General features: G+C 31.8%; 10 protein-coding genes, 1 long non-coding RNA gene and 1 other non-coding gene across 32 annotated transcripts; 5 read left to right on the top strand and 7 right to left on the bottom strand.

The window, feature by feature from the left end:
* Positions 1-3,302: 3,302 nt before the first annotated feature.
* Positions 3,303-4,387, bottom strand: LOC114196068. The gene has a single exon (XM_028086573.1). The coding sequence runs from the start codon at positions 4,146-4,148 to the stop codon at positions 3,450-3,452; it is 699 nt and encodes a 232-aa protein (XP_027942374.1). The 5' UTR covers positions 4,149-4,387; the 3' UTR covers positions 3,303-3,449.
* A 4,787-nt stretch (positions 4,388-9,174) lies between these two features.
* LOC114164459 (disease resistance protein RLM3-like) lies at positions 9,175-15,025 on the bottom strand. Of its 14 annotated transcripts, none has more exons than XR_003599551.1 (6): positions 14,890-15,025; positions 13,208-14,504; positions 12,952-13,035; positions 12,760-12,861; positions 10,700-10,785; positions 9,175-9,395 (listed from the first exon to the last, which is right to left on the bottom strand). XR_003599551.1 is itself a non-coding variant. In XM_028049140.1 (5 exons), exons 2-4 carry the CDS (start codon positions 13,693-13,695, stop codon positions 12,780-12,782), a joined length of 654 nt encoding a protein of 217 aa, XP_027904941.1. In that variant the 5' UTR covers positions 13,696-14,504; positions 14,890-15,025; the 3' UTR covers positions 9,175-10,785; positions 12,760-12,779. The 14 variants fall into 14 exon arrangements, 8 of the variants coding, with proteins under 8 accessions (XP_027904941.1, XP_027904942.1, XP_027904937.1 ...); XR_003599549.1 differs by lacking the exons at positions 9,175-9,395; positions 10,700-10,785 and adding exons at positions 11,276-11,574; positions 11,697-11,784; XR_003599550.1 differs by lacking the exons at positions 9,175-9,395; positions 10,700-10,785 and adding exons at positions 11,276-11,570; positions 11,697-11,784.
* A 20,948-nt stretch (positions 15,026-35,973) lies between these two features.
* LOC114162209 (probable chalcone--flavonone isomerase 3) lies at positions 35,974-37,702 on the top strand. The gene is made up of 5 exons (XM_028046024.1): positions 35,974-36,231; positions 36,344-36,427; positions 36,716-36,871; positions 37,039-37,265; positions 37,343-37,702. Coding segments are annotated over exons 1-5 (630 nt in total). The 5' UTR covers positions 35,974-36,230; the 3' UTR covers positions 37,505-37,702.
* A 5,452-nt stretch (positions 37,703-43,154) lies between these two features.
* On the bottom strand, positions 43,155-44,916 carry LOC114196228 (RING-H2 finger protein ATL74-like). 3 transcript variants are annotated; one of them, XM_028086807.1, is made up of 3 exons: positions 44,737-44,916; positions 44,467-44,579; positions 43,155-44,385 (listed from the first exon to the last, which is right to left on the bottom strand). In XM_028086807.1, exon 3 carries the CDS (start codon positions 44,155-44,157, stop codon positions 43,552-43,554), a length of 606 nt encoding a protein of 201 aa, XP_027942608.1. In that variant the 5' UTR covers positions 44,158-44,385; positions 44,467-44,579; positions 44,737-44,916; the 3' UTR covers positions 43,155-43,551. The 3 variants fall into 3 exon arrangements, with proteins under 3 accessions (XP_027942608.1, XP_027942607.1, XP_027942610.1); XM_028086809.1 differs by having other exon boundaries at positions 43,613-43,678; positions 43,768-44,385; positions 44,467-44,912; XM_028086806.1 differs by having other exon boundaries at positions 44,467-44,903.
* A 705-nt stretch (positions 44,917-45,621) lies between these two features.
* LOC114195995 lies at positions 45,622-47,209 on the bottom strand. The gene is made up of 3 exons (XR_003606608.1): positions 47,057-47,209; positions 46,880-46,956; positions 45,622-45,861 (listed from the first exon to the last, which is right to left on the bottom strand). It is a non-coding gene; the product is annotated as an uncharacterized LOC114195995 (long non-coding RNA).
* Positions 47,210-58,204: 10,995 nt separating this feature from the next.
* On the top strand, positions 58,205-61,848 carry LOC114163032 (bZIP transcription factor 18). Its single transcript, XM_028047076.1, has 4 exons — positions 58,205-58,747; positions 58,853-58,985; positions 60,666-60,750; positions 60,951-61,848. The coding sequence occupies exons 1-4, from the start codon at positions 58,455-58,457 to the stop codon at positions 61,304-61,306; spliced, it is 867 nt and encodes a 288-aa protein (XP_027902877.1). The 5' UTR covers positions 58,205-58,454; the 3' UTR covers positions 61,307-61,848.
* A 5,590-nt stretch (positions 61,849-67,438) lies between these two features.
* On the top strand, positions 67,439-68,992 carry LOC114163033 (expansin-A8-like). Its single transcript, XM_028047078.1, has 3 exons — positions 67,439-67,651; positions 67,933-68,245; positions 68,338-68,992. The coding sequence occupies exons 1-3, from the start codon at positions 67,507-67,509 to the stop codon at positions 68,639-68,641; spliced, it is 762 nt and encodes a 253-aa protein (XP_027902879.1). The 5' UTR covers positions 67,439-67,506; the 3' UTR covers positions 68,642-68,992.
* Positions 68,993-73,563: 4,571 nt separating this feature from the next.
* LOC114196280 (mini-chromosome maintenance complex-binding protein) lies at positions 73,564-78,122 on the bottom strand. The gene is made up of 14 exons (XM_028086876.1): positions 77,863-78,122; positions 77,639-77,752; positions 77,404-77,511; positions 77,137-77,256; positions 76,806-76,850; positions 76,283-76,402; positions 75,995-76,147; positions 75,726-75,800; positions 75,488-75,601; positions 75,116-75,318; positions 74,898-75,033; positions 74,510-74,737; positions 74,057-74,124; positions 73,564-73,981 (listed from the first exon to the last, which is right to left on the bottom strand). The coding sequence occupies exons 1-14, from the start codon at positions 78,028-78,030 to the stop codon at positions 73,867-73,869; spliced, it is 1,767 nt and encodes a 588-aa protein (XP_027942677.1). The 5' UTR covers positions 78,031-78,122; the 3' UTR covers positions 73,564-73,866.
* A 12,064-nt stretch (positions 78,123-90,186) lies between these two features.
* On the top strand, positions 90,187-104,476 carry LOC114163280 (exosome complex exonuclease RRP44 homolog A). Of its 3 annotated transcripts, XR_003599396.1 has the most exons (26): positions 90,187-90,501; positions 90,619-90,759; positions 90,862-91,019; positions 91,735-91,790; positions 91,938-92,060; positions 92,199-92,329; positions 92,421-92,661; positions 93,430-93,586; positions 93,906-94,146; positions 95,019-95,175; positions 97,236-97,304; positions 98,014-98,139; positions 98,213-98,265; positions 99,034-99,140; positions 99,502-99,556; positions 99,676-99,775; positions 100,738-100,849; positions 101,572-101,692; positions 101,930-101,989; positions 102,062-102,167; positions 102,248-102,343; positions 102,504-102,585; positions 102,678-102,743; positions 102,959-103,156; positions 103,850-104,003; positions 104,313-104,476. XR_003599396.1 is itself a non-coding variant. In XM_028047496.1 (25 exons), the coding sequence occupies exons 1-24, from the start codon at positions 90,448-90,450 to the stop codon at positions 103,152-103,154; spliced, it is 2,808 nt and encodes a 935-aa protein (XP_027903297.1). In that variant the 5' UTR covers positions 90,187-90,447; the 3' UTR covers positions 103,155-103,156; positions 104,313-104,460. The 3 variants fall into 3 exon arrangements, 2 of the variants coding, with proteins under 2 accessions (XP_027903297.1, XP_027903296.1); XM_028047496.1 differs by lacking the exon at positions 103,850-104,003 and having other exon boundaries at positions 104,313-104,460; XM_028047495.1 differs by lacking the exon at positions 104,313-104,476 and having other exon boundaries at positions 103,850-104,233.
* Positions 104,477-105,515: 1,039 nt separating this feature from the next.
* On the bottom strand, positions 105,516-106,562 carry LOC114162928. Its single transcript, XM_028046943.1, has 3 exons — positions 106,164-106,562; positions 106,027-106,090; positions 105,516-105,820 (listed from the first exon to the last, which is right to left on the bottom strand). Exons 1-3 carry the CDS (start codon positions 106,443-106,445, stop codon positions 105,651-105,653), a joined length of 516 nt encoding a protein of 171 aa, XP_027902744.1. The 5' UTR covers positions 106,446-106,562; the 3' UTR covers positions 105,516-105,650.
* Positions 106,563-107,139: 577 nt separating this feature from the next.
* Positions 107,140-112,879, bottom strand: LOC114163184 (potassium transporter 2). 4 transcript variants are annotated; one of them, XM_028047325.1, is made up of 10 exons: positions 111,506-111,893; positions 111,248-111,404; positions 110,858-111,092; positions 110,537-110,779; positions 110,403-110,456; positions 109,927-110,187; positions 109,180-109,232; positions 108,971-109,088; positions 108,514-108,768; positions 107,140-108,410 (listed from the first exon to the last, which is right to left on the bottom strand). In XM_028047325.1, the coding sequence occupies exons 2-10, from the start codon at positions 111,284-111,286 to the stop codon at positions 107,293-107,295; spliced, it is 2,376 nt and encodes a 791-aa protein (XP_027903126.1). In that variant the 5' UTR covers positions 111,287-111,404; positions 111,506-111,893; the 3' UTR covers positions 107,140-107,292. The 4 variants fall into 4 exon arrangements, with proteins under 4 accessions (XP_027903126.1, XP_027903124.1, XP_027903123.1 ...); XM_028047323.1 differs by lacking the exon at positions 111,506-111,893 and adding an exon at positions 112,861-112,879 and having other exon boundaries at positions 107,293-108,410; XM_028047322.1 differs by lacking the exon at positions 111,506-111,893 and adding an exon at positions 112,028-112,120 and having other exon boundaries at positions 107,293-108,410.
* A 16,494-nt stretch (positions 112,880-129,373) lies between these two features.
* Positions 129,374-129,447, top strand: TRNAW-CCA. The gene has a single exon. It is a non-coding gene; the product is annotated as a tRNA-Trp (tRNA).
* The last annotated feature ends 4,422 nt before the right edge of the window (positions 129,448-133,869 follow it).

Raw genomic sequence — 133,869 nt, 5'->3', positions numbered from 1 at the left:
TTCACTTTAACAAGTATAGTTTTCAACGGTTCAAAATTATCAATACAATCCAAAATTTCATCAAATATTCTTCTTCACTTCATTTGATTTTATATATATATATATATATATATATATATATATATATATATATATATATATATATATATATATATATATATATATATATATATATATATATATATTCATATCAAACTCAAACTAAGGTTGAGTATTTTGCTTTAAGTAATTACAACTTGAACTATACAAATCTCTTTGGAAACTCATGGTTTTTGTTCTATATGGCAAATGGACGTTTCGATGGTTTTGGTCTCTAATTCTCAACAATGTTAAAATTTATTCTACATGGCAAATGATGTTCCAATTAAACATCTAAAGATAACACAAATAAGCCATGTGTTGATTTATTTATTTTAATTAAAATGAAAATTTTGTGAAAAATAGAAACAATTAGAATTGTCAATTTGGTCCAGTTTACAAATTTGGTCCCAACCCACGTGGACTGAAACCAAAAAAAGTTCACCGAACCAAAAAATCCCTATTCAAAAAGTCCACAAGACCAAAAAGTTCTCAAAAGTCTTGTGGGTTAGGACTAGCCCATGAACTTTTTTCTAAACATTCAAAAAAAAATATATATATTTTTAAATCGGACAAATCAAAATAGTTACATTCGTATTTAAAATACTTTCCTATTTCTCACATATAATATCATAGTAGAGCATAATTTCTCCTCATATTTATCCACTTCTATCTAAAATATTTATCATTGTTATGACAAAATTATTTTACTCTAAAGAGGTTAAATTATCTCAAAATATTTACATTATTATCTAAAAAGAAAGATAACATATATTTATTTTAACGACAAAATAAATATATACCAAACTTGTTCTTTTATGTAAATTGACATGTTAATAAAAATGTTCCTGAAAAATAAAGTGAAATAATATATAATATATACAAACAATAATTTATATATATATATATATATATATATATATATATATATATATATATATAATTTATATATATATATATATATATATATATATATATATATATATATATATATATATATATATAAAAGGTATGTTTAAATAAAAGCTACTTAATCACAAATATATTTCTGATTTTAATCAATTTTAAGGAGTGACGTTACCGACAGGTCTTTTTCAAAAATTAAATATTCACATTTATCAATAGCATTATCGACGGATAATCTGTCGGTAATTGACCTTATACTATCCGTCAAAAATACCGTCGGTAAGACATAATTTTCAATGACATTTTCTTCGTCAGGAATAATCCATCGGTAAATAACACATTTTTTGTAGTATTGGGTTTCTATGTTGAAATGATGAAGATAAAACTCTTGTATTTCACCGTTGAATCCTTATGGCAGTAAACGTTTCAAATAGTTTTTATTTTATTTATTTTTTAATTAATCTCAAGAGTGTGGACTATGTCGACGCAACATTTTTAAATATAATAATTTTAAATTTTTTAAATAAACTCAAAAATTAATCCTAAAATTTTATTTTAATTTAAAAAATAAATAAATAACACGTGTCACCACGTATATAAAGCTGAATTGGAATGTTATTTGATACAAGATTAACTTTAACGTCGTTGAAAAATAGATACAAAAATTAATACTTTTGAAAGTACATGAACCAAAAGGTATCAAAATTTTAACCAGAAACCATTTTTAACTATGCGTAATATTTCTAGAAACAAAAAATATATTTATTAAAAAAAAAAACATTAAATACACATTTCATTGCCGACCCTCATTTCCTTTTGTCCTCAACTCTCGGCTAATTTTTTTTTTTATCATAAAAAATTTTATATATTTATAGTAGAGTAGTAAGAATATCGTAACCCTTTTACCAATATTTATATACAACCAACTCAAACTATAGTGGTAGACAATTAAAATAAGCACTATATACCTTACTAAGAACAACTAACCAAGAATACACATAAAAGAGAACATATAAAACATTTATAAGTGAAGATGCGAGAGGTAATGTATAGGAGTAATTAATAAATAATATAGCATAATTAAATTAATGCATTTTAAACATCAAGATTATGAATCTCTATCTTTGTTTCTTACACACAACATTTCTCAATGAAGCTTTATGAATAATCATTTTCTTCTCATCTTTTTACAACTTCTTACGTATTGAAATCCATATAATGGACTGGCTTTCGAAATTAATAATAAGGTGATTTTATAAATCGTCATTTATTCAAATAATGTTTATTTTATTAAAATTTGTTACATCATGGAATTCTTCTAAAGATTATCCTTTAAAGCTAACAAGTTGAAATGTGTAATAAGATTGATTCATTTTTCAATACGAATTATTATAAGTTTTTCATATTTAAATTTTTTCCTTGTAGAACCAAGCATATCATGTTTTCCTCGTGGCCAAATTATTGTTTATCAAATTGAGGTTTATTTCCCCTTTATATAACAACTCAAGATTCCCCCTTTATCAAAATTGATCATCAAAATGAGGACGATCCATAGGTTAGCTCTGCTGTGATGCTTTGGGCATTCACCCAATTATAAATGGATGATATAATTTTCAAATTATATATTAGTATTGAAATATATTTGTGACTCCTTTTAACAAATCCATATAAACAAAATTTATAACAAATGGATATTTTTGTTACATCAATTAAATATAATCAAAATTATGACAAATTAATATACGAGATTAAGGTAAGACCAATAAGCATCTCACAGTAAATGGTTTTAAGAGAACCACATATATTAATTTTGTGAAACGTCTAAAAAAGTTCACTAAATTAGATGAGTGTTTAACATAATTCGACCCTTATATTTTAATACTTAAAACATCCTCTTCATTAAAATTTCTATTATTCAAAGCATACATTTTTAAGCAACTATACTTGTATAATTGGTCACAGTTGAAAATTCAATTAAGCATCATCATTTTATACAAAACATCATTGGAGATGTTTAACTCAATTAGATTTTTAATTTTATGTAAACTAATGTTCTAAGACTACACTTTATATTAATCTGACGAGATAAAAAAAATATAAAATATAAAAATATTTGAATATACAGCTGTGTATTTTTTAAAAAGAAGAGGAATAACAAATGTGATAAATGATATACATATGCAGAGTGAGGAGGCGTGTGAACCCGATTAACATTTTTTTTTGGAGTTGACAAAATTATTAATTTAACAATCACTACACGTTTGGCATCATAGTTCATAAAGAATTGATGATGGATTAACGAGATAATAATGGTGATGAAATGAAGAAGAGATAATAATAAAAAAGGAGTAAAAGCTGATGAAAAATCCTAAAAGGTAGTATTCAGTCTGTACAGAATCACAGTGGAACTGTGGCAACAAAAAATTATTCAATAAGAAACAAATGTACACTTTCACTCAATTTCATCACTTCCACTCACTCTGCAAAAGCCAACAATTCTTCAGCTGCGACTGCACCGTTTCCCTCAACTCATTCACTTTCACCAAGCAAAAATGGGTCGAACAAATCCCCATCCCATTACCGGGGCCCGACCCGACCCGACACGTCTTTAGTAAATAGCAAACCGGCCCGCATCCGACGCCCTTCCCCTGAACCACCACCCCCCACGCCCTCGTCGTCCTCTCTCCCCGGCCCTCCTCCGCCTCATCGCCCTCCAACTCCTCCACGAATATCACTCCCTCCGGCATCGGCGACTCACCCTTCTCCCATCTTTCCTTCACCGCCGGCCAGTCCTCCACCAACACCCTCTTCTCCGTCGTCGTGGCCGCCTCCGCTCCTAATTTGGGGTAAACCTGCACCAGCAATGGCGCTTCTCTCAAATTCTTCACAATCTCCACCACCGACTCCTTCATCCACCTGTCCAGCCTCTCCTGTCCCTCAACGGCGTCGTTCGCTCCTGCCTTCCGCTTCCCGGGAAGCTCCACCTTCGTCACACTCGCCCGTTCAGTCGCCAACGCCGCCGAGATCCTCCCCGCCCTCGCCGTCGACCGCCCGATCGCAACGGAGCACGGTGGTTGCATGGCCAGACCGCTCCGGCTCTGGATTCCGAAGTTAGCTGCGACGTGGAAGTTTCCGCCGCAAGCAATGCCCTTAGACGACGCCATCAGCGAAGATGGCCGGAGAAGGAAGCAAGCGTGGAAGAAAACGGGAAAAAGCGAAAACGGTTCTGGTTTAGGGTTACGTCTTTGTGAAGATTGATGATCCAATTCGAAGGATTGGGAAAAGAAGATGATTTAATAAGAAGCAAAAGCAAAACGCACGATAAGATAATGGAAGTTAAGTGACGCGTTCAAAATCAATGGCGGATAAATAGTTGCCACTGATTCAAACATGATTTCAACTCTGACTCGGATTTCTCTTTTTTATAACCCTTTCACCAACCACGGTTGTTTCCCAGCATTGCCTCTGTTCCTCTGCGGCCCAATCCATTCTACTATACCGTTCCACCAACCAATCTTTGCTATTTGTCATGATTTTCTTAACCCACATTCAACGTACGCTGATCAAGCCAGGGTGCATCCAGTACCGTGGTCCGCGCTGTACTTCAGCAGGTCTTTGACTGGCACGAGGTTGCGTTGCATGGGAACGTGTCTTAATGGTTTCCTCCACGAGCCTCACACGCGACGCCTGTGGAGTGGAAACTCCCTACTCTTTTGAATTCTGGCTACCACACGTTGTGATTACTTAGAGTGATTTGGGCTGAAATCAACGGTGGAGATGAAAGTGTGAAAAAGGAGTAACAAAGAGCGAATGTGGGTGATTGTGCGTGTGACGTGAAGAAACGGTGAGAAGAATCGCACGAGGTGGCACGCGAAAAGTGCATGGATTGCGAAGGCGGGCACACAGGAGGCATTCGGTTTGCGTAAAGCTTGGCCTGTAGAGTGCAACGTGGATGCCACGTCGGATCTTGATCTCCACGTCAGCGTCTCGCGATTTTTAAAACGAGAAAAACACACGCAAGTGCAAGCACGCCATTATTGTTTGCGTGTTTTTTTAATTCCTTGTGAGGTGTGACAACACAATCATTACGCGACAGGATCTAACTTCCGGGATTTTTATTCATCTAACAGTTAATGTAACCGTTTATTCGAACTAACTGCAAAAAACGTATGTATTTCAAACTTCAACCATAGTTAACAGCTAATATGATAGACGCATAAAGAAACAGCTATCTGTTAATATAATATAACATGATAAACAATTTAGTTTAAATTCACTTTATACTGAAAATCTCTTTATTATCTGTCATCTCTTAACTTAATTTCAAATTTAGTCTCATATATTATTTTTAAATATGGAATCGTATTTGATAAAAAAAAAAAGATCATGTTTAGAAGTTTGTTTTTAAATTAATTTTCAGGTATTGTTATGTGAATATTTGTGTATCATCAATAAATTCAAAAGTCATCTCTTAAACGTGAGTTTTAAAATAAGTGATAGAAAAAGTCAAGAATTTTATGAAAGCTGATGATTATGATTTATAATTATATAATAGAGTTAAAATATTTTGAAGGACATTTTAACTGAATCGCTCTGATTTTGAAATTAATTAAATAACTGATTTCATCTTTTTATGATTTGATAAAAAGATTCTTGTGATTGTGGAAATTGTTTATGATTAGTTAATTTAAAATTATAAATATATGACGACTAAATTAAAAAAATGCAATGATTTGTGATTTTTTATGTTCAAATGAAAGTGTGAAATAAATTAAAATAAATAAGTATATTTAATAAAAGGTTAACCTATGTTTTACCTAATTATGTAATTTTGGCATTGTTTAGTGTTTAATAAAGAGAATGAGAATAAATATAAGTAAATATGAAAGTTCTTTTAGTTAAGAGTTGGGCTCTAAATCGAAGAGAAAAAATAATATTAGTTTGATTTAAAGTTAATAGTACTTTAAGTCAACAAATTTAAAAGTTTTTAAGTCTTGAAATTCTAGTTTACAGAATTTTACATCATATATTTCTAAGTCTAATATGTAACTATATAATTATCCAAAAATATAATAACTATAATATAAGATATCCCTAGATCATAAAAATATGTTGATAAAATAAAAAACCTCCTTAAGAGTCTTGGGTTCAGTTTCTGGGTCCAATAACTGTTGTATATTTAAAACACTCTGATCAATCTAGACTCTTCTTCTGCCTCTAAATCTATAACTATATATAAAGATGATTTTTTTTTTGTATTCATACTATAATTTTTACCCGTGCAACGCACAGGTTTATTAAAAAAAAATCATGAGTTTATTAAAATAAATTTATTGGTATGAAACTTGAAAGACATGTTGGAAAATCATGAGTTTATTATTAGTTTGAATATTTTATCATTAATATTTTTGTTTGTTATTATTATAGTAGAGATAACATTTCTTCTCAAATAATTAACTTTAAATCTTGTATCATTACAAAAATTATTTGTTTAATTAATATTTTTTAAAAGCATGATAGAGTTATCAATTTAATATTATGATTGGGAATCCCTTAGCATTTAATATTTTTGAGAAACTCTAAAGTAAAATACTCACCTTGAATTTTTTGATTTTCATCATATTGGTAAGGAGCATTTGAACTTAAATAAGTTTGTTCTTCACCATGTATCAAAGATAGAATGAAGTCATTTACTTGTTCAATAGAGTCAATTGTTATAGCCCCATCACAAACGATTCATGATATTCTTAATAGACCAGGATAAACAAAGTTTACTAAAAAAAGTAAAGGTGTTTCAGATTCTTGAATTAAAAGATCTAGTGTTATACAAATATTGTCTTCACCATTTTCATTCAAATCAATACCTCCATCTCCAATTTGTAGATTTCAATCCGTAAATTCTTTTATAGTTCTTGCACTTTGATTTGAAATTGTAGTCTTAATCTCATTTTTTTGAAGTTTTAGAACTGTGCAATGATGTCACAAATCATAGTAGTATATTGATATCCTCACAATATCAAATCTTAATTCCTTTTTTACGACAAAATTTGTTTGAAATCACCTTCCAACACCAAAACTTTCTCACCAAATGGTCTTTCAACATTATCTTCATTTTTAGTTCTAATTATATCTATCAAGGTTTTACCAAAAGCTTTAAAACATAACTTGTTCATTAAAACATAACTCATCTTAACAAAAAATACTGTGGCCCTTTATATGCGGGTTGGTGAGCCAACTCAGCTCACCACGGGTTCAACCGGGTAAGCCGGGTTCTAGGTGGATTAGGTCAAAAATCAATCCGTATTAAAATTTGTAAAAAAAATTTAACCCAATCCGGCCCGAACCCGTGGTGGACCGGGTTGACTCGCATATTCCAATCTATCTTGACATCTCTATGAAAAATAGACTATATAAAACTACATATGATATGTCATCTATAAAAATGTAAAAATATAAAGGTTAAACAATAAAAAAAATAGTAAAGGATCTATAACTACAAACAATATCAAATATAAAAATTAAATTTGATAAAAATATAAAGATTGGATATCTGGTTAACCTATTTAGTGAAATCATCATATTTTAGTACAAATTTATATTTCAAACTCTTATTTAGGGTGTTTACCTTAAAATAACATAAATAGTTTAATGATTAAATTTATAATATTGTATTATTATCAATTTTTAAGGTTTAATTGGAATTATCATTAAATATTTTAAAAATTGATTTAATGTTATGTAATGTGTTAAGTTTAGAATATATTAAATAAATAAATAATTTTGGTGTAAAAAAATGTTATATATTAATCATAATAAATAATATATATAAAATCATGTATATCGATTATTATAATTAATGGTAATTTGAAGTATTTTATTTGAATTATCATTGTATGGCTTACATTCAAAATAATTATCGATAAAGTTCATGAATGTGCATTTGGTCAAATGAGCGAATTATTAAAGAAATTTAAATTTATCAAAATACAATTTGCTCATTAGTATAATAAATTAATTGATTTGTGTTTAGATAAAGATTGAATTGCAGTATCATTAATAAAGTGTATGTGTATGAATACAATTTGCTCATTAATATAATAAATCAATTGATTTGTGTTTAGATAAAGATTGAATTGCAGTATAGTATCATTAATAAAGTGTATGTGTATGAAGTATATGTATTCAAATATTGTTTGTATAATGATTGTATTTTAGGTATATAAATAAATAATTATAATAATTAAATAATTTTAATTGTTATTTTTATAATTCTTTCTCAATAAAAAATAAATATAAAAAAAAACTTAAAATATAATTGAATAAATCATAAACATAATGAAATAGATAAGAATTTTAAAACAAACAATATTATAATTCATTTATAATAAAATATTACCAAATAAAAAGTGTGTATTTAAAAGTGGGTTTTATTAAATCGTTGAATTGGTTATCGATATTTATTCCTATCAAAGTTTACTTAAATACGATGGATTAAAAGTATAATATTATAAAAACATAATTTAGTTTTATATATATATATATATATATATATATATATATATATATATATATATATTGCTAAAAGGTCAAATTAAAAATATAACAATTCATATTTTAAATGAAGTACACTAAACAGTAAAAAAATTATCACTACAAAAATAATTATTTTTAGTGGGGGTTATATTTGACATTTCTGGGGGTTTTAACCCCCACTAATGGGTTTATTCAGGGTTTGGAATTCCCTTAGAAGAACTAGCGTCGCTATTAGATTACCGGAAGTTTTTAGCAACCCTTGGAAAAACACAACTTGCTTGGAGTTTTCGAAACCCTTGCTACTGTTTGGGGTTTCCGAAACCCCTGCTACTGTTAGAGGTTTACAAAACCCCCACTATTGCTAGAGGTTTACAAAACCCCCATTATTGCCAAGGGTTTTCAAAACCCCCCGCTACTGCCAGAGGTTTCTAAAACCCCCGCTATTGTTAGGGGTTTCTAAACCCCCGCTACTGTTAGGGGTTTCTAAACCCCACTACTGTCAGGGGTTTTCAAAACATCCGCTAATGCCTACAATTTAAAAACTCCAATATTGTTTGTTTGTTTGTTTCATATTTTTTAATAATACATAAATCCTGAAATAAAAGAAAAATTATAAAAGGAAAAGATTTTAATTTTTTGGTAATTATAATTTGTGCGTATAACATTTATAAAAGGGACAAAGAACAAAGTCTACAATATGACAGTGTAAAAGTTAAAATTAATAAGTCATTACAATGTTATTTGTTTTAAATAAGAAAAATAAACATAATGAAAAATTAAATAACATCCTTCTAATGCAGTACTTGATATTATGAACACTTCCTTGACCAGATGATACCTTGTGGCTCAACAAAGTTCATAACCTCTTTTGCAAACATCTGCAAAGAAAGATTGTTTAAGAACAATTCTTTATAACAGATACTTCAACAAAGAATAATCATGAATGAAACAAGTCTTATGAATGAAACATGCATATGCAAACCTGCTCGGATAAAATGCTGCTACAGACCAAGAACAACATCAAAATCTAGATATCATGTGGCATCAAACAAGTCAGATGTTGGTAGCATGTATTTAATTGATGGTTGGAGCAATTTAATCAGAAAAATAGAAGTGTAGAATGCCAATTGAATTGATGGAAACTTGCAGGAGAATAGATGTAAGTGTTAACCAGTGTGCACAAAAGTTTATCCTGACCAATTCTAAAATGCAGAACAACTTAGTAAATGGATTAAGGCCCAACTGCAATGGATGTGGGGGAACATGAATGCTATGTAGATGTATAACGTGAAAATAGAATGCTAGGTTTTGAACTGAGAACAAAAATGCTTATATGATGTGGGAACTACAACAAAAATAATGTAGAAATATGATGCAAATGCAACCTAAAGCAATGCAAAATTGAATGATGCAATATCTAAAACTAAATGCCAAATCTGGATGTTTTAACTCAGCTACATGTGCACACAAACTCTAGATAGAATTGATATTCAAATTACAACAGCAAAATAAATCATCCCATATTCACTTCAGGCATTTTAACTCAGCAACATACCTAATTTAATTCAAATTCATATGCAATGCAGTTGTGTTAAGATAGATGAATGGAAAATGAATTGATGGAAAAACACTTATAATTATAGCCAATCATTGTAATGCATAATGGCTAAGATGGATGCATGAATGGAAATAAGAAAATGATGCTACACTGGATGAGATTATGTGAATTATGTGAGCATTAAACCTGAGTAACACAACAACAAATCAGCCTAAAACATATATGTGACAACATTAAAGTAAGCACCTAGCAGCAGCAAGACAATTCAATTATGCATGAAACCAGGTTGCTACATTAAACCCATCTGTGACAACAATGGTCAAAACGTGAATGCAGAATCAGAATTGTGCAAATAGATGTAGCTAATTCCTAATGTAATGAGTGCAATGCTAATTGAAATTGTACATGAATCCAATTGGAAGCAAAGAAATCAGACTTGTGACAATAGCAAGATCTCAAATTAAATTCATATCAGACCAAAGTTATATACAATTTATGTAGGGTACATATCTGAAAGCAAGTATCTAAGTCAATTTGCTGATCTTAAAATATGAAAGTACTTTTATCAGTAAACATAAGAACTACCAGAGATTATCTAAGTATAGAGCATTCAAGGTAGATTACCTCAGCAACCACAACTTCATTCTCAATAGGATTCATTTAGCAGGTTGAATAAACCATTCTTCCACCAATTTTGAGTAAAGACTTACCTGAGAATAAACCATTCTTACAAGTAGGTTTTCTAACTCCAGTAATTTGTCTCCAAAAGTTTTTAGAATGAGGAAAAAAAGAAATTAGTTTAAAATGATAATATGAGATTATTGCTTGGTGTAAAAATGTGTCAGTTATATGATGATGGCAGAGAAACCCACCAAAAAAATTACTTAGATAGCTAGTTTTAATTACTTGATAAGGTTGTCTATATCAAAATTAGTGGTGACATCACTTTATCCGATGCATGCATTTGTCAATGATAGGGATCCTAAATGGGATTTGATCATATAGGTGTTATGTTAAGCAGAATTTCTAATATTTTCTGAAGAAAATAGCTAGGTTGGGTTGCTGAGACTTAGGAATATATATTCATTCTCAATATAAGATAGGTCATGCATGGAGCTGAGTCGCTAGAAGAAATTGACTAATGAGTAGTGATTTTTCAATATTCCATTCTCCAAATACCTACTTAATACTTATCATCTATCTCCCACTTTCCCACTTCCTGACAAGTTATATCATGTATCATACCTATACTTTTTTTTCCTCAACTTATCTTCACAAATAAGTTTTAGGTGAAAGCACACAAATAAGGTAACTCTTTTCTTTATGTTTATTCTGACATATCTCTATGAAGGGAGAAATTTTACCTATGCTTTCTAACTGACAAGAATGATACATTTTTTCTGAGTACATTACTTTTTTTCCTCTAGAGAACGAATTGCATCTTGCAAACAAGTAAGAATTCCCTCTGCGGCTATTTTTGTCACCTCACTTGGATCTGGCTGAAATGATTAACATAATTTAGATTCATATAATATGATTCTATGCAAGTCAAAAACTATGATTCTATGCAACCTCTAGAAGGAAACAAAAACTGAAAACACAAAAAATGGAAGATCATAACCTTTTCTTCTTGACTCTCCAGCCACTAAATTGTTTTATTCAAGTCATCAATGGCCCACTCCTTCACTTCTGAAGGCTCAAAGCATTTCCTAGAAATATCAAAGCCTTTTCCTTGGAATACGCACCAAAATAAAAGTCTATACTCTATAGCAGTTTTAATTGTTTGCAGATGAAATAAAGGTTATTCAGAGTCTCAAGTATGTGACTTATAAAACATCTTGTTAGATTTACCTTTGATTTAATGGAGGTTGTTGACTTTGAAGGTTGTTCTCTATCGACACGCTTTGGTGACTTTTTGGGTACATATGGTATTTTATTTGTACTCAACAATAGTGGGGTTCACATAAAGATAAAATAGATGTGAAATTGGATGGAGATGGCAGTATTGGGGCAGGGGAAGGAGCTTGACAAGAACTATCTCATAAAGACATGTTGTAATACTGGCCATTATTTTCAAAGCTTCATTATTACATTGAGCATCCATTTAAGTAGTGTGTATATATCAAGATGGATGAAAAAACAGCTTTAGAAAAACAAAAAAAAAAGTGTTTTAACTTTTGAGTATTTTAAGAAATAATTAGACAGAGATAATATCATTTAAATCATCAATAGAAGATCGCATTGTCTCTTGAAATTGCAATTTTGTTCCAAAATATATAATTTTATTTTTCTATACACTTTCTTAGAAAAAGAGTAAAGATATAAGAATTGCAACCAGTTGCTCCTGATTGGACTTGAAATCATCTCGCAGGCGTTGTAGATCAGGAAAATGTGAGAAAATCATATTATCAATGTTAAGGTTGCAAACTGCGGGATTGGACTATCCTTCAACTATTCAGCGCAAGAAACAAAAACATGTAAGATTAGCCAGACCAGTTCTGATACATCCACACTATATACTCAAGAAATAACTAAAGAAAGCATCACTAGGGATAAAATGTACTTGAATAAGGTTTCTCTAGATATAGTTAGGTTATTTTAAATGAAAAAACAAAAATAAATGTTACCAATCCTCTATCTCTGTACGTGAGAGCTTGTAGCTCTTGTAGGAATATAGTTTCTACCTGTGAAGTAAGTGACTTGATCACTTTCTCTGCTGCTTTGCATTTGGCACTTTCTTCATTTGCAATTGCTTGAAGCTGGGCTTTCCGTGTAAGGTTTTCCACCTGAAGGGGGACAAAACATTCATCAGCCTCACTACAAATGAATGAACACGAGATTTCATCAATCTGTTTATGGTGTTCCTCGATTCTTACCATCCTTTACATTGGTTTCTGCATCTAGGAGGCAATTTTTCCAAAACATCTTCAACAATGTCCTTAAGTAATTCAGAGTCAGTCCTAGCATATGAAAAGGAAAACAAAGAATTACATCATGAAAACATAACTACACAACTATCATGAAAGGTGTTGCACCACAACAGTATGCTTAATCTAGAAAGGAATTAGGTAAACTTAATCCAACACAAAATAATGTCTGACTAATTTGCACACTCTCAATTCATTTTGTTACCTATAATTTTGAGAGCTCCATCCAGCTAAGTTGGCTGCTTGAGTGAGAGCAGTTTTCCATTTTATGCAGTTGGGTTCTCCTTCATGTTTTACAAAGCTCTCCATAAACCTCCCAGTTTGGTTCCTGACATGGGATGGATCTGTGTTGTAGAACACTGGTATTACAATCTGTCCCAACTCTTTCTTGCAATCCATAATCTTTATGAGTTCATTCAAGCACCACTTTGAAGAAGCAAAATTCTTTGAAAACACAACAATAGATACACGAGAATCTTCAATGGCTTTCATGAGTGCTGCTGAGATTTCATTACCCTTTTCAATATCTTCATCTACATAGGTTTCCACTTTCTTTTGCATCAAAGCCTCATAAAGATGGGTGCTGAAGTTCTTGCGTGTGTCTTTACCTCGATAGCTTATAAAAACATCATATTTTTTTGTACAAGAGTTAGAGGAAGATGGAACAACACTCATAATTCTCTGCTCAACCATCTTGCACCTGCAATGAGTATAACACTACAATTGAAGAGATAGAAAATGTTTTTATATTTCCCTTTGTTCTTGACACTTCTCCTCAACATGAGCATAGATAGAAGAGAAAACCAGAAGATACCAAATTAACCATATCCATTATTTCTATTCAGAGGTAAAATTGAAAACAGATCACAGTTCTTATGGGAGAGAATGAAACAAAAATTCTTTACCTGAGCACAAGAAATTCTGAGATGCAAGAGAGAATAACTAGACTCTTTTACAACAATTAAAGAACTAGAAAAATGAATGTAAATAAAATGTCCATGTGATGCAAATTTCTGAGAAGTATCGTAAAAGGGTTCCAAGTGGGGTCCATTGGTTCAACATTGCTTTGAGAAAGTGTTTCATGTCTCTTCACTTTTGACCAGCACAAGCTTGAGTATGCAATATTTCTGCTGTGAATAAAATTTAGGACTGTTTATACGAAGAGCTATTTATATCTAAATTATATATAAAAAAATACAAGATGATACATTTATTCTAACAAATAATATAGTAATATTTTATCTAAATTATTTATTTATTTATTCAATCACATTAAATATCTAATGTAATAATTAAATATTAACTTTTTTAACAAAGATTATACAACAGTAAACATTTTTCTTCATTCATTCATTCTACTCTAATAACCCTCGTCGCGCACCAACATCATCAACCGCGTCTTCACCACGTCCAATGGTTTCGTAAGAGATGCTGAAATCATCCTCGTGAGCACCTCACACAGAACGCTCTGAAATCGATCCGAAATGGTTCTTCTCCATTTTCTGCATACGTTTTCGAAAATTTCGGTCAAGCCATAGATCCGAACGAAAGGAAAAGAAATGAAAACACATAGCGAAGACGCAAAATTGATGCACACGATTTCAAAAATCTCACCCAAACCCTAAATTTGAGCGAAAGGCGAAAGCGAAAGAACATGCGTCAACGAAAACATTGAATGAAGTATTCTTATTGAAAATAAAATGAATACAGATGGTGCAGGATAACCAACAGAATTAAACCGTTAATAAAAAATAATTATTTTGTAGTGAAGCCACAACTCCTAGGCACGAAGGATGAAAGTAAAAGACGAAATTGAAATAAAAAATATGAAATCAGAAAGAACGAAAATGAAATCGAAAGCCACTTGAGCGAAGAACACAAGCCTACTTCTTCCTACCAGCGAGCACCTTCTTCCTTCCCCTTGAGCGAAAAAAGTTTCATGAACCACTGAGAAAGAGAAAAGGTTATGGGCAAAGAGAAAAATTTATATCCAAATTCAAATTTTAAAAATTATAAAATAAGGAGAATAATTTTACTGGAATTCTCTCAAAACCCCAAATACTTACCGAGGATTTATAAAACCTCTCCTAAAATATATTTTAATGGAGGTTATTATAACCCCAAATAATAAATCCCAAGTAAAATCATATATTTTTGTAGTGTATATATGTAAGTCTTCTTGTTTAAAATATATTTCTCTCAATTCTTTTTATATTTTGTTGAGAATTATTTACTTAACTTTGTTATATTAATTAAAATATTGATATAATTATATAATATTATTTCTATTTTGCTTCAAAATGTGTGTACTTTGAAATTTGCTATTTTCTGATTTTGAAAAAAATATTATTTAGTAAAAATCATGTATTTAATAATGGTAATAATAATTGAACAAAATATGATTTAATAATGTAAATAATAAAAAATCAAAATAATTAATGGAAACTGTTTTTAACAATTCATATAAACAATAAAAATTATATATGTAAGTCTTCTTGTTTAAAATATATTTCTTTCAATTCTTTTTATATATTTTTTTTAAATTATTTACTTAACTTTGTTATATTAATTAAAATATTGATATAATTATTTAATATTATTTTTATTTTTCTTCAAAATGTGTGTACTTTGAAATTTGCTATTTTCTGATTTTGAAAAAAATATTATTTAGTAAAAAACATGTATTTAATAATGGTAATAATAATTGAACAAAATATGATTAAATAATGTAAATAATAAAAAAATCAAAATAATTAATGGAAACTGTTTTTAACGATTCATATAAGTAATGGTTGCAAATAATTTCAGATTATTTAAATTCAAAAATAGAATAATCTAATTTAGAAATATATGGATTAAAGAAATTTAAAGGTAATTAAAGAAATTTAAAATAATTAATAGAATTAATTGATTAATTTGTGAAAGATCTTTAAGAGTAATTTATTACAAATATATGAACATAAATTTTTTAAACCATTTCAAATAAGAGGTTTTAACAAAACTTTTCTCTCAACAATCAAAATCTAGTAATAATCCAAAATAAAAAGGCAAGGACTAAAGCTTCTTTCCTTATATTTTTATTTAAATTTTTATATTTAAAATAGACTCTCATTCTTTTTTTCTTTTTTTTTTTTTACCTTTTTTCATACTTTTCCTTCCTCTTGAACTTCTCTCATTCGATTTGGTTTCACATTCGTACTTTACATCAAAATTTGTACTAAAAAAAAAATTGAAACTCAATATGTAGAAATCCAAGTTTTATTTAGCAAAGGAAGGAAAGAAAGAGTAAAGGATTATATACATATTGAAAGAATGACGACTTTATACGATTGAATCAAAAACTATTATAGAGTTCGTAGACTTATCACATAAGGTTAAAAACTCTTCTGCATCAACCAAAAGCCTGTAATTAATTTTCAAAACAATAAAATTACAACAAAAAAATTTAAAAATAAATAAGTCAAGCATCATACGCAATCAAAAAATATAAAGTGCAAAAATTTACAATTCATTCGTCTTAGAATCTGAAGTCAATTATGTCATCACTATAGAACAGAAACTTGAGTAAAATTAACAGATACATTTAAATTTACATAAGAAGGCCTAACAAATAAAAAAATTGATAACAAAAATCAACTCCCAGTAAAGAAAATATGTATATTAAATGGATCAAAATTTTGAACATTACTCTAATATGTGTCAAAACATAAAATGAAAAAGAGCACCAATAGTTAAAAGTCTATGATGCTTAAAAATTTGATTGTCTTAACCATATTCATAGTCATGTTCTTGTGCTCCTTTATGTGTGATTGCAAATCCATACCTTCTACCGTTTCACAATCAACTTTACATATCCAACACCACTCCATGCTAAAAGTCTTCCTTCTCCTCAAATTATCAAAATATGTCCCTGAAAAGAAAAACAACATTAACATAAATAAAACAAAATATTAAAAAATAAACAATCTGTTGAGTATTGAAACCAATTCTCCCAAAACTTTCATATTATACCTACTAAACTTCACTTTTTAACACTTGTATGATAATAATTGCAAATACAAAAATGAGTATAAGTAGTTAAAACTTATATGTTAAAAATCAAGTATCATTAGGAAATCCAAGAACAAACTTATGACTTGACTTTTGCCTTCTGCGAAGGATTCAAACCTAAACTACATGTTCAACTGCTCTAATCTTCAACTCTTTTCTCCAACTTGAGCCTCATTGGTTTGTCCAATTTCCATGTTTGGCAAGTTGTTGTTATAAAAGCATAAATTTGAACAAAGTCTAGAGATGTACATATAAATGAGTTAAGAACGGTACCATAGATGTGGATGCAATAATTGAAATTCAAATTTTGAATTCAAAAACATTTTGAATAAGCAATTTTGATTTCTGTCAGGTTTTTGCTAGATTAGTACGAAAAAAACAATAAAAAATTAAAAGTAAAATAATTTTGGGTGCAAGAGAGAATTAGAGGAGTAATTTTGGGTGTGTGATCAAATTTAAAAAACAAATAGCCACCATTTCCACTGGAGCAATTTCAACATGTAAAATTCCAGAGACAAAATCAGTCTGATCTTGTACACAAAGATTTGCCAAATATATTTACAAAGATAGGAGTTAATATGGAGCAATAAAGGAGCTCAAGAAGATATGATACTAATGAGTTGATGGATATGAATGAAAAATCCATTCAGATATAAAAAAAACAATGAAGTTAACATTCATTTAAAACAAAGATAAATAGAACCAACAAACACTCAAAGAGACAATCAGAGAAGACAAATAAACCCAAAAATTAACCATTAAAGTTTCATTTTACTCTTCAACTCCATCTTTTGATAGCAGGACTAACCTCCAAAAAAACAAATCTTTGCCTGCCAACACTAATAGTAAGTATCAAAAGTTACCCATCAATCAACCAAATAAAATTGCATATAACTACCTGCACATAAAAAATGCAAAACTCATCAAAAGGTTGCAAACCAAATAGAAAAGGAAAAGTAGGTGTGTCTGTGTGTGTGTGTGTTTATTATATTTACAAAAAAAAAAGAATTATGAATTTTAACTTAAAAAAAATATATAAATATTTTCATTATCATTATTTTTATACTCAATAATCCTCTAAATTTAACTTCAAATTACAAATATAAGTAATTTTATAAATGAATGAATATTAATAATGTAGATAACAACTTTAAAATGACAATCCATTTATAATAAAATATTCCAAATCAATAAACATGTTTATTTTGAAAGTCAATAATTTCTTTTAAAATATATTAATTATATAAAAAAATTATTATTAACTTTTTCACGTTTTGACTACGGTATATACTCTTTAAGAACTATTTGTCAAACATAAGTATTTTGGAGTTAGATTCAACATATATAACTTACATAAGGAATTAAATTATTTGGAATATTATATTACAGTTATTAAATTAGATAACATGCTCTAATGAACTTCCTCTCAAATTCATAGCCTAAAGTTGGTAAGAAATACAGAGAACAAAGTTATGGATTACCGGGAGAACAAATCGAAGACATAGAAAAAACTCAATATTTGTAATGTATGTGTTGATATCAGTTTTAGAATTATATAATCTCATTCATATGCAATATTATCCTAGATTACGAAATCTTATTTGAAATTAAACAATTACTGTTTTAAATTATTGGATTTAAGATTATATTTTGAAAGAAAAACTCAAAAACTAACCATTTCCTCGTCAACTTCATCTTAGAGCACCAATAATCTAAAAAAATAATAATTCTTGCCTGTCAACACCAACATTAAGCATCAAAACTGCATTGATAAAAAAGAAGAAAGAAGACATACAACATTACATACAGGTGGTAGAAGCATAAATGATTCACCAAAAATTCAAATTTGGGAGAAGAAGAAAAAAAAATCGCGAGAAGAAGAAAAGCTTGTACCTTTATCTTGTTCTTCAAACATTTCATCAATTTGACAGAAATAAATCATCCATCAGAGAAAAAAAAACATAAAAAAGTATTTATATCTAGGAGAAGGAGAAAATATTCGTGGGAAGAATAAAAACTTATACCTTTATTGCGTTCTTGAACAGTTCATCCATATCATAGAATACATGCATTCATTAGAGAAAAAAACAAAAAATTATTAAGATCTGGGAGAAGAAGAAAAGATCCGCGAGAAGAACAAAAGCTTCTACCTTTATTGTGTTCCTCAACCCGTTCATCCATCTGATAGAAAGCATTCATTCATCAGAGAAAAATAACATAAAAAAGTATTCAGATCTGGAGAAGAAAAAAAAATCGCAAGAAGAACGAAAAGCTTCGACCTTTATTGTGTTATTGGAATAGTTCATCCGTCTGCTAGAAAACATTTGTTCATCAGAGACAAAAAAACATAAAAAAATATTCAGATCTGGGAGAACAAAAGATCCGCAAGAAGAACAACACAAGAAGAACAAAAGTTTCAACCTTTATTGTGTTCTTGACACATTTCATCTATCTGCCAAAAATCATTCATTCATTAGAGACAAAAAACATAAAAAAGTATTCAAAGTATTCAGATCTTGGAGAAGAAGAAAATATTTGCGAGAAGAACAAATATGGTAGAAGAACGAAAAATATCTGAAAAGTTTTTACCCTTTTTATGTTCTTGACGGTGCTCATGAATCTGAGAGCAAAACATCACTCTAAACCAGAAATAAAAGATCCGCGAGAAGGAATAGGAGAGTGTGATTCGAAGAAGATATGAGATTGAAATGGTAGGGTTTCATGCGGCACAGAACTGGGGAGGGTTTGAGTCGCAAGAGACGTCGAGAGGGTTTAAGGCGGCAGAGATGTCGAATGTGTTTGAGAAGGAAGAGAGGTGGAGAGCGTTAGAGGTGGAGGTCGAATGCGTTTGAGAAGGAAGAGAGGTGGAGAACGTTAGAGGTGGAGGTCGAATGCGTTTGAGAAGGAAGAGAGGTGGACAATGTTAGAGGTGGAAGAGAGGTGGACAACGTTTGTGGAGGAAGAGCGAGAGAGAGCGTCTGAGGCGACGACAAAGAGGTGGCTAGGGTTTGAGGAGGCAGAGAAGTGGTGAGTGCGAAAAATAGGGTAGGGTTCGAGAGAGGGAAGGTGAAGAGAGCGGAAAAAAGTGAGTGTGGTGGAAAGTGAGAAAGAGGGCTTGAGAATTGATAAGAAGATGACACGTGTCCAAATTAATTTAAGAGGTAAAAAAATTTTGAAATCTGAAATTGAAGAATTGCTGAGAAGATGACACGTGTAACATTTTGCTTTTTGTGATACCTTCAATTGTATTATGGATAATGATATTTCAACAAAAGTTTTTGACAAGTATTTGACAAAGGTGACGTGGCAGCGATTTTTTTTAAATTTTAATTACGAAATGGTTAGTTCACACGTGCAGCGGAAAGAGAAACCAAAATAAAATTAAATGTCAGTTAGAGAGAGAAAGTGAAGAGAGAAAAGGGAGAAAGTGAAGTCGGGGTGTTGCGAAGTGAGAAAGTGAAGAGAGAAAAGGGGAAAAGTGAGCCCGCCGGAGTTGGTGGTTCAGTGAAAGTGAGATTCCGGCAACCATTTCGCCCGGGGAGGGGGGTGGAGGATAGTTATCAGTGAAAGCGAGAAAGATAGAGAGTAAGAAGGATAAAGCGAGAACGAGAATGAGAGAGTGATCGGAGTTAAGCATTGCAGATTGGTGGTGGATAATTGCAGTCATTGACGCCATTTGGGTGGGTTACCAGAGGCAGGTCGTAGAAGAAGTCGTCGACGACAAGGAATTCGTCATCCCGAGCGTACACAACTGTATAAACAGCTGACGCCGATGTGGGTAGTAAGGACGCTGTATGTGGGGAGTTGAAGCAAAGTTTTTTGAACAAAACTGCAGGACAAACCAATAAACCTAATTAAAATGTGGTAATTGTAAGCAATATATGTCTGACTGAATCGAATATTATTGATGTATTTACTAAATTTAAAATCATTGTATTGGTTTTTTTTTGCAGCTTTCTTAGTAAAGTTTGCCCAAACTCCCCAAACATATATGCATAACTCCCCACATCTGCGTGACATGTTTTACACATGATTGTGGAGTTTAAAAAGCACAAAATTCAGTGAAAGCAGTGTTAATTGGAGGTTTGGACTTCGTCAATAATTTGCATAATTGTTTATGCTCAAATAAGGAGATTTAAATAAAGTTGTGTACAATATGCAAGAAGTACTGATTAAGTTGAACTCCACTCCCTAAGTAGTTGCACTTAACTCCCCACTTACCATTACAGGTTTGAATTTGGCCTCTAGTAAGTCTACACTCCCACCAAATTACTTGAATTGGGATTGGATAATGGAAAGGAATATTTGTTGGGCTAAATCAAACACAAATGATGTGTTTACACATTATATTAATTGTGTTCGCTTTTTCTGCAGTTTTGTTAAAAAAGTTTGCCTTTACTCCCCACATATGTATGCATAAGTCCCCATATCTGCGTCAAATATTTTTTACCGGTTTGTGTAGTTGAAAAAGCACAAAATTTAGCGAATGCAATGTTAATTGGTGTATTGGACTTCGTGATTGACTTCGTCATTGAGTTACATCATGGCCATTACTCGAATAAGGCGATTTAAGAAGAGTTTTTATTCAACGTGGAAGCAGTATTGAAAAAGTCCGATTGTACTCCCCACATAGGGGCGAGTAACTCCCATTTTTAGTAACAGGTTTTTACTTGAGGTCCTCTGAGGCTACACTCCCACTAAATTAATTGAATTGGAATTGGGTTATGCAAACGAATATGTTTCTTAACGAATGAAATACGAATAACATATTTACCAAATTTTAAATAAGTTTATTAGTTTGTCTTGCAGCTTTGTTCAAAAAACTTCGGTGCAACTCCCCACAAACAGCGTCCTTACTACCCACATCTGCGTGAGCTGTTTATAAAATTGTGTGCACATATTAAATCCACATACTTCACTTAATTCAAATTTAATTGGTCCATTAGACTTCGTGATTGAGTTACTTTATGGTCAATGCTCGAAAAAGGCGACTTAAGAATAGTGTTAGTTCAATGTTGAAGCAGTATTGCAAAAGTTCATGTGTACTCCCCACATAGTTGCGAGTTACTCCCCGCTTTTCTATAACGTTTATAGTTGGGGTTCTGTGAGGGTACACTCCCACTAAATTAATTGAATTAGAATTGGGTTATGCATACGAATATTTTTCTTAAGTCATGAAATAAGAATAACGTATTTACCACATTTTAATTAGGTTTATTGGTTTGTCCTGCAGTTTTGTTCAAAAAACTTTGCTTCAACTCCCCATATACAGCGTCCTTACTCCCCACATCGGCGTCAGCTATTTATACAGTTGTGTGCACATATTAAATCCACATACTTCCGTTAATTCAATTTTAATTGGTCCATTAGACCTCGTGATTGAGTTACTTGATGGTCAATGGTCGAAAAAGGCGACTTAAGAATAATGTTTATTCAATGTTGAAGCAGTATTGCAAAAGTTCATGTGTACTCCCCACATAGTTGCGAGTTACTCCCCGCTTTAATATCAGGTTTATACTTGGGATCCTGTGAGGCTACTACTCCCACTTAATTATTTGAATTGGAATTGGGTTATGCATACGAATATTTTTCTTAAGTAATGAAATAAGAATAACGTATTTACCACATTTTAATTAGGTTTATTGGTTTGTCCTGTAGTTTTGTTCAAAAAACTTTGTTTCAACTCCCCACATACAGCGTCCTTACTCCCCACATCGGCGTCAGCTGTTTATACAGTTGTGTACGCTCGGGATGACGAATTCCTTGTCGTCGACGACTTCTTCTACGACCTACCTCCGGTAACCCACCCAAACGGCGTCAATGATTGTAATTATCCACCACTAATCTGCAATGCTTAACTCCGATCACTCTCTCATTCTCGTTCTCGCTTTATCCCTCTTGCTCTCTATCTTTCTCGCTTTCACTGATAACTATCCTCCACCCCCCCCCTCCGGCGAAATGGTTGCCGGAATCTCACTTTCACTGAACCACAAACTCCGGCAGGCTCACTTTCCCCCTTTTCTCTCTTCACTTTCTCACTTTGCAACCCCCGGCCTCACTTTTCCCCTTTTCTCTTTTCACTTTCTCTCTCTAACTGACATTTAATTTCATTTTGGTTTCTTTTTCCGCTGCACGTGTGAACTAACCATTTCGTAATTAAAATTTAAAAAAAATCGCTGCCACGTCACCTTTGTCAAATACTTGTCAAAAACTTTTGTTGAAATATCATTATCCTTGTATTATAGATAGATTTCATAATTCCAACTTACTTTACCCTTTACAATGTAATTATTTGTTAATTTTTTTAAAATGAGCAATTATTTTTACAAGTTTTTATAAAACTATTTACTTATCTCCTTCTTTTTTCTCCTATTCATCAATAATTATTTTCTCATAATGGCAAAAAAACTCTTTTGACTTTGATTAGGGTAGAAATCCTACATGATACATTTTTCCTTTTGACCGGCCACACCTCCTTTATGTTAATAATTGAGTTTTTAATAAAAATTGTGCTTTTAAAATTTTCACCTTTTAATATCAAAGACCTAGTTGTTAATTTTTGTTAATTTTCAAAAAAGAGATTAACTCAATCACTAAAATAAATCACAGATAAAAAAGGTTTAAGATTTAAAACACACATCCCTTGAAATCCATAAGGACGAACACCTCCTTTGAGTCTCACAAAGGATGAAGAAACCTCTCTTAAATCACACAAGAGAGGATGAAACATTTTCCTTGAATCACACAAGGAATAAACACCTCCTTTGAATCACCCAAAGGATGCTTCTCCTAGCAACAACAACACCACTCAATCACTCAAGATCTTACTTGATAAAAGTTATCGCTTTACCCACACTAGGTTTTTCAAAACCTTTTAGTAAATCAACCCGCTTTTACTTAGAAATACAAAATGAAGTATGAAGAACAATATATGTGGAAATCTAATATATTTTGTGTGAATTGCAACACTTTTTGGAATAATGGCAGCTTGAGCTCCAAAGTTGTAACTGAGCGTTGAAAGGCAGTTAGAGCATAATTCCAGTTTGGCTTTCACAATTGAGCAGTAAATGTTGGTGCTTAAGCCATGAAGGAAATATTCATAACAAAGAAACCTTGAGCACTATATTTAGGAGGTGAACCATGGAGGAAATCACCATAGGAGGAAACCTCTAGTGCTAACCATCACAAAAGGGGCTTAAGCTAAAAGAAAAGTCGACATGGAAGGAAACCTCAAGTATTGATCACCATGATAAGAGCTTAAAGCCTTAAAATTCTATAAAAGCGTAGTTATGCTCTGTTTATTGTATGCACTTTTTAGCTTTTTCTCTAGAATTTCTTTAGAACATTTCTCTAGTAATTATTAAACACTTTTGTAAGAGATATGAGGGAGGAACAACAACTCCTAGTTCTTGGGTTAGATTCATTATGAGCAACTGAATTTTATTGTGTTGGGATTGAAACTAGGAGCCATCATCTTCAATTTTGATAAACTTGGGTGATCCAATTGATTATGAAAAAAATTTAAGGATGGAAAAATGGGATACAAATGAATTCAATTTTAGATAATAAAGTCCTCGCGACTCATGTCATTCTCCAATCAAATTACTTTTCGCAGAACAACTTAAAAAATAGTCAATTGAATCAAAGAAGAGGATAAAGAAACATTTTAGACTCTTAGATGTCACTCTAGATCCATTGACAATAGTTGATGAGATGCCTCGAGCCAAGGGACCTACAACAAGAGCCATGGCTAGGAGAATACAAGAGGAATGGGCCTTAAATGCGAATGCAAGGCCCAAGATGAACTTCACATGGGCCAAGGAAGATGTGAAGACCTAACCTAGGACATTTTGCTTGTAAATACTAGATTAGGATTTTATTTTGGGCTTTGTATTTTGGGCCCAGTAGAATAGGGTTTTCTTTGGGCCATGTATTGGGCCTTAGAGGAAATTGGGCTTTAGAAGTAATTTTGGACCAAAAAGGGTAATTGGGCCAAATGGGCCAAGAGTAGTGTGTCTACTCTAGAAAAGCCTAAAAGCTTCTCAAACTTGCTCTCCAAGGATGAGAGTTAGCTTCCCATGGCAAGACAAGTGTGACTTGCTTAGGTGGCAAGTCACACCTCCCACATGCTCCTTTTTGGCTCCAAAATTCTACTTTCTAGACTCCTTTTTCCCTCCACTTTTTGGAGACCCCTTGGTCTCATTTTAGCCTATAAATAGAAGGCTTAGGAGATGTATTTTTCAGCTTGAAATTGAGTAATGAATTGCTGCCCAAATTTGTGCACAAATCTCTTTTGAGCTCACGTTAGAGTAAACTCTTCTCTAGTTTACTCTAGTCTTCTTCCTTAGGAGTTGGCCTCACCTCTCTTAAGAATCCTTTCACCTACACCAAACCAAACACCTTAAGCTTCTTTCCTTCATGCTTCCGCATCCAACACCATCCATGGAGCCTCCATTCTTCATGCAAGCTTCAATGGAGACAAGAATAAGCCATCAATAGTAATAACAATATTCGCATAAAAAAGTGAAGGAAAATAAAATAATTTTTGCACATGTTATACTTAGCATTAAAGATGGTTTTCATTAATTAATTTTTCAGACTCATGCCTTGAAAATTCGAACTACGATTCATTAGAAATTTTGAATTATAATTTTTCAGATTTAAAAACATGGGTAAATTTCTTTTTTTCTTTTTGGAAAGACATGTAAAGAATATTGATTTTTCTATGTAAAATTTATTCTCTTTTAGTATGTGACCATTGAGGATGTCCACTCCCACCATCACATCCTCCTCGAATGTTTTGACCCAACAATTTTATGGTGTGTTTGGATGAGACAGTTTAAGATAATAATTCATTTATTTGAAGAATTTGAAATTTTTTTAAGGAAAATGATATGTTTAGATGAATAAATTGAAAGGAAATTGAAATTGAAGAATTTTAAGAAAGTATTTCAAATAACTAAAATAGTGGAATTTGAAATACATTAAAAAAAAGAAAATTGAAATTTTCCAAGGTGTGAAATTGTTCATCGATTAACACAAAAAAAAAACTCTAAGGGTCCAAAAGGTCCAATTGGCCCACGCCAAAGATCGAGTCGTCTCGGGCCAAGCCGAAGGTCGAGTTGGACTGGCTTGGGGGCAAATCGAGTTGGACCAAGCTGGATGTCGATTGGGACGAGTCGAGTCGGGTCGGCCTGGATCGGATCAAAGGTCGAGTCGAGAAGGGCAGAGCCAAAGGTCAAGCCCGTCTAAGACAGGTCGAAGGTTGAGCCGAAACAACCCGATCAGGTCGAAGATCGGGTCGGGCCAAATCAGGTCGAAGGTCAAGTCAGGCTAAAGGTTAACTTGGACCAAAAGTCAAGATAAGTCGTACTGAATTGAATGTTAAGCTAAATTAAGTTAGACTCATAAAATTTAATTCGTTGTAAAATAGAAATTAAATTATTTTACACCAAACAAGAAAATTTAAATTTAAAATATTTCAATTATTTCATCCAAAATACTTATTTAAGAAATGAAGAAAATTTAAGTGCAAGTAATTCAATTATTAGATATTTTAATTTCTTAAAATTGTTGAAATCCATCGTCCAAAGATAAAGATAAGAAAATCAAATTAAATTGAGGTTAAGTTTCAAATTTTTTAAATTAAAAATGTTTATTACAGTATAAAAGTCAAACATACTAATGTGCCACATTTTTATGATTAAATGAAGATATATTTCTTTTATTATGAATGCCTTCTACTTAACATTTATATAGTATTTATAAATTGACAATCTTAAAATCATGATTTTTAGTAAAATAAATAAATTAAATGTTGTGACCTTATAATCTGAAAATCAAAAGTACTTGTAGTATACCTAAAGAAAGAGTTATTCTAAAGTTTCATTGAATACCAAAAAAGTAAAAAAAAAAAAAAAGTTAAAGCTGAACCTACATTAAAAGTGTAGGGTGTGAATGGACGCTAACTTGAGTTGGGTGTAATGAGCAACTCTAACCCAATTTCCCTTGAGTTGGGAGTAATCTACATCACAATCTAGGTAACACTTGAAATAAAGGATGGTTCATTTGATAGTTGGGCCATACTTGCTTAAATTTGTTTATTTTATAAGAAAACATTTGGCCATGTTTATTTGATACTTCATTTTATTTTAAGTAATGATATTGGGATATTACAAGCATACTATATTGTCTGTTACTTTTATTTTTAGTCCATACAATAAAAATTTAATTTATATATACTATTATAATAATTTATGTCATCTATAATTATATATAAAAGCATAAAAAGTCAAACGTTTTCATGTTTTATTTTACTTTCTATGATTACACTCACTTTTAATTGTATTTTAGAAATCATCTAATCTTATTTTTTTACTTTTTCCTTTTAAAAGTATAGACAAGCATGAGTTCTAATCTTTTAAGGAAATTCTGTGGTGTTAAACATAAATTCTTATTACATTTATGCATAGATAAGCTTTATAGTGTATATTTATTAAATTAAATTCATAGTACAGAGTCCAATTGCAAGGCTAAAGAATAAGGCCTAAAGAATAAGCTGATAGGTAAACAACAGAACAAGAAGGAACATTTTTTGCTCCTGCACTCCGATAATTTCACCTTGCACCCCCCATGGGGTGATGAAATGACAAAAATGTGCTTATCTTCTCACTTCATCTTTTTCCCGATGGTAGTTTCTCTTTCTGTAAGTGTAGTTCCTTTCGCTCAAAGCCAACAAATCCTTCCTCCAATTGGAAGATGAATTTATATTCCAAATTATAGTACATTCTATAATATAAATTGTATTTTAAATTATTTCATAATACAAATTTATATTTTGAATCGTATAATTTGAAACATCCAAAAGTATTGATTTTAACGTTTCAGAGTGTATAATTCAATCTGGAGCATCTCATAATTAGGCAATTTGAAACTTAAATCGTAGAATAAATTTGGAATTTTCAAATTTGTAAGGTGCATGTTAAAATTACGGAGATGTAAAAAGAAAGGCTTAAACCTTGGGTGGAATTTCGAGCCTCTTGGCATTGAAAAGATTAATGTCGGAAGGCTCTTTCTTCCTGCACCTCCATATTTTCTTCCTGCACCCCATATTCTTAGAAAATGGCTTAACAATGCTAAATTAAAAAGTATTAAAAATCTTAATTTTTTTCCTTCCATCAAAACAACGTCCCATCTCCATTGATGTGTCTGCACCTCCATTTCTGGAAATAAAAACCAGACCACCACATTCAATTAAGAACAATATTATTACTCTCTTTTTGTCATGTATAAAACTAAAATAAATTGTTTCCTACTACAATATAACACAACTAAGCCTATATCGACATATCAAACATCGGAATTTTATGTTTGCAAAATGCAAATCTGAAACAGTATAATCCGTAATGAGTTTTTTGGATTTATAATATATTTCGAATTGTTAAATTTGTAATATATTTTGGGTTAGTTAACATACAGAAATCTGCAACGTGATTTCGAAACCGGAAATATTTCAGATTTTACGATATCGGAATACAAAATTTTTAATGAATCGTAAAATCTAGAATGCTTTTTATCTAACTATGGAATGTGTGTTTGAAAAAATTCACACAATATGCAACGTAATTCACTATGACATTTTTTATTTACGGAGAATGAACTATATAGTTAATTACAAATCAAATATTAATAAAGCAAACTAAATCTTAATCTAATCTAATTTTATCTAATATATCATATTATTCAAACTAAATCTTAGATACTCCAACTAACTAAAATAATAACTAACTTAAAATTAATATATCAAATATAAAATATCCTATCACTTTGCTAAATAAAAACAACTTCATAATTTAAAGCATAACTTAAAGATTATCTAACAAAATTAAAGATTATCCAACAAAACTCCCTCGTAATCTTAAATTTTTTTCTTTTCTCATCCCGAACAATCTTTTATCTCTGTAATCGACTTGCTTTCTTCTTTGACTGACTTGATCTTCTCTTTGAACGACTTCATCTTAACCTTGGCTGACTTACCCTTTGCTGGGTTCTTTATTCTCTCTATGGCCAACTTGTCATTAACTGAATTCCTCTGAATAGGTCGAGCTCTCGTCAAGAGATCGGACAATTGCCACTTCTCAACTTGCACCTCCAATACAACTCTCAGATCCTTCTCGGCACACAATTGCTCTTCTTGTTCAAGATCTGAGCTATCTACAATCGACACTGAGCTATCTAGACGTTCTACCGAGCTACATAGGCTCCCTACTAAGCTTTCTGAGATGTTCACTTGCTCCCCTGAATGATTTGGGCACTCCACTTGCTCCACCAACTTAATCAAGCAATTTGGACTTCCCACCGAGCTAACTGAGTTGGCCTCATGCTTTTTCGGGCTATTTGAAATTTCCAAATTCTCTGCCAAGCTTTTCGAGCTATCTGCACGTCTTGATGACCTCTCCATGTTATTGGAATGGTTTATGACACTCAACCTTCTTGCCGACTTATTCACTTGTTTGTGCTCGTCTCCCGAGCTACATCCCATCATCAACAACACTGATTCTTCTTCAACTTCTTCTGCAAGATTAGTTGTCTCTTCTCTTTCAGATAACACTACTTTAATTTGCTTACCGATCTCTTTCTTCACCACGCCGTTCCGAACGGATCCTACGTCGCTTTCACTGTCCACACGTTTCAAACACCTTTTCTACAAGATGCTCAACTCTAATTTGTACATCCGATTTTTCTTCATTTCTACCCAGGTTGCTAGCCGACCATGCTTGTCCTTCAAGTACAGTACCTGGTTTTTTATAAGAATTGGGTTTCCTTTCTCTACTATCTGAGCTATGCTTAAAATATTACTCTTTAGCTTAAAAACATAGTAGACATCCCTGATTTCTCCAACCCGTCCATCCTTATGCATGTGTCAGATTGTTCCACGCCCTTTTATCACCATCTTGGAATAATCTCCACATGACACTACTCCGACCTCTATCTGGATGAGTTCGTTGAAGAAACTCTCATCTCCACACATGTGATTGCTCGCTTCTATGTCCAGATACCAGACCAAGTTTAAACAACCTGGACTAAGCTCATCACCTGATCTCTTTTCCTTCACATGGCCTGAACGCAACTCGGCATCTGATTTACCGCTCTTGAGTTTCGCATCTGCGTTTTGCATCATCATTAAAATCCCTATCTCTTCCTCGCCGTCTTCCTCTGTGAGAAGATTTTTCTCCTTTTTTTTTCGATTGACAATATTTTGCTATATGACCGACCTTGCCACAGTTGTAGCAACTTGCCAATCTACATTCTCTTGCGTAATGGTCGTACTTGCCACACCTGAAACATTCCACTTCTGACTTGGACCGATCTCCTTAGCCCTTTCTTGACCACGACCATGTCAATTATGTTGCCTAGTCTAATTTGTGCTCTCTTCAACATCATCTATCACGTCCACCCAGACCTTGTCCACCTCGACCTTGGTCACCTCGCCTTCTATCACTTCGTCCTTGCCTCCAAGACCTCTGCTCTAAGTATTTCGAGTTTCATTCAAATCAAGTTGCCCCTGTAATGCTTGATCACGCGGGTCGTGCTTCTTCCCTTTATTTTGTTCGTGGGCCTCCAATGACTCGCAAGTTCTTCCACTGAGAGAACTGACAGGTCCTTCGATGCTCTCAAAATCATTTATTAGTGATCTTAGGATTTTCTCCACAACCCGACTTGCTGACATTGGCTCTCCATTCTACCGAGGTTGTTTGCCACCTTCTATACTCGAGTTATACACTCAGTTATCTGCTATTTATCTTCCATATTCAACCCTTTAAACTCTCCTCTGAGAGCTTGAAGCTAGAATTGTCTGACCCGGTCGGTTCCTCTGTATTCAACCTGTAGAATATCCAATGCTTCCTTTGAAGATACAACATTTTCATTCTTCTCGAAGCCTGACTTGTCCACAACATTGTACAAAAAATATAAAGCCGACTTGTCTCTCGCTCACGTCTTCTTCAGCACGGTAATCTGGGTCGTTGTCTGATTTGCATCATCCACAAGTTCTTCGTACCCGGTCTCCAATAGATCCCAAATATCTTGGGATCCCAAAAGAGTCTTCATCTGTAGACACCAATTGTCATAATTGGTTTTCTTTGTCAATTGTGACTATAAGACCCGTGGAAATTAATTAATAAATGCAGGTAGTAGGAGCCTTTATGACATTTAATTTTGACATGTATGATGTGGAAAAGTATTAGCTCAACTGGTTGAGAGTACTTTATTGTGCAAAAAGTACTTGGGTTTGAGTCCTATGTATGCCAATTGTGTGTTATTTAATTTATTATTATTTTTAATAATATGCTTGATCCTGTTGAGTGATAATATAATCATAAAATTATATGAATTATCATGAAACATGAATTGGTTGAATGGTTATGCATCAAATTAACTTTCTTTTTGCAAAACTTAGTTTTGGCACTGAAAGCAGCCACTAAATGGACCTTGAATGGTAATTAAACTTTAGTTAATGGCAATTTTCGTTTTAGTGCATTAATCTACCATTAAGGCGCCATTAAAAGGCAAAATTTGGGTGAGAAGAAAGGTTTTTATGCTTACCATTGCTGCATAGTGAGAGGAGTACGAAATAGGAGAGTGTATTGTGAGGATTGAGTGAAGCAAGGAACTGAATTGAGAAGGAGTGCTAGGCGGCATAGTGATCAAGGAGGAACTCTAAAAAATCTCCAAGTTTAAGCAAAGGAACCAAGTTAGGGGAGTTTTACTCGTTAATGTTTATGTGCGTGAATAATTGTATGATTGATTGAGTATTTGGATGTCTGAATTAGATTAAAACTGTGCAATTTCACGTTTATGTAAATTTTCCAGAAACCGCCTAACGGACCTTCAAAGCCGCCAGGCGACCCATACCATTTATGCCTGTTTTTGGGTTCCATATGAGGAACCGCATGGCAGTACGAGCCTGACCGTCAGGCGACACATGTATGCCAACCAAGTTTCTGGGTTTTTGAATGAAGGGTCTGGCGGTGATGATCAAACCGCCAGGCGACGCGAGTAGTATGTCTCGATTCTCATGTTTTTTTTTTTGTTGGTTTTGGGATTAATTTTTTAATTGGGAACTGAGTGAGTTGTCAGTTGTTGGCTATTGGAAACTAAAACAATTGAATTCGCTTATGATTGGAAGTGAATTGGATAACATTTGATATGAACAAATTTTAAGGTTGGAGAAATTGGGGATTTTTATGATTAAAGTATAATTATAGTAAATTGAAAATGGAACGATGTTGGATATAGTTAAGTTTGAACATTGGTGTTACGTGGTCATGCTCACGTACGAAACAGTGAGGATAGGCAGAAGGAAGTACCAAGAAAACTATAGGAGGATATTGCAAGTGCAGAAATTCTGGGGAATTGCCTAAAACTGCATGCACCGCCTAGCGGCACAAGGCTTGCCGCCAGGCGCCATCTCAGAGGCCTAGAGTTCTACATGGTTGTGGAAGTTACTAATGGTTCTGGACTTTTGGGGGGCCAGGTTCTTGCTACCTGTGGAATGGAAGTAGTAATCGGATAGAAGCTCTGGGATGATAGGTAGTAGTTAGAGGTGGGAATTATATGATTGGGATGGGAAAAGAATGTTAATGTAGTGCATTAGGAGTTGCACTGCAAGTGGGAAATAAGTGTGGTATAAACATTGTGGTATTATTCATGATAAGATGTTGCTAGAGCAAATGTGAGTTGTAAAACTAATTGGAATTGCCAAGTTGGAAGAATGGTATAAATATGGTTATGTCATATAATATATGATGGAGACTTAGCTAATTATTGGGTAATTAGCAGATAACAAGGGCATAAAACTAACAGTGGCATATTGTGAATTGGCAAATATGGAAGGTTAAATAAGTTTCATTATTGGAAATCTTAGATTCACGAATATAAATGGTAATAAGGAGATTAGTGACAAGTGAATCAAGTGGATATGGAATTAGTTAACCTGGTAAAGTTCAATGCGGTGTTTGGTGCCTATGGAGAGTGTGCCAACGGATCTGGAATGTCAAAACCAATATTAGTCGTTGTACTGGTGTGGCGCCTGGCGGTAAATTCGACACCACCAGGTAATAGCATCAATATCAATGGGCTCCTGGAACACGTTTGCTTGGCTATGAGGGTGGTCCCACTAAACGATGACTGCAACGTTGGTGTTGTTAGAGGCGCTACGCGCCTGGCGGTATGTGTCCCCCACCAGGCGATCTGGAGGTGGGAAGCGCCTGATGCCTCGTGAGTAGCGCCAAGCGGTATTGCTGTAGCAAAATCATGTGTTGCTTGCTTTGTGGTGCGTGATCTACAAGGCTTCTATGGTAATTCAAAGGCAGACTTGCTGGTGTTCCTTGAGTTGTGGCTTGGAACGTATCCCTTGAGTTGTGGCTCGGGATAGGGGTTAAGCACGTGAATTCCTTGAGTTGTGGCTCGTAATGACATCCTTTGAGTTGTGGCTCGAGATGGCGAATAAACATGAGAAACTCTTGAGTTGTGGCTCGAGTTGGCGAGTGTTGCCGATGTGAGTGTACACGTTGTGGTGTGCACAGATGGGTCCAGTTAGATTGCCCTCCTTATTAATAAGATGACGAGTTTGGTAGTCTTGAGACGTTACAAATATTATTCGTATTGGGAACTCCACCTGGTGTTACGGTGTGTGATCTGTAGCATGGTTTTTCGCACGTGCTCTACTAGTTGTGGCTGGTAGGTGTGGCAACAAGACATCTTGAGATACTTATTAGAAGACGTAGAACACGGTTAAGATGGTGGTGACCATGTGGCATGAAAACAAAGGATGGAATTCCTTTGGTATATTTGTATTTTTATATATATATATATATATATATATATATATATATATATATATATATATATATATATATATATATATATATATATATAAATGTTCTATATACATTATTTGTTTGATATTAACTCACCCTATTTGAGTGTTTGGCGATGATTGTGTATGCGGTACACGAGAGCATATGATGTTGCAAGTGGATTTGATGAGGCTAAGAGATGGAGCAGGGGCTAGCTAGGAAGATTTTATAGAGTTGTTTTATTATGGATTTTACAGATTGTAACCTTGGTTTATGAACATGGATTTATTTTATAATTGAGTTTATAAGGTGAATTTGAGATACTTTATAAATGAAATAAAGTTTTAAATTTCCTGCGTTTTGGGAAATGAGGTTTCATTAATTGACTTTTAATTATTATTATTATTATTATTTTTTATTATATAAACCCGTAATATCTTGTCGGGATGTTACAACGACAACTCATTCACAACTTTAGCCATCTCTCACTCAGGCGCACTCCTTTCTTCCTTTTTCACACTTTTTCACTCTCATTCTTTTTTTCACTCGGTACTCAGAGCATAATTTGTTGGAAAAATTCACACACTAATAGGATATGCAACGTAACTTACTGTGGTATTTTTATTGACGGAGAATAGGCTATTATATAGCCAATTACAAATCAAATATTAACAAACCAAACTAAATCTTAATCTTATCTAGTATGCCATATTTTCAAACTAAATCTTAGATACTCCAACTAACTAAAATAGGGTTATTCTCGTAAAATTACAAAAATACTATATTGTTTACCTGCACATCTCTTGGTCAGTGAATGAATTGTGGATTTTCGATATCATGCGTATTCGTGCTCGCATTCACACGCAAATTCCTTAAAATGAACGAGGTATTCATTCACCAATCCGTCTCCTCAAACATTAATTCTCTCAACGTGAACACAATGTAAGAGCGGAGACCAACTTCAAACATTTTAATTAAGCGGGATAGGGACCAAACAGTAATTTTTTTTCTAATTATTATTTCAAAATCACATCTTTTAAATAAAACTAATGAGTTATTATTTATTTGAAAAAATAAAGTTCCGAAAAGAAGTGTCTTTAATGATATAAAATAAAGTTTGAAATAAGTTCCTAAAATTCATTATGAATATGTTCTACTACTTAATAAAAACTTACACAAAAAATTAAGAGTAATAATGCAAAAAGCAATAAGAAGATTCCTGTATTTGCAACGAAGGTACCAACCCATTCGGTGAACTTAAACAAAAAGTACAAACACCGTCGCAAAAGAATATCCTAAAAAATAATTGTCAAAACATAATTTTCCATTAAAATATACTCAAAATAATTCATTTTTTTTATATAAATTTAAGAAACTTCAATCTTTACATCCAAAGCAATATGTAAAAGTAGTTATCTAAAAGTAGCATCCTCTTCCCATGTCCAACCAATAATTCGTTTCTGAAATTAGGTAAGACAGGGAACATGACTGGATTCAAGAACTTATCACAACAAATTTTTTTTCTGTCACCATTTACATAATGTGAATTATTCAGCAACTTCATCAATGATTCATATTTTTTTATTAACAGATTCAATGACTTCCTTTACAATATTTTTCTGGCTTTCAAGTTATTTTTCTCTTTCGTAAATGTTAAAAACAGAGACATATAAAAGGTAACATACATGTACTAACCCAACTTGTTTAAGTGGTGTTGTTCTTTGACTCTGCAGTAGTTGCATTTTAGACCCATAATGCAAATGTGTTAGAAGAGTACAAAAAAAAGGTGGAGAAAATAAAATTGTTTATAGATGGGTTGGTAGGATGAACGGTGGCTCTCGTGCCACCTACCCCATCGATGGCCTAAGAACTTCTCAACTAGTCAAACAAAGGCATCAACTTTGAATGCAAAAATATACCCGTCAACCATTTTTCATCATATTTATCTCTTGAAAATAAAAAACTCTTTTTTACACCATTTAAATGTTACAGTTTAATTTCTTTGGAAACCCTCTTGTGCAAATGGAATGTATATTTCAAAATATGAAATATTATTCATTTGTTTGTGATGTGTGGATAAAAAGGTTTAAGGGAATAGCCAACCTTAAATAATATAGAAAGTTAGCAATTGACCAACTCACAGGTGTAAGACCAACTTGGCTCTACCTACCTACCACATTATTTTCAGACTTCTGAAGAAGAGAGGGTCTAAATAAATAGCCTTCAATATCCACTCTAATTAACTCAACCTTTTTGCCACACCACTTTCTTCATCTCAGCTCTTCCTACTCTTCAACTCCATCAATATCAAATTTAACTAGTAAGATCTCTCTCCCTCCACCCAATGATTTGTTGAATGTTGTTTATTGATTTTAATCTGTTTGTGCTTTTGTCTAAGAGAAATATTGTTTCTTCTGTGAATTTTATTTCAGTGGCTACAGAACAGGTGTTGGTTGATGAAATCTCTTATCCTTCTAAGATCACTGCTGCAAAGTCCCTGTCTCTGCTGGGTCATGGTAAGTTAGTTACCTGTTTCCTCTACTTGCACCTATGTTTCTGCTATGCTCTTATGAAGTATTTTTCTTAATTTGATTTTTAAGATGGGATGAGGTTAATATTTGATAGTGTTCTGAATTCTGATGTTTAAATGTTTTCATCCAAGTTAAGAATTAATACCGCAAGGGATCTAAGATCATAGACTTAAAATCTTTGTTCCACACCAATATAAGTGCTGGAGTGTTGGCTATGATTTGATTCATTTATGAGTAGCAAGTAGACTCAACTTGATTTCCCTCTTTGATCAGGAATCACCGACATGGAGATCCACTTTATCCATGTGAAATTCTACTCAATCGGGGTCTATTTCGAGCCTGAAGTAGTAAGTCACTTGCAGCAGTTCAAAGGAAAACCGGCAAAGGAGCTGGAAGAGAATGATGAGTTCTATGATGCTCTTATTTCTGGTAAGTGTTTTCTAAAGTTCTGTTGAATATCAGTTTAATAAGATGTCATCTGATCATAGACATAATAAGGATATGGTTTAATGGTGCTGTCATATAACGTTGTTAATGTGGTTTCTAAGGTAAATATTATAAAGGCTAATGAATGATCAAACATATTGTATCTACAGCTCCGGTTGAAAAGTTTATTAGACTTGTGGTGATCAAAGAGATAAAGGGTGCACAATATGGGGTTCAGATTGAGAGTGCTGTGAGGGATAGGTTGGCAGCTGAGGACAAATATGAGGAAGAAGAAGAAGAGGCTTTGGAAAAAGTCATTGAATTTTTCCAGTCTAAGTACTTCAAGAAGCACTCTGTCATCACATACCATTTCCCAGCAGATTCTGCTACTGCTGAGGTAAAACATCATTATCAACTTGTTGCTGATTACATTTGAGTTAACCTTTTAGTTAAAATGGCTTGATTGTTATGCAGATTGTGGTATCTTTGGAGGGGAAAGAAGACTCCAAGTTTGTGTTAGAGAATGGCAATGTGGTGGAGGCCATCAAGAAATGGTACCTTGGTGGCTCAAGGGCAGTGTCTTCAACAACCATTCAATCTCTGGCTGCCACTTTTTCTCAGGAGCTCTCCAAGTGAACATAACTTAATCTTGGAGTTATGTTTTGTATTGTTAAGTTGTAGTAATTGGATTTTTCTTCACACAATGTTTGAGGATCTCTACTTCTGAATAATGTTAATCCTGTGACTTACCAAATTTTTAAGTGCTCTATGTATGCTTATTATTCTTCATTTCATCTGGTTAGAACACATAATAAATCAACATCATCTACACTACAAGTTTGAGTTTTTACTTTTCAAGGTCAGTATTTTCTAAGACTACCAAAAACCAAAATCTGCAACCACTACCCTTACAAGTTATTGAACCTGTTACAGAAATCTTACTAGTGGGTTATAGATGAATAAATTTTTATTTTCACCTCTGTATATAAATTTTTTGATATTTTAAGAGAATTTTCTAACACACTCAACTACGTAAAAAAGATTTTGATTTCTGTACTTGCTAATCAATTTAATAGCCAAGCATATGTAATGTAGGTTTTTTTTTTTTTTAATCAATCCATTTTTCATTTACAAATGCTAACGTAACTTTATAACCATGGTTTCACACAGAAGGGTTCTAGAGTCCAGATTTATTTTGAAGTAAACAAATAATCTAAAACTTGATTGAGTAATAGTTCTAGTATTTATTAAAAGTTTTCTATCCAAAAATTTATCAGTAAGTATTTTATATATTTTTTAAAATGGATTCTCTTATAAACTAAAATAAGTTTTGATAATAAAATTTAAAATAAATTAATATAAAAAAATTGTGTAAATTAATTTATAAAAGAACAAATTTAAGACAATACGTTCCAACTATGAAATGACTTAAGTGTAGCCTAAATTGTGATGTAGCAGCTTAAACTCAATTGGGTTACAGTTGCTCATTACACCCAACTCAAGCGGTAAGCCATTCAAATCCTACACTTTTAAGGGTTTTTCTTCCAGCATCACCATAATTACTAATTACACCTCCTTGATTTTTAAAATAAGTATTCTATTCTTTTATCATATATTTAAATTGTGACTTTCATATTACCAAAAATCTTTCATGACAAACTTTCCAAATTTTAGCAACAGGTTTTTTGGAATAAGTTTTCGGAAACAAATTTCCCAGAACAAACTTTTTTGAACTGTTTTTATTTTTTGTATATTTAATGAAACTTTAGAATAACACATTTTTTAAGGTATGTTGCAAGTACTTTTTATTTTCGGATTATAAGGTCACAAATTTTGATTTAATTATTATTAAAAATGATGATTTTGTGGAATTACATGGTAGATTTACATAAAATTGACGAGTTACTATTGTTAAATTATAAAGATTAAGGGTGTGTTCACTTGAGTGGATGAATTTGAGAGAGGGAGTAGATGGGTTTAAGTAGATTTGAGAGTGAATTGTATTTTATTTTTTTAAGGGATTTAGAGGTGATTGTGAGTAAATTTGAAAATAAGGCTTATAAAGTTTGTGACTAATTTGATTGATTTGATATATTAAAAAAAATATTTTAATAGAAGTAATATATAGATTACTATTTTGCCCTTTATATAATAAGTAATATAAATTGATAATTGTATGAGTTATATTTATTTTGATAATTTTTTTTACCACTGCAATGGTAAAAAAAACCTGCAAACAAGATAAAATAACCATGTTTTGTCACGAAGCGGATCAATTCTAGAGTTTGAAGATTGGATCCAGTGCATTAGGGATTGGATCTGCAAATAATAGGATCGAATCCCCTTCCTTTCATGTCCAGATCCATTCCAACCATACATGGGATTAGATCCCTTCTCTATTGGATTGATTCCAATGTTATAAGGATTGGATCCCTTGTTAAGTGGATTGGTTCCACACGTGATGGATCGGATCCAACTCTCTATTTATTTACACGCACGTGAATAAAGCAAGTACAAGGAGTAAATGGTCTTTAGTTAGATAATTGTCTTAAATATGTTCATAATAGGTGAGATTGTAAAAGTGTAACATCCCACAAATACTCGCTTTCACTCACTCTTGAATCAAGTCAAGCGAATGTGTTTATCACCACTTATTCCATCTTACCATTTCCTTTAAAACAATAAATTATCTCAAACGAACATAGCATAAGGGTGTGTTCTTTTTGTGAGGAATGATTTCAGGAGGAGAGAGATGATTGATTTGGGTTGATTTGAGGGTGAAGTTTATGTTGTTCTTTTGAGAGGATTTGAGAATGATAGTAAAGTAGATTTGAGAGTAAATTTTTTTAAAGTTTGTGAACGGTTTGATTGATGTGACTAATCAAAAATTAAATTTAATAGATGAAAAAGTTATATTACCTAATTATCCTTGGTGTTAAAAGTAATATGAAATGATATTTAGATAATTTGTAATTAATTTTTTATATTTTTTCATCATGAATAAATTTATTAATAATATTTATTAATTGAATAAAATAATTATTATAATATATTTGATTTGAAAAGGTATTAGGGTAAAAGAAACCATGGGTCAAAACAGAACACAATACAAGTGAAACAGACCCGATTCCATGACTTTTGCACAAAAAACAAAATAGATTTCATTTAAAATGGAATCCATTCCATTCATCAGGTCTAGTTCACTAAGCTCTTTATCCAAATGAGAGAGTTTCATTGGTTTATTCAAATAAATGGATGAGGATATTTTAGTAAAATAAACATCACCACTCTCAAATCTCACGTACCTCGTACCTAGCGAGATGATGTTAGGTGACCAATATCTCAAATCGACACCTTGCATCGTTCTCAAATCAATACAAAATAATGCAAATAAATACCTTAAATCAATGCTTTCGATCTCCTTTAAAGAGTAATTACTCTCAAAAGAACACAACCTATAAATAAAATTTAATTAAGATACATATAAAATACATATATTGTACTTTAATAAGGCATATCAAAATATTTGACTTTTATAACAATTATTTAAAATTAAATCTACAATACAATAAATTCTAATTCGTTGATGATACAAAAAAATTCATATGAACAATACATGAAAAATAATCCCTGTTATAAAACACGTTTAGTTTAAAAATATTTGAAACTTAAACCTCAATATAATTATGTTTTAATTTGACTGCTTTCGTTTTATTGTTGACAAAAAAAAAACACCGATTTTCTTAAGTTTATTGGGATACACCAACTAAATTATATTGGAAGTTTTTTTATGCGGCTATAAAAACCATCTTTTAATTAGTCCCCACCAGACCTGGATAATGAGCCACGTAAACACTACATGGTACAAAAAAAACAGAACATTTATGTTCTCTTAACAAAGAAAAAGTATGTCGTCTTTATGTAGTGCGGAATACTAAGGTCCAACTCACACCAATACACAGACTATAAAATATATCAGTTTCTATTTTTCAATATGTAAAGCTCCAAATCCAAAACATGGCTTCATGGACCCTTTATCTTATCTGTTTCTACTTTTTGTTAAACGTGATTTGATACAGAAAAACAGTGACAGGCACGTTCAGGATTTGAATCCAAACACAAAGTAAGAGGAGAAAATGAACTCAAGGAGGGGAAGAGAAAACATGGTGAGTGGTCTATCTTTGATTAATGCCCAAAGAAATTTTAATTTCAAGCTACAGAGTATCTTATTTAATTTCTCATTGATTGGTTGCAATCCATGGGTAGTGCTGGGATGAATTTTTATTTTCAAAATGTGGGTCCAAGTAGCCCACAAAGGATATTTATTTAGAGGGCATGAAGAAAGAGAGATTATTCCATTTCTGTGAACAGAACAACAATCATGATTATCTGGTTTTATACGCTCTTGTACTCAAATTGCCCTTCAAATCAAACAGGGAAAGAAAAAAGAGAGGCTAAATTAATGGGCAAAACTACTCTTCATTATGTAATGACTAACTTAGTCAATGATTCTCTTTTCTTCTCATTTTCTTTCCACTCAACATATTTCTGTAGGTAAAATGTTTACCCATTATGTTTTATATTTTATGATAAAATCAATAAGGATTTTAATGTTGGAGTAGACCATAGGTTAACCAAACACATGTAGCCATGTAGGCATTATGATGGACCTATAAATTCTAAAGTTCAATAAAAGGTTTTCTAGTTCTGACCTCATTCATTTGATATAAAGAAACTTAATTTTCCAACTACTTGAACAGATATTTAGTTTGTCTCATAAATAAACAAGAGACTTTCATAAACTTAATGTCTGAAAAGTTCAAGGTGATGGCATGTGAATGGTAGGAGAAGCTCTAATACCATCTAATGATCCAACCTTGCACAGTTACTTCAGCTATTTTCTGAGCGCACATAATAAATCTATAATCTCAAAGATAAGTTAGGTTGGTAGAAGCAGGTCAAATCTGGTCTTGAGTTACTTGCAGCTCAGTTTTTAAGTTCAATTTCTAATCAAATCTCAGCTACCATTCCCTTCTACCCCAGTAATAAAGTCAATTGCTTCAGCAATAGAATAATCATGAAATGGTATCAGAAGACAGAAACACAAAATGTGTAAAATTACACATCTAAAATCTGTTTTAAAGAGTAAACAGTGTTATAGTGAACCTGTTATTTCATTCTCTCCAAGGCTAAGTGTTACTGCTATTGGAGCCTCTGCTCTAACCATGCTCAAGATGAGTATTCTCTTTTTATTTTCAAATTACAACCTTGAAGTTGAAGAGCAGAGAACTTGAGCAAAATATGTGCCCCACTGATCTAGTGACATGATACTTGTCATCGGATACTAAAGATTTACACATGGGAATTGGGATAAATGCCCGAGTCTTTCAGCCTATAAGCGGTGGATAAAAATGAGAGAATTTAAATAAAGCTTTGGTTGATTGACAAGAGTACTATAAAAGAATAAAGACAGGTTTCAAATTATCAATTCTGATGGCATCACCATGACAGCATTTTGGTTGTCATGCTCTTGAATCCTGATTCACCAAATGCATGTTGTACTTCAAAGGATGTTGCTGTATGGAAGCTTCACTAGATAAGAAAAGTAAAACAAAAAGGGGTGTTTTCTCTTTATGCCTTGTGTTGTGATCTACACTAAAATGGACAGAAGACAAACTTCGAACTTTTTCAAAATATCAGATGCATAGTAACTGTAAAAGGTGTAAGAACTATCTATCAATGCAAAAACTTTGAATAATAATTGACAGGAGAGAGTCTGCCACATGCCACCGACGTGGAAAGATAGTAATTTAAAAGAAGTTCTTTCTTCTTTTATGCTTATTTCTTATTGACAAGTTTCCGATTTAGATTTGGAATCAGATTTCCAACTCTTACTTTTTGAGGTGCTTATACAGGACATGGTTAATCTTTGTGCTTATTAAGGTTGTTCTTCTCTACTGATTAAGGTTATTTCGATTGAAATATTTTGGACCGTGTGAATTTCCCTTTACAAAAGAATATGCCAGTCACATGGAAGTGGAAAAGAGCATCCATGTTTGGTTTGACATGCAGAGAAAATAAGTGTTCTTTCATGGGATGTGTGATTGATGGTCTTCTGACTGATTGCCAAGTCACAAGCCATTAAGATTCAGTTATATATTTAGTTAGTTCTACAATCCAAATGCTGATCATGAACTAAATATGCATTAACTACTTTATTTAATTTTTTGAAACCCACTGTAGCTCTATTCAGATCATAAGGAAAGACTTTAGGAACGGAAGCAAGTAAAACTGAACAAGATTTTTCTATTTCTCTGCGATTTTTTGGAGACAATGCCATGCATGGATCCAAGTTTGAGCTAGTCATTCATTAACAATATTTTTTTCTCTTCTGCTTTCTGGAGACAATGCCATTGTGCATATTTTGTTTTTCAATCTATTTGCAGACAACAAGCATTTGAGATTCAGCACTATTTTTCATGCCAGAAAAACATGCACAAACACTGACTGAGATCTAAAACCATGATCCAAACATGCACTATTCCCACATAATATCTATCCCAATATCTTCAATTTTTCATAGTATTACACAGATGCACAGTAAACATGAAAAACAAGTTCCAAATTAAACGAACTAGTCTCCATTTATTCACCCGTTCCTTGGTGGAGGACTAAGTTTGCAATTAACCAATCTCTTCCACAACCACGGCTAAAGACACATGTCCCGGTCCTCCTGAAGCATTCCCTGCATAGTTATTGTTTCCTGCAGCAACAGCTCCAGAAATGGTGGGTTGGTCAAGCAAAGATTGCCTGCAATTAGGACAAGAGGAGTGTGAGAGGAGCCATGTATCTATGCACCTTACATGGAATCCATGGTTACATTTCGGCAACACTCTTACTTTCTCCCCATCCAGAAACTCCCCAAGGCAAATAGGACAATCTGTGGCTGCAATACCGACACTACCTGAACCATAAACAACTATAGGGATCTGATGCAATGCACTCTTCTTTAAGCCTTTTGCCACCAAACGTGCCGCAGTCTCCTCTGGGGTCTCGAAAGCAAACCTGCGGCTACATCTTAGAGCACATCGCACAATTGAGTTGAGTCCCAAAGCACATATAAGCGCACAAAGCAACGCAGCCAAGATAATCACCATATTGGTGTCAAAATTTGCATCACCTGTGAAAGCCTCTCTTGTCCTATTCACGTTACTTGGTGCAGGCGTGCTTGAATTGGAGTCAAGCAAGAAGCGGTGATGAAGAGCCATTATCTGTGTCGACCTCGTCATAAACACAAACAATTCAAGTGCTAAACTCAGAATTCTTGTACCCTTTTGATTTCAGCTGAAGAATCTATCTCTGCCGCTTGAAAAGCTTGGAGAAATGAGCTTGAAAATTTTGAACAAAATAGAGGTGAAACATCTCGGACGTGTGAAAAGCTTTCTCCTTGCACTGGATGGTTACTTACTTGAGTGTTGAGGACAGAGAATTTGGATGGTTGTCAGAGAAGTGTACTACTGGTGAAGCAAGCAAGAAAAAGTTGTGAATTATTTTTTCTATTATGTTATGAACAATAAATAATAGAGAAGGAGCTTAACCTTTTTGAGTTATGGCAATATCTGTGAGGAATCCCACTAGATAAAGGCTCTCAGAGAAGCATCTCTTTGGTTACTGAATACTGAATAGTATCTAAGACTTTGTAGGATGAAGACTGAAAACCAGAAGCACTTTGTTATTATGGAAGCACAGAAAATCAATCTCTGACTCTCAAATCACTATGGCCATGTCTATTCAAATTTCCATAGACCAAAGGCATCATCATGCAAAGCATGACCATGAAGGGTGCGGAAGATTTTAATTGGTCTTACCGAGCTTGTGAATTGTGATGTTTTCCAACTGCAATGGTTGGAGTTTTTCTTCACACTATTTGAGAGCACAAAAAAAAAGACTAAAATTTTGTGACACAAAAGAAGGTGTGGATATTATGAGGCGCTGTTTTGTCTGGAAGTGTTTTGTTGTTAGTGTTTCAGAGCTGCAGAAGCAATTGGGACATAGATATTATGTTACCAAGTGAAAAGCTAGACAGCTTCTTTGTTGTCCCCTTGTATTATTATTATTATTTATTATTATTATTATTATTATTAATATTATTGCAGCTAGATATGACAGTTTATTTAATTTTGAATAAATATTTTTGCATAAGTAATGTTACTGAAACTAAATTTCAATTAATTTTAGAATGAGGAATAAAATAGAGAGTAAAAAGCAGTTGGGAATGTTAATGATGGTACCTGAATTGATCCATCCTAATCAAAATTAGCTTATTTAAAGCAGCACCTATTCTCAGCACCAAATCCTTCACCCACTCATCCTTATTTTAAAGTTTAACTAATCTGTTTCGTTACTTTCACGTGTTTTCTCATCCAACGCTCCTCTATTCTTTGATTCAGATTTATTATTACTGCTAATTATGCTGCTTTAAGTATAGTAGTTGTGTATCAACCATGTATGGCAGCAATAAACTAAAGATAATTTTAGATATAAAATGTGTTAAATTAATCATATATTGTTTTCGATTTAGTATAAGGCAGAAAAAAATCGAGCAAAACGTGGGAAAAATTATTTATAAATAAAACAAATTGATCAAGATAAAATGTAAGAGTATTAATGATTATAATTAATAAAAAAACACTACCATTTATTCCTTTTTAAGAAATGTGACATCCCATTAATAGAAGAAAATGTTATTAAATAAACAGCACACCAAGCATTATAAACGAGCATCAAAAGAGAGTATAGCATAATAATATTACAGTCATTCAAAATATATTTCATAGTTTTTCAAAAGAATGCTCATATAGAGAGCATTAAACACTACATAAAGAAAGTCTTCCTAAAAAGAGTACTCAAAGATTGGAACAGATCGAACATCTAACTACCAGCAGCATCACCTTCCACCTAATCATGATCAGTCGGTGCTTACTTATCTGCTCCTATCAATAATGATGATCATTGCAAAAAGAAAAGTCAATCAAGACATAACACAAAGATAGAAGGGTAAGCTAATGTATTCAGACATTCATACATAAATATAAATGCATAGGTACATCACCCAATAAGTACATATATGGACAAAAGAAACATTAACTCACAAAATTATATTCAATTAAACACCCAACTTACTCTAGATTTGATTATCCGGATTATGCACTTGATATAGAATTCTAAGGAAGTATGCACCTGTATTGATTTATAAACTCTGTAGAGTCTAGTCACAAGGGGTTATCACCCAATCAATCACAAGGTTAATCCCAATATGCCTTAGGATCAAACACTTCCCAAGACTAGGATCACATGTCATTCTCACCACATAATCACTCTACTCTACGTGAGTGAGTCATTATTAGAGTTCATAATACCTTCCTTATCTAGACATCTCTTATATCAAGGCATACACTAACCACACCATCACCTAGAATTTTTCTTGAAAATCTTTTATCATCAACATTCCACATGTTATCTCAAAATAATTAGCATCCCAAGCTAAACACATCAAGTACAGGTCTAAAAAAATGTCACATCATTCATGCATAGCTTTATACATCATACTTTTAACATTAACTCAGTCAATCACAAGTTAAAATAAGGAATTAACTGCAGCAATTATCGCTTAAGCTAGATTTATCTCACTTGGGAGAGATTGATCTCGCTTAAGATAGAAATTCTCGCTTAAGCTAAAATTCGAACAGAGAGCAAAGTGGAATTATGCTATTATCGCTTAAGTTAGATTTTCTCGCTTGGATTAGACTAATCTCGCTTAAACTAGACTAATCTTGCTTAAGCTAAAATAGCGAGTTTTCATTAATTTCAGCATGCAAAAACAAAAAATCCCAAAGAAAAAGAACACAACAACTCCAATTTCATTCATCAATCCAACACATCAAGATGCAATCAAATATCAAGATAAACAATTTATTTCAAAATCTAAAAGAAAATTGTAGCTTCCCTTACCTCACAATTGAAAACGAACTTGCGAAGATGGAAGCCCTAGGTGGAGATGAGCACCACACCCAGAACAACCCAAAGAACTAAAACGTAAAAGCACAGGAAGACAAAATGAGACTCTTACACAAGACTCCAAACTAGAAACAAAAGATATGAGATGAGGATTTGGAGTTTTCGACTTACACAAAAAGGAAGGTGTTCGCTTAGCTATGTAATAAACTCCATAATGGCCCTAACTCAGCTTCTCTTCTAAGAAGAGAAGAGAGGTGAGCTCTTTGTGATTTGATAGAAAATTGAGAGGAAAGGTAAAGTGGAAAAATTGAAAAGGTTTTTGGAGAAAAGAAAAAGAAAGTGAGCGGACCTTGTGCTTTTTCATTTAAATGAGCCCATATGTCTTAAAATAAATAAAATAAAAAAACGGGTTTTATAATAAATATTTCATACTTTTCACCTTGATCATACATAAAGCTTATTAATATGTTTTATGATACGTGACAAGTATCTAAAGTTAAAAATATATTTTTATCAAAATTATTAAATATATTTAAAGTAAACTGTTTCAGAATTAACTTTTCATTATTTAAAATGTATGTTTAATCATTAATAATTTGAAGGTAGAGAAGCAATGAATTTATAGTTATTATTTAATGATATTTCAATTTGTGTCACGTATCCGTGTTTCACACGTATCCGTATCTAATATTTCAGGATACTTTACCAATATCTATCAATGAAGTATATGATATATAAACCAATAATGTTTTTATGATGCAATAATTTATAAATTTTTATGTTGAAAATGTTTAACACATTTGATTTTAATTTGGATTCACACAAGAATAATCATATATTTTGTATGTTTTTAAAAAATATTGTATATTTTTCAATATGCATATATCATGTGTCGTGTTGTGTCTTATTATTTTCAAAATTAGCATATTAACGTATCATATACGTGTCATATCCAATACACATATCGTATCTGTGTATTAATGAGTGACTAGGTTCTTTCAATACCTACTTCTTTAATAAATTATTAACAACTTTTTTTTATTATAATTAGTACATAAACCATACTCTGAATTGTCTATTTTTAATATTTTTTATAAGACAAAAAATTCAAGTATTCGGCTAACCGTAAATCTATAGAGAGATTATTTTTATAGGAAAAATAATAAATATAACTTTCTTAAAAAAATACCGATAATTGTTACCTTATAATAATTTTTTCTTCAATAATCTCCTACTCAGTTATTATTATATTATAAATCAAAGACATGATTTGGACTTAGATACTAATGGATAGATCAAGTGTTTCTTAATTTGATCTAATGGTAAATGTTTAATACAAAATACAATAAACACGATTAGTTACGAATATTTTTATTTGATTAACTAATTTGATCTTAAAGAATTGAATGAATATGCGTTTTGGAGGAGTGTATGAGTCTGTATTTATAGGTGGTGAATAGGACCAAAAATTCCAACATTCCATAAATGAAGCTCAACGTTCTATGTGATGCAGAAGGAAACAACTTGTGGTTAAAGTCTATCGATGACACAAGGCACTTCATTGTTTGGAGAAGAAAAGTGTTTAGGTGGAGAGGGAATCTCAAAAGAGGAGGACAATTTCCATAAGTGAACTTCACTAGTAATCATGGAGCAACTTTCATGGAACTCTGCTTAAAGATCGATACCATGTGTGGAGGAATCGAGAGGTCATGGCTGTTATCACAAATATAGTGTAGAGAAAATTGCACTGAAGTAAAAAGCATGGCAAATTTCTTTTTAGTGAAAGGGGAAAAACCTTTTACAATGCTCTGTTTTACAACATTGCTCACATATTACAAAAGGTAAGAGATAGAAAGAGTGAAAGAAGAAAATCTTTGGTCTTATATAAATTGTAATGTATCAAAGTTGGTATAACAAGTTATATGAACCAATTATAGATTGAGAGACTTAACACACAATGTAGTTTGTATAACAAGCTATATGAACCAAAAATACTTAGTTTGTGTTAGCGGTTTATCAATCACAATACACCACCATATATCTTGTTATTATCGTGTGTTGCACTTTTTAGACCAAGTGTGAGCTTGATATTCATGAGTGCTTTAGAGATCTTTCCAAGATCTCATGCAAGTGGCCCCATTCAACATTCATACAAGTGATTTCATCAAGCGTATGTTGTAGATCATACACCACCCATAAAGGATGTGAAAATCATTAAACTTTGTTAAAAGCTAAAATTCTTATACCATATTGAACTCTAACTACAAAGTTTACCTTCTTAACAATGCAGCATCTAGCACTTTCACACACACACACACAGACCAAAGAAAGAAACAAAATTGATTTAAAATTAATTTTAGTACTAGCAAAACTAATAAGTGACTTATTTTTATTCATATTAACATTGTGCATAGGACCTCCAATCATAATGGTCAGGTTTTTATCACTTGTTTGTTTGCAAGTGGTTTGAGTATCATTCTCCTCAATGTTTTTAAGATCATGTCTCTCCTTAGGGGTTTCGTCTTGTTAGATTTCGTTCTGACTTAACATAATCCATGGAAATTGTTCCACTCTTTACCAACTATTTATCTTATGTCTTAATTGTATATGTACGTTCTTTCCATTGTATTTTTGGTTTTTAGCTATAGTTATTGTTGATTGGCAAACATAATGCATTGATACAGATGAGGTTGGTTTCATTCTTAGTAGAATGTTTTCTAAGAAGCTTTTCAACCACTTAGCTTCACTTTCATCCATCTCAAAAGTAACAAACTTTGATGATCTTGCAACAACTTATTGCCTGGATGATCTTTGTTATGAGATTGACAAGTGTACCAAATCGCATAAGTAATAAAGTGAAAACTTCAAGTACCGTTTCTCAAGAGACTAATGTGGTTTTGAGAAAATTATGTTTATTTACTAACGAAGGCTAAGAAATTGCAAACAAGGAAATATTTTGATGAATGAAAATAAAATAAATTTAAAACTAAGAAGGTAGTAAAATTCACAAATGAAAACAATTAATTTGATTTAAGAAACTATATGGTAAAGGCTTCAATGGGATTAAGTTTTATAATTCGATTCAAAACAAAAATACCAAACTATATATATATATATATATATATATATATATATATTCTCTTCTCTCATATTCACACATTTTGTAACACGCATCGATTTTTTAATTTTAATTTTAATTTTTAAAATTTAAAAAAAATTTAAAAAATTAAATTTTCTATATTACATTTTTGTATAAATATAAATATGCAATACAATACTATTATAATTTAAATCATTGACACTTACAAATTAAGTTCTAATTATTAATTATAATAGAGTAATTTAACATTTTAATATAATAATTATTTTAATTTATCCAATTAAAAATATTAATCGATCAATTAAAAGCTTAGAAAATATTTATATGATTAAATATGCTCTAAATATTTATTTATAAGTATATATATATATATATATATAAAACAAATTTTATAATAAAAATTATAAAAAAAATGACAGCCTAGCCCGTCCTGTGGCGGGATGGGTTGCAGTTTCTAGCCCGTTTTTCAGTGGTAGGCCAGCCCGCCCCAACCTTTCTGGCAAGCCAAAGGCGGTGCAGGCCAAAACGGGTCGAACTGACTCGTTTTGCGACCCCTAATTACGTCCAACCCCCGTGAATGAGGGAGTTAGTTACTCATAAACATTTTAAATCCTAGAATAATGATTAAAATGAATGTCTCTAGTCTTCAGAATGCAGCTCTACCGAAAATGATTTTTAACTATGTGAGACCTTTTATTTATAGACTTTCATAATTGGGCAAGGTCTAAAATTTGGACTTGATTTTGTACTTGAATAAATTGTAATAGATAATCCTTGATATATATATATATATATATATATATATATATCTTTTAATCTTTAGAGATTTCATACCCTTGATATATTTTTCAAATCTTATGATTTGTAATTGAAGTAACCAACTCGCTAAATAATTGATTTTTTTGATATATTATGTTAATATTTAGTAATCTTCACTGATTCTATTGATAATCTTCTTAAATATATGAGATTTTCATTTATCTGCAAAATATAAACCAAATATTTATCTTTTCCAAATTTATTAAATAATACTTGAAATATCTAAAAAGAATAATAAAATAATAAAAGATAAAAAATAAAAAATAAAAACATGATAATACCAATTATCAAAATACCTCAAACTTAAGTATTTTCATGTCCTCATGAAAGCTTAGAATTATGGATTAGAAAACCCAGACCAACTGATCAAAACATTTCAAGTGCAAATGACTTCTCAATCCTAATTATGCCACAACAAAGAATTATAATTGTAACCCCAAAGTTCAAGACAGAATAGTGTGATTTTTATTTATCCACTTCAATCCTTAATCAATATAAGAAATAATAACCAAACAATTGAAATAACTCACATAAATTCAGTGTTTCACTCAGCACACATGTGTATAGTAATAATCACTCACATTTGCCCATCATCTAATTTATACACTTCACATAATTGATAAGATCAAAATGTCTACCTATGTTGTAATGAGGCTTGGTTTAGAAAGAACAATGGGTTTTTCAGGAATTCAAAGACACCACTAAGCCTTAAGAGAATAACATGTGAATAATTCATTATATTATGAGTATTCTCATTTGAAATCAACCTTTTAGAATTGGATATGCTTTACACAACCCTTTTTCAATGCATGGTACTTGTTGTCTGTTCTCTTTCTCTTTTTCCTGGGATAGGGTTTTTAAAAAAAGCCTACCCCAAACTTATTCAATCTCATACCCTGATGGGGTGTTTATACCCTATTCCAAACTGATCTCATCTCATACCTTTGTTCTACTTAACACATACCTATTCTTTTTTACTAAGATACGAGATAAAATATCTTTTCTTTAAAGGCTATGAGTAAACAAACGAAACAATAAGGCTCAAAAAGGGTAACAACAAACAATTAATATATATCAGGATTGGTTATTTATCTAAGTAGGTTAAACATATCAACAAGTGCCTTTATCCTTTCCAACCAGATATGTGATTATATTAAAAAGAATAAAGCAAAAATTAATTTAATGGCAATAATTGTTTCCCTTACAGCTCTTTACACAAAAGCTCAGAACACTCAAATATTTAAAAGTACAATCTTACTCTCATGTTTGAAAAGGGACTAACTTCATGTGATCATACCAAAGTATCTCTCACTCAAAGTACGCCACACAACATTCCAATTGTATGCACAATCAAAATACAACAAAATCAATGCCCAGGAATCTCTTCCCCACAAACACTTTTTTTTTCATAACAATCATATCAGATTCAAAGGATACCTTAACCCCAACTTTTTTCCAACAATGCTACAAATATAAATTAAATATAATAGATAGCACATGTAGCACATTGTTTATGGTTAGAGTCTTCCCATATGTGAGCTTTAACAGAACTTTTTCTTTTTTCGTGCCAAGAGTTGTCCTAGAATCATCAAGATACATGTGTTCTTCTCCATCCCCCACAGTAGTGTCGGATGAAAACATTTTTTTTACAGATGTGCTTAGTGGCCCTAGAGTCACAATGTTTATTTGTCAAAGGACCGCAACAATTGCATAGTCTCCTCTGACTATATTTGCTTTATGAGGATTATCTTTTCTTACTCCATGTTTAGACTAAGGTGCATGGTGGCCTGACTTTCCTCAAACAAAATAAGTTTTCTTTTTCTTGAAAGTGGTGTTAGATCCATTGGGATGATAATATTTAAATTTATTTTTCTTTTTGTGATCAGGTTTTTTCTCAAACATTTAATGAGTTAGTTTATCTTCTACCATGTTTACCTTAGTAGACAATGCTTTAGCCCTTGCAATAGTGTATTCCTTTCTGTTGGTACTTTGATCATGATATGAGTGACAAGGTTTGGCAATGACATTTTTCTATGCATATGCTTCGGTTGGTGTTTGTAGTCAGTCCAAGATTATGAAAGTTTTTTCTATTAGAGGTTATGAAACAAATTCATCAGGTAAGACTATGTTCCCTACTTTAATATCTTTAAGCAGCTTGTGGTACTCGTTGATTTGGACCGTGTTGTCTTTGTGTTCGATCATCTCTCAATGGTAGTAGTTTTTTTTTATGACAAACCTTTGTTTAATGAAATCTTCAGTAATGTATTCGAGAATCAGAGAATCCCAAATGTCTTTGGCTTCCTTATAAGAGCAATACACATCGAACAAATCATTAGATAATGTGCCAACCAAGGTCTGAAAATACATCTACTTCACATGGGTCTAGTCTTCAATTTGTCTTGCGGGTGTACTGGAGTTGAGTTTGGAAGTGGTAAGAGTAAAAGTGAAAAATTCTAGCATAAAAAGTTTGGTGAGTGAAAACTTTAATTTTTTAGAACAATTTTCTAAATATAGTTTATGTTGCGATTTGACTTCTTTGTGTAGATTTGTTTTCGATGTTCATGTCCTCAGTCATTAAGTTCTTAAGATTTTTGTATAAATTAATGAAAACACAAATAAGATGGGTTTCTTGAGGCGTGAATGATCATTGCCTTTAAGGATTTATTTGCGGTGTATTGCAGAAGTTTCCTAAGATACAATAAGATCTTCTCAAAAGTTTCCCAAGAACTCAAAACTAGCAAAAAAAAAAAAACTCTTTGAGATAAAAATAACCGAGGACCAAATAAAGATAAGAGATGAGAATGAGTGAATATGTTTTTGAGGAGTGCAAAAGCAATTATTTATAAGTGGGGATAGGGTGAGAAACCCCAACATTCCATGGATGAAGCTGAACTTTTTGCATGAAGCATATATCTCTACTGAAAAGGAAACAACTTGTGGCTAAAGTCCAACCATGACATGCGCAACGAACTGCACCGTTTGGAAAAGAAGAGTGTTTCAGTGGAGAGGAAATCTCGAAAGAAGAACAAAAATTTCATGGGTGAACCTCTTCTATGATCACGAAGCAAATCGTAGAGCAAATTCACAACTTTTGTGAAAAATATCTCCTAATGAACATTGAACAACTTTCATGGAGCTTTGCTTGATGATCGACCTCATGCATGGAGGAATCACTAGACTATATTTTTAGTATTGTTAAAAGTACAGGACAATATCTTACTTTTAGACTATATTAAGTAGTCTAAATCATAACATAACTTTTGGATAAAATATACGAATAAAAAAGTATAAATTAAATGACAAGATTTAATACAAATGGAAAATAAACAAATAATTTATTTTGTGTGAACTAAATCATTAAATTTAAAAGAGTTAAATATGTTTTTGGTCCCTTAACTTTCTTAACTCTAAGTGAAAATTGGAATTAGTGAATTTTTGCCCAATTTAGTCCCTCAACTTTAGAAATGCATGGATTTAATCTTTTTAACCAAATTTTGTTAAGTTATTTGACTTTTCAAACGCATTTCATGATAACATTTGAGTTGTTTACATTGTTTGACACATTTTCACTTCAATATTAGCTGAGAAATGTATTTGAAATGTCAAATGAACTTAACAAATTTTGGTTAAAAAGGTTAAATCCACACATTTCTAAAGATGGGAGACTAAAATTTTAAAGAGAGACTCATTTTAATTTTTACTCAAAGTTAAGAGACAAAACATATTTAACCAAATCTAAAATTATATACATGTAGTTAATATTTTGTTTCTTACCGTTACACCTAATCAAGTTTATAAATAATACTCATTGTTGTTTAATTTGAACAATGAAAATATATTGTTGGGTAAAAAGTTAATGTTAATATATAACTAAACATAAAAGGAGTTTTTAACCCTTTGTCTTTTATTTTATAAATATAAATTCTTTAATGATTTTTTCAAAATTAATTATATATTAATACTAATCTTTTTAATAAACATATTTAATAATTAATAGAAAGAAAAGTCATATTAACTATTATTAGTGAAGTTGAAACAATGCGAGTAAGATATAATGATGTGATACAATGTGAATGGAGGTTACTTTACTTTTTCTAAAAACCAATATACATATATGAAGGTTGGTTGGAGAGAGATGTGGGAGTAAGATATAATGATGTGAGGGTTAATGAAATTGTGTTTGGGTGTAAATAGAAAGCACAACACACTACGCCATTCATTTAAGAAAGTGTTTGATATTTGTTGGAGCATACTTTTGTGGGGCACTATGGGATAAAGGCCAAAGTTCGATACAGCAAAATGATATGGATTAGGCGATTGCGAAAGAAGGCAACACATAGCTGCAAAATTATATACAGCGATTAACAAATAAGCACCAAATGAAGAGGTGATGTGCTTCAAATTTCAACATCGTCAAGGTTCCACGCGTTCAATCCATTCACTTTATCTCTCATACACAACTTCCATCAATGCCACCAATACATTCTCTCACACAATTGTGTCACGCCAAACTTTGGTCTGCATATTTATTGTGTTGCTACACTAATTCACCATTTCACAAGATATTTTTGTAATCTCAGGAATGGTTTAGTGCATGATGATGGATCAAGGTTTTCAGAGCATGCAAGGCTTTTGCTTCCTGTACTACCACAATTTCTAAGTGCACTCCTAAGAGTAAGGGTTTTCTCTGTTCCATCTAGATCTAATAAAATGAATTTCTATATTCTAAGTACAATTGTCCCATAAAGCAGTACAGAATTAATTCAACTTCCCTCAAAATGACGTGTGTTACTAGTTCAATATAAAACCTAATTAAAATGTTTAATTTCTAAGTAAAAACAATCAAATAATTCATATTTAATAAAATTAATAATTTCGAGATATAACCATGTCAACTTTATACGGTGATGAATCTACATGTACAGGAAGGTACGACAAACGCACCTGTTAATTTTGTTAAATTATTAGCTTTCCACTTAATTTACCTTTTAAAGTGTTATATCTATTTTAATAAAAAATATTAATTAAATAATATTTAATTAATGTTCGCGCATAAATTAAATTAATTAATTTCAAACTCTCCTCCGATAGTTATATTTATTGCGTTACACAGTAAATATATTTATACTCTCAAATATATTTATTATATTATAGTTCAATATAAATGTTACGACAAAAAAATTGAATGATTTTATCGAAATAAAAAATAAGTATTAAAACACCGAGGTCAAGAAAAGCAACGAAATCAGAAAATAGTTTTCTTTAACCTCTGAGTTAATTTTTAATTTATAGACAAAGTAGTTACAAAGATCGATCAAAATATCTTTTTTATATAAAATATTTTAATAAAATATCAATTATTATTCAGACAAATTTGGGTCTAATTTTTGAATTCATAAACTTTAAGGTCAATGTTGGACAATAACAGATCTTAACTAAAAATTTTGGAGGGACTAAATATTATATTCAAAATTATATATTTAATCATTATATTAAAGTAATAAAATTACATAATTTAATATTTAAATCTATTTGGATGTTTATTTTTTAAATTTTAACTCTTTAATTTATTGGATATTTCTTTCCATATTTGATTATGTTTTTTTTATTATGATACAAACAATTAATATTTTTTTATTACGATACAAATAATTAATATTAAACTTCTCACTTGATCAAATTTAAAGAAATAATTCTCCTACTGAAATCATTAGATTATTATTATTATCATCATGCTTACAAATATATGAAGGATTAAATCTATTTTATTTTTATCTTCATATATGTAAATTTAGTTTTATCACTTTTAACAAATAATATATTTCTTTATTCTTTATTAATATTCCTCTTTTTAAAAAATAAAATTAAAAATAATTTATCATAAGTGCACCATAATATTTATCTATTTGGTCTTATGTAAAAAGATAAGAAATTGAATCACTTAAATGATTGAGCTGTTTGTTTGGGTCTATCTGGAGTTTTGAAATTATTATAAGGGTTAAATATGTTTTTGGTCCTTCAAGTTTCAGCGAAATTTGGAATTAGTCCCTCATCAAAATTTTTAAACAATTTAGTCCTTCATCTTTCAAAATGCGTGAATTTAGTCCTTTTAACCAAATTTTGTTAAGTTTATCTGACGTTTCGAGCGCATTTTATGATAGTATTTAAGTTAACATTGAAGCAAAAATGTGTCAAACAGTATAAATAATTTAAATACTATCATGAAATGCGCTTGAAATGTCAGATAAACTTAACAAAATTTGGTTAAAATGACTAAATTCACGCATTTTGGAAGATGAAGGACTAAATTGGTCAAAAGTTTTGATGAGGGACTAAACCCAAATTTCACTCAAACTTGAAGGACCAAAAACATATTTAACCCTTATTATAAGCAAGTCATAAGCAAAGGGCTGAGAAACAAATTTATTTGTGTTTGTTTGGGCTTTGATAGTAAATATGAAGTTTTGAAATTATTATAAATCTTATATTTAACTAACAATTCTAAATAGTAAAATTTAGTGGTTAAAATATTTCAATATAAAAAAATATTATATTAATTTTCAATTACATAATAGAAATGTTTTTTATTTATATATAATTTTTTTTATTAAGAAAAATGGGAAGCCAAGGTTCCTAGAAATTAAAAAAGTTCCATCACTGATTTTGGGACGTCTTATCTATCTTCATAAATCAAGTCAGGTTGGACCTCAGATGATCATACAAAAACTTACTTAAAATAATTAATTTAAGAATAAAAACAATCAAATAATACGTATTTAATGAATAATAATTTTTAGATATAGCCATGTCAGCTTTACATTTAATTTTCCCTTTAAAATGTTATTTCTAAAATATATTGTAGTAAAATATATTAATTAGATTTAATTAATGTTCCTACATAAATTGAAATTAACGTTAATTACACTCTACTATTTCCTTAAAATAGATGCGACTTTTGTGCAATGAGCAATAATCATATACCAGTTAATTAGTAATGGATATCTACATGATTACTACCTGGTAACTAATCGTTTATCTACATGATTTAACCTTAGAAAACTACACGGTGTTTCGAGAGTTGTATTTTAAGACTCTAGGAACTACATGTATTATTTAAATATCCAACTTTGTACGATCACAAATGAAATTTAATATTTTATTCAACATCTTCAAGGAATCATCTGTTGCTTAATCATTTCCCCTTTCTCAAATGTCAACCCATTTATCAACCTAACAACATAATTTACCCACTCAGAGGCACCACTATTTAATATTGATAGAAAAATTAAGGAGAGATTAAAAATAAAAATGTGAAATAATTATAGAGAAAAACTTATTTAATTAATTAATTTATTTATTTATTTATCGCGAGCATAGTTAGTGGGAGGTATGAGGGAGAAACGTTAACAGCGGGACAAGAAAAAATAGCAGAAATAAACAAATGAAAAGAAGAGCATGATGGGACATTTTCTGATTCATTACGATTAAGAAGAAAAAGAAGCCTAAACGACGACGTTCGGAATCCCCTCCGTAGGCAGAGACCGCGCTAGTGAGAGCCAAAAGGGGAGGGAAACGGACCAGTGACCGGTTCATACCCATCGGATCCGAACATACCGACAACCCGGTCACTATCACCCCTCCCCCGAAACGATGTCGTTCGCTCACCACCGTCGAACCCAATCGGAGATGCTTTTCCGGATCAACGACGACTTTGACCTCGAGGTCGATCTCTCTCCTCCGCATTTCCAAGATCCCACCCCGCCCAACCAATCCGGACCCAAACCCGAATCTCCGCCGCATGAGACCGCCCGCTCGGGTCACCGGAGGAGTAATTCCGCGGACACCTCTTCCTCCTCGCAGCTCGAAGGCATTGAGGCCAAGAAGGCCTTGTCCCCCGATAAGCTCGCCGAACTCTGGACCGTTGATCCCAAACGTGCCAAGAGGTTCCTTTCTCTCCTTCACATTGTGATGTCGTTGCGATTTCAATTCCTGGTTTCAATTGTCACTTTCTTGCGTTGTGACTTAAGGGAATGGGGCATGTGATGCAGGATTCTCGCTAACCGTCAATCCGCGGCGCGCTCCAAAGAGAGGAAAGCTTGTTACGTGTCGGAGCTTGAAAGGAAATTTCAATCCCTTCAAACGGAAGCAACCACTCTCTCTGCTCAATTAAGTCTTTTCCAGGTTCCTCTTCCTCTTAAATTTTAAATCTGCATTGCTTCATTCATAAGTAACCACGTTGGATAGATCTTGTCATCTGGATTATGTCCAATTTAGGTTGTGTGTTTGTTTGGGGATACAGCATAGTTAAAACACTTACAGTTCAATTCATATTTGCTATGGTTAAGTATAACATTTTGTGTTCGAATATACTCTATGGTCACGTCATCTTTTTCATTAACGTGATGTGACATTACCTGAATTTTCTTTTTCGAAACATATTGAAAAATCAATTCACTTATCAGGCATATCAAATAAACTTTTAAGTATGTATGGAAAATATTTATTGAGAGATGTCAAAAAAACCTTAAATGAATCTCATTGTATCAAAAATTTAGTCCTTTGTTCCAGTTGGGAATACCTAGATTCAGCTAAAAGGTACATTTGACCAAAGATATAATCTAATTTTGATAAGCTAAACCATCAAGCTTACCGAAATAAGTTAAAAGGAAACTATGATACTCTTAACTATTTTCATAAGCTCAGATAAACTTTCCATAAGTTCTTCAAAATGCCCCCTTAGTTGTTTCTAGTAATGCATGTTCTTTTCAGTTGTCCTTGTGTTTTGCAGCCAGAATTTATTGTATTTTAAGTTATGAAAGTGATTATGCGTAGAAGTAACTCTTACGTATTTGCATGAGAAGTGTTTTTATACACAGTCACTCGTATATAACATAGTCAACCAACAAGTAATGCTTTAAATATTAGACTCCCTTTCTTTAAAGTCGGGGAGGGAGAATCGATGCATATGATTACTGATAACTGTGTCATAAGAAATGCTAGTGACGCTTTCTCCCATGCACCCGAGTGAAATTCATGCGGGATCAATGAAACTTTGAAAAGTGTGCATTTAGCATTCTTCTCGTGTTATTTATTATTCCAGTATCCAACATTTAGTTGCACACATGACACATAAATCACATTAGCATCTACACAGTACTTAGCTAGTCATACACAGTTTGATCGCTTCGTGCAGTAATTCAATCGCTTTCGCTCCAAACAAACTGCATGTGGTGCAGTTTGCATTTCGACAATTTAGATTTGATTAAATATAGTTGAGATTGTTTATAGATGTAAAATGAATGATTTGGATGAACGGCACTATGTCTAGTGTAAACACTGCTAATGATATTGATCCCTTCGCACATATGTAAGCCATTGTGTCCAGTTTTAATGATCACCAAGCATTGTTCTGTGTATGTCTATATTTAAGGAATGCTAGTAATACATTCTTTATGCTTTTTTTACACTACTTTTTGGGAGAAATCTTGCATGGGTAAAAGGAGTGTTGCTAATATTTCTTATATATGTAAAATACCTTTTTTTTTCAAATTGAAAGACGGGGCTTTTAGATGTCTGTTTTGAATCATTGTCTCTGTGACATGATGATCAGGTGCTATGATAGGATTCATTTCCTGTTGGATTTGCTTTATTTGCTTTTTTAAATTTTGAGTAGGCTGCTTTGTCAATGTCAGGCATGAATAGTAACTTACCCCAATGTTAGGTGATTTTGTCTTCGCTTATTAATTTGCTTTTGTTTCCTTTACTGCACTTTATTTCAAATTCATTAAACTCAATTTAATGTTATGGTGGCTTTCATGTTATGCCACCTGAGACTAGTTCTTTCTAAAACATCTTTTTCAGAGAGATACAACTGGTCTGAGTTCTGAAAATACGGAGTTGAAGCTTAGGTTACAAGCCATGGAACAACAAGCTAAGTTGTGTGATGGTACGTTTCATCCATAGAAAAGCTATCCTGTTTCCACTTGCTACTCGGTAGTCACTGTACACGTTTATATTTGAAATGTGTTACATATATCTTGGTTATCTTTGATATCCCACTGATAGTGTTTGTGTTATGTTAAATTTTCAGCTAATATTGTTATTTATAACTCACATTCCTGCTTCCAAAAATTGTAAAATGCACAGCTCTAAATGAAGCACTGAAGAAAGAACTTGATAGGCTGAGGATTGCAACTGGAGAGATAGCAATGCCCGCTGATAACTATGGCTTGGGAATGCATCAGCTTACATATTCTCAAGGACCGTTTTTCTCACATCAGCCACAACATGGGCAGAGTGCATTTCAGGCCACGCAAATGCCGCAGATGCATTCACTCTCATCTAATGTGTCTACTTCCAATGAGCCTCTGTTTGATCTAGACATTCCCTATGATATGTCCGAAATGTTGTCGAATGAATCTATCGGACAGTTTCAGGGGCTGGACATAGGCAACGGGGTTTCTCAGGTTCTGATCCCAGATTATCCCTCCAATTTCTGTTAATAAAAATCAGCAATGCCTTTTGGCTCAAAATGACTGACCAACATGTCACCAGCCTTTTTATTGGAGTGGTCATAGACTGGCTTGAGTGGGATCTAAAGGTATTAATTTTTTTTTTCTATTTAATTATTTATTTTTTATTTATTATGTGTTTGGGTTAGTTTATCTTCAAAAAATAATCACCCTTTTGTTTTTCAATTTTAGAACGAAAAACGTAATTGTTTTCCTAAAGTAAGTTAAAACAATAAATATCAGTGTTGCCTCCCCCCATTCCAATTAGGCTCCATTTATAGAGATCAAAATTCTGAGATTTTTTTTTTGAAGTTATATGATTCATTCTAGTTTCTCCTTTCATTTTTTTACATTAATTTGTATATGGGAAAAATTGTATTTACTTGCACCTTCCCGACAATGTATACACGTTTTTTCGCTTAGCAGAGAGTAGGTGTTTGTGAGAGTTTTCATTTTCTACCATGTTGCAGAAAGAAGCATTTGTCATAAATTTTAATTGGGACTATTCATACATGGATGGACCATCTTGTTTATATTTTTGTGGAAACATAAGTTAGACATGTTTTGTTTGTTTACTCTAATGCCAATTTTAAAGAAGCTATTTGAATGAGCGCCTCAAGTGTCCACATAATTTTTGCTTTTGGTATTGTGTTAGGCACGAAATAAATGGCAAGCCCTTTTTTTTATCATAAAGGTGATGGTCCCTTTTATCTTTTATCTTCTCTGTTGTCTTCGTTCGTTTTTTCATTAAATTTTCCCCTTCTCAGGCATTTTATGTGGCACGTTTGCTGATATTTGCAGAAAGAGTTGTATTGTTAAAATCATTGACATTCTCAAAATTGGACTGGTAATAGAATCGATTAGTTCATTACTTTGATCTTAGTTGAACTATTGGCAGTTAAAAATAAATATCCTAAAAGTTGCATTACATTAAGTGATGAAATGCGATAAATGTCTGGTAAAATTTTAAATGAATTTAAAATGGTCAGATTATACATTAAGTATGCTAAAAAGGAAGCCAAATAATAAGTAGTTGAATAATTTGTAAATGAACTTCCGTATAGTAGACCTTTCTTTCTTGACTCTGGGTCTTTTATTGACTGAAAAATATTTTTTAAATGAAAAATTAGTGAATTAGAACACTTAGTTTCCCTCGTTAATTTTGCAATAGTTTTCATCAGATTCAAAACCAACCTTCTTTTTTTCGGGTTAAGTATATGGAACGTCTTATTAGTTCATCAATTTTTCTGGCATAATAATTGGCTGACCGGATTCAAGTTTTCAAAATATATATATATATATATATATATATATATATATATATATATATATATATATATATATATTACTTTTAACTTGTGAATAAGCTAATTTTAGTTAATGAAAAAAATTATTTTTTTTTTCCATTTTTTTTTTCAAATGAGCGTTTAGGGGAACTCGAATCAGATGGTCTTTCAGAGGCTGTTAATTTTATCACATACTTTATTGAAAAGAACTGAATGAGTAAATATAAACAAATAGTTTTTAAAACATGTATTGAACTAAATGCACTCTTTTACATAATGTTATTCTTTATTTTAGGATAATGGTTAATTGGCGCTGAGATATTCTCAATTTAGTCATTAAAATAATTTGATCGAGCTAACATGTGTAAGATGTGATCTTTGAATATGATAATTTATTGACAAAATTATCATTAAAGTATTGTTTTGAATTAAAAAGTAAATAAAAGAAATCATCAAAAAAAATCGAGTTGTATTAACAGAGTCTTCGGTCACAAATGATCAGAGATAAAATTGCTGGTGTGTTGATGGTTGACAGAGATGCCTTCAAACTATTAGTCTCCTTGCTAAGACTGTCAGAGAATTTAAAATTTAAAGTAATAATATATTTTTGGTTTTTCAAATTTTATTAAAATTGAAATTAGTTCCTCTTAAAAATTTTGAACTAATTTAGTCTCTTATATTTAAAAATTCGTTGATTCAGTAATGTGAGATGTGTTAGAAACATATGTAATTAATTTTTTTCTCTTGAAAAAATTAAGGTGCTGCTAGCTACACTATTTGCTATATTTACTCAATAACAGAAAAAGGTTTGTCTAGTAATAAATTTTCTGTCATTTTCAGTGAGTTAACGAGTATCTTGGATTGGTAATAAGAATTTTGTAGAAGTTCAGTAGCATTTCATCACATCCAATCAGCAAAATTAATGCATCTATTCTTTTTTACCTAACTTGAACTTCACAACAACCACTATACCTAACCGATTGAGCTCTGGAGCTACGTGCAACTAATATGATCCAAAGCAGTTAACCCTACATCAGATTCTATCATCTAAGAAACCTTGTGCTGCATATAATTTCAATGGAGATACCTAACTTGCAGTTTTGTGACCAAATAGTTTCACCTCTTATGGTTATGAATGGCCTACTGTGCTTCAGCCACCAGAACCAAAAATTAAATGCACATGGTGGGGTTTGGAACATGTTTTCAACATATGTGCAATTTGAACAACACAGGAAACTAACCATTTCAAAGACTCTTCATATCTTCCACATATGACCATTGCAGTTATTAGTTAACTACCACTGGAAAGAGACCCTTCAAAACCTTTGTTAGTGGATCAACTTCAATCCATTTTCTGTGTTTTGCATTTTGTCCAAGTGGAATTAGGGGACAGCCCTTGTGGAGGACGCTTTCATATGACCTAGACAAACATGTATGGATCTCATTTCTACTGTCATTAACACAAGATTCTTTCAATTTTCTTTGCTTTCAAGAATTCACAACAATTTCATATTGATATTCTCATTATTTGTCTTTGAAGGTTTATAAAGAACAAACCCATCATTATAATTATCCTTCTTTTGCTCTTTAGATAGACTTAGTTTTAAGACATGGTGGAATGTTGCGTGGTCATAAATTCTCAAGCAAGGAACTTTATTGTTTTCCCTTTTGGTCTATTGCTTTTTGGACACAAGTTTTTGCAGTCCTCTATCAAAGACCAACACTGGTTTTTCTTGGCATGCCCTTTTGATGTTACCTTCTACTTTTCTTTTGTTTTGTGGGAAGGCCATTGATACCCAAAATCGGTGCACTCAAATGACATTGCTTCTTTTTTGCTTTTAATTTTTGGTTAATTGCTTTTACATTTACATCTACGGAAACTACCCTGAAAGGACAATGATGAGAAAGGCTAAAAGGTAACAAAAAACCTTCACGGGGGGGCCTCATTAATTCATCAAAACCATATATTATTTCATCTTTAACCAGACAAATTAGCTGGCTTCATCAAAAGATGTTCCTACGGTGATTTAAAAGGAACCTTAAGATTTGATATCTTACATTTTACTTTTCCAAATACTTATTTGTGTTATAAATATTCCATATATGCAATGTTTATTTATATCAGACAATATAAGCCTCGAACTAATCAATCCTTAGTGAAGTAAAATAAAACCGAAGCACCATATCTCAGTCTGATTCCTCTCTGACTCAGATTAAACATGTTCTTGGCGTATATTTTTCTGATGTCCACAACAAAAACATGTTCTTAAAGTTCATATTTTTCATACAAATTTTCCACCCCATATAATAATCAAAGTAGCTTCCAGTTGTAAGCAAACTAAATAACAAAAATATATATATAATCTGCGTCTCATAACTGATATAGCAAGCCACTAGATGATTAATTCATTTGTTTATTTATACAAGTCATTATCCAAATTTCTTGTAATTGCTTTTCAGTTTTCTTTCGTGGATATCCACAGAACAAAACCACCCAATTTTATTTCTTTCTTTTTTCCCTGAAAATGACAGTTGAATGAATTGGGCCGTAAAGAACGGGACGGGCATGTGGTGGTAACGTGGTAGGGCCAAGATGAGATCTTCCCACTGCTTTTTTCCCACAACACCGTCAAAATTAACGTACACAAAAAAGTAGCACCGTAAAATGGTGGTTGGAAGCATCGAAAGCTTAGTTTCATATATAACGTTAAACGAAAAATTAACCTTCCTCATTATCTTTGTTTAAACTTAAAGTCCTTTCATTAAATGCTTTGAAATAGTTTACTATGTGTTTTTTTGTTTAAGCCGCAACAAGGTCTTTGATTAAACGCAACCACGCTTCCTTTTGGCATGTTCCAAATGGTATACTAGGTTAACTGTGTCCCTGTAATGCTTATATATCAGTTTAATTAACACCAACACTAAGTTGTTGTTGTTATTCTTGATGTAGCCTTCTAACCTCAGAGATTGAATCTCTTCTTACCAAACTTGCTTTTTCATCTGAGCAAGGTGACATAGTTTTATCCCAACCATGCTTTAAGTTAGTAAAAGTGATTTATCAGTGAGAAATTTATTGGAAAAAAAGATTGTGTGACTAGGGTATTTGCCTCCTAATATGGAATGTGATGCTAGTGATTCAAGGAAATTAAAATCTTCATGATAAGAAAAAGTATCCCTTTAATAAGATTAGGAAAATGGTTGGGTAAAACTTTTGCAACACTTGATGTTGCAGAAAAATGGTACACGACAAAATGTTTAGCTATACTTACTTACCACTTAGACAAAAATTTCCCAGATTTCATTGAACTGTTAAAAATAAAACTACACATATCACTAGCATATGCAACTAATTGAACTAACGTGAGGAAATGCTCTTCCATGCTTAAGATGTTTCGTCATTTTGCAAAACCCACGATGGATTAACAGGTGAAAGAAGAAATAAATTCCCTAAAAACAGTTTTAAAAATAGTTTTGCATATTATGATGTTAAATATACTGACTTAATATGATGACTGTAGTGTATCATGGAAGGCTAGATATAGACTAAGATGATATATGAAAGTGAAGATGTTAACTTATTAATGTATATAATTTAAATTTATGAGTGAAGTGTAGCAGAAAGAGTGGGTTACTAAACTTTGATTCAGCATATAAGTGGGATTAGGGTAATTAATTTTGATTGTGGTTAAATCATAGTACAGTTTTGCTTAATTAGGGCATGACTTGTCATTGTGGCCGACGAATAAAATATAGGATTCTTTACAAGTATTAGTCATCTGAAGTGACTAATATATGACAGGATTGTAATTAAAAAAGTTAGGCAACAGAAAGAAAATGACAGAAAATGTGTAGTTCTCTTCTTTTTAGTCTTTGTTATGATTGCAAAATTCAAGCACAATCGATTTTTCAAATCTCGTTAACTTGAGCATGCCACACGTGTAATCAAAATACTTGAGCTCTTGCTTTTGGTGAAATGCTACAGTTTCATGTCGGTTATTTGCTCAGATCCTCTCTAATATTATATCCTTTTGTAAAAACTTGTTTGTCCTTTTCATATGTATTAAGTTAAGACAGAACCCAAACCTAACTTAGAAAGGGCAAGTATCTCTCTACAGAACCACTCATTTACAACCCTATCAGTAATCTTAATATCACAAACAATTTTTTTTTGTTTTTCCTCTGACAAAAACAAAGTTGGACACAAAAAATATAAAACCATGATTCTCCTTGTATAGTAATGTTTAGTCTTTTTTCACTACATGTATATCCGCTTTGTATAGAATTACATTACATCAAAGACTGAATAGTAGGACCTAAAATGATATGAAGCTTAGGGTACCAAACCTCTTGCATTAGATGAAGCCCAATATTGTTAAATAAAGTAAGAATGAGAAGTGAAAAAGGGGTTATAGCAGTGGCAGTGTAGGGTACCCTAACAAAGGTCATTAATTCTACTCGGTTTGGTGCGGCTCTCAGCAGCAGCACACCATGTTGGACGTATCTGAAAGGGTAGATGACCCAAAAATGGTGGCCGTGATTCAAGGGAAAATTTAAGAAGAGAATACCACACTTTCATACGTAACGACCGCATGAAATATATATAAACATAAAATTACAAGAGAACAGTTGAGAAATGCATGTGCCAAGTGGGTCCGTAGATTAAGAAGTTGGTAGTGTAACCGAAACATTTGCATGTGCGCCTTGATTCTTGTTCGACGTTGTTTTTTTTGGCTTTGTCTCTCTCTTTAGACCTCACAAAGGCTATGTTGTCTGATTCGGGCATGGACCCCATTTCTCACTCTTTCCTCCCTCTCCACCTTTTCCTATATAAACCAAACCACCCTTAGCTAACCATTAAGCACCAACAACAAAACTTCTCCTATCTTAAATCCTCTGCACCACACAATGGCCATTGCAGCAACCTCTACCATCTCTCTTCTCTTCTTTCTTCTTAATCTATGCCTCCAAGGCACTTTTGCTGACTATGGAGGTGGATGGCAAGGTGGTCATGCCACATTCTATGGTGGGGGAGATGCCTCAGGCACAATGGGTATGTTCAAACTTTTTGCTTTAGTTTTAGTCTCACATGGTGTATATGCTTAAGAATTAGAGTCTAACTTAACCTTAAAAGTTGAGATGCAACATTTATGTACTAAACTCAGTTCCAAGAAATGTATTGCCTTTTTGGCACATATGAGGAGTTAAAAGGGAAAAGCATAAACTTTGTGGTATTGTGGTGCCCCCACATAAGCTTGTGTCACGGGCACTTACATGTACATTACATTTTCGCATAGAATATGTGTGGTTATTGATGAATTTGTATTTTGACAGGAGGGGCTTGTGGTTATGGCAATCTGTACAGCCAAGGTTATGGTACTAACACTGCAGCACTGAGCACTGCTCTGTTCAACAATGGGTTGAGTTGTGGGTCTTGCTATGAGATGAGATGTGACAGTGACCCCAGATGGTGCCTCCCCGGTAGCATAATAGTCACTGCCACAAACTTCTGCCCCCCTAACTTTGCATTGGCTAATAACAATGGTGGCTGGTGCAACCCTCCTTTGCAACACTTTGATCTTGCCGAGCCTGCTTTCTTACAAATTGCTCAATACAAAGCTGGAATTGTCCCTGTTTCCTTCAGAAGGTAAATCAAAAATATCAAACTTCTTTGTGGTTTCCATAATAAACTACGACAACATACATTAACACAGGTTTCTTGTTTTTGGCTTAAAACAGAGTGTCCTGTGTGAAGAAAGGAGGGATCAGGTTCACCATCAATGGTCACTCATACTTCAACTTGGTTCTGGTGACAAATGTCGGTGGAGCTGGTGATGTTCATTCTGTGTCCATCAAGGGGTCTAAGACTGGGTGGCAAACCATGTCTAGAAACTGGGGACAGAATTGGCAGAGCAACTCTTACCTGAATGGTCAAAGCCTCTCTTTTCAGGTGACCACAAGTGATGGTAGAACTCTCACCAGCAACAACATTGTGCCTGCTAACTGGGCATTTGGTCAAACATTTGAAGGGCAACAGTTTTAGGAACCTTAAAAAGGTTGAGAATTTGTGTGTAATATATGATGCCATTTTTCATTGTTGGTTTGGTTTGTTATAGTTGGAAAGGGTTGGGGAAGAGAAAAAGAAAAAGGTAGATTAGAAGGAGGAGTTGTGGCCAACATGGCCCCTAATGCTGTGGTGGCTATATGGCACCCGCTAGGACTAATATAATATAAAAGTCTTCTATTTTCAGAGACATCATATTGATCAACACCTTTTCATCAACCAAAAGGTGTTCATCATCTCAATTACTTTGTATATCTGATCCCCACTATGGTACAAAACCAATTTCGGGGCCGATTAATATCAATTTCATCATGCTTTTTTTTGTTGCAAGTCTTTTCCAACTTTTGCATCTTCTGTCACTAAATTAGATTTCACCACTTACTAATAAATCCAGAAGGTAATACAGAAAATTGCACCGACTATTTCAGTATGTGTCACACATGTGAAAAACTAAACAAGTTTTTTTAGTTTTTCTTCCATAAATTCATATTTTAATATTGAATGAGGTTGGTGCCTCTGTGTGTATACAAAGACTACATTTATGATTCTTAAAATGAAGGATTTGGAGAAGTAGAAGCATTTCTTTTTGCACTGGGAAGAGGGCACTGGGTTGACTTGGACCAACTATAAATAATAGAAATGCAACGTTTTTCCCATCCAAAAAGGTAAAGAACTGTAGAGAATATGTAGTATCAAACAGAGTTGAAGGTTATGTACAATCTCAAACACTTTGATTCCAACAACCTCAACTAATTTACAATAAATGTGAAAATCATCAAACATGATCGAAGACCTACATAAATTTTTAAATTGAGAAATTTAGTTTTAACTTCTTGAAAATCTGAGATTGGGAAAATATGTTTTTAACGTTTGGTTTACCTTTAAAACATAAAATTCCAAAGAAATCATTTTTTTTTTCTGAAAAGGTTTTTAGCAAGTTTCCAAGAAATAATTATCCGGGAGATGAGAATATTATGTTATACATCATGGATCTACGTGATAAAAAAAAAGTGCTAAGTTATATGGAATAAATACTTTTAAAAACTGTAAACTAATTATAAAAAGAAAAAAAAAAACATTTGAAATGACTCTCGAAAGGCCCATTCTATTATTGCTTGATTTTAACTAGTTTGACCAGCTCTTTACTTCATCAATTTGTTGTGATGTTTGAACCAGGTTTAAACTACCCAACTCAACAAACTTTTTAACACTGATAAATCAATAATAAAAACAATTCAATCAAAATATATTGATATTTAGGAATATGCAGCTTCTTTGCATTAATATGTAATTACATATTATAGATGGCCATGTGGGATAATATTATTAAAATTTATAATTACTTCGAAAGTCGTGTTTAAAATAATTTTCAAATGATTCTCTCAGTATAAACAAAAATGCAGGTAGCGTGCAAAAATAAAAGTTATAGAAAATCATGAGTGTGGTGTTAATTTTAGTAAAGTAAATATAAAACGTGATTAAAATAATGAATAGTCGCCGAAGGGAGTTTAGAACATAGTATAATAGGGTATGGTGAGAGATTAAACATAAATATTTGTAATGTGCACAGGCTTTTTTTATCCTATCATCTAATTATAAAATAACATATGATAAAATTGATTGACTTTCAATATTAGTACTTATATATGAAACAATTTCTCGTTGACACAGTAAAACATTATATTATTCATAACATATGATATTTAAATCATTATTATTATTATATAGTTAGTGATCGTGACGATGGTGGTGTTGGTGGCGTCTAAATGGCTGTGCTTAATTTTTTTAATGGCGAGGAACTGTTGTAGAACATGGCATGTGCATAGAGACGTTCAAGGTCAAAATTTGATACCATTTAAAAGTTTAGTGATGCTTTGAAATGAAGCCCTAGTTTTAAATCAAATCTAAGCCAAAAATAATGATTTGTAACTACTACCAATGATTGAATTTGATTATAAGATCTTAAATTCATTTCTAAGATAAAGCTTTAAATTGCTTTTCTTAGCTCTCATTTTGACTCTTTCACAAGATTCTTCTAATTTCATAGTTGAACGGTCGACACCAAAATGTTTTTTTTAAGACCGTCATATTATACATTACTTTTCTAGGTAGGATGACGGTTTAAATTTTTTAATTTCTGTATTAGCTATTTTAATTTAGAAATGTTCGCAAATTTTAATTTTTGCATTTATTTTGCAAAATTGAATTGCTAATTTGTATTAGCTGGTTGTGAAAAATAATTACCATACATAAGTAAACATTATGAAAATATTTGTTAAAATTCATAGAAATGTATAACATGGTTTTGTCTAAAATCATTCCAAGTTTTTAATATAATTTTCTCCTAATTAATAGTTTAAAAATTAATTTAACTCATAACAATTATAAATTATATATTTTGTGGTGAACAAACAAAATAATGCATAAATGGTGAGAATCTCTATTTATTCAAAACAATCATTTTCTCTCTAAAATCAGTTTTCTCTTAACACCTTCATCTCTTTCCTTGAATTTTTAATTCAATTCTTTCTTTTTTAAGAACTAATTTCAAATGAGTGATTTATCTTAAGGACTCCACAAAGGCCCTTAATCATTACTCTTTTAGGTGAGTTTGAATTTCTGTTTTCTTTCACATGCAAACTTTATTTATGATTGCATATTGCTTCCTTAGTCTTTGATGAAATTTCCTTTGGGTGAAACCCTAAGATTGTATCTTGATCTTCATTTGGACTTTTTGTTATGTAAATAAAGTGCTTCAACGTATGGAGTTATTTAAGGGGGAAATAGTCTCTAAGGCAAAAAAAAGCTAATTTCTTTGAAAACTTTAATGTGTTATAGTAGAATTTAGAAGAAGAAAAAATTGTGGTAAAATGGTGTGGCTTCTTGTTTATTTAAAGCTAAGAATTTTTGTGGGATGAGTGAGTTTAAATAATAGTGTGATAATATTTTACGAATAGAGAAGGTTATGAAAATTTAAGTAAATGTATTTGATCTCAACACTGGAAGTATAAATATGTGGTGGTGGGAAACTATTAAGTAGAGAAACTAGTTGTGAAAGAAAGATTGGATAATGAGATCGTACAAAGGGGTTATAAAAGAACTGGTATATACCAAAAGTGGGGAATGGTTGTGACATTGATGATGTTATAGTGAAGTTATTGCTTGTGTTTGAAGGATGGAATGTATTTGATGTGGTATTGTGATTCTTTTAAAACCTGTTTGATTGATGAATTAATTAGGAACATGCTTAAACTGTTAATCCTTGAAGCGTATAAAGAGTAGACATGGAAAAATGCATTGAATAATGTAGTATTGAATGTGGCATGACTTTTACATTTTAAAAGAATGTATTATGTTTATGTGAGTCTCATAACATGTGAATTACAATTGGTTTATACATTGCTAAATAATTTTACTTGTGTGCTATATGATGTTTCACTTGAGGTGTCGTTGTAGAGAAGGAGGAGAGAATGAGTAGTATGACAAGTCATGAGCCTGATGAGTTGACCAATTCCTCTACCCCGATTTCTCCCTCTTGAAACTGAAAACATATAAATTAGCAAACAAATAAATTCCTCTACTCCAATCTCGAAGAGAGTCAGTAAACAAAACTACATATTCATGATCTATATGTCGTGATATGAACAACAACTTTCAATGAGACTTAGTTTGATGATCGAACATTCTTTCATAACACAATTATGTTTTTTCATCGGTATAAGAAAGACAAATAAAAAGTTTAGAAATTTCCCTCTTTCTCTTTATATATATATATATATATATATATATATATATATATATATATATATATATATATATTAATACAATTTTATTTTTAAGATTTTGGTAAAAGTTATAATATCTTTCAATTGAGGATTATCTTCATGATAATTAGCTCACCCTTATATTTTGTTTCTTTTATTCTTATAATGATCATATATTATATAAGAACATAAGACTAGAGTTAGAGACTAATGGAGATAGTAACACTGGAAGTGGAGAAATACTTTAGATGATGTATGTTAATCTTTTGTAAAATTGTATTAAATTCTTAATCATATTTTGAAATAACTTATGAGTTGTATTAATTATATTTTGAGATATAATGTTTTCTATTAAGAACGTAAATCTAACCCAATTTAATTATAATTATTAAGGCTATTAATAAGTTATAATATTATTTATAAATAACTATTAATGCTACTAATAAGTTATAATATTATTTATAACAAAATTGTACTTTAATTTAAGCTCATTGTTTACTCTCTTTTCCCTAATCCCAACCTTATATAAAGATATAACATTGTTATTAATCGTCATTACATGATTAGTATATTTACTTACATCAATCAACGAACAAAATATGTATCATTTTGAAATACGTATGGTAAAATTGGTAAAATTTAAAACTTAATTATAAATTTGATAAATTAAAAGTTTTTAAAAAAATCACAAAATTAAAATTTTAATAAGAAAAATTACACATTCAATGATAAAATGTCATCAGATAGTTACATAAATTCAATGATAAAATGTCATCAGGTAGCTAGAAATTATGCATGCTTTTGAAATTGAAATTTAAGTTGAATGACAATTTTGGAAGATGTACAAGATTAGTGGTAGAATATCTAACTGGGCCACTTTTAAATTTTCTTGAATAGATGTTGGGAAATAGTAATTATAGTTTTAACATACTAGCGCTTTAATTATCAAAAACAATTTGTAAACCCTGGGTTTTTTGGACTATCAAAGCATTTAACTCAGCCCACTTGAAGAAAACAGAAAACAATGGGAGCAGCAAGTTGCAAACAAGGGATCATTAAGGGTTGCCCGTCGCAGAAGGTCGCCGTCATCAAGAATGCTTCTATGCACATTGTCAAGGGTAAGTGTAATGGAGTGAATTGCTACGCTTTCTAATAAACACATTTTAATTAAAAGTCCTTAATTCCTTTCCATACCTCTATGCGTAGGTAACAGAATAACGCCGTGGTCACTTGGATCTAAAGACAAGATATTCAAGACATGTCCTTAGATTGCAGAACTTACAGGACCCAGTATTACTGTGTAGTACTATTAAGCAACCATACGACAATTCTGGTAATCACAAAACCAACAGCCACACCTTCTAATAAATCATCTAACTGTGTTTCACTGAATCTACATAAATTAAGACTCATGTTAAACCTTGTACAATCCATTGTGTTTCATTGTAGCCTCTGTCTTCGCAACCTCTCTAATTCCTTCACCATCTGCCAATGCTCTAGTGACAGGCTGGTCTCACCATAGCTCAATGACATGAGACGCCCCATTGTTAACAATCTGTCGGACAAAGAAAAAAAACGGCGTCAAAGGATACTATCAATACATCTAGAATAGTCATAGTCACTCGCTAACCTGCTTAAATCTTGGGGACCCAAGCTCCTGTCTTCTTGTCTTGCTGCAACTAAATCCCTTTCTACCTCCTGAAAACAAAAATGACCTAAGGTTCCGTTGTGCATTCCCGTCATAACATTTAATTATTTTAAGCAAAAGATGGGGTTTGCAGCAGATAACAATGAAGGACCTAAAGAAATTAGTAAAGAAATTAGTAAAGAGAAACTACTAATAATAATGTCCACATTAAGACTGCCCCTGGTATGTATTCTCGTAAATATCGGTAGCGAGTTAAATATATTTATTGTTTGATGTGGAAAATGACAGAATCAGCCCAAAATGACTTTTGCCTAGCTTTGAAATTTGTTAGCTGCAGAGAATGCTATGTAAAGGATAACGTCTAAATGAATTATTCAACTAGTTTGAGCCAGAAGAGCACTTGATCGTGATTACTGGTGCCAAAGTCACAAATACCTTCTGCATTTCTTGTTCAATAGAGTGCGGTAGCTGTCTAACAGTGGCGAGATACCACCTCCAAGCTTCCAAAACTTCCGCAGTAACAGCTTCGGGGCAACTGCTTGAAGAAGGATGGAAAGGTACAATTACATCAGCTGGCAAGATATTTGATTTTCCCTCCGACAAAATTAGCAGCTGGGTATCAGTTTTCATATCCATTTTATAGTACTTGAAATCATATTCCACCTGAAATACATAAGAATCATGCAAATTTTAACCGTAACTCAAAAATTAACTGTAAACAATCAACTGTAAATAGATAGTGTTTCTATATATTAGAAGGTTGGTTCATGTAACACTTCGTGAGCGTGTAAGATAAGCAAGCTAGACAACCAAATGCAACTACCTGTTGCAACTCCATTAAATTTTTTAGCAGCCTGCAATTCTCTACCCCTACAGAGTTGAGAGTTCCAGCGTCTAGTTTGGTCTCATCAACAATCAAGTGTGAACCTTCAGCTAGTTGCAAGACACCAGTTTCCAGTCTGGAGAATTAACGCAAAGATGTAAATATATTTGTGCGCTGGTAAGAGGTCCATGTTCAGAAGGATTATAAAATCTGATTACCTGTTAGTATCATAATTCTTTTTTGGCGCAAGTGAAACAGTGTTCAAGTATTCAACTGTAAGGGGTATGCAAAATGTAAATGGCAGGAGGTTCTTCAGAACAAGGGTTAATTGCTTTCCAAAAACAGAGACGGCTTCTTTTTTAAAGCAAGTAAGATTTAATGAGAGTTTCCCCACCGCAAGATCATTATCTCTAGCATGCACCTGTTCAATAACAATCTGCATATAAATACTCTAAAGAATGGAAGGTTGGGGAATTAGGAAGCACGGAATGAACAGTACGAGCAAGATGGGAAATAGGCAATACGAACAATATAACAAGAATATTGATAGTGCATGAACTAAAGAAACTGATCTTTTAAGAACTGCATACCTTGGATAGAAGATGTAGCAACATGAAATGAGAAGTGACATCATCATTGCCAAGAATAGCCGTGAGATGTCTTAGCAATGCTTCCCTGATTCCTTTGACCAAGTCGGGCTTTGGCTGTGAGATCAAACACGTGCATAGCAAGGCGTTGTCAAGTAGAATGATCCAACTCAAGATGATAAACAGAACTACCAATCTTGTGAGAAGAATAAACTTCATTTAGGTTGATAAAATAGTTTACCTCCACAGTAGGGTTATTCTGTAGGAAGTCTCGAATCCCTAGTTTCCTGTGAATAAAACAATGAAGTCGTGGCACCTGTAGAGAGAAGGAAAATACAAATTTTAAAACCAGATGCTGAGTCGTCACAGACATGAAACACATGCATTTATAATTTGTGGTTATTCCCAAGAGAGCAGCATAGCCTCCTATTATAGTCCATTGAGCAAGTGGTCATTAAGGAGGGCTTCAAATGGACGCCAAAATCCTCAGATAAATATCAATGTGCATACCTGATTAGGTGGGAAATGGCGCAAAGGATCTTCAGAAAATCCATTTGATAAATCACTATCTTCATTGTCCTCCTGAAGCTCTGGAGATGTCAGGATACCCACAAACTCAAAAATATCATTCAGTTTCATTTCGGACTCTGGAGAATCATAAACCTGACATAATACAGAGGAAAATGAGGAATCAAGTTTGTTAAAATCCCAAAAAAAATAGAAACAACTATAAATCATCTTAAATATCAATGAAATGTATCCCATACGAAATTAAAAGTACAAGAGATAAACTTTTACCTTTACAAGACATGGAGGTGAATTGCTACCAATGTCATACCCCGAACGTGTAGCAGAGCTGGCAATATCAGTTGCAGCTCCCGAGGAATGAGGAGCAGTGGAAGAGTCTTCACCTTCTCTCTGCAATACAAGAATAATTCTCCGAAAAATCATAATAGAGATATGCAAGGAGAAACAGCAACTAGATCTTCCAGTAAACACACATTCACGTGATAAATTGAAAAAATACAACTGCACCTATGTATCCGTGTAACTTATCAACTTCTCATGACCTCATATTTTGTCATCTAAATAGGATACTGACTAATTGTATGTCAGCTTCACTCAGATTTGGATCACATATATCTTGGTTTGAATTTAATTGAAATTGAAAATAAACTTAAAAGCAAACCACAATGAAACAACCCCAATCAACTGCATTTTGACAAGCTACTTCAAACCAAATATTGATAAAGCCAGCAATTGGATGGTGAGCAAAATTCATTAACACAAAAAGGCAGGGTCGTATGAAAGTTTAGTGTACCATTCTTTTGGTATTGGGAGAATCTTGAACCTCGTCACAAGAGACCTGTTAAAATACAGAGCAGTTAGAAAAAATAAAAAAACGCATTACCCTGTATCAAGCATTCCAAAATTAATAAAAAAAAAACAAATATCTTCCGAAGTATAACAGTTACCTAGAAGCTTAAATAAAACAACCAACTCGACATTCAAAATCAATTACCATTCGGAACTAAACGACCAAACTATACAAATGCAGGACACTAAATATTTGAGGGTTCACACACTCTTGGAATGATAATTTAATGCAAGCAATAAACCAATAAAGGCAGTAACTCAAAGTCAGAAATTACAGGCGCATCGGAAGACTCTTCATCTCTCCTCCGCTTTTCTCTACTGTCCGACATCCAATCCATAGATAGATTGCCAAATTCTTCAGCAGAAACTTCAGTCCATGGACTCAGACCCGGAACCTAAGTAAATAAACAAAATTAATCCTTCAAAATTCTACTGTTTAAGCAGATCATCAATCGTTTGTATAACAAAAAATTAATATGGGAAAATTGAACGCTGTGAGAAAACAAACAGAGAACACGGTAAACCGGAAACGAACATCTTACCGGGACACAATAAAGCAGTCTACGTTCCCAGATTCTCGTATCCGCCGAAGAACAAATAGGATATTGCGAAACATCCATAAACTTGTTTGTCCTCCACACCGAACCATCCTTCAATAATCATCCACCCAAAACGAAATATTACACTTTCCACTAAATTAAACCTGACCCTTGAGGTAAACTATTCCTCAAATATATCCCATATATTAAATAACGAGAGAAAGAAATAAAAGAAAACCTTATAAGCGCCAACATAAAATTCATTCCCGGGCATGTCTTGTATCATTCCTCGATACCGTACAAGAGTATGGGGCCTCAAAAATCTGATGGAGGTAGGCGTGAGAAGGGGAACCTGTTTAGTTAATTAATCGAAAATTGAGAATTAATATAACTGCATAGTCAAAAAATAGGGTTCCGTTGTTCTTGTATTTGAAGATAAGAGTGTCGGGTTTAAGATTGAACCTGAGAGATTCCGGACTGGTCGAAGAGGAAGCGGCGGAAGAGGGGTAGAGCGCCCCAGTCGCGGCCTTCGAAGGAGGACGGATCGGTACCGGAGGCTATGGCGGTGTCGAAGGTGGATCTGACGGCGCCCAGAGGGTTGGACAGAAAATCGTACTGTGGGCCCACCATGACTGAGTCGTGACTCGTGGATGCTCACTCGCGCGCAAACTAACACTCTGCAACGATGGATGGATGGAATTGAAATGAGGAACGGTTGGGACTCTATGAACCACTTTATATCGTCCTTTCCCGCCAAATCTTCTTCGGCCGTTCCTTCCCGCCAATTTTATATTCCATTTTTTTATTTATTCAATAATATGAAAAATCTTCTCTCTTTTTTTTTTATTAGTAAGTAATATACTTCTCCAATTGTAATAATCAATGAGTTTGGTCGTTGACTAGTAATTGTTACGAGACCCTCATTCACTATTCCTTCACTTACGAGACTCTCTTTTTTTCTATTAGTAAGTAATATTTTCATTTTTTTCTCTTTTACTCTTCATAATATTCTCAATTTTATTTATTTCATGTTTCATTTCTTTCGAGATTTGATTGCATCTTATAATAGTTTAACATTTTTACTTTATAAGATTTTCTATTTGAGGGGAGAATTTCTTATGTGTAGATGTTAAATTATAATAAATTTATGATTAATTATTCTTAAGTTTAGTTGTAAATCTAAGTATTAATTTTGATTACAGATATATTTAATACGAATCTTTCATCAATTAATATTTTGCTTATTAAATATATTAATGTATAAACTTATTTGTGGTCTTTATGTATATTAGTGTTTTAGTGACATTTAATATATTTTTTAATTAAAAATTTATTTTAAGGTTAAATATGTTTTTAGTCTTTAAATTATATTACAAAATTGGATTTTGTTCTTATCCAAAATTTTAATACAGTTTCTATTTGTAGGCCGAGGAGGGAACACTTCGACCAAAACATCGACATTGTTTCACATGTCATCATGCATCCGTAGTAGCATACTCACCTTAAGTTATAATTCATATTAGATAAAAGAGGATTAAAAATAATTAATCATACAGAAAAATCCTAAAAACATAATAAGTCTACGTATTCTAGGCCTATAAAACTCAAGATCCATGCAAATACTATAAATAGTTATTGGGCACAAAGTATCTGAGTAGATTCATCTATAATAATATATGAACTAGTTACACCTCTTTTGTATCTACATTGCCTTTTTTCTGCTTTGCCCTTTATAATACCAAAATATCCTAGTTTTGTGCTAAAATATCCTATAATAACTTGACAGTTATTTTGTTGACCGTTTATCTATTATGTATTTAATAATGTTTTGATGCATATTGGTATTTAGTTCCAAGCTCCTATACATTATGGTTAACAAGGTATACCATCTTCAATCTTTTTAAATTTTCTATATTGTTATTTCATAATAACTTTTTGTTTCTTGTTGTAATAAATTTGTCTAATAGTCAAAATTTGTGCGTTGAATTTCAATATGAATAGAAAATAATGATTGGTGGATACTTTCATGATTAACTTTCATGTACCAGATATGTTTTCCATTTAATACATATTTTATTGGAAAAAATTTCAAACACTAAGATATATAAAAGTTCCAATAAAAAAACATAACTATGAAACATAAACTAAAGTTACATTTCATTATGTTCCCATTTTTTGAATTTGAATTTAATGGATGAAAATATTTTTAAATATTGAAGAATACGGTTTTACTTGACAAAACAAATAATATAAATTAATTATATAATATTATTTTATTATTTTTAAAATAATAAAAAAAGAAACATAAGTTATCAAAAATCAACACTAGAACAATAAAAAATAAATAAAAACTAAATGTTGTAGACAAATGAGGAAGAATTATAATAGAGCAAACACAAAATGAATTATCTAGAAAAAAAAACTTATAAAAAGAAAGAAGAATTAACATCATTCCAATGACAAATATTGTTTGAAGGATGAGATTGACATACATTCGACACATGACTTACTCGATAAATAATGCAAGTAGTATACAAATTTCATATATCATAACAAATATTGTGCTCATATGCACATGTTTTGTGTTAAGCTTAGATAGGCATTTCAAGAGGAATCTACATGTTTTAGCCTTGGATAACAAAGAAAGTAGTACTCATCACAAAAGGAGTACTGAGTGATCTTTTGCAACAAGAGGGATCTAGATGAGTTTATTTAGGAATTATATTTTAATCATTTTGCATATTAGAAATGTTGTTTGGTTGGTGCACTTATGTGTTGCAATTATTGTCTTTATTTCTTTGTTTATGTTTTTTAAGTTTCTATGTTCATTTTTCTCTTTATTCTATGTTTATGTTTTTCCATTTTCAATTCCCAAATATTTTCTTGTAAGAAGTTCATTGGGCTAACTTGTTTGTTGGAGTATCTTTTGTATTTTTGTGAGTAAGAGTTATTTATCAAAAGGAAGAAGAATACGCAAGGAGACATAAGGTATTGGTTCAACAAGTGCCCCCCAAAAAAGAGTTTGTTTTTCTTTTTTTTCTTTTTGCTTTGAACTTATTGTTTTTGTTGATAATCAGAGTGTGACCTGGTTGGTCTCACAAATATTATACATTTGGTCGTATGACTTTGAGTGAGTTTTGCATGACTTTGAGTGAGTTTTGCATGACTTTGAAGAGAACCGTTTCTCATAAGTTGATTTTGAAATATATTGTGTTGTGATGTTGTGAAAACTTATGCTTGTGGTTGTTCTCATGTTTGTATACCGAGAGTGTTATTATTGTTTATACTAAGATTATCAATCATGGCAAATTGTATGACAACCTTTGGAAACCAAACTGAGCGATATTTTATGGTTGAGTGTTAACACTTTTTGACATACAATTAACTTTGCTTTATTTTCATTGTTAGTTATTCTTCATATGCACGTTTACATATAAACAAGGCCCTTTTTCTTTCCTTCCTTGCACCATAAACACAAAATAACCAATTGTGTTTTCAAAGATTGTAACCCTTGTGCAACTCTTTGAGCATTTACATAATTATTTTTCATCTTTGAACCATTGAGCTTTATTGAAAATGATTGACAAGCTCACCTTAAGTGGAGAGAGCAAACATATCATGGTCTTTAGTGTGATATAAGTGTGGAGGAAGTTATCAAAAGAGGGAAGCATGAGCAATAATTTTGAATTGGTTGTGGTTGATACGGTGTAGTATTATAAATTTGCCATTTATAAAAGAAAAAGAAAAGAGAAAAAGAATAACAATATGGAAATATTGTGGCTATAATGTGGTGATTATTGTGTTATAGTTTTCAGATAAAAAAGAGTAGAATGTTTAAGATTGTGATGTCATAATTCACCAAATAAAATCATTGTTGTTGTTTGCATGTTTTGAAAACTCTTGACTCTTAAAATGAAAAGGCAAAAGTCAAATTGTGTGCAATTAATGGCATAAGAGAGATAACAAACACCCCAGTACATTAGAGTGCTTGAGTGAAACATTTTTTTCTAGTGAGAATTTGTTCTTTTGGTTGATGAATGAAAACATTTTTGTCATGGTTGTTAGTCACTTATAAAGCATGTGTATTCATTCTCATAATATTTGCATTATGAGTGTCATAGTTAAGGAATTGGAAGGTTACACATATGCTCATTGAACTGGATTTGAAAAGAAATCATTCATGAATGTTATCTTAATTGTATGTGTAGACTTGCTTTTTAGTTGTTTGACCATTGTTGAGTAGGTGTCTTTTTTAGCCAAGTTATAAGTTAGAACTTGATTATTATTTAGAGGATTATAAATTATCTGATTCAGATGGAAAATTTGACATATTAGTTTGGTGAAAGGCTAATATGTTATAACATCCGATCATGCAAATGATTAAAAAGCTTTTCTAGCAATTCCTAACTCAATGGTTTCTTTTTGAGAAGTATTGATGGTCAGTTTCTCACTCCAAATCACAATATATTACACTTTAGAGACATTGATGTGTGCTCAAGATTGGTTATGGACTTACATATAAGATAATTAAATTAGTACTCCAAATTATGTATTAACATTCATTCAAATTATTTGTCACATTGACTAAATTGATTTTCCTTTTTACGTTATTCAAAATTGAAAATGGACAAAATAAAACTTAATACAATATTAGAAAAAACAAATTGATAATGACGATAGTAATTTTCTTTTTAAAGTGGCCAAAAACTCTTTTTTTTTCTTTTGTATCCATTCTTCTTCTAACATTAAATTTCAAATTAATAAATGCAAGATGATATACTATTCTTTATTCAATTATCATACAAGAATGGAGTTCAAAAAGAGAAAAACAAACAGGAACAAGAATAGGCCATTTTTCTTTCACTTAATATTTTTATTAATAATTTTATTTTATATATTACTATCTTTATTCAATTAATTATTAGTCTTTTGTTATTTTTTATTTAAATTTTTTATTCTTTTTTATTGTTAAAACACATAAAAACTAAGACTAAAAACACTCAACACTCAAGTCCCCTATTCTTTCCTACAACGTCTTCCTCAACCAAACCTTAATCCTTCTACCATGACTTTCCAACAACCCCCACGGCCACTAGCAATGATTTTGGCCACCGTCGAAGGCCTTTGTTGCTGATGATGACAACACCTTCAATATAGAAGCAAATCGCGATTTCCCTGTCGAGACCACGAAGGCGAGCCACTATCTAGTATGAACCATGATCCCTCCGCTTCACTCCAGCCACCATCAACCGCCAAAGACGATTCCAGTCACCTTCGAGGGCCTTTGTTAGTGACCATGGGAGCACCATCAAGACAGAAACAAATCACGACTCTCCCCTTCAAAGCCGTGAAGGTGAGCCATGGTGTGGTATGAACCATGACCCCTCCGCTTCACTCCAACTATCGTCAACCACCAACTATAATTCTCTGATTATGTCCTTTTTTGGTGCCCTCCCAAACATCTCGCTCTAATGGATCGAAATTGGAAACCCTAGTTTGAGGGACGAAGTGAAAATCACATACTATATAGCTTAATAGTCATACTATGTGTTTTTCACATTGAATGATTATCATACAAAAACATGTATGAAAAGTCACGACATTAATTTAAGTTTTGTCATTACAACCACCCCTGAGCATGTCATCAATAAACACCAAAAGTATTACCAGTGCTTATGTTTGTTTATGCCATGTTGTCCAAAACAGTAATCAAAATGAATCACTCCATTGAAATCACTATGTTTTGCAAAAAAAATAATGCATGATTAAAGCAATGTATTTTGTCCTACATGAATGCGTAAAACACTACAAATAATTTTTCATTATAAGTTATAACTTAAACTTTTTTAAATATAATATAATTGAAACTAAACATCACATACCTTTGTATCACCGTGCTTATGACCATTGCAATCACTAACGTCACTATAATCACTCATTATCCAATGCAACTAAACTATGCATTTGAATGGCCTAAATGAAATTTATGACACCAAAAATGCTCGAAGGAAAAATGACATCTATATCGTTTCACATGTACATCATTGACCACATAATGGAAAAAACAGTTTACTCAAACAATAAATATCACACATGGTCAACATACAAATAACATGGATATGTATTGTGAAATTTTTATACCATGGATCGACACTTATTGACTAAAGTTTTGCCACACACATCTCTTCATAAGTTACCAAATAAGTCGAGCAATAAAAGTAATCCCTGCTGAATTTGGTAAATTTAACTCACAACCATATGAAAAGTGTGAAAATTATATCATGGGTTCGCACTTATAAAGTATTAACAATCTAAATAAGTCATAGTCAACTTTAAATAAGACGAATATGTAATGTTTAAATACTATAACATGGGTTCACAATAAAAAACTCCTACTTAACCACATATTTCAATTACTATTTACTCATTAAGTAAATCAATGAATATCATCTCGACTCTGCAACCATATTAATCTCTTATAAAAAAACCTATTTAAAATACTGATGAACACCATTGACAACTACAAGCAAAACAACAATAAAAAAGACGACTTCAAGCACATGACAATTCGTAAAATTATCACAAACAACAACAACCAAATACCACTCTTACAATACCAAACATAAAATTCCCTAACAGATACATAAATACCAACGACGACTTCAACCAAATAAATCCACCATTAGTAGCCCATTTCAAAACAAACCATTAAATAAATATCCCAATTACAAATATAGCATCACATTTCAGTTAGATTTTAGGTTTTCAAAAGTTACATCCACTATCGCATGCACTGGGTATAAGAAGCTTTGGAGAAAAAGGATTCCAAGATGAACACGACTTTCCATAACAAAGCCTTCTACAACACCAACAAAAATCAAGCTTTTGTGCAAATACAACATGAGTTCGTAGTTACCAAATCCAATTTAAGCACATTCTTTCATTTCCACTTTCATCAATAATGCAAAGAATGAATAAAATCATTGCACAACCATCACAAAAATCAACTTTAACACACCATAACAATATCAACAACCAGGACAAAAAACAAAAAATCTCATAAAAACCACAACAATCACAAATTAACAAAGCAAATCATTCAACCAATATCACTCTTGTCCTACGAACGACACAAAAATAATGACGAAAAAAAAAACTCAATTCAAATAAGACATAATTCATAAAAACAGGGGTTTTGCACTTTCTGCATAGGACAAGTTAAAGGAATGGAATAAGGCAGTTGAACAACGAAGCTTTCCACAAAATCGCTTTTGTTTGAACTTTTTTGGAAGAAGAGAAATGAAGTTCAAACTACAAAGCTTTCCACAACAACCGCTTTTATTCGAACATTTTTTGGTTTCAAACCATTTCCTTAGGCAATGTTTAGTTTCATTAAAAATTAAATAAAAAAAAAAGCACTATCACGTTGTAAAATAAGTTGTCATGTTTTATATGTCAGCATATCATTTTCCTTAAATTAATTATGTACACTAGGACGCATATGTTTCTAGTCGTATTAAATAACATTGTTTAAAAACCAAACCAGAATAGTAGCCCATATAGGTTTTGTAGATAAATTCTTTGTCTCATATTCTCTCACTTTCATTCATCTTTAAGATAAATACAAAAGGCCTTCATTTAGTACTTTGGTATTTCTTTTCCTTTAGCTACACAATTTTTTTTCTCTCTCAATCTTTCGATTAGTTTACTCAGATTTTAAAGGTAATTTCTTTCAAACATCGATTTTACATCTCACCTTTTGCACGCAGTTTTATCCTATTGCATAATAGTCTTGTTGCTTTGGTAGTTCTTTGTAGGGTTTTAAAGTGTTCATTTTCATCTTGTGTTGTATTTTCTTTTACCTTTTAGGGCCTGCAATTTTTTTTAGGATTTTACTTATATTATTTATGTTTATAAATAATTTATTAATTTTTTTAAATATGTACAATGTAGTAAAAAGGTTTAGAAAATTGATTTAACTATTATTTAAAAAATGTTTAATTATTTTTTAATAAAATAAAACTATTCAAATATTTATTTTATCAGGTAAATAAAGAATTTTTTATATTTATAATAATATATAAAGAGATATCTCTTTTGTGTCCACATTTCGTTATTCCAGTTTTGTGTTTAATTATTATCGTTCACCATTATTCTAAAAACTTCTTTTTGATATAAAATAAAAATAATAATAGAGAGAAGAAGTAAAGGAAGAATAAAGAATGAGAGTATGGAAAACGACTTTTCTGTGTATCTTATTACTGATACGAAGAGTCATATTTATAGATACAACATTGTAACCCATAAATGATACAAATGAAATAGTTAATACAAAATATTTACAAAAATATTAATGAATCACATTAGTACCAATCATATCAATTATATGAGTAACTATATCAAATCAATGGACTACCATTAATTCATAACAATAATATTATACATGGGCTTTTTTCCTACGCCTCCAAGATTTTTTTTTTTTGCATCCCAAAAAAATTTAAAATCCTAAAAATACCCTTTGACCCATCAATGATACAAATGATACAAATCAAATAATGAATACAAAATATTTACATAAAAAGTAATGAATCATATAAGTATCAATCATATCAATCATATGAGTAAATGTATCAAATCAAATCAATGGGCAATCATTAATTCATAACACTTCCCATTAATAAAAGAATGTGCCTCGTTAAAACTTTATTATGAAAAATCCTTTGAGATAAAAACTTAGTGAAGGAAAAAGAGTACAACATTTTGTACTCTTTAATACAATATTGTTCACCACATGTTCTATTTCTATCCCTCATGTAAACTTACATCATTAAGATGACGAAGTCCAAAGTGTGAATCATTTGCTCAAAATTTCTTCTTAACAAAGACTTTATAAATAGACCTACCGAATTTTCACATGAATGAATCTTTTGGATATCTATATCATCATTTCAATTAAATAATACACTATTGTCTTCATATGTGGTTGTTAATTCCATCTTTTTTGGGGATAGCCACAAGTTTCTTAACCATGTTGAATTATAGACCTTAACCAAACACATTCACAATTTACCTCATGTAATTACAAAAATTTTGTATGATTAGACGATGTTGCTATTGTGGTTTGTTTCATAGACCGTCATGAAATCATTGTGCTACCACACGTGAACAAATATTCTATTTGTGATCAACCATTGTGGCATTGTGAGAATATGATAAATAACATGCATATGCATAATCAATTAGATCTTATTTTGAATCATTCAGATAGAATAAGTTCATATTCACAGTACCCTTGAGGTAACAAAGTATATGTTTTACTCTAATTCAATGTCTTATTGTAGGTGAAAGAACTATATCTTGCTCATAAATTTACATCAAATGTTGTATCAGGTCGAGTATAATTAACAAGATACATTAGTGTTCCTATAACACTAAGATATGATACTTCAAGACTAAGAAGTTCTTCATCTTTTTCTTGAGGTCTAAAAAGAGGCTTTATCAACATCTAATGAACTTACCACCATTGAAATGCATAATGGATATGATTTATTCATATAGAACCTTTTAAACACTCTCATTATATAAGCTTCTTGATGTACCAAAAATCTTTTGTTTAAATACTCAATTTATAATCCCAAACAAAACGTTGTCCTTCCAAGATCCTACATCTCAAATTCTTTTTTTAAACAATCAATTGCATTTGTGAGCTCATTAGGAGTTCCAACGATGTTTATGTCGTATACATAAACAACAATTATGGAAAATTCATTTTCGGATCTTTTCATATTAATATAAGGATAAATAGGGTCATTTTTATACCATTCTTTTAACAAGTACTCAATAAGACGGATATACTACACACATCCTGATTGCTTTAATCAATAAAAGGGCTTGTTCAATTTTATTGAATAACCCTCTTTAAAATTTGTTTTGTTGGGAAAATTAAACCCTCTAGGGATTTTCATATAGGTTGTAACATCATTCATTAGATGTAAATGCAGACCTTGTTGTGCAACTAGGATAATCAAATATTGCAAGACCCTATAATGAATATGTCTTTTCACAAAAAATACTAGGTTTTTGTGAAAAACATTAGGCAACCAACCATGTTTTGTATCTAACAATTTCATCATTCTTATTTTGTTTTTTCGCAAAAATTCATATGTACACAACGGGTTTCACACCTTCAGGTGTGCGAACTTAGATCCAAAAACCTTTTGTTTAGCAAGCAAATATAATTATGCTTCTTTGCATATTTTCATTTTGGCCAATCATTTCTTTGTCGACAATCTTCAATGATCATTGGTTATTGATCTTCATTGTCATTCATAACATTCATCGTTATATTATATGTAAAAGTTTCGTCAATGTTGACTTCATTTTTGTTCCATATTATATTATTCATGACATGATTTATTGAGGTATCATCATTTTCAACAATTTTAAGTACCTGAGGTTCTTCCGGAACCGAATCATTAATTATGTCAAATGAATCTTTATGGATTTTTACTTTTTCGATTAGGTCATATTCCATTTTAGCTCCCTTCTACATTCAAGAGTTTTTATCTATATAACCAATAGGCCTACCACGCTTCAAGCGTGTCTTTGGAACTAATAGGCTTACCACGCTTTAGGCGTGTTATGAATTAATATCAATTATCTTTGGAGTATTAACAACTGATATTAGTTACCCTTTTTCTGTTAATAAAACATAAGGTAATTGATTGACTAATTTTGTAAATGAATTATTCTTTGAACTTCTAGTTCACATTATTTTGTACGAGGATCAAGACAAGATAATGATAATTCATTCCAACTAATATCTTTTTCCAATTGTTTTTTTCTCCTCCTAATGTTGGAAAAACTTATTCATCAAAGTGAAAGTCGAAAAGTTGAACTATAAATAAGTCTCCTATTGGTAGTTCAAGGTATTTTATTATTGAGGGAGAATCATATCCAACATATATTTTCAATTGTCTCTGAGGACCCATCATAATCCCTTTTGGTGGGGAAATTGGAACATATACACCACACCCAAAAATTCTTACATGAGAATATTAGATCACTAACCAAAAACTAATTGTATAATAGAATATTTGTGATAATTTATTGGCTTGATGCGAATCAATAATGCAACATGCAAATTTGCATATCCCTAAGTAGCCATTGGAAGATTAGCTCTGCAAGTCTATTTTGAGTATGAACATGTACTACTAAATGCTCAACTTCAATTCCAATTGATATACAATACTCATGAAAATCATGAGATATAATTTCACCAGTATTATCAAACTGTACTAATAACTTTGCAAATACTTGATTGTGAGTAGATAATAAATAAATATGTGACAATCTAGTTGATGCATCAATTAAAACCATGAAATATCTAAATGATCAACATGATAGATGTATTAGACCACGAATATCACCCTGTATTTATTCTGAAAATGGGATTGACTCATTTTTAATTTTTCTGGTAATGGTTTTAATATCAACTTTCCTTTGTGAACATAGAGTAAATGAGAACTCATTGGTCCGAAGAAGATTTTTTTTCCTTTTTGACTCTTAAGTGGATGTCCACATGAGTTTTCAACTATTTTTCGCATCATGATATATCTAGGATGACCCAACCGATCACGCCAAATAAGAAATTCAATTATATTTGTAAGCTTCTGGCTTACAATAGCATGTGTCTCAATTGCATTGATATATGTGCAATACAAGCCATAAGGGAAGGCTGATAATTTCTCCAATGCACATTTTTTATTCGACTCAATTCGAGTGATAGAAAGATATTCAATATCTCCTTCATTGTTTGTCTTAATATGATATCCATTTAGACGAATATCCTTAACACTTAATAAGTTTCTATAATACTTAGGAGAATAAAATGCATTTTTAATATGCAATTTTGTACCTCTTGGTAGAAGTACATTATCTCTTCTATAACCTTCAATTATATTTGTAGTACTAGAAATAATATTAACATTGACTTCTTACATTACCAAACAAGAGAAAACTTTAACACTCTTAAGAATTGTATGAGTTGTTACACTATCAATAAGACACATATCCTCATCATTGGTGTTGGTATCAACATTCACTCTACATATAAACATAAATATCAATATAAGAAATCATTTTTTTAACACTCTCATTATCAATGAGGTGATCAATGATTTCATTTGGTTTAACAAAGAAACATTGTCTCAGAGAGAAAATGCTTCCACCAGCGCTTAGTTGGTCATCATGTGCATCTTGCTGATAATATGTTATGACATAAAGCTAATAATAGAAATAAAAGAAGATTAGAGGATGAAAAAAATAAGAAACAACTTTTTTGTGTGTCTTACTACTAATAAGAGGAGTCCTATTTATAAACACAATATGTAAATCATTAATGATGCAAATAATCATCAAATAGTTAATACAAAATATTTACATAAAAAGTAATGAATATATGACTAATATGAGTATCCCATCAATCGTATAAGTAACACATAACTTAACAAATGAATGTACAACTACTGATTTATAACAGTTTTATCTTTAAGAATCATTTAATTTTTTTTATAAATATTTTATTTTTCTAATTTTACATTTAACCAATATTTTAAAAGTTAATTATGTATTTTTTATTATTCATTATTTAAATTTTTATAAAAATTAAAAAATAACAACATATACATATATACATCAAAAGATTACATTGTTTAGTTAAAAAATATTCCATAATACATATATATTAGGTTAAATTTATATGTTTAGTTGACAACTAATCATAAATCCCTCAGATTTTCAAAACTTTTGGTTTTAACAATCTCCTTCAACTGCTTACCCTCTGCTACCTCCACAGTGGTACTGCTACCCGCTGCCGCCGCTTGCCTGCACCTGCGCCCTGCTTCCTGTTCTTCTGTTAGGCGCTAGGGGAAAAATTCAGGAGAATAAACTTTTTGTCTCACACGCTAGCATCTTCTTCCTTGCAACGTACAAACAGCGTCCATATAAACAAGGATCAACTACGAAGCAATCTTCTTCTCTGCCAACATGCTCCACAACAAGTCCTTTGTCAAGAAAACCAGGGCAGGCAAAGTCATGAAGGTGCACCCTTCTTCCTCTCTAGCCCTAACTGACTCTACCCCTTTTTTGTTTTTTTCTTGTGCCTAATTTTTGTTTACAAATAAATAATTTTTCTGTTTGTTTTTTGGTTGGGAGTAGCAAGTGCGGGAGCACTACCTGCGCGACGACATATACTGCGGGGCACCGTTTTGCACCGTTTGCGATACTTCGGGTGCTCGCCTCAACGCTTCCCCTTCCACCACCATTCTCGTCGTGGATACCAATGTCGTGCTCAATCAGGTCTGCTTCCTTCTCCGTCTTAATTTTAAGTTAAATTGCTTTTTGCTATGCCGAGGAATACTTGTTTTGTGTGAATTAAATGAAAGTGTGTTGTGGTGGTAGATTGATTTGCTGGAGAATCAAGCATTGGATAACATTGTGGTGTTGTCCATTGTGTTGGAAGAGGTTAAAAACAAGAATATGGCTGTTTACAACCGTTTAAGAGCTCTCTGTAGCAATGCCACGAAGAAGTTCTATGTTTTTTCCAATGAGTACCACAGGTATGCTTTTTTGTGGCCCTTTTTTAACGACTCACTACTAACTAGTTTGGTGAGATTATATTAGACCATTATTATTATTATAAAGGAGAGGAAGGAAGAAGTTAAGAATGCAACATGGCTGATGGATTTTTTTTTTGCACATCCAACAATAAACTCTATCTTAAGTCCCAAACAAGTGTGATTACATTACAGTAGCATCACATTTGAGCATTACATTATAGCTTGTCTAATTTACTGTTCTCTAAATCTCTAAAATGACACGTAAGGAAGTTGTATAAACAAACTTCACATGGCCACCTATAGGCTTCTCTTTATTAGTATTTTAGCAGGTGGACAGTGTAAAATTAAATGGTTAGTATTCTAAAATCTAAAATTAGCAAGAAAGTCTGGGATATAACTTTGAAAGTGGTCTGTAGACTGGAAAGAAAACCATTTCATGGTAAATTGACTAAATATTTGCTCAACTAAATTGATTAAGTATTAATCATTGCTGTCGGAATGAAAGACATCTCTGTAGAATAGACCTTTGTAACTGGCTTAGCTTGAGGGCTTCGTTTCTTTTATTGAGTTAATATTTTTTATTTGTATTTAGTGAAGTGGGTCTAATTTTCACACATGTGAATTTGTTTCATGGCATGTTGCCTATATTTTTTTTTTGCGCGTGGATGAGTGCATATAGACCTCATTCGATTTGATATTTTGTTTCTGGGTGCAGGGATACATATGTTAAGGAAATGAGTGGGGAAACTAAAAATGATAGGAATGATAGAGGTTGGTTTTTCTGATGAGCTTTGGATTTATTCTTTATTTCTTATACTTTTATTTGTTTTTGTGGTTCACTTGGATGGTTTGCAACACGATTTTGGCAATGGAGACAAAACAGTTTTGAGGTTTTAACTATAAATAATGGTAATGCAGCTATCCGAGTGGCTACTCAGTGGTATCAGAACCATCTTGGTGGTGGAGTAAAGGTTTTGCTTATAACTAATGATAGAGAGAACAAAAGGAAGGCCAGTGAAGAGGGCATTTTTGCTGAAACAGGTAGTTATATCTCTTGGCATTTGAAATGTATGCCAAATACCATTGCACTTCATCTATGTCTACGAGGAATATCATAACTAATTTTTTGAATATCAAAACTAAAGTTTTGGTGAATATCCAATTTGTCTTTTGTTTCAGTTGAGTCATACGTCAAGTCTTTAGACCAACCTGATCTACTTGATCTGCTTGTGCGGCCTGCATCAGAAGATGTGAACATGGAAGAGGTTGAAGATCATAGACCATCCAAGAGGAAAGTGATCTATTCAGAGGTATCAAGTTAATGTCATTTCTATCTGGGAGTTTGTGTCTGTATATTTGGTTAAAATGACAAGATGGAGTGTTTGCTGTGTTAATTTTCAGCATAAGCCAATGTCAGAAATCACTTCTGGTTTGCATCGTGGAATATATCATCAAGGGAAGCTTCGTGTAAACCGTTACAATCCATTTGAAGCATATGTTGGGAGGGAGAGCATTGGTGATGAAATAGTTATTTATGGGCGCTCAAACATGAACCGAGCTTTTGATGGAGATATTGTGGCAGCTGAACTTCTGCCACAGGACCAGTGGCAAGAAGTCTCATCTCTATCTATAGCCGGTGAAGGTACTTTAATTGTTAGGTTATTGGTAGTCTGCCATAGGTCAGAGTTGTCACTTGCAAGAGTTTATTCTTTGCAAAGTTAATATTATTACTTAATTTAACTTAGAAAGGGAAGTCTTTGAAACATGACTGAGGTTAGCAAGTCCTGGGCTTCTAGTTTCGTTCATAGATCTGGAAATTTTATTTTAAAAAGTGTCTGTAATAAACTTGGTCAGTTCTTAAGGAAATTTCTATCTTAGATGTTATTCATAATGTTCAAAAATTTAAAATTTTTGGATGAGAGACATTTAATTGAAAGTTAATACAAACTCTTTATTGTTAAATCTCAGTCAGTCAAAAGGTTCAAGGAACAAACTCTACATATATGGCCATTTGGTAATTTGGTGGGGAAGACAACCTCTCCTTCCCTATAAATTAAGACATCCATATTGTTAAACTTTCTAAAGCTTTTTGCCAGCAACATTTTCAATTCTTCTTTAGCCGATTGAGCTTGAGTGACATACTAAATCATATGATTGGTTTGTTTACAAGAGGTTAATTTTTGTACAATCATGAAGCCATTGAATACCATTTACTAAGATACTTTGGGGCCTTCTTACAAAATGAGTTACTAGTTTTGAAGGTCATTAGAGTTTCTAATTTGTTTGGTTACACACATTGCCACATGACACATTTTTGTAAATCAAGCTTCTTCTATTTAATGTTACTTGTTTGGTTACAACTTGTTTTTTAACTTCAATGTCCCCATCAAGTAATATTATTTGCTTGCAGAAGATGAGAATGAGGACGAAGATGTTCATCTAGCTCCTAATAGTGCTGATGTTGCACCTAGGACTATTCCTCCGCAGGGTTCTTCTGGACAAGTAAATGCTGTACCGAGTCGTCCTTCTGGTCGCATTGTTGGTATTATAAAGAGGAATTGGCATTCGTAAGTATCTTTTTAATTGTGTCGAGCATGTTGGATATATGTATAGTGTCTAAAGTTCTATTTATATAGGCTAATGAAATCATTAATTATGTTAATTAGAGGAACTAATTTACGTATTTAATATCTTAGTTTTTTAATTTGGCTCTGCAGTATAGTTTAGACTTTAGGTACATGGAATTCATTGAACAAGCATTGTTAACTGATCGGAATGTTTTGTTTGTAGAAATGTTAACCATTAAGTGTGGGTCTGTGTATTTAATTTTTTAGGTGTATATGTTCTGTTGTTTGACAGTTGGTATATTTAAATTGTTTTTCTCAGGTATTGTGGATCTTTAGAGCCAATGCCTTTGCCTGCAGGCAGTGGTGGAATTGCCCATGCCTTGTTTGTCTCCAAAGATCGCAGAATTCCCAAGATTCGAATTCAAACACGCCAACTTGAGAACCTTTTGGATAAGAGGATTATTGTTGCAGTTGATTCTTGGGATCGTCAATCTAGATATCCATCAGGCCATTATGTGCGAACTATAGGGGACATAGGTGATAGGGATACTGAAAGTGAGGTATAGCACCTTCTGCTTGATTGCTATTATGTTTTTGATGAAGCTGATTCATATTGTCTAGGAAGTTATGTCTTTTCCCTTCATCTAATTGTCTTTTGATGATTAAAATGTGAAATTTTTAACCTAAGTTGTGAAAACAAATATAATCATACGTCAAGGGAAGAAATAATGAAGAGTCTGCTTACATGCTTGTGGTCTCTGCAACTTACTCAGCTTGTTCCATTTTGTTGATGATTTCATTAACTGGAAAGGAAACAGAATTGTGATACCCCTTAAATACATGCAAGGAAACTCATAATTGAAAATAACTTTTGTGCAAGCAAGGAAACATTTAACATGTTTGCCACTCTGTAGGATGATATTTATCGGATGCTGTGGACTGCAGAGTGCAGACATCATTAGATGCTTCCTGCATTGTTGTCTGTAATTTTCATTCATTTTGATTTGGTTTTTATTTCAATATTGTTTGGTACACAAGAATTTGATAAATTCTAGCTTACATTGTGTCTGTAATGACTAATACCAAGTAATAAGACCTCACACTTTCCCACCTATGGAATGACCTATTCATATTTTTCTATGTTTTCTGATACATTATGATTGTTTACTTGGTGTTTCATGATTTATTGTTATTGTTTTAAATCCTGCAGTACCTGAATTCTAATGCTTTACCAAATGTCAAACTTGTGTGTTGCTAGTTGTCAATTATGTGTTTTTTTACCTGTACTTCTGTGATCCATGCATCATAGAGTACTCACTAATATATTTTCATATATCTGAATGCTGAATGTGATAAGGCAACTATTTGTTATATGTTTAACCAACTAAACCAAATTAATGATGTGGCGCCTCTTTTTTTTATTTCAAATTAGGTGGTTTTGATAGAAAATGATATAAATACTCGACCATTCTCTTCGCAAGTGCTGGCATGCTTGCCACCATTACCGTGGTTGGTCTCTTCTGAAGATTTGTCCAATCCTATCAGGCAGGACTTGCGTCATCTGCTTGTGTTCAGTGTCGATCCTCCAGGTATGGTTTTATTTAATTTCCATTTGTATAAGCAAAGGGTGAAATGTTATTAGTCATCAACTATTGAACCTTTGATGTTGAATATTATTGTTAAATATAGGAAAGAGAGAGACATTGAGCTGAAATAATGTGTTACCTTATATTGGGAAAACCAAATCAATAAGATAAGTGGAGAAACTTTGAAATCTCTAGTTATTATGATACGAGAGTAAATGAAAACGTTCCTAGTAATAATACATATATAATCTAGATATTACTTATTATATAGGATCTGCCTTTTATTTATATAATTATAAAACTCTTCCCTCAAGCTGGAGCATATATGTCATATGTGCTCCTCTTAGAGGCTTGGTGAATATGTTTGTTATGTGTTTACTAGAATTGACAAATCTAGTTCAAAGGAAGATTTTAGATACCATCCTAAACTATAGGCAAGAGAGAGATATTGAGTTGAAATCATTTGTTTTTGAGATAGCACGAATGCTTTATTTATATTGAGAAAACGAAATGAATTACAATAAATGGAGGAAATTTGATATTCTTTGATAATAAATATGATACAAAAATAAATAAAAGCGTCCCTATAATACATGTATAAATCTAAATAGGGTAAATAGTCGATTTAGTACAAGTATTGACATATTTCGTTTTTAGTGCAGTAAGGAAAAAAATTACCGCCTTAATACAACAACTTTGATTATGTTAATTTTGTTTGAACACCCTTAATGTTTAAGGTAGAAAACATAGATTTGGAATTTACAAAGCAAAAGCAAAGCGTGAGCGACTTAAATTGCATATTAATGTTAATTTTTCCTTCACAAACACACGTGACATAAAACTGGAATTCTTTTTCTAACTTTACAAAAAATGAAATATGCTAATACTTGTTGTACTGAATTGATTCTTTACCAATCTAAATATTCTTGATTTTTATCGGATCTGCTCTTTATTTTTATAGTTATGACAATTATATTTCAAAGATTCATGGTAAACAAGGGGGTTTGGAACACCATTGATGGATCAGAGGCAGCTATTATTTGGACGACATGCAATACGAAATAACTTATCTTTTTTTAATAATTCTGCACTAGTTTTGTATAAAAAGCTGCATGATGTCAGTTATTCATAGAAAATAATTGATGGCAGTTATGTATTAATTAGGATTATATATAATGTAGAATGTTACTTGCAGTTGGTGGGCAGAGAATTCACTCTGAGGAAATTTGTCTTTAGGACATGAAGTGTATTGCTGTATTACGTATGATTTTTGTGTTCTGGATTGTATGTTATCAGTTTATCATTTGGTGTTCTCTATCAAAGATTTATTCTAAGAACATTGTTTTGAAAAATTCATTAATTAGTTAATAGCTTAATGTTCATTCCAGCTTCCAATCATTTGATAATATGACATTATGGTAGTTTCTATGATTACTTTTTTTAATGAAAAATATACTTCCAATTTCAACATGCTTGAGATGATGCTATTGAAACCTGTGACATTCCTTGTGGCAATCTGATCCTTTACCTCCAACCTTCTACTGAAAACAAAAATCTTTAATAGATTATGAAATGCTAACAATCGAATAGTGATGAGGTATGCAAAAACATAATATTCAAAATGTAGAGAAGGAAGTCTTTTAAATGGAATAAAATGATTATGGTGAATCACCAAAGCTCTTATATGAAGCAAGAGATTGGAATGGTTTTTAAACCGTATAATCTTGTATACAATGGCTTTTGCTCTGGCTTATTATTGCTTTCTTCTTGATTGATTAAACTCGTTATTGATAATAAAAATTGAAGTGCTTGTGCCTCTACTGCTGTTAAAAGTGGACACATTGGAATACTGTTTGTGTTTCTATTTTTTCTTTTTCCTTTTTTCTGACATGTAACATTTGCATCATGAAAGAACCTTACTTTTATGTTTACTGACTTCTGTCATTAGTAGTGTCACTTAACTTGATACTGAACCATTTGAAGTAGCTGCTTTACTTTGTTTTAGAAGAAAATATGGCAATGTTATATAAGGCTTCTGTTGTATTTCTACTGCTTGTATGCAGGCTGCAAGGATATTGATGATGCACTCCATTGTCACGCTCTTCCAAATGGAAACTTTGAAGTTGGAGTTCGTATCCTTTGTTTGAGGACATACATTTTACTGACGATGCTTGTGTTAATAGGCTTACATGTATTCAAATTAGAATTTGTGTTACTACAATTGGATGGATGTGATGGTTTATTAATTTATTTGCATACCATGGGATCTTTAGTTCTGCATGTGGGAGTTTTAATTAGTTTGTATGCTTACTATTTTACTTCTTCTACTATCCTTTCAAAATTTGCTAATGCTTTATTCTAGTATGCTTGTATTGTATACTCACGTATGAAGTATCATGTGAACTTTGGCTCCTCAAAAGTAAAGGAGGGTAAACTAACTAATCTAAGTCCTGCATATTCATATAATATCAGACATTGGTATTCTCATGAACAAGTGAGTGCTTACTTTGACTCTCAAGTGAATTGCTCACTTTAGAGGAGCCAGATCCTATTATATGATACTGCTTTATTGGTTCAATTTAGACAACCTGAATGCTGTTTTGCAAGGGTTTCTTTTCTGAACACATTTACCATGTCTCAACCGAAGTTATCTTAGGATTCAGTTAGGTGCTTGCATCTCTAAACAATTCATTAATGTCCTTCCTTTATGGATGCTGCTTTATCCTCTGGTTCTCTTTGCTTCATTAGTTTTTCCACCCTTTTCCCATGTCTCCTCATTCTCCCCCTAGCTCTTGCTATGTAGTCCCTTTATATTGTTCATCTTTAATGGATTTCTGTCAGATATTGCTGATGTTACTAATTTTGTTCATCCTGGTACTCCACTTGATGATGAGGCTTCCCAGAGGGGTACATCTGTCTACCTTGTGGAGCGGCGAATAGACATGCTTCCCAAACCTCTTACGGAGGGTAATATCATTTAACCTTCTTTTAACTCGTTTATTAATTTCTTTTGCCTTATTGATAAACCTTTATCTGGCAGACATATGTTCTCTTCGTTCCGATGTGGAAAGGCTCGCATTCTCTGTCATTTGGGTATGTGCACTGACATAGTTTTACCATGATTAAATTTACTGTCATGTATATATTTTTGTACACACCTGTGCATAAGTATGGGGTAAGCATCATTATCTGGTTGTTGAATCGTCTAAATATTTACAAAAGAATCACAAACATCACTTAAATATTTCAAGTTCCTTCTTTTCTATTCAAAGTTTCGGTACTCCGCATGGTACTTATGCTATGCTTTTTTTACCTCATTGTTGCAACATTACTTCCCTTCTCACTGAATTTCCACAATAAAGCTCATTTACAAAACATGCAACCACCACATCATGACTTTTTTTTGCTTTCTTGTCTACATTGAACACTAAAATTTATATTTGCAAGTGCCACTTCACCCATTTTTTTTTTAGATTATCTGCGCCATCTTTGTTGGTCGCATTGTGTTGTGTAATATTCCTTTTATTCCAGCTTCTATTACTACCTTACCCATCCACACTTCATTATTATCACACTATCACTACTATTACCATCATGTGCTATATCACATTATCACAGCCATAATTCACCATTTCATTTTTATGTTAGTTGACAATGTGTTAGTTGAAAGTTTGAAACTAATATGTATATACATGTCGTGTCCTGTGTCCTATGTTTTTTTCAATTTAGTCATATCTCTGTGTTCGTGTTGTTTCAGTGGCCGTATCCGAGCTTCATAGATGTTAACTGAAGCAATTTATATTTAACTACTCTCCATTTTCTTCGCTGTATTGAACTTAAAAATGAATTACTTGTGTTCAGGAAATGACACCTGAAGCAGACGTAATTTCCACCAGATATACAAAAAGTGTCATAAAATCTTCTGCAGCATTGTCTTATGTTGAAGCACAAGCAAGGATGGATGATAGGTGTGCTTTTTTTTCTCTCATATCCTTTATAAAATGAAATGGTTTGGTGTGTCTTTAATTAGCATTCGGTCATGAGATACTGTTGTTTCTTTTCTGCGATTCTGTTATTTCAGCGTGTATTTGTGTTCTTATGAAATGTGAATCTTGTAAAATAGACAAGTTCACGAGTTAGAAGGAGTGTATTCTTCATATCAAACCAAAGCTGACATTCATGTTGTTCAAACTGTTTGTTGATTGATACTTTGTCGTTCAATTTTTTATGTGGAATGCTAAATGTTTTGTCTACTGTATTACATTGTTTGAGGCAATATTATTTTCATCAAGTAATTTAGTCACTGTGTTTTATGTCCTCCTTGTACAGTCGACTGAAGGATCCCATCACTACAGGTTTGAGGAATATGAATAGTTTAGCTAAGGTATGGATTCTGAGGACGCAAGCTTATTGTTTTACTCTTGCAATTATAAGTAAGGCTATATTTGCTCCTTATTATATAAGTACCTGTCTGAAAGTATAGCTTTATGTATTATCTATCAGAAAATGAGATTGAGGCGCATTGAGAGAGGAGCTTTGACTCTTGCATCTGCTGAAGTCAAATTTCAAATTGACACAGAGACTCATGACCCTCTTGATATTGGTACCATATTCTTGATTTTTATTAGTATTTATTATTTCTTTCCAAAGTTGTAGAAGGTGGGGAATTGTGTGTACCTATTGACTATAAAGTTCTGCTGGTGTCATTAAATTATTCATTCTATGAGGATTAAATCATTTGGACAAAGGACATATCAGGTCTATGATTAAACTATTCTTATTAGCAGAATTTGAATAAATGATCTGTAATTATGAATTTGCTGAAGGTTGTTAGATCACTTTCAATATATGTTCTCCATTCTGATCCATGCTTATACTTTTACTTTAAAGCTGCTGTCTAGGTCCTTGTTTTGGAATAATGTTTTGTGAACCCATTTTAGTACATACTGGTGAGACCTCATGAATATAGATTTTTTAATTTTTTATGTCTCAATTAACTTTACTGCTTGACGATGTAATTTGTAATTCCACACACAACGTTAGCGTGATGGAAACTGGTTCTGATAGTAACGAAGAAATGGATTTTATTAAGAACACCCGTGGAGTATTGGGAGGTTCAAGTCTCCTCAACTGCTTTACTAATTCCCTCACAATGAATGACTCCCCTCTCTGCCCTTCTTCCTATTTATATACATCATTCGTAACCCACTAAGGCCCGTAACTAACAGACTTATTAGAGTGACATGTAAATAGTATATTGTCTTTAAATTATATTTTTGTTGGTATGTTGTTGCCATTATTGATTTATAGTTTTGAATAACAATTCAAACCCTAATTTTATTGTGTTGAAATATATTTCTCTTTTTCTCATTTCTTCTAATCTGTTAAATGTCAACAGTAATTGATTTGGTTTTTTAAAGTATGTTTCGTTGTCCCCACAGTTAATTAATTATTTTATAAGGAGGATTGGGTGAGCCTATTCCTTCATGGAAGGATAGGGAGAGAGCAGTTTTTTTCCTCACTTTCTGTTTCTTAAAATTATTTTTTGTTTGAATTTATCTGCAGGAATGTACCAGATCCGGGAGGCCAACCAAATGGTGGAGGAATTTATGCTTGCTGCTAATGTTTCCGTTGCACAACAAATTCTTAAAAGTTTTTCGTTATGCTCATTATTAAGGTTTTTTTATTCTTACTTTTTACTTTAGTTGTTTACTATATATCTAAATCCTAATCTCTCTTTTGTGTTTTTTTGCGTGTTTTTTGTCCTGCTTTTTTTTGTTTGTGTTTTTCCATGTCAATTATTGGAATTCAATTTTTGAACTGAGGATTACAAGTACAGTTCAATATGCAATTAGAACCATAAATAGTTTTTATTGCATGCCAAAAAATATCTTCTATATGAGAGACACAATTACTCCAGAATTGACCAATATTGCCTGGATGAACGGTCTCGGACGTGAATGTTGTTAGAGATTGGTTGATTACTTTGCCAAATATTTCTCATTAATATATATTGATTTTGTTCCTTATTATTCTATTTCTTCTGTATTATAAATAAGAAACTCGTGTGTATGCAATACACGAAATCTCAGCTGTTTCAGTCTTGATATTGGGCTGCCTTTCAATGTCTAGGCCTGAAAACTCCTTGCTCTATATATGTAGTCGTGAGAATGATGGATGTGTCTTGATACTCGTCCTAAGATTTAGGCAAACCTCGCTTTTTGAGCTAGCTTTTCAGGTTGAGTTAGACTTATGCATTTCAAATACCAAGCTTGCAAGATTATTTATTAGGAAGTGTTGAATTGAACGCTTCTACATGATTGAAACTGTTAAAAGCAACTTCATGTGGCAAGATGGTGTAATAGTTATTCTGGTAATTGTTTGTTGGTTCCTGTTTAGGCGTCATCCAACACCAACCAGAGAGATGCTTGAACCCTTATTACAGACCGCTGCTGCAGTTGGCTTGCACTTGGATGTTTCGTCATCAAAAGCATTGGCCGATTCTCTTGACCATGCTGTGGTAAATATTGTCTTACATTTTTATTAATTATCTGCATTTTTGTTGTTTTTTAATAATTTTCCATCAAACATAATTTATATTTTTCATGCATGATTATTAGCTTAGCAATGAGATGCTACAATGATTTCCAGCAGCGGTATCTTTAACGGTTTACTTTCTTAAGCTTACATACACATTGTGCTAGCTTAAGCATATGGTCTTATTTGGTTTCACTCTTGTACAAAATGCCTTTTTCAGGGTGATGATCCATACTTCAATAAGTTAATCCGTATACTGGCAACTAGGTGCATGAGTCAGGTAAATTGAATTTGAATGAGAATCCCTATCTAAGATTTCACAAAGTAAAATTGAGTTCTTGTTATTTTTTAGGCGGTTTATTTCTGCAGTGGGGATCTTAGCCCTCCAGAATATCATCATTATGGGCTTGCAGCTCCTTTATATACCCATTTCACATCACCTATTAGAAGATATGCAGGTAGTTATGCTATAATTTTAATAAAATGTTTACTTTGTCAATTGTGCACAATGTGAGATGAAACATTTTTTCTTTTGTAGATGTCATTGTGCACAGGCTACTTGCTGCTTCTCTTGGAATATCAAAGTTACCGTCTGTATTTCAAGACAGACTCCAGCTCAGTAGTATTGCTGACAGTATGAAATCTCCTTCATGCTTAGAGCTTGATCATTTACGTTTCTGTTTTCAATTGTGTTCAATGCCTTGAGTGAACTTTTGTCTGTGTTAACTTTATTCATTGTGAATCAAATAATAACTTCATGATTCATATTCTTTTGTTGGGCATGTATGGTTCAGATTTAAATTATCGGCACAGGAATGCCCAGTATGCAGGGCGAGCATCTGTAGAATTGCATACTCTAATTTATTTCAGGAATAGGTATGCAGCATAGCTTCTGCTTGCTGTTGCTGTTATTTTTATCTATACACAGTTTGCAGCCTATTCTTACATATTTATCTTTGCTTATGCAGGCCTACAGACACGGAGGCTAGAATAGTGAAAATAAGATCTAATGGCTTTTTTGTGTTTGTTCCCAAGTAAAGTATCTTATTCGTGCCTTACTGCTTTCCTTTTTAGTTTCCTTTGTGATAGTTGTAAAGGTGAACCACAAAAAAGAGGGGAAGAATGTTTTTTATTTAATCTGAGCAGGAGATGGTCCTGTCAATAATGTTAACCACTGAAGAAGCTATATGTTATCTCTACTTTCAGCTAGTTTGCATTTATAGTTTGCCTGATCTTTTCCCGTTCACAGATATGGCATAGAAGGACCTATATATTTGACAAAAGCCGGAAAGGGAAATGGAGAATGGTATGTAGATGAGCAACAGCAGAAAATAAAAAAGATGGATGGTAGCCTTTCATACAGCGTTTTGCAGACAGTCCAAATTCACATGGAGGTTGTGGAGCCTCAACCTAACCGTCCCAAACTTCAGCTTACTCTCATCTAGAGGTATAAGATCACTGAACAACAGGCATGACTCAAATATAACTGCTATTTACTTTTGCCATTTGCTTCTGAGCACTATTAAGGAAGGAGTTAACTGCCATGAAAAAGTTGTGTAAGAAATGAGACGTACATGAGAGATTTTGGTTGGAGAAATTTTTGTTAGATGGAACTCAAGGTTTATATGGTTGATGAGGTGGGCAGTTTTAGTTTTTACAACTATTTACATTTAAATTGGAAGGGAAATTTTTATACTTGATGCTGCAAACGAGAACACTCCAAGTGAAAAGGATGTGTTTAGCTTACATACGCTGACAATGTATTTGTAGAGAATATCAGAACTATTACATGAAAAAGTGTGGAATCATTCAAGAGACTTCGGAGTTTAGTTCTTGTAGAGAATTTTCCAACATTATTTTCTCACCAGCTATACATTTACCCATTTTGCTTTTGCTATATATTATCATCAACTGGATCCGGAAGTCATGGTTGTCTGTGATGTACTGCTCTTAGGTGTGTGCGAATTATTACACATAGTGAGAGTTATATGCAGGGATACTGGTATTATGAGCAAGTAACTTATATTTTATATAGGGCTGTAGCAATGTTGATTTCTAATTGATAGACATTGATGTTTTGAAATTGAAATGAGTTGCGATTCTTGAAATGTTCTTGAAAATTATAGTGTGCTTGAAACAGGATAAACAAGTGGTGTATGTAAAGAAACTGCTGTATAATTCTTATATTGGAAGTATGAACACAGATCACGTACGGAGACAGCACTCAAATTTCTAATGATTTGATTGTTTAGAGGAGAAAGTGGAAATACTGGGGATGAAAGAGTGAAAATCATGTAATAGTTTTACATACTATTTTTTTACCTTTTTATTAATATTTTTCTACTTTTTTTTTCTTAAACCAAACGTCTTTATGTTTTACTAAGTCTGTATTATATTTCTGATTTTTATTTCTTATTCACCATTGTTTATTCTCACTAAACAGACCTAGACATCAACATTTGTCATGCTATTCCTTTTCCTTCCTGTTAATTTTGTTTTGTTAATATTGTGATCAACATAAAAACAAGGACTCTGTTTTCATTTCGATTCGGTTTATTTTTGTTTTACTCGATGGTAATTTGTTCTGGTCCTACATTGAACAGGTTTAACGTGAGAAGTCATGCATTTGTAAATCTGGGCTGTTGAATGAAGATGGCGGATGGTTTTTATTTAAAATGTTGTATTTTAGCCTTTGATTTATGGAAATGATATAAAGTCAATTAAGATATGTTTGGAGAAGATTTATGCAAACAAAAAATTGTGATTAAGTTTTTTTTTCCTCCATGAGTTAATTTTAATGTATTCACAAGTTAAAAATTAAATGTTAAAGAAGTAAATAGAAAATAATTTCTAGCTCTTACGCAAGTTAACTTCAAATTACGAAAAAAGTAGTCGATCGTGTGAACACGTATATTCTGATTGGAAAATTCAGTTTCGATTTTATTACGCTTATAAAGTAGGAACTTTTACTATCTGATGACACCTTTTATTTGAGAAGTTTTAGAATATATAACCACTGGAGAGATTCACTATATGTGATTTTGTATAAACTATTAAATTTCTCTTTCACTAAGAGTGTGCAACTAAGCTAACGGACTTAAACTTTCAAACAAATAAATACATAAGTTTAAAATATTATAAAAATTAATAAATAACGATACATATGTAAGTAAGTCAACGTGTTTGTAATAGAATATTTTCAAAATAACTTACAGTGGAGTTTTTTTAATTATACATTTTTTAAAATGGATTAATTTTTTAGTATGCAGTATTACTTCAGATATAAAACTAGTGATGGTTTGATTATTCTTACTCCAAAACTATTCATGTTTACACACTTCAAGTGTCATAATAGTTTTTTTTGGTATATACATTTACTTGAGGTAATCCTGTTTGATCTTCACGAAAATGACTCTACTAACAACTTATTTTAAAAAGTACTTCAACAGATGACAACCAACATTTGTATTAATACGAGTATTTTAAATTAAATGCATTGTATACATGTTAAATATTCCTTAAACTACACAAACTGAGCTATATATTATTAGTTTTAAATCGGATGTAGTAGGTAAAACCTTTGTTAAATATCATACATATCCAACTCTTGCGTGCTTTTATTAAACTATATATTAATTAAATCAGATGTAGTAGCTTGTTAGTTTCTTGAAGACTGATTCAATTGCAGCTCTTAGTCACAATCAGATAAATACATTTTTTTGTTTCAGCAAGTTCAGAGCTTCAAAATTGTAAACTTCTATTTTTCACCCCAAAAGAAAGTTAAAATTTGAAAAAAATACACAATCTGTTGAAGAGGCAATGATATTAATCTTTGTTTTGCTGTGATGATAAAGCCCTGAGATAGATAGAAGCTGAATATCTAATGTGATGATTGGATGAATAACAGAAAGTTTATAATAGTATATGAGAAAATGTGTTGTTTAAGAAGAGAACAATCTGGTAAAAAAGTTCCCTGATTTGGACTTCTCTAAACATGCAACATGAGCATATCTTCCAAAGTTGTCCACTTGCCTTTCCTCTCCTCTGGTGTCCTTTTTGCAAACCTTGCATGTTTTGTCAACCCACCCTTCTTCAACATATGCTCCATCCACTGTTGAATGCCAAATATGAGTTTTCTGATATTAACCCATCACAAAATGAAAAAAAAAATGCAACTTGGTGGTAGGATTCAGTAATTTGAGTCAGACAAACATTTATTGGGACATGAATTATGGTAAGAAGAGTATGAAAAAACATTTAGTAGCCAAAGAAGAAAATGAAGATTGAAGAATGTTGGCCATGATAACTATATTGTACCTTCAACATAGGACTTGAAAAAATCCTTGTATGTGCCACCAATTTTCCTTCTAAGAGCTCCATACTGAATTAAACAAAAGAAAGACAGTGTTAGAGGGATCATGAAAGGATTAAAGAGTTGAAAGAGTAGAATATACCTGTTCTCTGCTCATCCTTTCTCCTGATCTTGTGGCTTCTCTGGCCTCTTCTATGAGCTGAGCATCCTCTGCAGATCTCACTTGGGAAAAATCAAGAGCCTCAGTCACACTGCTGAACAAAGATTGCTTTTTCTTACTGGGTTCTTGCTTCTCTTGTTTGGCTGAAACTCTGAACTTTATGCTTCTGTTCACTCTGCTGCAATCAACAGTGTCATGGATAAGTCCTGAGTTTGGAGAAAAACTGGTATAAGAAGGGGTCAATGGCAGAGTCCCTAGTCCCATTTTAGCTTCTTTTGATTCTCAACCATGCTCCTGCACTTATTATTTATATGCAAAGAAGTGTTTGTTTTTCTAAGTTTTGGTGCCACGAAATTGTAGCCACACAGGGTTGTCAATTTGTCCACAGCACTCTTGCCACTCATAAGACCTGGTGGTTAATAGAAGACTATGTGGCACCTTAGGGAACTCAAATATGATAGGTTCTCTTATTTTTGTGTGTTGGGCCACGTAACCGTGTAATTTGTGTTCATAATTATTAACTAAAATATCTCGCTAAAGACCACGTAGGAATACTAATGCTTGATGCCTCTTATTTTATGAATTTTAATCCACTTTCACAAAATTCAATTTATAAAACTTTAAAGTTTGGAGTGTATTGAGGTTGTGTTTAGAAATATTACTTCGTTTCACTTTTGTTATTTTACGTATAAATATGAAACTGAATTGTCAATAATGAGATTTTTTTAATTGATTATATACTCATGGGTTAATTCGATTTTTATTTAATTTATTTTTTTGCATTTATTTGCTTGAAATTGTACCTAAAACATAATTTTTTATTTTCATCGTTTTAAATTTAAATAATTTAGAATTTGTATATTTACCTTATTTTTAAATTTAAAGAGATTTAAATAATTTTCAAACTTTGTGTTATGCATTCTAAGCTTCTATGTAAACTGCTCTAGGAAAGAGAAAAAAAGAAAAGAATGAAAGCATTCTATATAAATTACGTTAAATTTGAAGGGTCTCATTCACAAAATCCTTGAGAAACTGCACACTGGTATGGCATGGAAGCCTGTGTCTCTATAAGAAAGACAACAGAAAAAGACTAATTACAAGTTAGATATTTCTACACAATGTAAACCATGCCAACCTCCAAAAGAGAAACTGGGGGAACCTTAAGAGCTACATCAGGGCCTCTACAATTCCTTCTCAAGAAATTGTAGCCGTAGTTAAGTGCCAATTTCTTTAGCACGGATGAGCCTTGCTTTGCTCTTACATGAGAATGTCCAAGAATGAAGGCAATTCCAGCTTCTTGAGCAGCATAAAGATCTTCCAGTTCTTCCTGCATCTGCACTCCTACCTCAGACCTTGCATCACTCTCAGGCTCATAATCAATAGCAAACCTCACTCTCCTCTCACTCACTGTTGGTTCCATCTCAATAACATCACTCACACTTTGAACTGTAGGGAACCCAACAGAGACACTTGCTTGTTGCAAACTCTCACCACCACTCTCATATCCTGGTTGGATAGAGAAACCAGTTGTTCCAATCACAGTTAGTCTGTGACTTGATGATTCATTAGAGTTTGAGACATCATCCTCAACGCTCATGCTGCTCCTTCTACTCCTGTACCAATCATATTGGATGAAATCTGCAAGCCTTGCTACTAGCTCAGACTCAAAGGAATCAACATCTTGATGAACATCGCGGTATCCGTATCTCACTATACACCTGTAGGACCGATGAGCAGAAGGTCCTACACGCCCCACAAGATACCTCTCGGCAGCAGGAACATGAGGGACAGGCACTGATTTCACACACACAAAAACAAGGATCCGATGATATGCAGGGAGGTTCGTCACAAAGCGGGAGAAGTTTGCTGGGATGCCAGCAGTGAGGTCAGTGAACACTAGTCCTATTCCCGGAACTCTAGCAATTCCCAAACTAGGACCTAAGGCTAGAAGCCAATCTAGTGATACCTTGTTGTGAAGGTCATATTCATATTTTCTGATGGTTGCATAGTGCCAAAGGAACATTATAATCATGAGGAAGAGTGCAAGAAGGATTGGTAACCATGCACCCTCACAAAACTTTGTGAGTGAAGCCGAGAAATACAGCAGTTCAATAGAGCCGAAGAACAACAGGAAGCAGAGTGCTACTATGGGGGGTTTGTGCCAGCAAACTACGATTACCAGCGAAGTAAGGCATGTCGTTACCAGCATCACAGTCATCACTGCTAATCCTGCAATGAATAAAGATTGATTTAAATGAAGCATCTAGCATAAAAACTATGATAGTGCAAAGAAAATTTCAAGCTTTGTAAAAGGGGAAAAAAGTACGATTACCTGAAGCATTTCCCATGTGTTTTGTGTCCCTAAATCCAATGGTCACAGCAATACAGAGGATCATGAGTAACCAATTAATCTCAGGAATGTAGACCTGACCATGTATCTTGTCAGATGTATGAACAACCTTGACTCTTGGGAAGCAACCCAGAGATTGGCTCTGGTTTATGATAGAAAATGTTCCGCTGATGATTGCTTGGCTTCCCACAACTGAAGCTAGAATGGCTAAGATAAGCACTGGCCACCTCACACTTTCTGCAGCCAAAACATTGTATAAAGTTTTCTATAATATGCTCCCATAACAGGCAAGAACATTCATACACACTCTTCCAGGAAACTAACAAAGCCATTACAGATAAGTTCATTTTATTCCATCTAGCTATTTATGTGGCTTCCTTCAAATTTTACTGCTTTCAGACTAGTAAGAAATTGTGAAGTGAGCTTGGCCAAGGAATACCTGGAACTGAGACATAGAAACTGATTTGGAGATCAGAATCATGATGATGTGACAAATACGCAGCTTGTCCCATATATGCCAATATAAGCGCAGGATATACCAGAAAGGTGAATGCAACCTGAATGGCCATATATGAGAAATGTTAAGATCTGTCAATGTTTCAGGAAAGAAGTAGGGAAATAGAAAATGTGAAAATATAATTAACCAACCTGAATGGCCATATATGAGAAATGGCCGAGATCAGCAAACATAGCTTCTGAGCCTGCACACAAGGTCAAAATAAGAAGTTTTTAATGTTCTTAGCAACACCATGTCGAAACAACCATATATATTTTACAATGCTCCGAGAAAAAAATCAAATGTATTGGGGTCAAAATCTCTTGCTTGATTATAGTGAAATTAAACTTAATTTGTTTATGTAAATAACACCATGCCGTTGAACAATTTTTGGGGAACAACATTGGAGGAGCATTCCGAATCTATTCAAAAGTCTTACTAAAATAGTAAGAGAAGAGTTGATTCAAAAGTAAATGTTCACACAGAAATTAATCTGAATCTCTTCTGACAAACTTCTCCATGAGTATTTGTAGAAGAAAAGAAAAAGAAAAATTAAAAGGAGTTTCTCCACAAAATAAAAGTAACTTATGCATAAACTAATTTGTAGAATGTCCATTCTTATATTATACTTGTATAGAAGTTAATTTCAACTCACAGATAAACTTATTTCACTGTTTATCTTAAGTTTTTTCTCCTAGAAGTACTTATGCAGAAGTTCCTCTATACATACTCTATCTCTTAATTTAATCATAATTTGGACCTGAAGGTTGCAGAAAAGACAACTACACAAAGTATATATTTTTGTAGATAGGCACAGTTTGGAATTTAATGAATATGTTATGCAGGAGTACCGTCCAAGATATTATATTTAACCATATGCATGAATTTTCTATATTTACCTGTTATGCACAGCAATATTCCCCCCAAAGACATCCATCCACTTATCCTTGTCTTCTTCAAGAACTTGAACATATAATATGGCGAAAGAGCTTTATATACATGTGGATTCCATTTGAATATATTATATAAACCAAGTGTGCTGATGCACAACAGCCATGCTAACACAATTGGAGCAAAAAGGAATCCAACCCTATGTGTACCATAGTGTTGCAGTGCAAACAGACAAACCAGTATGAAGCAAGTGATGGGAATCACAGCATCTGCAAACGCATATCAATAGGTTCAAATACAAAAACAAGGAAGAAATCCAGCAAACTAATCATTTCAACAATTATGATAGGCTATGAGTGAAACCTTTGAATATTTTATTCTAAACAGATACATACTACTTCAATTTTTTTCAACAGGGTTACCTTCTTGTGACTAAGAAACAAACTTCAATAGAAATACAGAGAATGACATCAGTGAAACTTACACTGGTGGTGTTTCTTGGACATAGATACCTCAAGACCCGATACTGCCGAGAAAACTACACAAATGGATTCCCAGTCAACAAATTGATAAGAAAACATTTGTACAAAATATGGTGTCAATAAGGTGGAATCTTACCAGAAATAGCTGGGGTAAGAAGTCCATCCCCAATTACCATACAAGTGCCAAGAAGAACAACGATTAGGAGAGCCGTATGCAAACCCTTATATTTCTCAAGTACCATCTTAACTCTAGACGTATCTTTCTCTGGAGGCTCCTCCATCTTATATGTGGAAAGCGCTTCATCCGCATGTTGTCGATTTGGTAGGAGACTGACTTTGGCATGCCTACAAATCAAGGAATATAGAGCAAATGTACCACCTGCAGAACCATGCAAGAAAACCATCAACAAGAGCTGAAGCAGCATATGGCTTCCCTCATGTTCATTCAAATGCTTACCTTCTCCATTATCATCAGCTCTAAGAACTACAAAAACGTATTTGAAAAGTGGCACCAGTGTCAGAGTCCAGAATACAAAAGAGAGGGCACCGAAAATCTCTTCATTGGTCTCTGAATGTTCAATATCTTCCGCAAATGTGCTCGTGTAAACATACAAAGGAGAAATGCTCAAATCCCCATATACCACACCAAGGCTTTGGTAGGCCAAGAGCATAATAGTCTTCCAAGACTCCTTCTGAAATGCAATTTAGCACTCTTTTAGTATCCATTTTGAACTAAAATTTTATGTCCCACCAATCCTTTATCAGACAATGAAGAAACCACAAACAGTGCGAAACGACATTTTTCATGCTTCGTTTTTGCATAGCTTTTCCAAGTTAATGCACTAACCTTTGAGGTATCCCAACACTTCCTGGATTCAAGATCCATTAGCTTCACTTGTGAATGGTCTCCACGCAGAAAGTATCAGCTTAAGCACACTTGTAGCTGCAGATCTGCCCTGTTCGACAGCACCACCTATGTTACACAAACCGAAGGAACATGCACTCTGAAACAAGAGAATAAAGGAATCTCAGACCAAAAATTACAGCCACCCATCTTGTGTGCCCACAATCAGAGGTGATTAGAAGAAGGAAGACATTCACTCACTTTTGGATAAACTCACATGACATCCATATCTCTGTCAAATCTTCCCCAACAGTGGACACAATTTTTTATTTCCTCAAAACTAAAGAAGGGCACAAGAAACCCAAAAAGCAGTATTCCTAAGGTGATATTTTTTCATTAAATCACAATTTCGTATAATATATTCAAAGAAAATGGTGCAGAAGAAAAAAGGTAAGATACTGAAAAAATAGCATTATAAAAAAGATCTGTGGGGAAAGAATCCACAGGTTGTGTTAGTCAGATACAATAGAGCTAGAACCAGCGGACAAAGAAAGAAGCAAATGCATTTCATTCATCCCACACAAAATCATTCAAAGAACCAATTGTATCATGTGCCACCTCATTTTATCATCTGGCTTTTTGCTTTTTCTTTCAATTTTTACCTTCTAGTCATTTAATTTTCATTGGTCTGGCTGGACCATGGAGAGATATAATAAAACAAACACCTCACTATTAGTTGGTAAGTCCAACAGAATGATTAAGCCTTAGAGAGAAAGGAAGGACCTTTGAAAATTATATCTCTAACAGAACTAGCGAGTTGGGACAATGATGGAGATGAAGACAGAACAAAAAGAAGATAATTTTGGGGTCAGTTATTATGATGAATGGGATGCATAGTCACATAGCAGCAGCAGGAAAAAAAAAAGATAAACAAAAATATAATGGGCCAACCGTCCTCATGATGTTGACACAAAGCATGATCACGTGATTCAACGACAGTTACAAGTTCACTCGTCCAAACCCCTACCCCAAATGAACCCAATTTGGAGGATCAGTTTTCGTTTTTGATTTCCCTTCCCTTCTCTTCTCCCACACATAATTTATGCACCACAACTCTCTTGTCTTCACGTTAGGTTTTTGCGTCATTTTATTTATCTACTACACATCTTTTTGTATCCATGCCCAACCAAACTTTCAAAATTCATCCTTCCCCACCCACCTACCTACCCTTTGAAATTCTCTTCAGTCCGTTACTGGTAAAAGCAGCCACACTAGTGGATGACTCAGTTAGAAAACATTTGGCTATCAATATATAAAAAAAAATGAAGCTTTTTTAACTGATGAATTATATAGTGCGCTTGAATTTCCGTTTTGTAACGTTAAATTGACGTTTCTTTTGAATTTCCTTGTTATCTGATTCAACTGATATGCAGACCCACATCTCGATGGTAACGGTAAGAATCAGAATTTCATCTGATATTGAGGTTTTTATATCTCAGCCAAATGGGGTTAAAAAGAGAGTAAAATAGTGTCTTTTGGAAAAAATGAGGGAATGAAGTTAAAAAGCAAAGGCATGTGCATGACTATAAATGCCACATTTTGAAAGGTGATGGTACCTGAACAAATGAACGTGCCACTCACTTTCTCCACCACCCAAGTCCAAGATTTTCATAATTCCTTTATTGCGACATTAATGCCAATCTTTTCCATCGTAACAGCAAACCAACCAAGATGGCTATCTGCTATGCTCTTTTGGAGTGACTTTATCTTTTTTGGCATTCACCCAACTCAACTTTTTTGACCCTCATAGCTTTGTTTCAATCACTCGAGAAGGGAACAGAGTGAGATGAAGCAGCATCTAGCACCGTCCCAAATTCGTAAGCTTTGCTCGTGAAAGTCACTACTTCACTCAACACCTTCTCTAATGTGTGAAAAGGAGTTATGAATGTATCACATATTTATATCATGGTACAATGCATGTGCCCACGTGGGAATTTGGAGAGGTAGATCCTAATGAATCCGTGAAACGAATCAAACCTTACATTCATACACATTTACCTGTGTATGTGCATAATGGTGGCAGAGAATTTCTTTTGTTATTTTTTAAGGGTGAAGGATGAGACAATGGTGTAGAGACACTGTTATGTTGTAGATTAAACGAACAGGAGTGGAGATTGAGGCTGTTAATTTTCTCTACCAACCGACACTGACGAATGTCGCTAAATAAATTAAGGTATACAAAACAAATAATTACTATTATTTTTGGGATTGTAAAGAGAGTAGAACGTGAATACAATCAAAGGAGGGATGTACACTGCATAATGACACTGTCCTTCACAGCTTGTGAACATAGCTCTTCAAAAAATTAAAAAAAGAGAGTTGTTTTTAGTACTAATATAAAAGGTTTTTAAAACTTATCTTCAGTTCTAACATTTCTTTATTAAATCAATTATTATAAATTTATATTTAAATATAAAATTTAATTAAATTATTACTGATATTAAAAATATATTTAATGAGTTAAAATATTTTTTTAATAAATTATAATTTTGTTTACAAATAAAAAATAATAAGTTATCTTTTCTTTTTTATAATTAATTTTGATTACATTTTTTTCTTGTATCCTCTTCCAATTCTCTTAGTCTCTCCCTTATTTTTTTTTATTCTGAAGTTTTTTTAGGATTTTAGCAATTACATTCTTTGAATAGTTTACTAATTTTTTTAATTCTTGTTTAGTATGTTTTTTCTTTTTACATGTACTGATATTGTTTTTATTCTATTTGTTGGATTTGTATTAAAATTAAAAATAGATTTCTTTTGTCCGATTTTGTTTTACTGTTAATTTATAGATTTTGAGAATTTTTTTATGAAAAACTAAAATTTTTCTACAAAACTATTGATTAAATTATGGTTTAGTATTTTGTGGTTAATAGATTAAGTGAAGTATAAGAATTAAAATATCATAAACAATAAAATGATCTCTACATTCAAAGAAGTCGGGTTTTATGAAAAAAAAAAATTGAAGTTTAAGAAAAAAAAATATTTACCTTCTTTTGCAACAAAAAATCATAAAGAAGAATTCTCTTCAACTTTAAAACTCTCATTATCTTCATCCTTTATTTGTTTTGGTCTCATCCTTGGTCCACTACTCAATTCAATCATTGATGATTTAGGTTTTGTCATAATTCTCGTTTAGATTGATTTTTAGCTTATCATTATTTTCAATTTTACAATATTTTTTAAATTCTCATTTAAGATAATATTTCAAAAAAATTAAATGAATTAATTTCATTATAAAAATGTTAAATAAAATTATTTATACAATTTAATAAATAATTTTATATAAAAAGTGTTAAAAAATAAATTTTAAATAAAAACTTATCTTTTAAGTATCTTCTGGGTTTTCCAAAACTTTTAACCGTCCCTTAAAATGTTTTGCTTTTAACATTAACTAGTTAAAATATTGAACTGCAGAATGAATAGCACAAGAGTAAAAAGAATGTCTTTGCTTGTTATTAGAACTTCATTTTTTTCATTGGGTTGGTTGAAATAATTAAAGAAAATATAAAGTATGAAAATAGTGTTTCTCCAAAAAATAAATATCTTTTATTATAAGCTAAATCCAAGCATAAATATCTAATTTGGCTTTATGGCAAAAAGTGGAAAAAGGGGCACACTAGTCCCTGAAGAAAAGACATGGTATGTTGTTAACAAGTTACATCATGCATAGGTCACTTTCAACTGTGAAGTGAGTTTCCATGCTTATTAAGTTGTCTGGCTAGAAAAGATTTTTGCAGCATCAAAGAAGATATTCATGAAAACAACTTCAACTCATAAGGTTTCACCATTTTTAGCTCTCTCATTGGCCCTTTATTTCCATCTCTTCCTTTTCTGCAAGGACTTCCTAGGAAGAAAAAATGAAGTGATAGTGATTTTCACATGCAGCATTAAAATTAGAATTATTGAATGGTAATTAAGAGTGATTAATGATAGATTAGAGATAACATTGCTAAGAGTGCAGTATACAGTAATTTTTTGTTGTGTCCTTTATTGATTCATTCATTATCGGTGCAGCATACAGAGATTGATTTACTCAAGATATCACACAGTTCGAGAACTCAAGATCAAACAACTGTTATACTCGAGGGTATTGTGCTGGAACGCGTTTTGAATCTGCACTATTCGGTGCTTTTGGGACCAAGCAATTCATTGGGTTAACCATTTATGATGCAGATTATGTTGCATCTTCAATGTAATGTTTGGTTAAGAAAATGAAAGAAAAAAAAAACTTGTGACAAATTTACGGAGAATAAGTAAATTTACATAGTTTTTTACATTTTTTCTTTTTCTTTTTTGGATTTCCTTCTTGTACTGAGAAAGGAAAAAATGTTCAAAACTGGTTTCATGTCATTTATTTTAAGTAGTAGAGAAGGTATAACTAAGGCTAACGAGACTATTTTGTTAAAGAAAAGAAAGTCAAGAGAAGAAAAAAATAACCTACTTATTTACCTAACTGTCACATTAAAATTAATTGCAACCAAAGATCAAAATATTTAGCATAATTGGTTTGTGGGTTTTAAGATTGGATAACTAATTAGAGGTTTAGAGTGAGAAGTAATTTGGTAGTAGCAGCAATCTCTTATTTCTCATTTGAAAGTATTTAGTGTTTGATTGCTTAGCCTAATTTGATTATTATGAGGTTGGAGACTATTGTATACATATTTGTTTGTTGATGAACCATTGTTAAATGAAAAAAATGACGATTACATTAATTATTTAGCCTTCTCATATAAGAAAAATTAACAATACTGAAGTTTATTGCATTTTGAATTTTCCTCTATGTTTACTTTCTGATGCTACGTAAGTATGGTACAATTTTGAAAACACACCACTTTTAATGCAATACTTTGATCGGTAAAAGCATGGTGTCCCAAAAAGACTTTTCCAATACTGAAAACAAGTTTAAAAATTACTAATTATGACTAATCAATAATTATTTGGTGTAGAAAATTAATTATACTAATGCTGCACATAATGAACTACAAAATAAAGGATAGAAGGTTACAAGAATTATTGAATCAACTCTATTTTTAACACTTAGATTGTTAATCATTATAATTCAAATACAAAATTAAATAATGTTTTTGGACAAAATTCATACAAAAATTAATATTAAAAGCATAATAGAAATTCAATTTAGATACAAAAAATCTAGAAAATAATAAAGATTTTATGCTTTGAAATTCTATTGCAACATCTCTGTTGGAAGGTGATATATAGGATCATAAATTTAAGACACTGAGTCTTGTAAAATTTTTAATTTAGAATATGTTGATATTTATAAAAGCTAAGATTGTGTGTTGTTAACAAAACCTTCCGTTGTAAGAATAGAGATATATTTTTCTGTTTTTGAAAAAATATTTCTGGTAAAAACCAAATAAAATATTAATTGGAGTATGAGTTTACTATAAAAGTCTCGCATTGATTCAAGTAAAAGTTGAAAAAAAAAAAACCCTTAAATGTAGTGGTTATGTAACACAACATAAAGAGTAAATTAAGACATTGTATAATGATTTTTGTTATAGATATTACTTTACATCCAAAATTTAGCAATCCTTAGTCACAAAGAAATATAAAATCTAACATGAATAAAGAAGATCTATCAAAATGTCTGAAAACGAGAAAATTATAACGTTGTCATCTCATATCCAACTAATTGTACTAATTAAAAATTAGTTTTGTCACTCAAAAATGTTACTTTAAGATTGTATGTTGTTAAAACTATTGGAAATTGTATTACTTAAATAAGATTAACCTTTCATGCAAAATTTAACATAACTTTCTTAAACCCATTGTTAGAATGACAAAAGTTGTTATTTGATAAATACTTTATATTGACCTGTAGAACATTTTTCACTTAAAATGAATCCTGACTTGAACTTCTACACTAAGGTTTTGACTTATACTATATATGTACGAATAAACATATGAAATCATATAAAAGCCATTAATAATAACGCATTAATTATACAATGAAAATATGAATTATATATTCTATGTGTGGCAATTATGATCATGTCTATCTATTTGATAACAATAATTTATAAGCATTGAAAGAAAATTGAGTTTATATATATATATATATATATATATATATATATATGGATGTTTTTCTTACTCATTGTAAATATAATCAAAATGAATAAATTCATTTACAGATAAACTAAAATATGCAAATAAATAATTATAGTTCAGTAGCTTGATTTAGTTCACCGTGGTTTGATTTTCACAAGGTTCGGTTTGGACCCATGTGACAAAAAAAATCTATTGGGGCAAAAAATCCTCATTAAAAAAGTTCACATAGCTAAAAAAACTCACTAAAAGTTTTTATGAGACAAGGTTATTTTTTTGGTTTTCTTTTTAAACGTGAAAAAATATCATTTTCTTGAAATATATTAAAATTTTGATTTAAGTCAACCTATCTCATTTTTCAGTTCAGATCGGTCCATTTCGACCTTCGACCCAAACCAACACATTTTGAAATTTAGTTCACGTTGACTTGAGTTAATATTTGGCCGAAGTCAGCCAACCAATCTCTACCTTCAGTATCGGATGCACAAGTCTTGACCTTCAACGTTTGCCACCCGTGTCGACATTCAGTCAGGTTCGGCCAGTCCTAACCATCAACCTGATTCGATCGGTTCAGATATTCGACGCGAGCAAACTCGTCTTCGACCTTTGGCTAAGGGTTGGGACCGACTGAGCAGTATTCAGTCAAATTTTGATCAGGGGCGTCTTGACCGAATTTCAGTCAAGACCAACTCGACTAAATTTGGTTGAATTTTGACTAGAGCGGATTCATTAGAGACCAAATCTCCGAAATTCGACAAAAAATTGGTTGGGGTCGACTCGACCTAATTGATCAAATATCGGTCAAGGTCGACTTTGGCCGAAATTCGGTCAGGATTGACTTTGCCAAAAGTTGGTCGGATTCGACTCAGTTGTGAATAAAGATGGCAAATAAACTTGCCCTCGTGGGTATTGTCCGAACCCGTCTCCGTTGGGTATGGGTAAGGGGAATTCCCAACTTTTTCAATTGGGTATGGGGATGGATATCGGGATGTACATATCCCCACCATAATACCCGTCCCCGCCATATCTTCGTCCTCATTTAAATTATTAAAATATTCATAATTAATTAAGTAATCTTATATACATATATATATATATATATGTATATTTTATTTTTTCTAATTATTTGGTTTGACATAAAACGCATTCGCATCTTGAATATATTTTTGGGTTAAATATGTTTTTGGTCCCTTAACTTTTAGTAAATTTTGAAATTAGTCCATTTTGAAACTTTGAACCAATTTAGTCCTTGATCTTTCGAAATACGTAAATTTAGTCCTTTTAATCAAATTTTGGTTGGTTTATTGGATGTTTCGTACGCATTTCAGGATTGTATTTGAGTTGTTTATACTGTTTGACACATTTTTGCTTTAATGTTAAGTCAAATACTATTATAAAACGCGTTTGAAATGTCAAATAAACTTAACAAAATTTGATTAAAAGGACTAAATCCACGCATTTCAAAAGATGGAAGACTAAATTGGTCCAAAATTTTAAAATGGACTAATTCCAAAATTCACTGAAAGTTAAGGGACCAAAAACATATTTAACCCTATATTTTTCATCTTATCATAAGATTTAAATAATTATGTTAAAATGATGTATGTTAATTAAAATGTTTTTATGTCTCATATTTGAATATTTCTATTTTTTTAATATTTTTATTTATTATATATTTTCCTTTCACATGAATATGTTTAATATTCTCAATTTAAGTGTTTAATAGCATAAACCTTTCATTTACTATATAATATAAAAACAAATTCTTTACTTATTATTATTAATTTTTGTTTCATTTAAAGAACTCTTTTTTTTTTCGCTAAAACAATTTTCGTTATTTCTCAATCATTTAGAATATATATTGATATTTAAAAAGTTTTCTTAGATCTCTAAGGTATTTTTCATCTTATCATATCCTTAATTATACATTATTTTTCCTTTGTGCGATTTCTTTCAATAGTCTTTCAAATTGTTTCTCAAACACACATTTGTTAATTTTTTAATATTTTTACTTGTTGTTTATGTTCATAATGTAGAATACTATTTCGATATATTTTATCTAATTTATTTTCTAACTCATTATCAATCATAGTGTAATTTTTTTACTATAATTGTATAAATAACTTTTATTTACTATAATAAAAAAATTTAATGTAATTGCCATGAATTTCTTTTTATCACCATCCAACATATATTAGAGTTCAAAAGATACAATATCTATGTCAAAATTTTATTATTATGTTTATTATTTGTTCTTTGCGTCATTTTGATTAAGTGATGTATTATCATTTTTATTAGTGCATAAAAAAGAGATTCATTAGAATTTAAAAAATTAAAGTAAACAAACATTTAAAATATATTTTAATTTCAATATTTGTTTTCCTTTTATATTTTTTTTAAAATATTTTAAAATTTTATCAACTAGGTTTCATTAATGTTTGTAGTTTGCAAATTTAATAAATGTTTTAGTTCTCATAAAATTTTATTTGGTATTCTAATCTAAAATGTAAACAATTATAATTTATTTCAAAGTATTTGATATCGAAAAAACAACCATCCTCCTAATATTGAATATTTGATAATATTATGTTTCCTTTACTGTAATTTTTTATTATTTTATAAAAATTAATTAAAATTAATATTGAAGTAGTAAGAAACGGGTATGGGCATGTGTACGACATTATACCCGTTACTCGGTGGGAATGGGGATGGGACAAAAGTTTGATACCCGTTGGATTTGGGTATGGGGATGTGGATGAATTTTTTTTACGGGAATGAGTATGGGATAGCGAAACCCGTCCCCACCCCGCCCCGTTGCCATCCCTAGTCGTGAACGACACGGCCAAATTTGGCCAAAATTTAGTCAAGGATGACTACGTCGTATTGGGCAAAATTTCGACTAAGACCAAGTCCACCAAATTGAGGCAAAAGCTAATTCGACCAAATTTCGGCCTCGACTGACTCGATTGAATTCGGCCCAATATCGGATGAGACTAGGGATGTCAACAGGACATGTAGGGTACGTGTATTAGCTCCCTTGTACCCTACCCGCAAGATAAATATTTGTCTTGTATCAGTATATTGTTTTGACATCCACAAGTACCCGCAAAACCGTACCCTACCTGCGAGATAAATATTTGTCCTGTATCCGTACTTATATTTGTGAGGGTACCTGCATATTTTTTTCATATCCATGGGTACCTGCAGGTTACAAAAGAAAAATTTAATACTTAAAAACACATTTTAACCGTAAATTCAAATAAAAATACAATGTATAACATTTATAAATTTCAAACGAAAAGTAAATAACCCATTTAAATAATGTTGAATGACAGTTTACAAATAAATGGAGATTTTTTGAAACCAATTGATAAAAAATAACTCATTCAAAATCAATGTGTTAATATTTTAATCATTTTTAAAAATTTAAATTAGAGTGTAGCGGGTATGGTATCCACGAGTACATATACTATTATACCCGTACCCGTCCCATAAACACGTGGGTATAAAAAATACCCGTAACTCTTACCCGTAGGTATCCATTTCCTATTTGTTGCAGGCTTTATCCGTGGATACCTGCGGGTATGAATTTTCTTAACATTCCTAGATGGGACAGATTCGTTTGAATTTGGTCGGGGCCAACATAGTCGCAATTCAGTCTAGTTAGGCTTAGTTGAAATTCATCTGGGGTTGTCTTCGCCAAATTTTGACTGAGTTCGAGTTGACCAAATTTCAGTCAGGGACGACTTAGCCAAATTTCGGTCAGGGACGACTCAACCAAATTTCAGTAGGAGTTCTCCTGGCATATTTGGTCGGACACGTCTCAACTTTTGTCTTGGGCAAGCTCATCTCGATCATTGGCGTCAACCTTTAATTTCGTCCGAAATTATTTGTCTCAACTTTCGACTTAGGCTGATTGGTGTTGACTTTCGGCCCGAGACAAATCAACTCAATATATGACATAGGCTGAATGAATTATTTTTAAAATTTAATTAAATTCTTATAGTGAGGCCAAAACCCACCTTAGCCCTAATTTTTTCCCACTTGAGAGGGGCTTTGAGGGTTGAGACAATTTTTTTCCCTCAATTGGACCCCAAAAAAGTTTTTGTTTTTAAGGATTGATCTAGCCATGGGCCATGTATAAGTTGGACCAAGTTGGTAACTCAAATAATACTATGCACGGTCCAAAGTAACTTTAAGAAAAAGAAAAAATCTATCTCAATGTTCTACTTTGCATTTATACTTGTAATTTTGTTTTGGATGTTTTCTTTGTTAGTGACATCTCATAATACAAGGGAAAAAGAGTATGCATGAGAGTGGGTTTGTCCAACGTGGGATTTTTCAATTAAGGGAAACAGAAAGAAAGGAAAGGAATGTAGGATTATACTTTAATCATAGTTAAATAACCCAATTTGAGGATGTTATTTTAATTAAGAAGTATTCACGTTTTTATTTAGAGGTCTCTTCCTTTATTTTCTTTTTTGCATAGATGAATATATTATAAATAAAAGAAAGTTAGTCATTAGCACTGTGATATTCTTTATATTATTTTTAGAAAATTAACTGATGATTCCTTCGTTGTCTAGATGTTGAAGGCTAGATATTTTCCTTTTCTTTATCATTCATCTTGTCTCAATTCCATCTATTGTGACTTCCCAAAAGTTCTTACATAAATGATGAAGTTAGATCTTTGAATGATTTTAAAACTTTAATATATAGCATTCACTATTCATGTAAAATTTTTAATATTTTGCTCATAAATTAAAAATTATTATATGTTTTACCTAAAAACTTTAAGAAAAGTGTTCTTAAAAGCATTTATATATTTTGAAAACTTATTTTACAAAGATTATTTTAGAAAATTTGTTTTGGTTGCTTCGAAAATTTTGTTCCAGCAACCTTGTTTTTTTGTGAAAATTTTCAAAATAGATAATCCAAAAGATATTATTATTTTTAAAATTTGAGAGGTGTAGTTAATAACTAAAGGAGTGCAGGAAGTAAAAGCTTGTTTTTAAATGCTCTATCGTTAGATTTGTACTTTGGATTTACAACTTATGCTTTCTTCCCACACCTCCCATTTTTCTTCCAGCACCCCGAAAGAGTTGACAAAATAATCATTTCACTCTCTTCATGCATACCAGAATATGTTAAACAAATGCATTCTGAAAGGTATTTTGGTTTATCAATTTTTCTTAACAAGAGTAAAATGAGTTTATAAAATTTTATGGAGGTGTAGAAAGAAAAATGGTGTGCAGAAAGAAACAGCCTTTACAGCTTAGCATTTTAAAGAGTTGGGCCTTTGTTTTTTGCAGCCCTTAAGACCAAAATACTAGCTTTTGCAATATTTAATTCACAAATTTAACTGCTACAACATAGAAAATCTTTTTTTTTCTTTGAATAAGTTTTAAAATTTAATGTTTAAGTTAGCTCTATTTTTTTAATTTTATTTTTCAGATTTAAAAATTATCATTTAAATACACAAGCAAACTTATTTTTAGCATTTTAACATATGTATATACAAATACACATGCGTAAATCTAAACTCTTTTCATTGCAAGAACAAAGTGATATTTTAAATCATTCTTGTCAAGTGAGATTGAGTCTCATAATTTTTTCTTCTTCTTATATGTTGTGAAGCTGTTTAATATTAAAAAAGTGGTGTCATTCTCTATTTTTTTACTCGAATACTTATTTCAATTGCACGCATATTCTTTCAAAAACCTATAATAGAAAGAAAAAAAATGGTTATATCACGAATCCATTTGTCACTTTTTTCAAGTAAAAAAGTCATTTTTTAAATATATGTTAAAGTCTTTTTATGTTTGAAAGTCGTAAATATAAAATAATACTACAAAAATAATAACCATAGCCAACTCTTAAACTAAAAAAAAAAACATTTTTTTTATAATCTTATAAAATTAATAACTTCTGATTTTCATAAAACTTTAACTTAGAACTGATATTTTGTTCTATGCACGATAAAAAGTTATATAAATATATGAGGTAAAGAATTTTAGTGCATAAATTATATTAGTAATGATAAACATATAAATTATATTTCAAATTTAAAACAAACACTTGAACTTAGTTAATCAAGGTTATTTTCGTTACTGAGATGTTTTAAAAAATAAAATATTGAAAAATATCGCAAGTGTGAAATATTTCTGTAGGTGTAGCCATTCTTGCTCTGAACAAACATTTCATGAGTACTTATTTTAGCATTTTGGAAGAAAGGAAGAACTACTGTAACACACAAAACATAGAAGAAACAGTTTCAGTATGCTCCATCACAGAAAGGAAAAAGAAACACAGTGTTTCTAAACTTTACCTGGTATCAAGGAATGGATTCAAATGGTAAAATTAACAAATCTTTATTATTTATTTTAACAGAAATCAAATACACAAACATGGCATAAATTAACAAATCTTTATAAATTCAAAATTATCTGATTCTGAATTTGTATGTCATTATAAACAGTAAAACAGCAACAAAAATATACCCACAATCCATATAAAACAACTCTAGCGTATTTTGACAAAATATGCAAGCTGCTCTGTGAAACCATTACTCCACGATCATATAACTCCATCTACAAGAACAAACACAGGAACAGTATCACAAAATGATCAATTGAACTTTGAAAAAAAGATCAAAAAGGACAACATAGATGAACACTGACCTTAGTGACCAGCACCAGGGCTTGGAATATCACCATGTTTTCTGTAGAAGTCATAATCATAATCATCATGAGGTGGAGAAACATAAGCTTCATCGTATTGGTTCATTTGTGGAGGATCAAATGATGCAGTGAGCTTGGCATGGCATGCAATGCCGGTGGAAGCACAACCCTCCATGTTTCTTAATCTTCCCGTTGCAACAATCTCTTGACACATCAAAGACAGAAGAAGAGGTAGCAGAATGAGCACAAACCTGGTCTTAGATCCCTGCATAACCATGTTTTATGGTCTAAGGAAAGTGCAGAAGATCAGAGAATAGCTTCAAAAGTTGTCAAGGCAGTGCCCCATTTCAATAATTTATAACCCACTATGATCATATCATGTTTGTTTAATCTTTTTCAAAAAGTAGGGTACATAGTATAATTAGTTTCTCATAAAGTAGGGCTTGTTAAGGGCCACAATGATCACAAAGACCATATTGCATATGTCTCTATTCACTGTCGTTATGTACTAGAAATAAATTAAGATGTTTAATTAATGTCAAAAGGCAAATTTGCTCTTCATGTTTATCCCTAATTTCTATATAAACAAGACATATAGTTGCTTAATACTGAGCCAGACATGATTAATGAGCATTTCTTTTGACCATATATAGTGAAGACATGCATTATCCTCCATGTTCAAATTTAGGTCAATATAATAATGAGGCTACGTGATTATGTGTGTGCAGGCCTCATCCCTTCACATATCGAATACTTTATGCATTATTCGTTCCGATATAGTACATGCTAAATTGCTTCGACAAATATATATAGTTTATTACTAGAAATTTTAACGGAAATAAAACGGTAACTAAAAATCATCCGTAAGTTAAAATTTAAATTATCTACGAAAGATCTGAATTATTTGTTGGTAAATTTTATCGAAATATCTGTTAGTAATATAGAATTATTATTATCGATAATTTTTTTTTGTCAAAAAATTCTATCAGTAAAATGACATTAATTTTTTTGTTTTAAAATTTGATTATTGCATGATAAAATTCGTTGGTATATTCGTCAATAATTAAATTTTTTGAAATTCGTTTGTAAAATAGAATTTTGATTGTCTATGGATTTTTATGTCATTAAATCCGTTTATAAAATGGACACCAAACTTCTCATCAAATTTGACAAAATATGTTTATAAATTAATTAGATATGTATGAAGAAGAAAAAGAAGGAGGAGTAAGAGGGGAGGAGGAGGAGTAAGAGAGGAGTCAGAGGCGGTGTGGCGACAACAATGGGGTAACGCAACAATGGTGGAAGTGATAGTGGCTATAGAGGAGAAAGAAGAAGAAAGGAGGAGGAGGATAGAAAGGAGAAGGAGGAGGAGGAGCTAATGACAATGACAACTGAGCTAGAGGAATTGATGACAACAGGTGAGCCAAATAAAGAGGAGGAGAGGAGGAAGATAAAGAATAAGAAGAGAAAAAATAAAAAAAAAAAGAAAAAGATAAGAAGGAAGAAGAATCAAATCATGATATTTATCGATGAGAAATTAGTGTTCTTGAAGACTAGTGGTCACACAATGCTTTTATGGATGAATATCTTTTTTGTGACTGACGTTCATTTTCACATCACTTCATGATCCTCATACATAATCAAGAACTTATGAATGTTTAATTGGGGCATCCAATTAACAACATTGTACTACTAACCTGTAATGCCAACAAACACATTGAGTTCTTGATGTTTGCTTACCACATTGTCTAACCATAGTTGGAGATGGTCTAAGGGTTGTTTTGTAGTAGATTTGGTGGATGATGACTCAATGAAGGAGGAGATTTGAAAGAGGACCTTGAAGAAGACTTATACATGTTTAATATTCATACAAATGGAATTGTGAGTGGGTTGCAGGTTCATTTCAAGTGATTTGTTGTTGTCTAGAGTGTTTTTACTAAAATGTCTTATATTTTTCTCTGAAAATTCATTTGCGAATAATACCTTCTTTTATTGTGCATGGATGCTCTTTTGGTGGTGGTGGTTTGGTTTGGCTTGATTTGGTGTTGTCTCAGTTTGAAGTGTTAGTGTTGTTTGTTTGGTTTGGTGGTGTGTTGGAGTTGTGATTGGTGGTTGCAGCGATGAGATTGGTTTGATTGGTTTGGGTTAGTCGTAGTAATAAATAATCTTTGTGGGGAGTAAATTATATATATATATATATATATATATATATATATATATATATATATATATATATATAAATTTTAACTATAAGGACAAATTGAAATGCTATATTTTAATTTATTAAAATATTTTTTTATTAATCATATCACATCTATCAAATCGTTCACAAACTTATATATTCAAATCTCTTTACTTTTCACCTCCAAATCTCTTAAAACAAACAATACAAATTTTACTTTCAAATCTCTCCAAATTCATCCATTCATTCTCCCTTAAACAATCTTTAGATAGATTGATTAAGATATTTGATAATGGGATGAGATGAAACTTTCAAGAAAATCTAGGAGAGAAACCTTTAATGGATTCTTCACATGGCTTTTATCAAGAGGCTCATCTATTTTTGTATTTAAATGTATACAACAAGTGCCTAGCCGACTACTCTATTTCTTTTCTCATATTTTTTTTGAATGTGTGTTGGGTCTAGGATTAAGAAATTTTGTATTCTTAACAGAGTTTTTCAATATCTAATTTATAGATGTTAAATTGATATCCATTAAACGCGATTCTTTTTATGTATGTTTAATATAATAAATGAATTTGATCATATGTATATAATGTAATGTAAAATTCTTTGACATATGAGTAGTTAACATAGAAAAAATACAAATAATGATTAAAGTAGAAAAATTAATTTTTATTTAAATATTATATAAAAGAATAGTTATGAATTCCCTTATATATTACATTACTTAATGAAATTATACATCCCTTTTCTATGTATACAGTGAGGCCATAAAGTTGGGTGAATTAGGACAATAGAAGTGAAAACAACTAAGTTAGATGAAGAAAGGGAGGTATATTTGAAGTTGGAAAAATATATGGAGGAAGAAAATTTTAACTGAGGTTATAAATTTTTTGTGAGTGTTTTTGACTGCATAATGCTACAGCAGTGCTTGAATTTTATTTGTTTGTATTAATACTTACGAAATATCAATAACTACAAATATTAAATAACCTTTTAAAATAAGTAGGAGTGATGGCTGAAGAGATATTAAAGAAGATGGCATATTGTGGGGTCCTTGCTCATATTTTCTGGAGTTTTGCTTTCATCTCCACTTACATTCTGAAAGGAGAGTTTAAGGTATATTTCACTCTTTTCACCTAAAGTTTGACAAAATGTCTAAAAGTACATGTTCAATATTTATATTTTTTAAGAAACACATGAATTAAAGGAGGTATATGTTTTTATATAACATTATTTTTTCTACTTTACTTTGGTCATGCTAATGTCATTATTTAACAATATTTCATATTGTAGTTCTAATAAACACGAAACCGAAAGGTGAAGATGGTGATAAAGTCCTTTCAGAAGACAAAACTAAGGGCCCGAAGAAGCCTGTGAACCAGAATTACATGTTCATTCCATTCAACCTTTCCTAACCTCTTAATAAGTTTCAAACTTCATATCAACTGCCATCATTGCTTCCAATTCTATTTCCAACTATGCTTAAATGGGGACACCAATTATGATGACTATAATATTATTTTTATGTTTATATTTCATAATTTTATCTTTAATTATTATTTTAAAAAATATTTATTTTATAAATATTTTATCTTTAATCATTATTTTAAAAATTTCTTTTATATACATATTTTATTTTTTTAATTTAATATTTAACAATCATTTAAAAATTAATTATATATTTTTTATTAATTTAAATTTAAACTTTTATTAAAAAATACAAATACTCGCATAACAACGACTATATTTTAGCTGGTTGTAATAATATGACAATTCCTCTTTAAATAATATCTGAGGAAAAATGTTCATTATTTTTGCCCCGTAATGTAAATATTATTAAAACTAAGTCAAATACGTTGTTTAGTTATATTAAATAATTTAAGCCTAATTTATCTTAAGTTGAAAAGAAATAATCTATCAACAATCAAAGATAATAATTGTTGTAATAAAAATTGAAAAATAGAAAATGTAGGATTTGTGTGAATCGCTCCGCTCCACCGACACGATTTTTAAAAGAATCAATTGCTTTTTGAAAAAGTGAAAGTGTAAATAGCATTACACAGAGAACGGCTTTTTCTGACACGTGTCAAATGGGTTGAATTTAATAGTTCTTATCTCACATTCCTTTTGCAGTGTATTTCAGGGGATTAATCCATTTCACATTAATATCATGATTCACTCTTTTATTCAATTATTTTCCTTGAAGTTATAATAGATTGATAATTTAGTCTATGAATATGTCATTTTATTTTAGTTTTTCATTTTTTTTAACTTTTGTAAGAGTTATTTAAGTATCTAAAAGTAGTATTTCTTATATTTTATTTCTTTTATATATATATATATATATATATATACTCTCATAATGTTAAAAGTCTAATGGATGGGAGTTAATTAAAATTATGATATATAAGTAAATAAAACTTTCTCTTATTAAATTGAATTTATTAAGGATATATGTGAGAACTCCTCTTTGTTTTTTTTTCCATGAACCCTCTTTCTCTCTGTTACCAACTTCACAAAAATAACACTTCATTCTCACCTTGCACTTTTTTTCCTCTCTATTTTCTCTGCCTTCTCTCTACCAGAAAAGGGTCTGAATTCTCATCCAAAAGTCTGAATCATTCTCTTCTGTTACAGAAATCATACCTGAGGCTAGTTCAGGACCATCTGGAAAAAAACGATTGATCTCTATCAATAGACCCGCCAAAGCCCCGAACCATAAAGTACTTACTACTGGTGCCACGGAAAGATATGTTTTTAGATCTCGCATTTCAAATCCTCCTTTCTTTTTATTATTTAAGTATTTTTTCTCTGTTGATATATATCAACAGAGAAAAATGTGGAAAACAAGACAAAGATTCTTTACAATAACACTATAAACAAATGGAAAAGGGATGTAGCGCAGCTTGGTAGCGCGTTTGTTTTGGGTACAAAATGTCACGGGTTCAAATCCTGTCATCCCTATCCCTAACAATTACTTATTCTATGATATTCCGTATTCTATAATATTCCATATTCTATGAGATGAGCAATAAACCGGGAACCTGTGAAGACGAATTCCAATTGAACATACATACTGAATATCTATATGCAAAATGGATTTGGATCATATAATTTTATGAAAACAAAACGCTCTTAGTTCAGTTCGGCAGAACGCGGGTCTCCAAAACCCGATGTCGTAGGTTCAAATCCTACAGAGCGTGATTCTAGTATTATTCGCTTGATAATTACACTGAAATAATTGAACACTCAAAAGAAAGTCTGAATTTTATCCTTGTCGATTAGGATTAAACTAAATAAATAGGGAATCACAAAAAAAGAGACATTAATGAATCAAAGATCCAACTGATCACCTCGTCGGTATTGTAAATATGCAGTTACAAATAATCCAGCCAAAGTAATAGGAATTAAACCTAACACGATTCCAAATAGAAAAACTTCAATCATTTTTATTTGTTCGAAAAGTAAAAAGAAAGGTAATATAATATCTAGCCTTAAACATAAATCTGTATTGATCATAAATCTCAACGATCGAGAATTGTAAATTGACATAGTAAGGAATTCTAGAATGTCTTATACCAAAATTTACTATTCCTCTCAAAATTACAAATCAAATAAGTCGTATTTTACTAAGACCAATAAATAGAGACGAGGTTATAATTAAAACCGATAGTAAAAAACCGAAATAACTAGTGATAGTGGGCATATAGAAACTAAATGAAATATGTTCGTTCTTTTTATACATATGTTTATAAAGCACTTCCCTAAATTTCCATTTTTGAGAGAAAAAAGAAGATAAAAAATCCTACTTGAAAGATACAATTCAAAATTGGCAATTCCTCAATAAATTCAATTATTAGAGACGAAAAAAAAAAGAAATAGAGTAACATAATTTAGAAATAAATTCCTCATCTGTTACATCTACCCATCCTGTGATTTCAAATCAACATACTTCTTAATCAACTCAGGAATTAAGTAAACTGATCTAATGAAAATATTTAGTATTATTCTATAGATCTCCAATAGAATTCTGTTTATATTGGAAAAAGAAAAGAAAAATTATGAATATTCAAACAAAGAATAATAACTCTGTTATTTCATTTTATTTCACTTTGAATTAATGTAGAAGAAAATAGAAAAAAAGATCTTCAACAACCACAAAAAATATATTTATTGATTTGGCAATAATTGAATTATTAAAATAGAAAATCTACTTTATGAATTATCTACTTTATTAATTATTAGAAACCCTTTTCTCATATTCCGATTTTAATGGATCTTTAGTTTCTAATCCAAAACTAATAATTTGAAATGTTAAGAACCTTCCTTTTATACTATTACTCTAAAAATTTAATATAAAAAAAATTTTTATATACCCAAACTTTGCAAAATTTTCTATCGGATTTTTGACTACATAGAGACAATCAATGAAAAAAGAAGAAAAAAATCTAGTACTAAAATTTTACACTGATTGTGAAATTTCATTGCTCTGTTAGAAGAAGGATAGCTATACTGATTCGGTATACTCAAAAGACACCGTTGGTCAATCTCAATTTCTCCCTTGCCTTTAAATTTTTGAATTTTGGGTAGTTCCATCTTTCTGAGTTGAGTTAGGGCTTGTTCTTACTCTTGACATTTGTAATTCGGTACCTTAGGTTGTGAGATTGAGGTGCCCCTTGTTCAAAGAGTACTTGCTTGTGGTAATTGCAAAGATAAGGGAAGCTAATTGTCTTTCTTCTTATTTTAGTCCGTGAACTATGTTTGATGAGTTTGATTGAAGCATTGTGTGCTAAATTGATGTTTGAAACGCATGTGTGATTGCTTGATTGATTTTTGCCATGAATTATGGCTCTTACATGTGGGAACAGTAGAGTAATCTAGTATTTTCACCTAGGCGAGTGGCTCTCGCCCAAGCGAAAACACCAGAAAACCCACCGCTACTTCTGCGCGAAGCCTCGCCTAGACGAGCTGAGGTCGCTTAAGCGAGAGACACTCTCGTCTAAGCGAACCAGCTCAGCCTAAGCGAGAGTTCGCCCAGATTTTATTTTTGCCCACTATTAGAGCCTCGCTCAGGCGAGATTGACTCGCCTAAGGGAGATAGCCTCTCGCCTGGGCTAGATTGTCTGGCTTGAGCGAGAGCTACTACAGTGAGGTGCTTGATGTTCTGTTTTAAAAGGTGAAATTATATGTTTAAAAGTGATTTTGTTTAATTAGTCTCCTATATGTTTGGAATGTTGTTGCTAATATTGAGTATGGTGAAATTAGATGAATATGAATTATGAGAAGTTGTGGTTGAAATAGAATTTCAAGGAAAATTCAGAAGAGAATGTTAGTGTGTGTAAGGACGTGAGGAATCTGTATTGGTTGGTATCCTAAAACTCCAATAATCATTCACGCTCAGATAGATCAGAATGGATTATGTCGTGAGGAGTAGCAGGAGGTCCTAGTCTTTAGACTTGATCAAGTCTTAGACACGAATGGGACTTACCCTGGGAGTGGTTGGGTGATAACCCATTGTGCCCAAACTCTGCAGAGTTTGGGAACCTTCACATGTGCAAGCCACCAAGAGCTTTAGTGTCGCTTACACAATCCGGATATCGAGTCTAGAATTATACAATTGAACTATGTTTTATGAATGATGTTTATACTGTGAACTGCATGATTTTATCTTATTTCAGTTAGCTTATCCTTCTTGTTTATGTTTGTTTTCCTTGTGTGTTCTCCTTGCAATGATCACCTACTGTTGGTGTAAGTAGAGCCGAATCCAGATGAAGACACCCCTCTCCTGGACAAGAGTTGATCTTTTGCTTGGATGTTTCGTGGTAGTTTTTGGGTTAGATGCTATGGAGTTTTGCGATGTATAGATTATCCTTTCTTGTATACCTATACTTGCCATCAGGGATTTATATGGTTATTTTTGGATGACTGTATCAGCGATATATAACAGGTTATTCCTACTATCTGCTTTGTTTGATCATAATATAATGTTTTATTTGGTAGTGTGAAAATTATTAAATGGGATGTTACAATATATACTTATATATTGTATTTGTTTTTTTACTATTTTGATATTAATTAATTATTTTTTATAAAATAATAAAAAATTATGGTGATAAATATAATATTATTAAATATTTAATATTAAATATTTAAAAAAAGTACAATTGTATATATTTCAAATATCAAATAAAATTTTATGAAAACCAAAATATTTATTATATTTACAAACATTAATGAAACCTAATTATTAAAATATAAAACTATTTTTAAAAAAATTAGACAAAAAATAAATATTCAAATTAAAAAATATTTTAAATGTTTGTTTACTTCTGAAATCTATTTTTTTATACACTAATAAATATTATAATAAATTTCTTTATACATCTTAAATTTATTTATACAATTATAGTCATAAAAAATTACACATATGATAAAAAGTTGGAAAATAAAAATAATTATATAAAAATAATAAAATAGTATTTTAGATAATAAAAATAAACAACAAATAAAAATATTAAAAAAATGATTAAATGTGTATCTTAGAAACAATTTGAGAAACCACTGAATGAAATTGCACAAAGAAAAACAAATGTTTAATTAAGGGTATAATAAGATGAAAATACCTTAGAAATCTAATAAAACTTTTAAAATATAACCTAAGCAAGATAAAAGAAAATTGTTTTAGCGAAACGAAAGAGTTATTCAAATGAAACAAAAAATAATAATAGAATAAAGAAGATAAATTTTTTATATTATCTATTAAATAAAAGGTTTATGATATTGAACACTTTAAATTGAGAGTGTTAAGCATTTTTTTTTTGTGAAAAAATACACAATAAATAAAAATATGAAAAAACATCATTTTTTAGTTTAGACAACAACTTAAAAATATTGTCTAAAGTAAACAAATTGTGGATTTAACTTTAGGCAACAATTTTGCCACGGTTTTCCAACCGTGGAGTATGCAATCGTGGTTGTTGCTCAAAGACAACATTTTTTTTCCTAAGGCCACGAAAGTTTTGAAAACTGTTACATTAGACAAAAACAATAAACCACACTTTATTTCATAGTTTTATTTTAGGCAACATATTTTAAATGTTGTGTATTCTTTAGCCAATCATTATTCTATTGTTGCGTTTATGTTTAGAACATAATTATTTAATCTCTCTATGAACAATTGTCTCATTGGAAATCAAGCTCATGACATTGTCTATGATACCCATTATTGGATCAAACACTTACTACTAAGTCAAAAACTATAATTGATAATTAGAGTACAATTCTTTCTACTTAAGATTCTAGTAACCAAATTGCGATGATTTGATTATGACTTGACCCACCTAGCCTTTGCCAAGAGAAAATTGATGCACCTTAGAAAAAATTAATTATTATTAGGTCACATGATGATAATTTAAAAATATTTAAAGTTAAATTACCACATTTTTAAAAATATTGTATAAACTATCTACGTTTTAACAACTGTTGCCTATAATTATTTACATTTTGTACATTTTGTAATGCCATTGCTTAAAACAGATAGGCAACCTCAGTGGCGGAGCTCTCAAGGAGCAAGCGGGGGCCACGGCCCCCAAACTTTTCCAATTTTTCTTTTTCAATTTTTTTTA

This window comes from Vigna unguiculata, chromosome 9 (assembly GCF_004118075.2).
Source record: "Vigna unguiculata cultivar IT97K-499-35 chromosome 9, ASM411807v1, whole genome shotgun sequence".
Lineage (NCBI taxonomy): Eukaryota > Viridiplantae > Streptophyta > Magnoliopsida > Fabales > Fabaceae > Vigna > Vigna unguiculata.
Note: the sequence above shows the minus strand (reverse complement) of the source record. Positions and strands in the feature narration are given on the sequence as shown.

Coding starts and splice junctions, on each gene's coding strand:
- LOC114164459 (XM_028049140.1), bottom strand. CDS start 13,695: ATGGTTGAGCAGAGAATTATGAGTGTTGTTCCATCTTCCTCTAACTCT. Junction 13,036..13,207: donor TGGAGCTCTCAAAATTATAG/GTAACAAAATGA, acceptor TTCATATGCTAG/GACTGACTCTGAATTACTTA. Junction 12,862..12,951: donor AGAAACCAATGTAAAGGATG/GTAAGAATCGAG, acceptor GTCCCCCTTCAG/GTGGAAAACCTTACACGGAA.
- LOC114163280 (XM_028047496.1), top strand. CDS start 90,448: ATGCTCCACAACAAGTCCTTTGTCAAGAAAACCAGGGCAGGCAAAGTC. Junction 92,061..92,198: donor GGGCATTTTTGCTGAAACAG/GTAGTTATATCT, acceptor CTTTTGTTTCAG/TTGAGTCATACGTCAAGTCT. Junction 99,557..99,675: donor ATATGAATAGTTTAGCTAAG/GTATGGATTCTG, acceptor ATTATCTATCAG/AAAATGAGATTGAGGCGCAT.
- LOC114162928 (XM_028046943.1), bottom strand. CDS start 106,445: ATGGGACTAGGGACTCTGCCATTGACCCCTTCTTATACCAGTTTTTCT. Junction 106,091..106,163: donor AAAGGATGAGCAGAGAACAG/GTATATTCTACT, acceptor TGTTTAATTCAG/TATGGAGCTCTTAGAAGGAA. Junction 105,821..106,026: donor TTTCAAGTCCTATGTTGAAG/GTACAATATAGT, acceptor GGCATTCAACAG/TGGATGGAGCATATGTTGAA.
- LOC114163033 (XM_028047078.1), top strand. CDS start 67,507: ATGGCCATTGCAGCAACCTCTACCATCTCTCTTCTCTTCTTTCTTCTT. Junction 67,652..67,932: donor AGATGCCTCAGGCACAATGG/GTATGTTCAAAC, acceptor GTATTTTGACAG/GAGGGGCTTGTGGTTATGGC. Junction 68,246..68,337: donor GTCCCTGTTTCCTTCAGAAG/GTAAATCAAAAA, acceptor GGCTTAAAACAG/AGTGTCCTGTGTGAAGAAAG.
- LOC114196228 (XM_028086807.1), bottom strand. CDS start 44,157: ATGACGAGGTCGACACAGATAATGGCTCTTCATCACCGCTTCTTGCTT.
- LOC114162209 (XM_028046024.1), top strand. Junction 36,872..37,038: donor CTATGATGCTCTTATTTCTG/GTAAGTGTTTTC, acceptor TTGTATCTACAG/CTCCGGTTGAAAAGTTTATT. Junction 37,266..37,342: donor CAGATTCTGCTACTGCTGAG/GTAAAACATCAT, acceptor ATTGTTATGCAG/ATTGTGGTATCTTTGGAGGG.
- LOC114196280 (XM_028086876.1), bottom strand. CDS start 78,030: ATGGTGGGCCCACAGTACGATTTTCTGTCCAACCCTCTGGGCGCCGTC. Junction 76,403..76,805: donor CTCCCAATACCAAAAGAATG/GTACACTAAACT, acceptor CTTGTATTGCAG/AGAGAAGGTGAAGACTCTTC. Junction 75,319..75,487: donor TGCTACATCTTCTATCCAAG/GTATGCAGTTCT, acceptor GTTATTGAACAG/GTGCATGCTAGAGATAATGA.
- LOC114163032 (XM_028047076.1), top strand. CDS start 58,455: ATGTCGTTCGCTCACCACCGTCGAACCCAATCGGAGATGCTTTTCCGG. Junction 58,748..58,852: donor GATCCCAAACGTGCCAAGAG/GTTCCTTTCTCT, acceptor CATGTGATGCAG/GATTCTCGCTAACCGTCAAT. Junction 60,751..60,950: donor ACAAGCTAAGTTGTGTGATG/GTACGTTTCATC, acceptor TAAAATGCACAG/CTCTAAATGAAGCACTGAAG.
- LOC114163184 (XM_028047323.1), bottom strand. CDS start 111,286: ATGGATCTTGAATCCAGGAAGTGTTGGGATACCTCAAAG. Junction 110,780..110,857: donor AGCTGATGATAATGGAGAAG/GTAAGCATTTGA, acceptor ATGGTTCTGCAG/GTGGTACATTTGCTCTATAT. Junction 109,089..109,179: donor TCTCATATATGGCCATTCAG/GTTGGTTAATTA, acceptor ATGGCCATTCAG/GTTGCATTCACCTTTCTGGT.
- LOC114196068 (XM_028086573.1), bottom strand. CDS start 4,148: ATGGCGTCGTCTAAGGGCATTGCTTGCGGCGGAAACTTCCACGTCGCA.